General features: G+C 52.0%; 1 protein-coding gene and 1 long non-coding RNA gene across 4 annotated transcripts; one reads left to right on the top strand and one right to left on the bottom strand.

Moving 5' to 3' along the window:
* Positions 1-38,092: 38,092 nt before the first annotated feature.
* MIB1 (MIB E3 ubiquitin protein ligase 1) lies at positions 38,093-136,281 on the bottom strand. Of its 3 annotated transcripts, none has more exons than XM_064170712.1 (22): positions 135,697-136,281; positions 121,652-121,823; positions 117,539-117,668; positions 115,471-115,575; positions 107,888-107,954; positions 103,614-103,818; positions 100,660-100,843; positions 99,699-99,843; positions 98,596-98,729; positions 96,207-96,314; positions 93,592-93,789; positions 89,353-89,504; positions 60,963-61,095; positions 60,519-60,605; positions 57,487-57,648; positions 52,469-52,650; positions 50,357-50,549; positions 48,788-48,866; positions 47,320-47,406; positions 46,291-46,391; positions 38,586-43,501; positions 38,093-38,441 (listed from the first exon to the last, which is right to left on the bottom strand). In XM_064170712.1, exons 1-21 carry the CDS (start codon positions 135,923-135,925, stop codon positions 43,361-43,363), a joined length of 2,994 nt encoding a protein of 997 aa, XP_064026782.1. In that variant the 5' UTR covers positions 135,926-136,281; the 3' UTR covers positions 38,093-38,441; positions 38,586-43,360. The 3 variants fall into 3 exon arrangements, with proteins under 3 accessions (XP_064026782.1, XP_064026783.1, XP_064026781.1); XM_064170713.1 differs by having other exon boundaries at positions 47,293-47,406; positions 57,520-57,648; positions 135,697-136,280; XM_064170711.1 differs by having other exon boundaries at positions 47,293-47,406; positions 135,697-136,279.
* On the top strand, positions 77,821-81,540 carry LOC135189932 (uncharacterized). Its single transcript, XR_010308375.1, has 2 exons — positions 77,821-78,029; positions 81,474-81,540. It is a non-coding gene; the product is annotated as an uncharacterized LOC135189932 (long non-coding RNA).
* Positions 136,282-141,957: the final 5,676 nt, after the last annotated feature.

The following is a 141,957-nucleotide window of genomic DNA, read 5'->3' as shown; positions in this document are numbered from 1 at the left end:
TGGTGCAGGGCCCCTTTGATCCACACTTTGAAGGAAGGTTTTTGGGTGCTCTCACACGGGTGAGGGAGTGGCTCCCAGCCACATTGGAGCTGGAGCCTCTGCCCCAGCTTTGCTAGAGCGCAGCGAGGTCCTCTGAGCAGCTGGCCCTGCTGGCCTGCACACCAGCCACAGAGGGTATAAACCACCCCTCCTAGTGCAGCAAGCAGGATGAGAGAAGCAGACAGGAGATGCAGGGCTGGGAATGTTCAGGCAGATCCACTGTCTGCAACGGGTTTGGCTGGGCTTTGCCAGTCCAACGCTGCACAGCAATGAGGACTGGGAGGGAGAAGCCTGGGATCAAATCATTCTGGAAGGGAGGGAGTGTGGGCACAATGAGCACAGCCAGGGCAGCACCTCAGCCAAGGCCAAAGGCTCCATCCATCTCGCTGTGCTAGTCACCGCTGGCACATCTTGCCCTCTGTGAGTCTCCCTCCCGGCTCTCCCAGCTGGCCCTGGATGATGGCATTTCTATTCAAGCTGTTTAAACTAACAGCAGCACAATTCGCAGCCAGCAGCTTCGGCAGCTTTGTGCTCATTTGCTCAATCAACATCCACCCCCTGGTAAGTGGCTTTCAGAGAAGACAGTCCCTGGCAGACAATAGGCTGGCAGTTAGCAGCAGCTCCGTGTCCCAGGGTGCGCAGAGCAGAGGGAAGCTGTCTCAGCCCACGTTTGAAAGCACAGTCCCCTGTGCTGGAGACAGCAGGAAGATGAGTGTGGCATTTCTCCACCCCTGTCCCGTGCCAAGAAGGTATCTCAGGGTGGTCAGACCCTACTGATGTGCAGTGTCCTGCTGTCCCCACATGCCACCAAGCAGCATCTCTCTGAAGGCCACAGCTCTGCTCTGTTCACCTGTGCTGCCTCTGCCACCGGCAGCTCCCTGGCATCACCCCCAGACCTCAGAACTTCCTGAGAATCGTTTGCCTCCCTCTCTGCATCTGGCTTAAAACATCGACTTGGACAATGAAAGCGAGCACTGATTGCAGCCAGTGATTTATTGTTGCTAAAAGCCCATTGTTGTGCCTCAAATGTGCATGATAAGTTGCCATTTGAGGTACCAGCAAGTGGCTTGTGGACTTGTCTGCCGGCAAAAGCTGTGCCAGTTCATAGCTGGGCTGGCTGATGTGGCTCCTTTGTGGCAGTGTCCTTATTTTGCTTTGACAACAAAGCTTGATATTGTTCAGACAAGTCATTACTCACTTCAGTTGGTCTGATTTTAGCTGAGACCTAACACCTCCTGCTTCTGCGGGTACCACATAGCAGCAGATCATCCAGAAGCTCCCTTGGGATGAAAGGTTCTTTCTCATCCTTCTAACAAGGATAAGGCCCCAAAACATTGCTCTGTGACTATAATGGAGAGTGGATTGAAAATGATGTAGCAATAAATGCTTTCAGTGTAGCTGTTTGACATGTATGTGTGGTCTGTAGAATCACAGAGTCACGGAATTTTTGGGGCTGGAAGGGACCTTAAAGGTCATCCAGTTCCAGACCCCTGCCATGGGCAGGGACACCTCTCACTAGCCCAGCTTGATCAAGGCCTCATCCAAGCTGACCTTGAACACCTCCAGGGAGAGACCAGCCACAACTTCCCTGGGCAGCCTGTTCCCTCACTGGAAAGAATTTCTTCCAGTCTTAAAGCTCCCTTCTTCCAGCTTCAATCCATTCCCTCTCTTCCTCTCCCTACAAGCCACTTCAGGCACTGGAAGGCTGCTCTGAGGTCCCCCCAGAGCCTTCTCTTCTCCAGTCTGAACAACCCCAGCTCTCCCAGCCTGTCCCCACAGGGGAGATGCTTGAGCCTCAACACTTTCCCTCCATGCTGTGACTCTACCCAGGCTGCAACAGTCATGCCCTGTGCAGCTTTTTGTGTCCCTCAGCTGCCATATTAAAGCTTCAAGGATGACTTTTTCTCTCTGGATGGATTTGTGAAGCTTTTCTTTTTCCATCTCACCTTGTCAACCTTCCTTTGAATCTGTCCAGAGAGCCTCCTGAGGCAGAGGAGGCCCTTTCCTGACAAGTGGGTGAGCCCAGAGCACAGCACAACCACCTGGGCACTCCTGGGAGTTTGTCACAAGTGCCACAGGACACCCACCACGAGCATATCCTGCTGTGCTGCCCGCTACAACCACCAGAAGTATTAGCTGCTTTGTAGCCAGCAAACAAGTGGTTGGACTGGATGATCTCAGAGGTCTCTTCCAACCTCAGCAGCTCTGTGGTTCTGGCATGCCCCAAGCAGAGTTCCACCAAGGGCCTGGCATGCAGCTGTGCTTCTGCAGTGCCAACCCTTAGTGGACCTGGGATGCCTTACTGCAGCCTTTTCACCAAGTGTCTCTGCTGTCAGATCTCAGTGAAAAGAAAAGAGCATTTCCAGCCTTCCTGGCTGCACAGCAGAGCCTGGCCCAGCTCTCAGCCACGCTCAGCCCAGTCAGGAGTGTTTGGGCTTCCCTCTGTTTGCTCATTCTCAGCAGTCTCCTTTTCGGACAGACCTGGCTGCTGCGTGCATGAGGCTCTGGCAGTGCCATCTGCAGCCCGGGCTCCTGCCAGGTGGTGCAGCTGCAGGCTTTGCAGTCTGAGCAAGCCGTGGCTGCTTGTTGCCAGCATCATTCCCACACAGCAGCGTGGAAAGGCAGCCTAAGAGATCACAGCCGCCGAAGCCACCCCCCGCACCTCCTGCCTGCTCAGGGATGCAGACACCTTCCCTACGCCAGGAGCTGTTGCCCTCCAGCTCTGCTGCCCTCTCCTCAGCCGAACTGCCAAACCCCAGCTCTGCAGGGGGTCTTGCCCCAGGGCTGTGCCCCCCGGGGATGGGCTGGCAGATTGATCCCTGCTCCGCGACCCGGCGAGAGGAGCCTTGCAGCGCACCCTGCGCCTGGGGAAGGTAAATACACAACCGAACCATGGCAGCTGCGGGGCTTGACCTGCCGGAGACCCTTAGCCTGCCCTAACGCTGGTCACTCTCACCAGCCGATTTGTTTGTCCTGGGACCTGCAGCCTGCCAGCCCCCCAGCCCTGGGCTGCCTCCCAGCGCCGAGCCTGCCGGTGCCGGCTGCCAGCCCCCGTGGGACCGCCCGACAAGACGCAGGCTTGGTTTGCAGCCCATCCCCAGGAGCTCACGCCGAGCCGCTGGCCAGCAGCCTGCCAGCCCCAGTGAGCTCGGTGGGAGCCTGAGCTGCTTCCCCAGCCTGGGGGCAGCTGTGGGATGCGCTGGGAAAGGGCTCCGAGAAGGGCTCAGGCCTGTTCCTGCCTGTGGCCGAGAGCTGCAGCGCAGGCAGGGGAGCAGCAGCTCTGCAGCAGATGCTCAGAGCCCTGGCAGCCCTGGCAGCCCTGGCAGCCCTGGCAGCCCTGACATGTGAGCTCAGGCTGAGAGCTGGGCTTGTTCAGCCAGGAGACGAGAAGGCTCAGGGGACACCCTATTGCCCTGCACCAGTGCCAGGAGGATGGAGACTCCCTTTGCACAAGGAGTGCCATGGCACAGCCAAGGGGTGATGGGGACAAGTTACTGCTGGGGACATCCCCATGGGAGTGCAGGAGGAAAGGTTTGCCCCTGGGAACAGTCAGAGTCTGGAATCATCTCCCAGGGGAAGCAGTGGAGTGCCCTGCATGGGGCAGTCTGAAGGCTCAGCCTGGCAGGGAGCTGGACCAGCTCAGCTCAGCTCTGCTGTGAGCTGGAAAGGTTGGACAGAGGCTCCTGGGGATCCTTCCCACCTGGCACTGGTTCCTGTCACTTGGTGCAGGTGAGCTGTGCAACTCAGGCACGGCTTGGCCCCTGCATGGACAAAGACTCTTTGGTGTCTGAGATGCATCTCTCTGCCTCTGCAAGGTTACTCTGCTCTGAGACCCCTGGGGCTCTGTGATTCAGAAGTGGGAGGAGACCTTTTCTTACTGTAAGAGAGCAGAAGGGGTGAGGGGTGGCAGAGGGATGCATCCCTTGGGGAATGTCTGCTATCCCAGAAGTGAGGGGAAACAACCCATCCCAAATATGCAGAGCCATTATCAGGCCTGGGCTTAAATAAACTTTACTGTCCCTTCAGTGATCAGCCTCCCTGGGAGCCTTTGGCTCCATTCATCACTGTCACCTTTTCAAAGTGGCTGTGATGACAGTTCATGATCATTAACCAGTAATGGTGTGCTTTGCATTAACAGGGGGGCACATCAAGCCAGCAGCCTGCCAGCCCACGGTTATATAATAAACATTCCCCAGCTAACCATGTACAGATGGTGACAAAAGGTGGGACAAAGTGGCAGGCAGGAGAAAGCAGGAAAAGGGGAAGGGGTGTTGAGAAGCAGCATTCTGGTACCATCACACAGCACCACAGTGTCACAGTATGGTAGGGGTTGGAAGGGAGTTGGAGATCATCCAAGGCAAGGTCACCTAGAGGAGGTCAGGCAGGAGCACATCCAGGTGGGTTTGGAATGTCTCCAGAGATGGAGACTCCACCAACTCCCTAGGCAGCCTGCTCCAGTTCTCTGTCACCCTTAAACTAAAGTTCCTGCTCGTGATTAGAAGGCATTTCTTCTGTTCCAGTTTGTGCCCATTACCCTTTGTCCTGTCCCTGGGCACCACTGAACAAAGCCTGCTCCCATCCTCCTGCCCTCCACCCGGTAAGTATTGACCAGCACTGATGAGATGCCCCTCGGGCTGCTCTTTTCCAGAGTACAGAGCCCCAGGCTCTCAGTAAGGGAGCTGTGCCAGTCCCTTCCTCACCTCTGCAGCCCTTTTCTGTACCCTCTCCAGTGAGCCCCTGTGGGAAGCGAGGAGCCCACAGCTACTGTGGCGCTGGCTCACCCCTCCACTTGCTCTGCAGTTAGACAAACCAAAGCATGGCTCTGCAGCTGGGAGCACCAGAGCTGCTCACTCAAGCTGCAGAACTTCTGTTGCCAGCAAAGCTGCTTGATGACTGCACAGATCTGCCGTGGCCAAGGGCTTTCTGCTGACTTCTGTCTGGCTTCCCCTCCCTGCCTTCAAATGGCATTCACTGCAGCACAACCGAGGTGCTCCAGGCACAGTTTGGGTGGCAAAGATTGAAATTAAAAAGAAGAGGATGTGAGGAGGGAGACTTCAAACATGTCCTTCATCTTGGAGGGCCAGGACAGCCTGGCACCACTCCTTACTGGCACAGAGCACCAGTCACAGGCCCCTGCCATTCTCAGTGCCTGCTTGGAGCCCATACTCAGCTCAACTGGCTCAGGGCAAACAGGCTTGTGTGGAGAGCAGCTTGGGAGGCAAAAACTCCTAGCACAATTCCCAGTGTAATCCCTACTGACTGAGAAACAGTACAAAAAATAAAATCTGATTTTTTCCATCTATTCACTAAGAAAAAAAGGCAGAAAAGCTGTAAATCTTCTCAGCAGAATTTATTATATTAGCCTTGTAACCAGATCCTCCACACAGACAAAAGGGGTGCCTGGAGTGGGGTTCTTAAGTCCATAATTCAGCACTTTTTAAGGAAACAGAAGGCTATTTTAACTGGGACTTCAGCAGGAGCTGCCAGATGCTCAGCAGCACAGCAGCAGAAGGGTCTCCTGCCACAGACCTCGGCAGTCTCTCTGCTTAAACTGTTCAAAGCTGTAGGTTCAAAGGGGTTAGCTGTAGGCACCCACTTCTGAACTGCTCATCTTAGCGTTTTAAACTTGTGCAGAGTCAGGATCAGGCAAACGTTTGTGCTCTCTGTGACTCAGAAAAGAGCAAAGCCTCATCAGCCATTGGCAGTTTGTCTTGCTTCACTGCCCCACACCCCTCAGCAGTCTCTCCAGTCACCAGCTCCTCCATCCTTTCCCTGGCTTTCCTGTCAAGGTCTTCACTGAAAACAGCACCAGAAAAAGTCACCTGGACTCAGGCCTTTGACCTGAATTGGTCACCTGAGGGAAGAAAGGACAAGCAGCCAGCCTGATCTGTACAGTTCTCCTCCCAGCAGCACTCCAACCTGCACCCAAACAGCTGACATCTCAGATTGCTGCAGGGTTCATTTTGGAATGTGTGCTCCCAAAGGACTGAGAGTGCTTCTGCAGCCTGTCCAGAGCAGGGCAGTGAGGCTGGAGAAGGGCCTGGAGCAGCTGGGGGTGAGGAGGGGCTGAGGGAGCTGGGGGGGTGCAGGTGCAGAAGAGGAGGCTGAGGGCAGAGCTCATTGCTCTCTGCAGCTCCCTGCAGGGAGGTTGCAGTGAGGAGGGGGCAGCCTCTGCTGCTTGGGGGCAAGGGACAGGAGCAGAGGAAATGGTTCCAAGCTGCCCCAGGGGAGTCTCAGGCTGGAGCTCAGGAGATATTTCTGCCCTGGAAGGTTCTCAGCCATTGGCACAGGCTGCCCAGGGCAGTGCTGCAGTCCTCATCCCTGGGGGTGCTCCAGCAGCCTGTGGAGCTGTGCTCAGGGACATGATTTGGTGTGAGCCTGCAGTGCTGGGTGGAGGCTTGGACTGGAGCAGCTTGGAGGTCTCTTCCAACCAGATGTGTTCTGTGATTCTGTGCTAAAATGATCCAGGGTGGGAGCAGTGAGTTCTCTGCAGAGGTGCCTGGCAGCCTCTGAGCAGCCTCTGAGCAGCCTGCAGCAGGGGGCCTGCCCCACTGGAGCACTCAGAAAAGTTGTCAGAGTTCAGATTTTCAGAAGGGTCTTCTACATTTGGGCCATTTGCTGTTTGGGTGCAGAACTTTGAAAGCTTGTGGCCAGAGATGCCACTTGTGTCAGGCAAGGGCAAGGCGGACCAGGTCAATGGGAACACCATGGGCATCAGGCCCCTTGTGCTCACAGGGAGCTGAGAAACCCAAGGGCAGAAGGTCTGACAGTGTTAGTGCAGGCAGACAGCAATTCAAAGCCTGATCGGTTGCTGCTGCCACCTGCCCTGTCCTGAGAAGGTGCTGGGCAGCAGCAGGAGGACAGAAGCTCACCCATCTCAGCTACATCCCTGTCAGCCCTGGCTGTCGTGAAAGAGGAACTGTCCAAAGCCACCAGCTGTGACCTGCCTCGACTCATCCACCTCTGCCACGGCGTGAGGAGGCAGCTGGGGGAAGGAAATGGGCAGAGTAGATGCCATCAGCCACTCCAGGCCACCTGAGCTCTTTCCCTCTCGGGACAAAAGCTGGAGCCCTTTGTGCTGCCTTGTGGTTGTGATCACTTTGTCCACAGCCTTCCTAGGTCCGTGCAGTGATAAAATCCTGGATGAAAGACTGTGCCTAGTCTGGGCCTCTTACAGCACTGCCTGAGCACCCCCACGCTCCACTGAAGGGAGTCAGAAGAGCAAAGCAGAGCTGTCAGACGCTAAGCACCTCGTCAAGACAACAGTTCAAATAAGGAGGCACAGGCATGGCAACATCTCCCTTCAGGGCAATGAGAGATTTGACTTCCCCCACAGCTGTCCTCATCTCCTCGAAGCTGCAGGAGGAGCAGTGACAGTGTCCCAACAGCAGCAAGCCAGCTCTGATGCCCGCTGTCCTTCACCCCCTGCCTTGTGCCCCGACAGGCTCCCAGCTGGGCACTGCAGCCTGCCCAGCACAGCATTCCTGCTCGTGGGCATGCTGGGGCACCAAGGGTCTGCTATCCTGGAAGGGACCAGCGCCCTTGGGGAATCAGACAGGGTAAAGAAGCCTCATTATTTGCTCGGGAGATTTATACTGCTCAGGGGATGTTGCTTAATAGATCTTTCTGTCCCTCTTCCTTGGTCCTAAGACAATACTTGTGACAGAGCAGAGAGGCAGACAGCTGCCACTGCTTCATGATTTGTTCTTTTATGCAGATGTTTCACTAACATTTAAAATAACAAACCACCCTGGGAACGTGGTGGGTGATGGAAGCAAGAGAGCTGAGGACTTTTGGGTCCTGTTCTGGCCCCATCAGTCATGTCTGTGTCATCTCACCCGAGTCACCGCAGGATTACTTCGTGCCTCTGCCTCCTGCTCCTTCTCTGCTGCATTTCCGTCGCGGGTGAGCACATCGCAGCAGGAACTGCTCCCTTTGAAGTGCCTGTGCAGCACTCTCTGTGTGACTGTCCTGCCAGCGAGGGCTCTGCACTGCGCTGTCCACATCGCTTTCAGGCAGCCCTCAAGCTGCTGCTGAAGGGGAGCTGGAGGGCTCAGATGGGCTTAAAGCAAACCCAACCAACCGAGAGCTATGCCACTGGCTAACAGCAACCACATGCCCCATCCAGGACTGAGGGGTTTTGCACTTACCCCTGCAGCTCTGTGCTGCACTAAAGGTTACCATATGCTGCAGGAATGCTCTGCAAACACCAACAAGTGGCCATGAAAGCTGAAAATCTGAAGTTACTCTACAGTCCAAGGTGGTTAATTGCAGCTTCTACAACCTGTTTGCCCAGGTATAGAAATCATTCAACTGCTTGGTCACGAGGGATGTTAGCTTTGCCTCTCACACATGGCTGACTCGTTTTCTGCATGCCATTTAGAGGAAAGCACAAATAGAAGTGGCTTTCAAGCAGGACAAGGTTTCTTCTCCAGTGTGGCCTCTGCAAGCCTTCATGAGCTCTCCAGTAACAGGTCAGGAAGAGGAAAAGCTTAGGAAGGAAAGGAAATGAGATTTAAGCAGGAAAAGAAAACTGCTGCTGCCAGGGACTGATGACATGCTGTAAGGTCTCCATCTGTTTTGCAAGCAGTTAACTCCTTCCACGCATCTCACTCACCAGGCACCTTCCCTTGGCCTCTGAGGTGGGCAAATGCATGTGGTAAAGACTATATCTGCCCAAAGAGCTCAACTCACTGAAGAGCTGTGGACATTGCATCCTAAATATGAGCAAGACTGCAGATTGACACGGAGGGACAGAGACCCAGAGAGGCTGCATCTGTACTGCCAAATGGTGACTGTCATCTTTCAGTGCTGGGAAAGCAGGGTCAAGAGCAGTGAAGGCAGGCAAGGGCATCAGAAGCAGGGATGAGATCAGGTTTCTATCACCATGTTGTGGGACCCATCACCAGAAATGGTAAGAACCCAGGAGCATTGGTCTGCCAACATCAGCCTCATGGAGCTGTGTCCAGAGAGAGTGGCAGGTGCCCTTCTCCCAGGTGTGGCTCAAGCTGCAGAGATGCTCCCCAGTGGGAAAGTGTCTCCTCATTCATGGAAACAAAGGAATGCACTGAGATGAGGAATTCCAAGCAAAAATGCAATAGAAAAGTGCCCCTAAGGAACAGACGAGACTTCCTCTGCCACTGTGAAGTGTGAGCTCAAGAACACAAATTATACAGTCTATGAAAGTGCAAAGTCCCCTGGAGTCAGTCTGACATCGAGGGGGGAGGCAGAGTGGGAATTAGGACCTGTAGCAGTGCAGCCCAGCCACTCTCCCATACTCCTGTCTCAAAAGCAGGTGGTGACTGCATCAGAGTCCATTGAGGCACCTCCATCCCCACCACCTGAGCAGCTGAACAGCCTGTCACCAAACGCCTGTCCTGGTATCCTAGCACAGACCTACTCCAAACCACTGTTTCCTTTGGAAACATTTGTCCACACCCACACTTTCTCCCATCTTCACAAACAGAAAATCCCAAAGCCCAGAGAACCAAAACGTGACAAAGCTGCTCCCACCTGGCAGGTGAAGTGAGAGACATCCCCAGCAGAGTGACCTGTGGAGCAGAGCAGGTCAGAAGAGACTCTATTAGCCCAGACAGACAGGAGACAGGGTGCAGGGTTCTGGTCCTCAGTGTTCCCTTAGAGCTATGGGAAGTGTAGGCTGCAGCTGAGCAGAAGGGAAAGCAGCAGAAGCCCCAAACACCGAGGGCTGGCTGGCAGGCAGCGCCCGCTGCGCTTAGCTGCAGCCCAGCCCCCTGCAGCTGCATCCCCACTTCCCACGTGCAGCAAGAGCCCTCCGAAAAGAGAGAACGGCGGAGGAAGCAGGGCTGCTTAACATTATGAAAGGAGCTACCTTTCCCTTCCCCCGGGCTCCTGAAGGGCCAGAGGTGTGTGTGCTGAGTAGCTGCAGTTGCCCCCGCAGCCCACGGTGCTGCTCTCTTCCTCTGCGGGCAGCGATGCTGGACCCTGTCACATCTCGCAGGGGTACTCTGCGGTTTAATAAAGCCCCATGGTCACCGGCCAGGGCCCTTGCTTGCAGGGACTGCTGCTGACATCGCACCTGGCCAAGAGGATCCTGGTTTTTTATTGAGAGAGGGAGGGAATTAAAGAATCTGGTTTATAGCCTGAGGGGAGGTGAGATGTCAGCCCTCAGCCTGCTGGACAAAGGCAGCTGCTGGTGGCACAGAGCACCTGTGTGACGTGTCCAGCTGCTTTTAGATCATAGAGTCATGGAATAATAAACTGTCAGGGGCTGGAAGGGACCTCAAAAGATCATCTGGTCCACCCCCCCCTGCCAGAGCAGATCCTAAACACTGCACACCTTGGCCATGTCCCCATGTGCTCAAAGCAGTGCTGTGGCCAGCTGCAGCTTAAGAAAGACCTAGGGGTTTTCTGCAGTGAGATGCCTCAAAGAGCTCCTTACTGCCCTGTCCCAGGCAGGCAACCCAGGCAGTGGGTCCCCACACTGACACCACCTGCTGCAGTCAGATGTTACAGCCCTGCACTGCCGCTCACTGCCAGCCCGGAGCCTTTGCTCCCACCCTGGAACAATTCTTGGGCTGCTTTGGGATGCTGCTGCAGGGACAGGGACAGGGTGAACACAGGCACCTCTCTGCCTCCTCAGTGAGAACGTTTCAAGACAGCAGCTATCAGGCCTGGGAAAACGAACCAAGGGAATCAGACAAGAGAAAGTTCCAAGCTGCTGCAGTTCAGGAGTACTTCCAGCTATTCAAACAGGTAATGGATCTGTTTAAATAAGTGGAAATAGTTACAAAGCGTCACCTTTGCTGCATTGTCTGGCTTCTGCCTGCCGCCCAGCTCCAGCCTGGGAGGTTTCTTCAAGTCTGAGCACCTCCTGCAGAACACAGCAAACCCTTACAGCACTCAGGGGCACTCCTGGCTGGCTCATGCCTAACGCTGCCATGGTTTCCTGTGGCACAGGCAGCTTTGGGGACATGCTCCTGCCCTAACAGCATCCAGGAGCCATCCAGAGAACTGAACCAGCAAACCAGAGACATGCAACACTTTTTAGACTCATACAACTGTTGCAGTTGGAAAAGCCCTCTAAGATAAAGCCCAACCATGAACCCAACCCCACCATGGACACCAAACCCTGGCCCCAGCTGCCATGGCCACAGGTTTCCTGAACACCTCCAGCCATGGGCACTCCACCACCTCCCTGGGCAGCCTCTGCCAGTCCCTGACCACTCCTGCACCAAAGACATTTTTCCTCCTCTCCAACCTAACCCTCCCCAGGCACAAGCTCAGGACATTTCCTCTCCTTCCATCACCTGATGCTAGGGAGCAGAGCCCAACCCCCACCTGCCTGCAGCCTCCTCTCAGGGAGCTGCAGAGAGCAATGAGCTCTGTCCTCAGTCTCCTCCACAATGATCCCCCCCCAGCCCTGTTCTCCAGAAATCAACAGGAGTGTCAGACACAGAAAGGTGCCCTGGCATCTCCTCTAGGGCTGTATTCCCTTCTCCCAGGAGCCACAGCATGGAGAACCTCTGTGGATAACCTCTTAAACTCCAGTTTCTTTTCAGATCTTTTACCCTTCTTGGATATCCTGCACTAATTTGGGATAAAGACTGCTACTCAAGGCTTTCAAATCCTGTTCCTTTCCTCTGCAGCCCTGCCTAGGACATGCACTCCTGAGTACAGCTGCCTACCTGTAATTGTGTTATAAATAGGAATGGGCTACAACTTCGGCACCTCTGAGCTGGAGGCACTGCCCTTGATCCAGAGGTATGGCAAGACCAGGCAGAGGGTGATTATTGGTTACTCATGAGTGCTGTTGTGGGTAGGAGACAGATCATGGAATGGGTTGGGTGGGTTGGAAGGGACTTCAGACGTCATCTAGTTCCGACCCCCTGCCATGGGCAGGACACCTCCTGCTAGCCCAGCTTGCTCAAGGTCCTGTCCAACCTGGCTTTCAAAACTACCAGGCTTGGAGCCTCCACAGCCTGTTCCAGTGCCTGTTCCAGATTTGCATCCCAGTGTCTAATCTAAATCCAGCTTCTTCTAATTTGAAGGCAGATCTCCCAGCTCTCACCACTGTTCACAGGCTTCAAGACCCTGCCCCTTAGTGGTCCCAAACCAGCTGCAAGACTCATACCGTGTTGCATTGCACTCCTGTCTCGTGGCACTGAAAGCTGGGCAGGCCCAATCTGACCAACTGAACTCAAAGCTACCCAGCTCAAGGAAGCTGCATAAACGGGAAGGACACAGAGGGAGAGGAGGGGAGAAAGGGCCCAGAAGCCATGGGTGTGGTTCATTCATGGACCAGCCAAAGCTTGGAGGATCCAGTCAGCCAAAGCTGATTAAAATCCATCTGGGTTCACTCCACTGCCAGAGCAACTTGTTCCTCCACGTGCTCCACAACAAAAGCACTCCTGATGTCCATAACATGTGGAGAGGGAAATATTTCTCAACTGGAAATGATTCATTGACTCAATAAATATCTGGCCTAAACATCTGATATATATATTTAAAATTCCATCTATTCCCTACAATTCGTTGGGCTTTTTTAAGTGATCAAAACCAAGCCCCAAGAGTAAAAAAGTCACAGGGCAGCCTGGTTTGATGCCATTTGTGCTCAGCAGTAAAAGCTGTTTACTGCTGGTGGGGAGCAGACTGGGAGCAGTTCTTGCTCAAGCCCCTCAGCTGCCCCTTGCTGGAGCAGCAGCAGCGGCAGCTGAACCTGCGCACGTAGCTGCGGGCAGCCAGCAGCCAGCCTTGCTGCTGGGGTCTGGGGGGAACAATTCAGCAGGGGAGGTGCTGATAACATTCCTGCGCAGAGGGCTATTCCCAAAGGCAATCGAGTGACTCACCCAGCCCAGGAGGACGTGGCTCCAGCTCCAAGGCACACCCTTCACCGCTGGTCCCTATCAGATGACTTTTGCCATGCATGGCAGCCGGCAGAAGTTAGAGATCAGAGCTGGATCAAACACCAATCTGCAGGTCGCTGTGGCTCCAGCGAGATGCGAGTCAGCACTGAACAGGGCATTAAAACTCTCCTGCCGCTGCTTTTAACTTCTGCTTGGGACTGCAGAGTGGGGGTTGGCACCTGCAGCCCACAGAGCTGTGTGTTTGGAGTGCCCTCCTGGGAGATCCAGAACGAGACACTTCAGCTGCCTGCTCCCATTTCCCCTCACTCCTCTATCTAGAAACAAAGCAGCCTGGTCGCAGGGATGGCTGCACAGAGCATCCCTCTGCTGCCTGCAGCAGTCAGGCTGTGAAGGAGCAGGATACAAGGGCAAATGTCATCACTCTTCCAGCGGTTTGGCTTCTTTTGTCTTCCCCTCCTTGCTGGGTAAAGCGTTTCTAGCATAATGGGGCAGGCTCTGGGTGTCTGGAGCAGACTGAAAGTTCAATGGGGGTCTTTATTTTCCAGGAAACACTTTTTCCTTCCTCTCCCCTGGTTGTTCCCACAGGTTTTAGAGTTTCTTCTTGGGTTTTGGTTTGTGGGGTTTGGAGATGTTTTATTGGGTTGGGTTTTTTTGGTTGGTTTGAGGTTTTTTTTTCCTTCTCTTCCTAGTTTTGATCTTTGTTCAGTTGCTCTTTTAGCAGAGGTCTTGTGGGTCTCACAGAAGGTTTCAACACAGTTATGCTCTCAGTCCAAGAGGGGATTTAGCTGGGCAGATGGCAAGTCTCAGAGCTGCCAGCAGAGTCTCAACCAGTGCCTAGTTCTCACCTTACTCCACACAGAGATTTATGTCTCCCCATGGACTGCCCAAGGGCTGTTGCTCTCATCAGCTCAGGAGCTCATTCCTGCCCCTGCCTACTGCAGGCATCATGGATTCAGCACAGCCAAGGTGGTTGGCCTTTGGTTTGAAAAGCTTAAAGCAGCACTTCACAGAATCACATAATTAAGCAGGGTGGCAAAGACCTCTGAGATCATCAAGTCCAACCTATCACCTAACCCTTCTAATTAACCAACCCATGACACTAAGTGCTTCATGCAGTCTCCTCTTAAACACTTCCAGGGATGAAGACTCCACCACCTCCCTGGGCAGCCCACTCCAATGCCAATCACTCTCTCTGACAACAACTTTTTCCTAATATGCAGCCTGAACCTGCCCTGGCACAGCTTCAGGCTGTGTCCTCTTGTTCTTTCCCTGGCTGCCTGGCAGCAGAGCCCAACCCCAGCTGGCTACAGCCTCCCTTCAGGCAATGAGCTCTGCCCTGAGCCTCCTCTGCTGCAGGCTGCACCCCCCCAGCTCCCTCAGCCTCTCCTCAAAGGGCTGTGCTCCAGCCCCATCCCCAACCTTGGTGCCCTTCTCTGGACACATCCAAGCATCTTGTCTTGGGTTCAAATGCAGGTTCCCAGAGACTCTTATAAATTTGGTAGACCCAATGACAATTTATAGAATTTATAGAGTTTATAGAGTGCCCTCCCCTCCTCCCCCTCCTTTCCCCAAAAGACAGGGAGAGAGATAAGAGGTAGGGACACCCCCAATAAATCAATCTCACTCGATTTGGAAGTTAAAAAGGAAAAGTTTAACAATAACTTAGAAAAAAGGGATTGGAGGTAGGGGAGTTTACAAAGGATAAGGAAGGGAAAACAGCAAAATACAAAACAGGGATGGATACAACCCGAGTGTGTGATGGTGTCTCTGCCTCGTGGCTGGTATGCAGTATCAGTGTGTGTGTGATCATGAACGCAGGTAGAGGAGAAAACAGAGCAAGAGAACGAGGAGCAGGAAGTGCTCCTCTTTTATACCGCAAGAAGTGGGGGGAGTGGGCTAACCATCACCTGGAGTGTGGCCCACCCCTGAGGAGGGGCCAAGACCCCTAGGGTCAGGTTCAGGGTCACTCCCCCAGGAGTGTTAACCCTATACACATCTCAACATCATTCTTAAATTGAAGGGCCCAGAACTGGACACAGCACTCAAGGTGTGGCCTGAGCAGTGCTGGGTACAAGGGCAGAAGGACTTCCCTGGCAACTGAAGTTCCCTGCTGAAGAAAGAATATCTTGGAAGGAATATCAAGGCTACTCTTGCAACCTCTGTGTGTGTAGAAGATAACACAGAAATAATTTAGAAATAAACCCAGCCATCAGCTTCCTCCACTGCCCACAGAGTGTCCCAGGGCAAGCAGTGGAGTCCCCTCCATGGGACAGTTTGGCAGGGTGCTGGGCCAGCTCAGTTCAGCTCTGCTGTTAGCTAGAAAGGTTGGCCCACATGGTCCTTGGGGTCCCTCCAAACCTGGCATTGTGTGATTGTGATAGAAATCAAGTGGGCCTGTTTGATAATCTGTTAGAGCATCTCTTGGATTCTCTATTGCTGGCTGCTAGAGCATCTATGAGATGATCTATTGGCTCTCTGTAGAGGGCCTCTTCTCCACCACAGGTAAATGCTTACCATCCAGCAAGCCTGGCTGGCTGCCCACTCTCTGGGCAGAGAAAACAAGTCCCCAGACAAGTGTTATCTGACCTGAAGCCTCCACATCTTTTCCATCCTTCCAGCATAGTTCATTTGGCTCATGACTGCTGTGCTCTTCTTTCTTAAGGCCCCCTCCAACACTGGCCAGCATTCCCTGCTGCCAGCTTGGCTGTCTGTGCCAGTCTGGTCAGGCATCACTAAGCACTTTAAACCTTCATCAGGCTAAGCTGCTTGTCTGGGAAGGCTCATCCAGAACCTCACTGCTCCAGGGGTACAAATTTCCTCTTAAATCTAGCGCCTCACTTCTAAATCTACAGCTCATGGCTCTGTTCAGTCATATTCCTTATACTTACTGGTGCTGTTCTTTTCTGATGCCCACTGTCCTTCAGCTCCAGTTACTCTTCCTTGCACCTTTCCCCTCCTGTAGTTACTGAGTGTGAGTGAAGCTGGGTTAGCCTCTGGCTTAGCGTCTCCCAGCGCAGGTTTGCCAGCTCCTGGTTACTCTGCTGAACAGCACAGCCTGATTCTGGATTTCAAATTCTCCCTGTGCAGGCAGCTGCTCAGAGCTGCACACAGCATTTCACACCAGGGCTCTCTCACCAGCATGACTACAAAACTCCACTGTCCCCTGGGAAAGGCTGCACTGATCCTGCATCCAGCTCAGACTTGCTGTGACTCAGCACAGCGCCCCTGCTGCCACCTCCTCTGGACCCTGCAACACGTTTGTTATTTCTCCCTAAATGCCAGGAGACCTTGTCTTCTGCAGCATGGCATCTCACAGCACTTCTGCTACTGGGATTGTTTCATTCTCTTTGTGCAGACCCAGATCCTGCTCTTTATGGATTATGTTTCCCACCTCCAGCCCTTCAGCACACTCCTGTACTGACACTTGGTGGATGCAGCTTGGGCACCAGACTGATTTTCATGCAACTCTGCCAAGAAAACTCTCTCAAGTCTATTTCTTTGTCCCACATAAGGCACTGCAGTTGCCTTATTGGCCTGCTCCTTAAGCTCTTACACAATAATTTTAGCAGAATTCAAACATTATGAGACTGGAAATGAAAATACTCTAAATAGTTCCTACAGCTGTGCCATGCCCAAGCTCTGGGGTCTCTGTCTCTGCCTGCAATTGCATTATAGAAGGATAAAATCCTGCTAGTCTTTGCTCATTTTCTTTCCCCATCCCCTCCCAGCTCCACCTTGAGCCCTGCCTCATGTATTTAATAACTCATAATTCAGCATCTGTGCTGAGTATTTTTTAGTTTGTGAGGTTGGTTTGACAAGAGGCAGGTGTTAAAATCCCCTTACACTGCATTCTTAAACACAGGTGCTTCCATTCACTGTTCATTGACCACACAGCCCCCAAAGTCGAGAGTGGAACCAAGCTGGCCTGGGTGAGTTTTCCTTAGTTGTGTGAGACAGCAATGGAGGTGAACCAGCTTCTTCCTGCAGCTCTCCTGTTGGTGCTGTGTGTCCAGCTCTGCCTTGTTACCCAAGGCAGAAGGCTCAGCACTCTTGGGCTGAGCTAGCTGAGGTATGCTCCTGTGCTGGATGTAACAACCCTCATGGCACAGCAGGCCTGAGCTTCTAAGGACCCATTTCCCACAGTCAGGAACAGAAGCTGCTGACAGACACAAAAGCTACAGCATCCTTTACCTGGCCTGCCTTCACTTGGAGCTGCAGCTGCATTAACAAGTCCTCAGAGAGGCAATGACTAATCAGCACCCTCCAAATCGTTCACAGGGCCTTTCCAGCATGCTTGGCCCATGACTGCTCCTCCCTCCCTCTCCAGAGAATCCCTTAAGTACAAGCTGCAGGAATTGCTTTGCCAGATGCCAGCTGCAGTCCCCTGTGGGAAACTGGCAGGTTGATGTTAATCTCCTGTGATGCTGGGAGATTAAAAATATAATCTCTCTGGGATGAAAACAATGGAAAGCATCCTGATTGTCTTCTGCCCTCATCCAAAGCTGCTTACAAGGAACACAGCAACCCCACAGGTCTGTTGCCCTATGAGACATGTCTGTTCAATCCTCCTGAACCAAAGTGCCTTACATTTGTGACTCCCCAGCTATGGCTCTTCCATGTGTCCTTCCTCTTCAAACAGGCGTTTGGGTTTGGAGACATCTCATTGACTAAAGACAACAAGAAAAATCTGACTTCCATCTCTTTGCATCAGATCTAATAGTAGAGACTAAATCAAAAGAGGGGAAAGGACCTGAGGGTATTGGTCAACAGCCATATGAATATGAGCCAGCAGTGTGCCCAGGTGGCCAAGAAGGGCACCAGCAGCCTGGCCTGGATCAGCAGTGGTGTGGCCAGCAGGAGCAGGGCAGTGACTGTGCCCCTGTGCCTAGCACTGGTGAGGCCACAGATTGAGTGCTGCCTTCAGCTTTGGGCCCTCACTCCAAGCAGGACTTTGAGGGGCTGGAGCAGGTCCGGAGAAGGGCAACAAAGATGAGGAAGGGTCTGGAGAACAGGGCTGGGGAGGAGCAGCTGAGAGAGGTGGTGGAGTACCCATGGCTGGAGGTGTTGCAGAAGGCTGTGGCCATGGCACCTGGGGCCAGGACACTTGGGTTGCTGATTGGACTGGACGCTCCTAGAAGGCTTTTCTAACCAAAACAGTTGTATGATTCTGTGCAAGAGAAGGTGCAGCAGCTGCAGACAGAGCTCCATGCCAGGACTCTCCAGCGACACCACAGGCAGTTCTGCTAAACCAATAACATCTGCATGAGTGTTGGGCAAGACAAAGAGCCACACAACCTGGCAATCAACTCCCTGGTACCTCACCACAGCCTTTTTCAAGCTCTAGATGCCCTGTCAGGCCCTTCTCCATCCCTGCTGGCTTTCCATGGTGGCCTCGTCAGGCAGGAGCAGGCCACTGAAGATGGGCTCAGACGTGCCCAGCTGATAATGCTCCTTAGCAAGGACACTGGAATGGGCTGCCCGGGGAGGTGGTGGAGTCGCCGTCCCTGGGGCACTTCAAGGCAAGGTTGGACGTGGCACTTGGTGCCATGGTCTAGCCTTGAGCTCTGTGGTAAAGGGTTGGACTTGATGATCTGTGAGGTCTCTTCCAACCCTGATGATTCTGTGATTCTGTGATACAACACACTTGTGAAGCAAAGAGTAAGGTGGAAGTCAGGGAGCTCAGCAGCCTTCCTTGGGGGTGCCTCTGAAGATCTGGCCCTCAGATAGTGGCTGGGTGAAGACATGAGGAGACCTTTCCGTGCCCTCAGCAGACACTGGCGGCATTGTCGGAGCACAGGCACAGCCCAGCCTAACGTGGATGACAATTTGGCAGCCCCGTGCTGGCCTTTTTCTGCCTCGGCCTGCCGAAATGGCAGCGCTGCTCAGAGGGCAGGGAGTGCGCCGGGCATGAAAGGCTCTGCCGCCCTCCCCCAGCGGGCAGGTGAGCCGAAAGCCTTCCCGGCTCAGCCATGCCCCTTTGCAAGTAAAACAGGAGGTATAAATGCAGCTATTGTTAAGGTGAGGCAGCCAGCCTGGCTGGGCAGCCAGATTAGCAGTTTGCCCTTTGTAGAAGGATTAGCAGAGCTCCATTGTCTCAGTGTTTGGTTATCGATTTGCATTTTTAGAGGGGGCGTACATCTGACAAGGGCCCACGTTCGCCCTGTGCCCTGGCCGCAGCCGCTGCCTCCAGCCCTCCCCTGCCAGCGCCTAACAGAGCGTTTTGCACACCAGAAGCCAAAGCTTTGGCCCTGCTGCCGCTCACGCAAGGCTCTGCTGGGCTGGGCAGCACTCGGGAGTCTTTGAGCTGCGAGCAGCTGCTGGACGGCTGCTGGACGTGGAGATCAAACACCAGAGCTGGGTCGGTATTCGCAGCCCATTCGCAGGGGCTGCAGCACACAGGTCGCTTCCTCGCTGGGATCAGAGGCACCACAGCAGTGAAGTCTCAGGATGAAGTATCTCTGTAATTAGCACCAATTCCACACCTGCAGTCTTCAGATGCCCTCAGGTCGTTCCTAGAGCTTTCACTGGGCTCACAAAAGCCTCTCTTTTTTCACCGACAAGGGCGGTGGCAAAGAAATTACTTGGTCCATTAGGCAGCGAGGTTAGCGCCGGGGCAGCAGCCCTTGGCAGCGCAGCATCCCCGGTGGCTGTGTTGGGCCCTTAGGCAGCCTTTGGGCACCTCGCAAAGGAGCCTTTCTTGCTGCAAGGACCAGTTGGGTCTCCACAGGCCACAGGGACTCCTCGCTGGAGTTCAAGTTGAGGGAAGAGCTTTCACACAGAGCAGTTCTCAGCATGGGAGAGGGGGAGCAGGGCTTGCCCCAGAGGCCCGGCGAGGCCAGCGGGCTGGCCATTTGGCAGACAGCAGCTGCTGGCTCCGATTAGGTTCAGATGCCTTGGCTAGCGGGAAGAGAGCTGTCTGGAAGGTGAGAAAGCAGCTTTGGTAATTAAAGCGACGCCGGCACACCCCGCGCTGAGAGCAGGGCGAGCCGAGGAGCTGCGCTGGCACAGCAGCACCGCTCACAGTATCACAGTATCACAGTATCACCAAGGTTGGAAGAGACCTCACAGATCATCAAGTCCAACCCTTTACCACAGTGCCCAAGGCTAGACCATGGCACCAAGTGCCACATCCAACCTTGCCTTGAACTGCCCCAGGGACGACGACTCCACCACCTCCCCAGGCAGCCCATTCCAGTGTCCAATGACTCTCTCAGTGAAGAACTTTCTCCTCACCTCGAGCCGAAATCTCCCCTGGCGCAGCCTGAGGCTGTGTCCCCTTGTTCTGGAGCTGACCACCTGAGAGAAGAGAGCAACCTCCTCCTGGCCACAACCACCCTTCAGGTAGTTGTAGACAGCAATAAGGTCACCCCTGAGCCTCCTCTTCTCCAGGCTAAACAACCCCAGCTCCCTCAGCCTCTCCTCGTAGGGCTTGTGCTCGAGCAGGAACAAGCATCCAGCTGGGCTGAATTACTTTCCTGCTCCCACGGGACCCCGCAGCAAACTACAGCATGGATTTCACAGGCGTGTGATTTATTCGTGTGGAGTAACACAGAGGGATTGGGTTTGACCCCTGAAGCCCCTCTGCAGCCGGGGGCTGCACACCCAAAAGCCTTCCAGACTGGGCTCCACCACCAGCGCTGTGCCAGAACAGGACCTCTGTAAGGAGAGGGGGAGACGCAACAGCAGGCTGTTCTCTGGCTCTTTGTAACCTGCTCTGCACACTCATTTCTTTTGCTTTTCCCCAAACAGTTCTGGTTTGCTGCTCATCAGGCACCTCAGACAAGCATTCCATTTTTCCTGGTCGGGGGAAATGAGGAGGCTCTGGTGGGACATGTAAAGATCCTAAAATACATCTTGTGCCGATGGCTTGTTGCAGATATTCTGATTCATGGCCAAAGGGGGAGGCCACAAGTGGTCTCAATTAAGGAAGTGAATTTAGGAATCATCAAGGAGCACGTAAGGCAAGTGATAGGCATTCTGCTCTGAGAGCACTGAATAATAAAGAAATAACCCCCGACAAACTAAAAGGCACTCGAGAGGAAGGGAGAGAGGTGTTGCAAACGCAAGGGACAGACCCTGTCCCACAGAGCTTACAATTTACATTTAGATTAGCAGCAGCAGCATTGCAGGGAAGGTGGACAAGGGTTACAACAACAAAGCTCTGTGGCTGGCCCTGAGCTGTGACTTCACTAATTAGAAGAAATGAAATGTTTCTAGTAAAAAAAAAAACCACAGTGCTCTTGACATTGCTGTAGATCTGAGGGAGGCACACACACAAACTCTAGCCCACTGAAAACCAGGCTGGCTTCAGCCACTCTGCTCTCTAGAGTGGTTTTCAATCAAAGGTCTTTCAGCTCTGCTTTAAAGGTAGGTGAAAGGAGGTAGCTAAGGAAGAAACAAGCCTAAGCCCTTCACGTACGTTCACTGTCAATCCCTGACTACTCTTGGTGGTCAGGAAAGAACAAACAGAATCACAGAAAACTTCTGGCTGGAAGAGACCTCCAAGCTCCTCCAGTCCAAGCCTCCACCCAGCACTGCAGGCTCACACCAAACCATATTCCTGAGCACAGCTCCACAGGCTGCTGGAACACCCCCAGGGATGGGGACTGCAGCACTGCCCTGGGCAGCCTGTGCCAATGGTTGAGAACCTTCCAGGGCAGAAATATCCCCTGAGCTCCAGCCTGAGCCTCCCCTGGGGCAGCTTGGAACCATTTCCTCTGCTCCTGTGCCTTGCCCCCAAGCAGCAGAGGCTGCCCCCTCCTTGCTGCAACCTCCCTGCAGGGAGCTGCAGAGAGCAATGAGCTCTGCCCTCAGCCTCCTCTCCTCCACCCAAATACCCCAGTGTAAGCTGTTGCTCTGCAGTGCCAAATGGGGAGAGAATGTCCTTCTCTCCTTTCTCAGCTGAAAGCATGGATTGCCACATCTCTGTGGACAAGGGCTGGCAGCCTCCCAGTGTGTGGAGCTGCGACCCTGTCTGTGGGAGCAGGGATAAAAAGGTGAGCCTCCAAGTGCCTGGAAACACTACCCCACATGTGGGTGCTGCAAAGCTGAGAGCAAGTCCTCTCCACAGACCTGCAGAGGTCTCAGTCACCTTTTAGCCTGGACTGGCATGCCTGTTACCAACACTATCTAATCATACCTTAATGGAGCAGCAGCCCACACACATTCCCCTATCACCAGCTGCCATGGCTACGCCACAACACACTGCAGCAAGGCACTGGCACCACTGGCACCACCACCGTGGCTTTGCTGGCACTGTACACGCCTCACCTAATGGCATTGGCACACACAGTTACTCACAGCTCTTCCCACAACAGGGCCTCTTTTTCTTCTGGTTTGCCAAGGTTTCCCACGCAGGGGAGGACAGGCAGAAGTGATTGCAACCCTCTGATACCTGGCACTCCTTCAGGGACGGCAACAGCAGCCTAAGACGCCTTGGTGAAGACAAGTGCCAATGCCAGGAGCTGCAGCGAAGGGTAGCTTCTGTCCAGCTCAATGCCCAAGGTTGATACCGTAGGTGGAACAACTGCCAGCCATGGCTGAAGTGAGAGCTGGGTGAACACCACTGAATGTATTGGCTTGTCCAACGAAGAAGGAGAAGGGAAAGGTCACAGAACCACAGAATCAAACATCCAGGTTGGCAAAGCCTCTCGTGATCATCAAGTCCAATCCATATCCTTACTCTACAAGGCTCACCCTAAACCATAGCTCCAAGCACCACATCCAAATGACTTTTAAACACATCCAGGGTTGGGGACTCCACCACTTCCCTGGGCAGCTCATTCCAATGCCTGACCACACTTGCTGGGAAAAAGCGTTTCCTAATATCTAGTCTAAAGCTCTCTTGCTGCAGCTTGAGGCCATTCCCTTTTGCTCTATCACGAATTACCTGTGAGAAAAGATCGACACCAACCTCTCCACAGCCTCCTTTCAGGTAGCTGTAAACAGCCATGAGGTCTCCACTCAGCCCCAGCCAGTTACTCAGCACTGAGAATGCCTTCCCATTCAGCACCAGGCACCTCATGATGTTGGTCAGAGTTTAGCCTTATTTTTCCATGCATGATTACCACCAGGTTTTCAGCCTAACACTCAGAGCTCTCATAAACTTTCTGGATTTAAATGAGGAAATAAAAATCAATATACATCCAAAGCCAGATGAGCTGTTGGATGGCAACCACGTTCTGGCAACCTAGCAGAATTTGTCTAAGCACATGTGTCTGGGGTGGGACTTCAGCTCAGGAACTGGAAACCCCTCCAAGAGTGTCTTTTCTTGCCATACTTCAGATTCTCCTCCACGCCCTGGCAGAATTGCTCACTGAGTGAATGTGGCTTCCTGAACTCAGCAACTGGCTGGAGCCAAGACACTTTCTGTCTTAACTCCAAAAACACCAAAAGGCAAATCAAGGTCTGTTTTAGAATGCCCACAGTCAACCTCCTCAAGCCAAGTATGAGGTGGGGAACCACTTCTTGGCTGTTTAGCTTTACGGCAAGCACAGGGAAGAGACAGGAGAGGCAAAACCCTAAAATTACAGACAAAATGATGCAAACTCCTAAATATGATTAAAGGTTTCTTAGAGACATCCCATGAGAAGAAGGAGTCGGCCAAACTCGGTTTCTGCAGAAAAGCAGGCAGCTAGAGGGCACTGCTGTGTGCAGCCCTCAGCAGCGCCTCTGGATTTGTTTCTTGTCGGCACCAGACACCAGCAAAGTGCATCTCATCTCCTTCTGGAGCCCTCAGACGTTCTGCTGTGACAGCGAAGAGCAGGACACAGGAAGCTGCGCTGTGCTGGTGAAGCACCAAGGTGCAAGGCCACACTGGACTCCACTCATATTCCAGGGCTTCTGTGGATACAAAACAGCAACTCTGCTTCCAGAAACACTGTGCCTCTGGATGAGCAGCACATGCACGGCCAAGGCGCAACGCGTCAGGACAAATAGCTTCATCCCAGGCAAATATTCTAGAGAGTACCATGGCTACAGTTTAAAGGCAAACAGAGTGAGTTGATAAGGCAGGGCTCAACAACTGCTTCTGATATAAAACGTTGCACAAAAAGCAGAGCAGATCAGGCCACAGTAAGTTCCACTGCGGAGGCCAGCAGAGCTATTCTTCGAGTGCTGCACACCCGAGCGCCTGACGCTCAGCCCAGCCGGCACGGAGCTGACATGGAAGCATGTAACAAATTAGTGCTAATAAGCAAACAATCATTAGAAGTGTTAACAAGTGGTGGTGGAGAGGCTCTGCTTCTCATTTTATGAGTGATCCTTGCAGAACAACATTTCATTATGAAACGCACATGCACAACATTAAAGCCTTTGATAGCTGAGGGCTCGGCAGCAGCAGCAGGGCTGTAAACAAAGTGAGAGGATGGTTTCTGCCTCGCCAGCAGCCATTAGCGCCCACAGAGTTTATAGGATGCAGAGAGGGCCAATATGCTGCAGCATAAATAACAGCAGCTTGCTGCAGATCTAAGCAGCCCATTGAACATTCAGCTTTCCCCCTTTTCAGAAGAGCCCAGGCTTGCATGCTTAATCTCAGCCGATTTGTGCCCCAAGTAGAGATTTTCAATTCCTTATTTCCCTCTTTTATAACACAACAAACAGCTGCAACTAATATTTTGTAAATTATTATTATGGATTTGTGTCTCTGTTTTGCTTTACAACACATTTTACTTAAAAATGGAACTGGGCAACCTCTCCCTGCAGAAAGGAGAATATTCTGAAGGCTGGCAGAACCAGAGGTGGCATCAGGCACAGCTGGGACAATGTACTCATTTTAAACTACAGTTCAAGAAAGGACATGGGTGGAGGGAAAAAAAAAACCACTTTGGAATGAAGGAGCCTAGAGGATAAAAAGAGAGACTTAATCTTTACCTGCTTTCTGTTAGTGTTCATCACAACCAGACAATCTGAACACAGCTGACCTATATTTTATCTACTGCAGTAATTGCTTCAGCTCTGATGCACAACCAGAACCTGGTCTAGTTGAGAGGTGTCCTGTGGCAGGGAGGTTGGGTTAGATGACCTCTAAGGTCTCTTCCAGCCTAAGCTGTTCTATGACTCTATGATTCCATGAATTATTGGTCCATGGAGCTATATTTCCATGTTGCAAGCTCAGTTTCTATCCATCGGAACAGCACTGGGAGCTCAAAGCACAACATCCTGTATCACACCCAAGCAGCCCCCAGCCCCTCCTGAGCTCCCTCCAGCACCCACACAGCACAGAGCAAGGCCCACACCAGCCACTTCACAGCTGCACAACCACAGGATTGTTGCAGTTGGAAAAGCTCTCCAGGCTCACCCATTCCAGCCATGAACCCAGCACCACCATGGCCACCAAACCCTGGCCCCAGGTGCCATGGCCACAGCTCTCTGCAACACCTCCAGCCATGGGCACTCCACCACCTCCCTGGGCAGCCTCTGCCAATCCCTGACCACTCTGGCACCAAAGACATTTTTCCTCCTCTCCAACCTAACCCTCCCCTGGCACAAGTTCAGGACATTTCTTCTCCTTCCATTACCTGAGCCTAGGGAGCAGAGCCCAACCCCCACCTGCCTGCAGCCTCCTCTCAGGCAGCTGCAGAGAGCAATGAGCTCTGCCCTCAGCCTCCTCTGCTCCACACTAACCCCCCCAGCTCCCTCAGCTGCTCCTCCTCAGCCCTGTTCTCCAGACCGTTCCCCAGCATCCAGAGATGGGGATTCCTAACACATCATTAAAGACCTCTCTCCTCTTTTTTCCTGCCTGTCCAGACTCACAGCTATCTGCAGAGGTCGTCGGAGCTGCAGCACAGCTCACAGCAAAAGCAGCTACGCTTGTAGTGTCCCTTCTTCCCTCAGACGCTTGTAGAGCCACAGACCTGTTTGGGTTGGAAAACCCACCGAGATCACCCAGTCCAAACACCAACCCAGCACCACCATGGCCACTAAACCCTGTCCGCAGGCGCCGTGGCCACTGCAACACCTCCCGCCCTGGGGACTCCACCACCTGCCCGCGGCAGTGCCGATGGTGATGCATGGGGAGCTGTGCCGTACCCCTGGCGCAGTGCACAGGGCGGAGGCAGTGCCGCGGCAGTGCCGATGGTGATGCATGGGGAGCTGTGCCGTACCCCTGGCGCAGTGCACAGGGCGGAGGCAGTGCCGCGGCAGTGCCGATGGTGATGCGTGGGGAGCTGTGCTGTACCCCTGGCGCAGTGCACAGGGCGGGAGGCAGTGCCGCGGCAGTGCACACGGTGGTGCATGAGGCACTGTGCCGTACCCCTGGCGCAGTGCACAGGGCGGGAGGCAGTGCCGCGGCAGTGCACACGGTGGTGCATGAGGCACTGTGCCGTACCCCTGGCGCAGTGCACAGGGCAGCAGGCGGTGCCACGGCAGTGCACAAGGTGGTGCATGGGGAGCTGTGCCGTACCCCTGGTGCAGTGCACAGGGCGGGAGGCAGTGCCGCGGCAGTGCCGATGGTGATGCATGGGGAGCTGTGCCGTACCCCTGGCGCAGTGCACAGGGCAGGAGGCAGTGCCACGGCAGTGCACACGGTGATGCATGGGGAGCTGTGCCGTACCCCTGGTGCAGTGCACAGGCCGGGAGGCAGTGCCGAGGCAGTGCCGCGGCAGTGCCGATGGTGATGCATGGGAGCTGTGCTGTACCCCTGGCGCAGTGCACAGGGCGGGAGGCAGTGCCGCGGCAGTGCCGATGGTGATGCGTGGGGAGCTGTGCTGTACCCCTGGCGCAGTGCACAGGGCGGGAGGCAGTGCCGCGGCAGTGCCGATGGTGATGCGTGGGGAGCTGTGCTGTACCCCTGGCGCAGTGCACAGGGCGGGAGGCAGTGCCGCGGCAGTGCAGATGGTGGTGGTGCATGGGGAGCTGTGCCGTACCCCTGGCGCAGTGCACAGGCCGGGAGGCAGTGCCGCGGCAGTGCACACGGTGGTGCATGGGGAGCTGTGCTGTACCCCTGGTGGAGCTCGCCGGGCGGCAGGCGGTGCCGCGGCAGCTATCACCCGGCGGGGCCGGGGCCGGGCTGCTGCCTTATCGCGGGGCTGGCAGCTCAAACAGGCCTTATCGCCCCGCGCTCAATCTCGCTTTATGAGGCTGATAAAGATGTCACCTACTGGCTTTGTGTGGTCATTAAAACCCTATTCAGCGCCAGGACTTTGCCGGGTGATCTTCTCTTTTTGTGATCCCTCGGTGATTTTTGGGTGTCTCGGTGAGAGGGGACTGCTGCTGGGAGGGAAGGATCCGTCCTTACTGCAGTGCTCCTGAGGGGAAGAGCTTGGCTGGCACAGCTCTGTCTGCATTCAGCATCTCCTGTTATCAGAATCGCCTGTTTGATAATTCAGCAAAGCCTCCTAAGCTCAGCTTGGGCACGGTTAGGACAGGGCTGGGGAGGAGCTGCGCTGGGGTGCGCAGGGAGCAGAGGAGGCTGAGGGAGAGCTTATTGCTCTCTGCAGCTCCCCGAGAGGAGGCTGCGGTGCCTGGGGCTGGGCTCTGCTCCCCCGGCTCAGGTGATGGACTCACAGAACTGCCAGGGCTGGAAGGGACCTCCAGGATCAGCCAGCTCCAGCCCCCTGCCATGGGCAGGGACACCTCACGCTAGAGCAGGCTGCCCAGAGCCACATCCAGCCTGGCCTGAAACACCTCCAGGGGTGAGGCTTCCACCACCTCCCTGGGCAGCCTGTGCCAGGCTCTCAGCACTCTCTTGGTGAACTTTTTGTGCAATCCAATCTGAATCTCTCCACTTCTAGTTTTGCTCCATCCCCCACAGTCCTATCACAACCTGACACCCTAAGAAGCCTCTCCCCAGCTTTCTTGTAGCCCCTTTCAGATATAAGAAAGCCACAGTAAGGTCTCCCTGGAGCCTTCTCCTCTCCAGACTGCACGGCCCCGACTCTCTCAGCCTGTGCCCACAGCAGAGCAGCTCCAGCCCTCTGAGCACCCTCAAAGGAGAAACGTCCTGAGATTGTGCCGGGGGAGAGGCAGGAGGGACATCAGGGGGGAGAAATCCTTTCTGAAAGCAACGCCAGGCTGATGGCTGGACTGGATGATCCTGGAGCCCTTTCCCAGCTGCACCAGAGTCACAGAATCGCAGAACTGCTTTTGTTGAAGGAGACCTTTGAGACCATCCAGTCCAACCATCGGCCTCACAGCACCACGGCCACAGCCGTGCCCGCGGCGCCACGGTCACACGTGTCTTCAACACCTCGAGGGGCAGGACTCCACCGCTGCCTCCCTGGGCAGCCTGCTCAGTGCCCAGCCTCCTCCATAAATAACTTTTCCCTGCTATCCAAACCAAGCCTCCCCTGGCACAGCGTGAAGCCCTTTCCTCTCGCTCTATCAGCTGAAACAGCTGTGTGGTTCCATGCAGGGGCTCCTGCCTCGCAGCCGCCGGGGCAGGGTGGGTGTGCGGCTCGGAGCGGCTGCAGCGCACCCGGGCTTTCATCTCGGTGGGGTCAAGGCAGGCCTGCTCTGGGGGGTTCCTTCTTTTTTTATCTTTTGTTACTTCTTTTCTTCTTTTCGTTTCCTTTTTTAAGCACCCCCCAAGCCCCTGAGCCACTCAGCATTCAGCAGCAGGGCAATGCTGTGCGGGCATTTGGGGCCACCATGACCGCGGGAGCAGGCAGGGATGCGGCCTCAGAGATCTCACTTCAGCCACTTGGGACACTTGTTTAAAACATAATTAATTACAACGTAAACATCTCAAAGCCTTTTTAAGCACCTCCAAAACACATCCTGGCAACTCCACATTCAGTAAGCAAGAATTTAATGCATCCATTTCCCCCCCCCCCCCGTGTTTATTTCTAGCTTAAATATATATATATATATATAAATTTACATTTACACTTGATCTTTTTAATTCTCTCTCCCCAAAGCTGCTCTCCCCTCACTGCAATGCTTGCAGTGACACCCGCTGGCTGCAGCAGTCACTCCTGAAGGGAATCTGTGCCCTGGAAGATCACAGAGACAGAAACAGGCATTTTGTCAGCTCACTTCACACTGCAGCTCAGTACAAGCTGAGCTGGGGAGGGACTTTTTCGGCTGTCAGGTAGTGATAGGACTGGGGGAGATGGAACGAAGCAAGAAATGGGGAGATTCAGACTGGATGTTAGGAACATGTTCTTTAGCATGAGGGTAGTGAGAGCCTGGAAGGGGTTGCCAAGGGAGGGGGGGGAAACCTCATCCTGGAGGTGTTTAAGGCCAGGCTGCATGAGGCTCTGGCCAGCCTGATCTAGTGTGAGGTGTCCCTGCCCATGGCAGGGGGGTTGGAGCTGGATGATCTTTGTGGTCCCTTCCAACCCTGACTCTATGATCCAGTACAGCTGCCTTCCATTGATGCTTTACTAAGCAAATAGTGATCAAGAGTTGCTTTTACAGCATAATAAACTGTACACTTGTATATAATTAGTAGCTAATGACTCATTCCCACTGCTGGAGCACTGGAAGTGTTAGTTCTTTGCATGCCCCTTTGGTCTTTGGCAAGCCTGCACAGCAGCACTGGAACAAGGTTTTAGCTTTCCATCAGGAAATGGCTGTGCTGAGCTGAGACACCTACCTGTGTGTGCCTGGCTGGCAGGGGAGGCACTGAGCTACTCAGGAATTCATAGCTTCACAGAATCAGAAAGTGGTTTAGGCTGGAAAGGACATTCAAGATCATGGTCAGTGGGATGGAGTCCAGTTGGAGGCCTGTGGGGTCCCACAGAAGCCAGTACTGCTCAATGTATTCATCCATGACCCAGCTGAGGGCACAGAGGGCACTGCCAGCAAGCTTGCTGATGGCACCAAACTGGGTGCAGTGGCTGCCACAGTAGGAGGCTGTGCTGGCATTCAGCCCCTGACACTCTGTGACTCTATGATCATCCAGTTCCAACCCCCTGCCATGTGCAGGGACACCTCCCACCAGCACAGCTTGCTCAAGGCCTCATCCAGCCTGGCCTTGACCACCTCCAGGGAGGAGGCATCCACAGCCTCCCTGGGCAGCCTGTGCCAGTGTCTCACCACCCTTACTGCAAGAAATTCCTTCCTCATCTCCACTCTCACTCTCCCCTTTCCCAGCTCAAAGCCATTGTCCCTCCTCCTGTCATGCTTAGCCCTTGTCATAAGTCCCTCCCCAGCTATCCTGGAGCCCCTTCAGGTACTGGAGCTTCCCTGCAGCTTTCTCTTCTCCATGCTGAACAGCCCCAGCTCCCCCAGCCTGTCCCCACAGGGGAGCTTCTCCATCCCCTGAACATCTTTGTGGCCTCTGCACCCTCTCACCAGGTCCTCCTTATGCTGGGAGCCCCAGAACTGGAGGCAGTGCTGCAGGTCAGGTCTGAGCAGAGCAGAGCAGAGGGCACAATCACTTTTGAAGGCTCCTTTGCCTACACCAGGAGGTTCCCTTTAGCACCCTCCCAAGCAGTACTTTTCTTATTTCACATGTAGAAAGAGGAGAGAGACAGAACCGAGAGGCTGGGAGGAAAGCTGAGGAAGCCAAGGCAACCACATCCCAGGCTCACTGCCCTCATTAGAAGGTTTTGGTTTCTTCATCACTGTTAGACACCTGCTCTGTTGCAGATGTAGGTCTTCATGCTTACACAGAATTCACCACCTCCAGGCTGCAACACAGAGACACAGCTCCTGTTACACAAAGTGCTCAGCAAAAGTGAGGGCTGGGGGGGGTCCTTCAGCTGCAGTCTGATGGCTTGGAAAGGAGCAAGAGAAACTTCAGAACAAGAAAGATCACCTGGAAAAGAGAACGAATTTTGCCTGTGGTGTGAGAGGAGGCAGGAGCAAAGGGCTGCCTGGCTGTGAGCACCCCAGGGCTGACTTAGGTTAAAACATTTCAGTCCACTTTCTGTTGTTTCCCACATCTGCAGCCACCTCCATTTTCTCCAGAGGAGACTCCGAAGCAGATCTGTTGTGTTCATGCAAAACACACTTACCCAGCACTTCCCACTGAGCTGGAAGGGAAAACAATCCAGTGCCTCCCCAGAAAACTTCCTCCTGAAGTGAAAAGTCCTTCCCTCTGATAAGAAAGCTGTGTTAGACTCCATTTCTGTGCCAGACTACCTCTCTCCCTTGGCTTGCTCCAGCGTTGGCAGCTGTGCTCAGTGGAGCCATGCTGCTCCCCACAGCCAGTCCCCAGCTTCACAGCTTGGCTCTGACCTGAAGAGCTCTGCACCAGCAGGCAGTTAGAGTGGGTAACACTGCCCACCCCAGCTGCAAGGCAGGCACTTCTCTGGCTTCAGTTCCATCAGCAGCCTAACACATCATTAAAGAGCTCTGCCTCTCCCTCTCCTCTTTTTTCCTGACCAGACTCACAGCTACCTACAGAGGTCTTCAGAGCTGCAGATGCACAGCTCACAGCAAAAGAAGCTATGCTGGTTAGAGTCCCTTCTTCCCTCAGATGCTCAGAGTCCTACAACTGGTTTTGACTGGAAAAGCCCTCTGAGATCATCCAGCCCAACCACCAACCCCACACCACCACAGCCAGCAAACCACATCCCCAGGTGCCATGCCCATGCCTTTCTGAAACACCTCCAGGGATGGGGACTCCACCACCTCCTGGGCAGTCTATTCCAGCGTCTAATTCCCCTTTCCATGAGGAAGAGCTCCTAACCTCCACCCTAACCCTGGGGAAGTGCTTCCTAACATCCACCCTAACCCTGGGGAAGTGCTTCCTAACCTCCAACCTAACCCTGGGGAAGTGCTTCCTAACCTCCAACCTAACCCTGGGGAAGTGCTTCCTAACCTCCACCCTAACCCTGGGGAAGTGCTTCCTATCCTCCAGCCTAACCCTAGGGAAGTACTTCCTAACATCCACCCTAACCCTGGGGAAGTACTTCCTAACATCCACCCTAACCCTGGGGAAGTACTTCCTAACATCCACCCTAACCCTGGGGAAGTGCTTCCTAACCTCCACCCTAATGCTGGGGAAGTGCTTCCTAACCTCCAGCCTGACCCTGGGGAAGTGCTTCCTAACCTCCACCCTAACCCTGGGGAAGTGCTTCCTAACATCCACCCTGACCCTGGGGAAGTGCTTCCTAACTTCCAGCCTAACCCTGGGGAAGTGCTTCCTAACATCCACCCTGACCCTGGGGAAGTGCTTCCTAACTTCCAACCTAACCCTGGGGAAGTGCTTCCTAACATCCACCCTGACCCTGGGGAAGTGCTTCCTAACTTCCAACCTAACCCTAGGGAAGTGCTTCCTAACCTCCAGCCTAACCTTGGGGAAGTGCTTCCTGACCTCCAGCCTAACCCTGGGGAAGTGCTTCCTAACCTCCACCCTAACCCTGGGGAAGTGCTTCCTAACCTCCACCCTAATGCTGGGGAAGTGCTTCCTAACCTCCAGCCTGACCCTGGGGAAGTGCTTCCTAACCTCCACCCTAACCCTGGGGAAGTGCTTCCTAACATCCACCCTGACCCTGGGGAAGTGCTTCCTAACTTCCAGCCTAACCCTGGGGAAGTGCTTCCTAACATCCACCCTGACCCTGGGGAAGTGCTTCCTAACTTCCAACCTAACCCTGGGGAAGTGCTTCCTAACATCCACCCTGACCCTGGGGAAGTGCTTCCTAACTTCCAACCTAACCCTAGGGAAGTGCTTCCTAACCTCCAGCCTAACCTTGGGGAAGTGCTTCCTGACCTCCAGCCTAACCCTGGGGAAGTGCTTCCTAACCTCCACCCTAACCCTGGGGAAGTGCTTCCTAACCTCCACCCTAACCCTGGGGAAGTGCTTCCTAACCTCCAGCCTAACCTTGGGGAAGTACTTCCTAACCTCCAGCCTAACCCTGGGGAAGTGCTTCCTAACCTCCACCCTAACCCTGGGGAAGTGCTTCCTAACCTCCAGCCTAACCCTGGGGAAGTGCTTCCTAACCTCCAGCCTGACCCTCCCCTGGCACAGCTCCAGGCCATGCTTTCTGCTCCTGTCACAAGCTACCTCGGAGCAGAGCCCAACGCCTACCTTACTACAGCTTCTCTTCAGGGAGCTGCAGACTGTGACAAGGTCCCCACTGAGTCTTCTCCAGGCTGCACACCCCCAGCTCCCTCAGCCTCTCCTCCAGCCCCCTCCCCAGTCTCATTGCTCTCCTCTGGCCCCACTCCACTGCTCTCACTGGAGGCTGCTGCTGAAGAGCGCTGTGAAGATGCCTCCAGCTGCTTCACTGCAGCTCACCTGGCACTGCCCAAGCTAGCCTTGGGCCATGGCAGGGGTGAGCTTAAACTAGGCTGTGCTAAGCCCTTACCCATCTTCCCCAGTAAAATGAGCCAGCCCCAGGCCCCCTCTGTGACTTGTCCTAGGATCAGCCTGGCTGGCTCTCCTCAGGGTTAAACACCTGGTACCAGAGCCAGGCATGGGGCTGTAGGAGAGGGCAGGCCACATGCAGGAGCTGCAGGCAGAGCAGCAGCACAGTCACTGCCTTCCTCTCAGACCCTCACACCAGCTGAATAAAACAGTCCTGCATTTGAGAGACCAGACCACATCTTCTCCTTGTCAGTGCATGTCACAGAAGGTTAAGTCCAGCTCTCCTGTAGCCACAGGCACATCCTCACACCCCGGGGAAGGATGTTCTGAGAGGCAGGTAGTGGCCTGGAGCAGCTGGGAGGCTCATGGGATCTGTTTGGTTTCAGTTGATGCGGCAAGCAGCAATCATGGCAGCGGTGCTGGCTACATGAAAGCTGCCAGGGGCCATGCAAACCAGGCACAGCTCCCACCCAGCAGAGGGGAGAGGAGGGAGGACACCAGAAAAAATACTTCCCTCGTTAAATTCTCCTGTCTAGATGCTGGAATTGTTTCCTCTCTCTTTTCTGAAGACTACTTGACTGCCTCCTCAGGCTTGGGCAACTCCTGGGAAAGCAAAGCCATGGAATCAGCCAGTGTCTGACTTCTGCAGTGCTCAGCAGCAGCTTGCCAGAGCTTGGTGTCCCCAGTTGCTTCAGCAGGGCAGACAAAGCCCAAGACTCAGTGCCTGCTCTCCCAGCCTTAGCAGTGCATCCCCAGCAACACCTCGCCCAGTCCCATGCTGTCTGTGGGTAAAGCAAAGCAGCTCAGGACAGGCAGATGCTCAGGAGGCTTGGCCCTCTCAACCCTGCCTGGCTGCAACACCGACGCAACCAAGCAGCCGACTGCTGCCTGCTGCAGGGCAAGCAGCTCACCCAGCTAAGCCCTCAGCAGCTGATCTGCAGCAGCTTCTGTCCACTGCTGCCTGCCTGCCTGCAGACAGCCACAGCAACCCCAAGATCTCTCACCACTCACACCCCCTGTGTGCCGCGGGGACAGAGCCGCATGAGGTAGCAGCAGATGCACCGCTTCTGCAGCAGGGTTGGCATACAGCTCCCACACCTTCCTCCTCCACACACAGGATACCTCCAGTTAGCTGCAGGGAAAGTGCCTGTGGAGGGACCTAGGCAGGGCAGTGGGACATGAAAGATGAAGGAGCTGGCAGGGTTACAGGAGGACTCAGACTACCCAGGACATAAGCTCTCGGGAGAGGGAGCAGCCTCAAGTGCCCACTTTGCTCTCGGTCAGATTTGCTGTCCGAGTTTCTCACCTCACAGAATTCCTAAGAGCCAGGCCTGTGACTGCAGTTTAGTTTTTAGCTTCCCACGTGAAGTGGGAGAATACAGAGGACAACAGCTCCCCAAGAAACCTCAGCCTTGCCTAGAACAGGAATCACCTGGCCACAACCCAAGGGCTCTAAGTGCCATGTGCGGTTGAGCTGAACACCTTGGGAGCGATGCTTTGCAAGGCTACACCAGAGGCAGCTCAGCCAAGGCCTTGGTGCCAGGAAAAGCAACCTTGTCTAGGCAGAACTGAAGGAGTCTTTATTTGCCAGGGCTCATCACAAAAAGGCAGAGGGCAAGACCAGCAGCACTGCATTTCAAACGTGCCCATCAGACAATAAATGCTGTGTAACTGCTGCAGCTTTTGTACAGCTTCCCTACAGACCAGCACAAGAGACCTCCTGAAAACAGCAGGGACTGCAAAATCTTAGTAGCAGATTATTACTTGGGATACGGCTCCAGATTTACCTCGTTCAGAGAGGCAGAACTGTTTCAGAGCCCTCTCTGGAGACAGCCAGCCCAGTACCAAAGCCTTCTCTCTGCAAACAAGTCCTGGTCGCGGGAGCCACCCTGCTGGGCTCAGCAGAATGCCTCCAGGCAATCCAAGTGGGCAAGGCACACCCAGCTGTGACACAGCAACCTCCATCCAGAGTGACTTCTGTCACCAAACCCAGAACCTGAGAGATGGCAACAATGAGCATATCAGGCAGCCTATGGCAGAAAAACAAAACCCAAACCAAACAACCTGGAGGATTTACTTGTTCCTGATTTTCTTCACACAGGTGAGCACAGTCTCAACCAGACCCAAAGCAGTGCCCCTACCCTCTGCTAGCAGGCAGCCAAAACCTTTGAGTTACCAACAGAGAGCAGCAAGGGCTACTGGTAGCTGAATGTGAGTTCAGGAGTGCCTCCTCTCAGCGGTTGCAAGTACCAGCGGAGTCAGGCACAGGGACTGCTTCCAGAGCACTGTGCCAGCCCCAGCGTGAGGCAGGGCAGAAGCACACTGAGCAGGGCTGTACGGAGAAGGAAGGGACACGGTGCTGCTGTCAACAAAACAGCCATGGAGAGACTGGAGCAGTGGGGGACAGAACACTGAGACACACGAAACACAAACAGGCAAAGCCAGAGAATGGCAGAAGCTGCAGACATGAAGGCAAGGAGGGTCCCTGGTTAGTTCAGCAAGCAAAGCAAGAACTGAGCGACACCGACTGCCTCGGCTTGGGGAACAGCTGCTCAGCCTTCAGCCTCTGGCAGAAAGATGAGCTCATCAAACTTGTGTCTCCAAGGAACCTGCATACTGAGGGAAGCCTTGAGAAGCTGCACATTCCTTCCCTCGAGCAGCCTGATAGGCTCCAAAGCATACTTAATTACAAGCTGTGTTACTCCAGGGTGGAAAACATTAATCAGCTCCAGCCGTCTAGGGAGCCTGTGGTTATCATTATGTGGGCCACTCACACAGAATTCTTTTCCCCTGCCCACTGGACAAGCTCTCTCTTGGAGTTTATCTGCTCCAACTGTGTGCTTTTGAAACAAGCTCGAGTCAAGGAATACTTTCCACTGGAGCTAAAGGTAAACACTCCACTGGAACTTTGCCCTAATCAATAGTGGCAATGTTCATGTCACATGAGAGTCAGAGGATAGAATATGGTGCTTACTGAAGTCAGCAAACAAGCTAATTATACTTAGCCTGCTTGGAGAAGGGGACAAGTGAGGTCTGGTCCACCCACACATTAATGCAATCATCAGCATCCTTGTCCCGTGTTTGCTTTGTGCTCACTACAGGAACCTGCTCCCAGAGGGAGGCTGCTGCTGACCCCTCCTGGCAGGAGCACTCAGGGCAGTCAGGGGGCCAGGGGAATTCGCCAGGGCTGTTCTGTCTGCTTACCTCCCTCAGCGACACTCAGTCAAATGGTGCTCCTCTCGCAGGGGGCACCACTCTCAAAAGTCTGTTTGCCTGATTTTAGGCACGGCTGTAGAAATTCCAGGGGTTATTAACTTCTCTAGGTGAGTCAGGCAAGAGTCAGCAAATTCTAGCTGTAAGAAATAGATTTGGCATTGCATTTCCTCTGACTTTAAGTCTTACACTGCTGCAGAACAAGACCTGCACACGAGCACTGGCACAGCTGTTCATTTCTGAAGTAATTTCAACTACTTCACCCCATCACTGCACCAGGCTCTAAAGGCTGCTTTTTAAGCCCTCCTCATGATCTCCTGGAGAGCCTGGACATAACTACACTGCAGAAGGAACAAAGTCTTTAAAGCCCTGACAGCTTTTCCAGCCAAAACTTTTCCTTAAGTATCAAGAACAGTTCATAGGCTTCATTTTTTCAAGTCTCCCAGTGCAGGCCACTTGGCTTGAGGAGGACTTGCACAAAGCACAAGAACATGATCTTCAACAAGGCTGCTTCTGACTGACTGAAACTACCCTTCCATATAGTGGAAGAACAAGCCTGGAAAGGAAGGTTGTTGCTTTTCATTCCAACACTGCTGCTAATTCTTCCCCTCTCTCCCATGAAGAACCACCCCCTCTGTTTAATTACACCTGAAATCCAAAGGGGATCTCCAGAGTTTCCCCATGCCTGCTGCAGAGGAGGGCTGCCTGCTGGGTACAGCCCAGTGCATGGCACAGATGGCTGCTGTTACAAACCACTCCACCATTACATTGCACAGTCTGAAGCAGAAACTCAGGAACAGCAGCAGCAAACACCACCAAGCCCAGCAGCTTCCATGGGAACCAGCAGGAGTGGCAGAGCCCCCACTGCCCACAGACCTGTGCCAAGATTGTCCTCATCCCTTTCAACGAGCAGCCACGGAGGAGTTCTGTGCACGGCTCCTAAGCCCCGCCGCAAAGAAATGGCCATTTGCAGTGCCCTCTGCCAACCTGCACCGAGAGGCTTTGACCAAAGACACCTGCACGTTGGATCTCTTCACAGACCTGCCCAGAGACTGGCGTGGAAGAAGTCTTGAAGGATGAAAAGAAACTGAGAAAGAGAAGCAACAAACTTTTACTTCTGCCAATTCCTTTCTCGCACCTACACTCTGAGCAGCTGTAGCACCGAGCTGTTGGTTTTGTTGCCTTCCATTGCATTTTGGTTTAATGTGCCCATGAAATGACAGCCTCAATGTGTAACCCAGGGTGCAGCCACTGTTTCCTCAGCGCCTGGGAGTCCTGTGGCTGGCAGGAGATCTTAACTGCTCACATTCACAGAGCCAGGTACACTCAACGATGAGCAAACCTGGGGTCTAACAGCCCCTTAGCAGCTGCCATCGGCATCCTGAGCAGCAGTTACAGAGAAATCAGAGAACATTTTTAGATCACCCTTTCTGTGGTTACGTCATCAACCCTTCCTCCTCCCACTGTGCTGCTAATATGTGGCTCTCTGGGAGACTCCAAGGCACGCAGCACTGCTGCTGTTGCTCCAGACTCACTCCTCAGGGAGACCTTATACAAGGAACCAGATTGTTTTGAAGTTTGGCTTGCAAACTTTGTCAATAAACAAATTCTGGAGCACCTTTCAACGCTGAATGTTAACCTAACGTTTGGTCAGGTGTTTCACTCTCTAACTCCACGGTGCCATCAAATACCATCACAACAGAGGAGGGGCAATAAGCCACATTCCCCTGCACGAACAGCAGCAGTAACGCAGTCCAAAGGCAGCTCGAAAGCAAGGCTTGGGGAGAAGTCAGCGTCTTGTATAATCAGCTTTATTAACCATACAGAACAGGAGCACTTCCTTTGCAAGGCTTAGCCCTTGCTAAGCAGTTTAATGAAAGCAACGACAGAAAGGGATCTGCAGACAAACCCCCACCACACTCACACAGACAACCTCGAAGTTCTCCACACTGCAGGTCCGAAACCTGCAACCTGCTGGAAACACAAAGCTGGTTTGGACAAAAGCAGAACTGTTCCTGTGGCTCAGTAACCCCTGTCCGCAGCGTGCACAGGCACCGAGCTGGGCACAGCCAGCGTCTGCAGGAAGCTCTACACAGGCTTCATCTCTGTAACTCTGACGTGCATGTGGGTAAGACTGGCACTGCCTCCGTGTGCATGTAGGCACAAACTGCCACTGCCTCCGTGTGCATGCATGTGGGCACAGATTGGCACTACGCCTGTGTGCATGTATACAGGCACAGACTGGCACTGCCTCTGTGCTCATGCATGAGGGCACAGACTGGCACTGCCTCCGTGTGCATGCATGTGGGCACAGATTGGCACTGCGCCTGTGTGCATGTATACGGGCACAGACTGGCACTGCCTCTGTGCTCATGCATGAGGGCACAGACTGGCACTGCGTCTGTGTGCATGCGGGCAGAGAGTGGCTCTGTGTCTGTGTGCGTGCGGGCACAGGCTGGCTGTTTCTGTCTCTGTCCTAAGAGAGCCTTTCCCTGTCTCCCAGGCCATGTTTACGTTCATTTACAGAGACTCCTCCCCTCCCACTGAAAACATCCCCTACAGAACGTCTCATCTGCCGCCCTTGCTCCTGTCAGTCTGGGGACTAAACCCTTCAGACCCCACTGTCTGCTGCAGCAACCAAAGCACTTCCAGTGCGCTCGGCAGCACTGCACTTCGCTGACTGCCCTTCACAAAGCAGGAGGAGCTGATAAATGCAGGCAAGGCGATTACAGCTCTCTGAACACCAACTCACTAACTGCACTCAAGAGAGACCTGCATCCTGTGAGCACCCTGCGGCTGCTGCCCATTTCCTCGTTCTCCCAAGGCACTGTACAGTCGTTAACCTCTGATATTCTCCAAGCTGTGACGAAAAATTTTCTGTTTAAATCGTTAAAAAGCCCTGAGTCAGAACCTTTGTACTTGCCACAGGCTTAGCTATAAAAATGGCACATCCCAAAACGGCTGTGGGTAACAGTTTTGCTTTGTCAACACAAACAAGTTATGAAATGCATAAAAAAGACAATAGTAGGAATTCCAGCAACTTCTGCGAGGAGACACCAAATACATGGTGGCAAATCACACACTGCTCTTGTACAGCGTTTATACAGGCAGCAAAAACCCTTCACAAGGGATTCACACATCGAAAGCCACGAAGCAAAGCCCAACTGAGGAGTCCTCCCCACCCCGTCCCAAACACAGCTAGAGGAGAGTCCGGGACTGGCAGAGGAAGGAGGCAGAGCACTGCTAGAAGTTAGGCTGTAGTGTTGTTGGGTTTCTGTAGGTGACAACTTCACCCATGCAGCACAAAGCAGAGGACAGGCTCCTCGGGTCAGCAGCTGCTACTGGGAGAGCCAAATGAAGTTCCTGGTGTTTCATTTTGTCCTTGCTCCAAGCAGCCTCTCCAAACAACTGTCCAGACAGACTGCAATCAATCCTGCCAGAAAGGAGGCACACAGAAAACTTCACCTCTAGCCAATAGCTACACAAGAAGGACCTCAGTCAGGTTATTTTGTCTCTCCAAGAGGCAGCTAAAATACAGGTTTTAAGACTATGCTAACAAGGCACAAGGACTTGTGCAAGTGGCTCTGCCCTCACCCCCTCTGCCTTAACAACAGCTCCTGCCATGCTCGCGTGGACAAAGCGCCTTAGGCCCTCGCCAGTGTCACTCTGAGCATCCACTGCAGAGCCTCCCTCTGCCAAGTGCAGCCTTCGAGCCAATGCAAAGCAGGCAAAAGCAGGCCAGATTTTGAGAAGTGCCTTATGAGTTGGGTACAGTAAGGGACAGACAGCAGGGCTGGGGGGAAGAGGTCAAACCGAAGTTGCCAAGCACAATCTGCTTGCCCCTTGCTTGTCTTTGCCCTGTGGCTCACTGAGTGCTTACATGTTTGACTAAATGGAGAGAAACTGGACAGCACTTCACCTCCTGAGCACCACCTGTTTTTAAGTGCCTTCTTGATTGTTGCAAGAAAGAAACAGATCTAATTCCATTTCACTTCCAAACTGCTGTTCAGCCCTGGGCACTGTCACAGTAACCAAGCTTGCAGCTCCCACACACCTGAGGTTTCAGTGTATTAGACACTTCCTGATTTCCCCAGGAACAATGCTGACAGGGAGATTTCCACTCTGATCTTTTGCTGAAGACAGAGGCATAATGATGTATCCTCAGCTCCCTTACTTAGGACCCTTTGGCTTCCAACTCAGCTCCTGTTTGGCCTTTTTGAAGTGTCACCCAGTTACACATCTGCTGCCTGCATGGACGGCACCAGGCCGAGTCAGCCTCCTGGCTTCCTCAGCAACACTGGCTCCAAAGATCCAAATGGATCCAAGTGTCTGTTTCCACAGGTGAGGCTGGATTGGTAAACACCTTCTTCGTTAAGCTTTCTGCAAGGCAAGCCCTCTGCAGCCCTCCTCACATGATATACAGCTCCTGCACCTGGTACTCGGGGGCCTCCCCTGCTAGCTCAAGCATGTTAGCTGCCTTACCTACCTCAGCTCCTTCTCGTGGCACCAAGGTGCCACACATCCGCTTCAGCTGGCACACAGCGCTGCTGAATGGGGGTGACCACTGCCTTGTGTCCAGCCAGAGCGGCCTACAGCTGCTCCCACAGCCATACCTGCTGGCACTGCCTCTACTTCCACAGCACTCTGATGGCACCCAAGTATCAGGAGTGTTATCAGGTAACTGACAGCTCCTCACAGCTTAACAGAGCACTGCCCTACCTGTGCTGCAACAGCTGCCTCCTGCAGACAAGGACTGTTTAACATTCGATGCCAGTTTCCTGCCCAGATACTTTAGATCACTTCTTAGTTGAATTAATTGATGCTGTTGGAATACTTTTGAGTAATTCTGGCCTGATCCTGCGAGAGAGAGTTAGGAAAATGCCAACTGCTCTACTGAGCTGCCTTGAAAAGAAATGCAGCCTGCCCTTGTGCTGACAACAGTTTAGAGAGGTCCCCATGACAAATAAACAGGACACAATGCTCAAAATATGTCTGCTAGAGGCAGAGGAAGGCAAGGTACACTGAGTGGTTTGTCAAGTCTGTTACAGAACTGTTCCCAGGGGAAGGCTGTCAGGAGGCTAAAGCCTGCTGCTAGAAGTTCAGCTGTCGAGGACACAAAACCCAATCCAGCCTTGGTGACATGTGTCAGCCAGGGGCATGCAGAGCTTCAGTGCAAACAGTAAATGCAGAGCTGCAAAAAGGCCTCCCTAAGAGCCAATCTCTGCCTAGCTCCTTGGTATTTTGACATTTTAGAACAGGGACCCAAGGGGCAAGACAAGGGAGAGCTGTTTGACCTGCCCAAGGCAGACACACAGGTGAGCTGAGAACAGGAGACCTGTAGAGTGCAAACCACACCACATGAGGAGAGTGGCTGCAGGCTACGTCCAGTCAAGCCCCACTGGAAAGAAGGGTGAACATGTGCAGCTCTGGGTCAGGGCTGGAGGTGGCTGTTTGGAGCTATTACCTCACTCTGCTACATTCACAGCCTGTCTCTAGAAATTTTCCCATGTGTCCCTTTCCTGGAGACCCTGGTTAAGAGTTCACCAATCCTCACAGCTCACTAGGGACATCCTTCTGAGGCTTCTGCCATCCTTGCACACTCGAGGCAGGCACATCTACACAACTCTCAAAAGAGTGAGGTTGAATTAGCTGCAGAGATGACAATTCTACACCCTCACCTCTAGAATCACAGAATGGGTTAGGTTGGAAAGACTTCTAAGAACATACCATCTGGATCTTCCCCTGCACTATCCCTTCTTCCACAGCTTTGACATACTCAGTGAGAATTGAATGAGAAATTAACTGCAGCTGCAAGTAAGGCACCTAAACGACTCCAGCATGGACTTCGTATTCTCCAAGAGCACAGGCAAGCCAAGCCTGCACAGTGGCCAAGGGCTACAGGAGCTATTCACTCACCTAGCCAAATCCCCCATTCCTTCTAGCTACAGGAGCTCCTTCCACCCATGAAGACAGAAGGATGTGCTTGTCAGCAGAACATGGAGAGGTAGGTTCCAGTTGCTGACAGCATCACTTGCAGGGTCAGGAACACCTCTGCCATGGCAAACCCCTTCAGCCACCTGCCACTCACCTGGGTCTGGCTCACAGAGTTCCCTGCCCTGCCAGCAGTGCCTTCAGCTGCAGCAATGCTCACACAGGCCCTGGTGTGAGCACTCAGCTGAGCTGAACAAGCAATACTGCAGCTTCTCTTCTGCTGCTGACACTGCCTGCAGGCAACACCAAGAGGAAACCTCGCAAATATCTCCTGCTTGTCCAGGCTCAGAGAACTAAGGACCTCACATCTGTCTGTGCTCCTCAAACTGAGCAAACCCACTCCTCTGAGCCTTCTCCTTTCCAGCCAAGTCAAAAGCAAGTCCACACAAAATTCTGTGGCTAGCAGAATGCAGGAGCTCACTAGTGAAGCTAGCTGAAGGGCAGCTCTGGCAACACAACCTTTCTGAAGTAGATTTTTCTTCTTCCTCTTCCCTTCTCAAGCCATCCTCAGCAAGAAAGGCCACGGTGAAGTTACCATTACCTTCGCACTGTGTTCTGAGGCCTGGTCTTATGGGAACAGCACATTTATTACTGTGGGTACAGGCTGCATTGATTAGGGTACGTTTGTGACTCCTGTCAGAGGCAATGCTGAAGTCCTCCAGAAAAGCATCAAAGAAAAAGTCCAAAATATTTGTATTTGCTACCAGGTGACAGTATAAAACCCCCACCCTGACCTCACTTGACACCTTGCACATTGAAAACACGAGTGAAACCAAACCAAGATTGTCCCTTTGAACTTTAAGGGGAAGAAGACAAAGAAAATGCAAAAGGACTGCTTTGAACTAGCTTCAGGCCCGGGTGGTTTGCAAGAGCACAGCTCCGAGCTGACTGTTCCATACTGTTCACAGCCACCGCGTGAAGCACCTGGGCTGCAGCATCAGAAAGGTTTTGCTGAGAGCCTCTCATGCCCTTCCAGCGCTCCGAGATGTCAATCACCAAAACGGCCTCCCCACCATCTAAACGTCTCAGCCTCCTTCCCAGGGGCAGTGCCCTCGGCAGGGCGGCGGCAGGCTCAGTAGAGGAGGATCCTGCGCTCGATGGCCTTGCGGCAGATGGGGCACTCGCTCATGCGGTCCCCGCACAGCTGGCAGGTGCCATGGCCGCACAGGAAGATCATGTTCTTGAGGCGGTCCAGGCAGACAGGGCACATGGTCTGCAAGAGAGAGGGACAGGAGACAGGGTCAGCGGCAGCACGGAGAGCCTCTCAAACCGACACGGACATCCCACAGACCGCGGCAGGGCCCAGCGCTCACCCGGGGCTGCAGGCAGGGGTTTACTTCATCCACACTCTGCTTCACTGACTCCAGCTAGTTTGGCTTTTCCTGCTCATCACGACACGAAAGCCACCTGAATTGCTGCCCCATATATGATCCTTCTAAGAGACTCCAGCGGCAGGCTGACCTCAGGTGTTCTTGTGGCCAAGAGAGCCAAGGGCATCCTGAGGTGCATCAGTGAAAGTGTGGCCAGCAGTCTAGGGAGGCCTTCCTCCCCCTCAGCTCTGCCCTGCTGAGACCACACCTGCAGTGCTGTGTCCAGTTCGGGGCTCTCCAATTCAAGCATGAGAAACTTCCTTACTGTGAGGGTGCTGCAGCTCTGGAGCAGGCTGCCCAGAGGTTGGGGAGTCTCCTTCTCTGGAGACTTCCAAAGCCAATTGGCTGCATTCCTGCCCTAAGTGACCCTGCTTGGGCAGGGGTGTTGGACCTGATGATCCCTGGAGGTTCCTTCCAAGCCCTACCATTCTGTGATTCTCTGATCATTAACCAGGTTTGCCACATCAAGACCTTCCAGTAACATTCCCCTTCCTGTGGTGGAACCTTCCAAGGAACAAGCACCACAGGCAGATCTGTGTGTGCAGTGCCTGGCAACAGACCAGCTCCTGCTCGGGCTCCCTGCCAATCCATGCCTTTGGGCACCAAGCACTGAAAGCTTGCAGAAGCAATACTAATGCTGCCCAAGCCATCCTACAGGCAAGGACTCCACCCTGGCAATCACAGCCTTTGGGATGCTCTGCAGCACTAATTTAAGATATCAAATCCCTCTTGCTGCTCACAAGTACGAAATACAACCTGCCCTGGCACCAGCCTAAGCAGAACAGGCATTAAGGAAAACATGAAGGAATCCCAAGCCAAGATGCACATAGGAGCACTCAGATGCTCAAATCCTTCTGCTCAGAGGCACTGAGCCATCTCCAGCTTTACACTGAGATTTCAAGCACAAGAAGAGGACATGCCAGAGGGGAAGAGTGCACTTCAGTTCCCAAAGTATTCTGCATTTCCTACTGCTGCAAATACATAAGCCAGAAAACACAATATCCAGTTCTGGTGTTCCCAGCACAGGGACACAGAACTGGTGGAGGGAGGCCAGAGGAGGCACAAAGATGAGCCAAGGGCTGGAGCAGTTCTGCTGTGAGCACAGGCTGAGAGAGCTGGGGGTGTGCAGCCTGCAGAGAAGAAGGTTCCAGGGGGACCTCAGAGCTGCTGCCAAGAGCTGAAGGGAACCTGCAGGAAGGCTGCAGAGAGACTCTTCATGAGGGTATCTAGAGACAGGCCAAAGGGGAATGGTTTGAAGCTGAGGCAGAGCAGGGTTAGACTGGAGCTGAGGAAGAAGTTCTTCAGTGTGAGGGTGATGAGACTCTGGCACAGGCTGCCCAGGGAGGCTGTGGATGCCCTCTCTCTGGGAGTGTTCAAGGCCAGGCTGGATGAGGCCTTGAGCAGCTAAGTCTAGTTGAGAGGTGTCCCTGCCCATGGCTGGGGAGTTGGAGCAGATGACCTCTGAGGTTCCTCCCAGCCTGAGCTATTCTATCAAAGTGACACTCACAGTATTATATTCTCCCCAGTAAAACCTTCTGATATTAGACAGCTTCTGGCTAGCAAATCCCAAAGGTAAGGTAAAACTGTAAAGAACAGAAGAGCACCTAAGGAAAACTGAACAGAGACCACATCTAACCTAGAAGGAAAACTGCCAAAGCAGTGCTCCTTTCACAGCATCTGCACACCAAAGAGAGCTCCAGGCTTTTATGAACTCCTAAAATAAGCAGGTCCCTGGCCAGGCTGGAGCCATGGGCTGAGGCCAGCTGTGTAAGACTCAACAAGGCCAAGTGCTGGGTCCTGCACTTGGGTGACAACACTTGGGAGCATTCGCTGCAGGCTTGGGGCAGAGTGACTGGAAACTGCCCAGCAGAGAAAGCTGAAGGCAAGCCAGGGTGTGCCCAGGTGGCCAAGAAGGGCACCAGCAGCCTGGCCTGGATCAGCAGTGGTGTGGTCAGCAGGAGCAGGGCAGTGATGGTGCCCCTGGACTGGGCACTGGAGAGGCCACAGCTTGAGTGCTGTTTTGAGCCCCTTGCTCCAGGGACACTGAGGGGCTGGAGCAGGTCCAGAGAAGTGTGATGAAGCTTCTGCTGTACACTCAGGTCAGCTAAATGGGCAGAGAACACCCTGCCTGGGCAAGGCAGCCTGTTTGTGTCACACCAGCAGAAATTACCAATAGATAATCCAAGAGGTGCTCTAACAGCCAGCAATAGATAACCTCATGGATGCTCTAACAGAATATCAAACAGGCACACTTGATTTTTATCACAGTCACACAGTGCCAGGTTGGAAGGACCCCAAGGACCATCTGCTCCAACCTTTCCAGCTCACAGCAGAGCTGAGCTGAGCTGGCTCAGCACCCTGCCAGGCTGAGCCTTCAGACTGCCCCATACAGGGCCCTCCACTGCTTCCCCTGGGAGATGATTCCAGCCTCTGACTGTTCCCACAGGGAAATTCTTTATTTGACTGCATTGTGAAGCAGGCACAAGCCACACCACACACACAAAACATTGGTTGTTTAACTAAGCTGTAAGCACTGAAGCACTAAAATGTCATTTTGCTGTAACTAGAGGCAGATGGATTGGATTTTTAAATGATTTTAGTGGTCCCTCACATTTTTATCCAGCACTTTTACCTGTTCCTTGATGTCTTGTAACTGTTGCTGCAGCTTCTGTACATCTGCATTGACATTGGTGTTGTCTTTGTCCTTCTGCAAAACTGGAATGTTTCCACTTGCTGCAATTCAGGGAAAACAGAGACTATTATTATGCAGGCAGATAACGAATCAGGAATCAGCACTGCCTGTTACTAGCTACAGTTCTGCAGTTACTTGAAATCATGTTAATCAAACATAGCTGATAATCAAATTAAGTTCCCTCTGCCATCACTGCAACTCATAAAGAACTTCCTTGAGTTTAGTGGCACAGCTTCTCTGGCAAATATTCCCTCAGTGCCTTTTCATGTTCTCAGAGTTCTTATTTGCCTGAAGCAGAGCTTGTTGCCCATGCAAAGAATGCCAAACGCTTCCAGACTGTGAAGACCTTTTGCTGTCCTCACAGCCAGCTCTGGTGTGCAGAACTGCACAGGTTTCTTGAAGCAGGTGTTCAGCATCTGAACGAGCTCAGGTGAGCAGCCCTGGAACTGCCTGACCTGGGAGGCTGTTACTGGAAGAAGCAGAACAACTGAGAAGCATTTCAAATGAACACACTGGAGGTGTTCAAGGCCAGGCTGGACAAGGCTCTGAGCAAGCTCCCTGCCCATGGCAGAAGGCTGGACCTGGATGAGCTTTAAGGTCCCTTCCAACCCAACCCACTCCCCAGTTCTGTGACACATTCTGCATTTCCAGTGAGAGTATTAAACATCTGATTTCAAGGATTGTTTAGAACCAGCATGGACAAGGATGACTTTGTACATGTTTCAGCCTCTCCTCCGGATGCTGGAAGCAGCCCTTTAGTGTCATGACTGCTGTGACCAAGCATCTGCTGCTACCAGTGCAGACAGTGGTGCACACAGCAAACAGACACCTGGCTTGGCACTGCTCTTATTAAACTTCTCTCTAGAAGAGGAAATAGGTCACTTAAGAGAGAAAGAAGTTGGTGAGGGAACAGGAAAGAGAATGGTGTCTGGAGTCACTCACAAATATCATCAGTGGTATCCTCTGTACCTTTCCCTCCGCAGCACATTATGAAAGGCACTCTGCGCTCCACCACCGCCCGGCACTGCACACACTTCTTCATCAGGCTGGCACAGTCTGAGAGGGCAGAGAACTGCATCAGCTCTGGATCCTGGTGGTTCACCTTCCTGCTTTCCTATCCACACAGCTCTTTATTCAGTGACCACACAGCAGATGTTATAACACTACTGGAGTCCATCTCCACTGCGTTTCCTGCCAGCCACACATACAAGCCAAGTCCCATCTGGGGCTCCAAGTACCTGCTGAAGTTTATCTCCCTTTCATGTCTTCCAAGCCAGCAGGGCTCTCTTTCTCCAGGTGGAAATCTATTCCACAAGAACCCCCAAGTTAAAGAAGTAAACCCACACACATCTGAGCTCAGACCCCCCCACATGCCTTGCTTTTCCCCCCTGCTTACTGTGCCCATGCTGCAGGGGCAATGAGGTGCAGCTTCCTACCCTGCCAAGAGCAAACCTGTGTCTTTTGGCATGCTCCTAGCCAGGAGGCTGCCATCCTTGCAGGGCAAATGATGGAATTCTTCACCAAGCAAGTCTTTTGCTGGCCTTTTCCTGGAAAACTAATCAAAGAAAGCTTCTCTCATCACCTTTCAGCTGCAGACAGTGCATGAGACCAGGCCAGGAGAACTGTAGAGTCAGTGCAAGAACTCAGCCTTCTGGAGTGAGCCCCAGCAGCTACTCACGGGGATCACTACCTGCCCTCTATGGAGACCCTCAGCAGCAAGGCCTGCCCTAAGGCCTCTCAACACAGCCCTGAACTGCCTTCTCACCCACTTATCCTCACCACCACAGACATCCTGGAGATTTCCTATGGCTTTGTTTGCAACAGGAGACAGACCAGAGAGAACCCTGGTTAGGGTTAGGGCAGTGACCCCTGGTGCTCTCTCTGGTCAGGGTGGTGACCCCTGCTGTTCCCTCTGGTCAGGGTCAGGGTGGTGACCCCTGCTGTTCTCTCTGGTCAGGCTCAGGGTGGTGACCCCTGCTGTTCCCTCTGGTCAAGGTCAGGTTTAGGGTACTGCAGCCTGGTGTTCTCCTCAAACACATGCTGAGTCTTTCAGGAAGATGCTAGCCCTTGTGCAAAGCTGCAGGTCAGTATTAAGTCCTTACTAACAATCTCTCTGAAAACACCACTGTGCAGATCTGAATGCCCCCCCAAGCTGCAACAAGGCAATAAACTGAGTTCTAATGACTTCAAACGTTTTAATGAGGCTCAGCAGGCTTCTCTAAGCTGAGCAAGCCTAGTGACAGCTAAATCACTCAGCTGGAAGAGCACGTGGTGCCTGCAGCTTGGAACACCTTCAGGATGCCCTCCACTGACTTCACTACCAGCACCAAATCACGTCAGAGTTCTGACTCTGGGTCAGGTTTAAGCAGCTTTCAGTGCTCTGACCGCAATACTGTCTCTGCAGGTGGGTGCCAGCAGAAGCTGGAGGTGTACTCACTCTCACAGGCACACATGTGACCACAAGGCTGGAACAGCACTGCTGCCTTCTTGTCTGAACACACCACACACTCTTCGATCTGTGAAGAACAATAAGCACACATGGGGAAAGTTTTACCTCCTGCTCTCTACACTGGTTTGCTTTTGCACCCTTTGGTAAGGCCCATGGACTGGAAAAACCTCCATCTAGTGCCAATTTGACTCATTTAGCACATCAAAATGCAGCTTAGTGACCACACTGACTTCCAAGAGCAGCTGCTGGCAATATTAATGTGTTCAGTTCCCTGGCAGGCAGGGAGAAGCAGCTAAGATAGCAGAGATTTATTTTTCTTTACTCTTTGCTCCTTTTTTCCACCATTCAGCCTGGAGAAGAGAAGGCTCCAGGAAAACCTTCTGGTGGCCTTCCATTGCTTAAAGGGACTGATAGGAAAGATGGGGATGGACTTTTGAGCAGGGCCTGTTGTGACAGAACGAGGAGGGTTGGGATTATACTAAAGGAAGGAGATTCAGACTGGAGAAGGAAATAAGTAGTAACACTGAGAGTCTCCTGACCCTGGCCCAGGTTGCCCAGAGAAGAGGGAGGTGCCTCATCCCTGGAATCATTCCAGGTCAGGTTGCTTGGTGCTCTGAGCAACCTCCTCTAGTTGCAGATGTCCCTGCTGACTCTGCACTGAAAAACATTGCAAGGTCTCTTCCAGCCAAAAGTATTCTATGACTGTATGTGACTCACTCACAGGAGACTTAGAGCACTCTGCTCTGATAGTCTTGGGTAGGGCTTCAGGAGCCCTTAGAAGTGTGATAAACTCCACAGAATCAAGTGTGACCACATCCTGCTCTGGACAACCTCTTCCAGCTTAGAGCAGTGCTGTCCAGGCTCACTGATATCTCAGCCTTGCAGACATTACTCTAAGTGTTTACACAGAGCAGTCTAAGGGAAGTACTGAACAGATCCATCCCCTCAGTCTCACTCAGCAGAAGACAGCAAAGAGGTTACCCCCAAGGTCAGCTTTCATCTGGGAAATCTGATTTCCACAGATTACCTTCTTTGGATGGCCAAGTGGAAGCAGAAGCTTTATTTGCTGCTCCTGAATCATCCATCAGCAGAACCTTTTCACTGCCCCAGGGGCACTGGTGGATGAGAAGCTGGGCATGAGCCAGCACTGGGCATCTGCAGCCCAGAAGGCCAACGGCAGCAGCTTGGCCAGCAGATGGAAAAGCAACAACTCATCTTAACATGGAAAAAAATCTACCAGAGAGGAAAAATGCCCCAAGCCATGCAAAGAGAGCATCCTCAGGTGACTGCAGGAGAACTCCTGGGGCCTGAGCAACAAAAGACATTGCAAGGTGGGAGCAGAATAAGGGGCAGGTATCACAGGAGTTCAGGCAAGCAGAATAGTCAGGTACAATGCTGGGACAGGACATCATTGCAATGTCAAATTCATGCCCCCCTGTGAGAGACCTGCAGGACAGACTGCTGTTTAAAACAGGCTGCACTTCTCCTTGGCCTCTTTTTGTTTCCACTTTTCCATTAAAAGCAGAGAAAGGACCAATAAAGGTTGGAGCTCTTTACCTTTGTCCTAGACTGAACTTGTTCTTTACAGATGAGGCATTTCTTCACCCGTGGTGAGCAGAGAGAGCAGGTGGCAATGTGTCCACAGGGGCCAAACAGGGTGTCCCTCTTCATGTCTGAGCACACCATGCACTCTTCCAGGGTTTCAGAGTCGTTGTTGATCATGGATGGGCTTCGGGAACCAACCTGCCCACTACAAAGGGACCCTGGAGTCAGATTCACTTGTGAGGGTTTTCAGTTCACTTAAAACACACAGCAGGTGGCTGTGCCTGCATCACACAGCAAGCCCAGCTGCCTGCCCCAGAGCAGGCTGCCAGCACACAGGCTCACACCAGACAGACACAGGCCACACAGGGTCAAGCAGCATCGCATGAATGTAAAATCCTTTCCCTCTCCTGCCCAGAGTTTTCTTTATGGACAGAGGCATATGCTGGAGATGCAGCACAGCTCACCCCTTTATCCGTGACCACGGCTCCAGCACTCAGCAGATGACAGCTCCTGAGAGCTGCCAGTGAGGCCAGCCGGGCTCTGATCTGACCCAGCAGAGGGAGCGTTGAGCACATCCACAGCAGCTCCTGCTCACAGCCCTCACAGGCCCATAAAAGGTGGGGAGCAAAGCACAGCTGCAGGGATGAGGCCCAGACAGATACAGACAGAAAGGCTGTGGAGAAGTGAGCACCCTCCACAGCACCACCAAAACCAGCCTCTGCTCATGACAGCTGGAGAGGGCACTTCTGATTTCCATCTGGGAATGAAGGCTGAGACTCAGGCAAGCTCCCAGACACAGCTAGAAGGAAGCTGAAACTTCACCTACTGCAGGCACATCACTGACATCCCTAGACAAGTGCTTCTGAGCCAGCAGACCTTCTCCTGCTCCTCTTCCTCACACATCACCCAATCGTTCAGGCTGGCAGGTCCTTAGATCACCCAACTCAGGGCATCACCAGCACCAAACCAGGGCACTTTGCCCATTCCAGTCTCCAACACAGCATGGACAGAGGTTCTACAACCTCCCTTGGCAACCTGCTACACAGCTCAGTTGTTAGCTACTGATCCCCACTCCCTCTTCTGGGGTGGTCTGAACTTCCACTATGCAGGAAGAAAACCAGAATGGCCAAAGCCCAACTGGAAATCACTTTGGCTTCAGCTGTTAGAGCACAGGAAATGCTTCCACAGATACGTTGGCAACAGAAGGCCTGAGAAGAGTCTTTGTCCTTTGTTGGATGCAGAGGGGAAAACTGAAGTCAAGGATGAGGAAAAGGCTGAGGGACTCAGTATCTTCTTGGCCTCAGTCTTCAGTAGCAAGACCAGAGGTTCACTGGGTACCCAGTCCCTGAGCTGGAAGATGGGGAGCAGAATGAAGCCCCCATAAGCCAAGAGGAGATGAGCAGTGAGCTGCTGCACCATTAGACACACATGCTGGAGTAGGGGCAGAGAAGGGCAACCAAGCTGGGGAAGGGTCTGGAGAACAGGACTGGGGAGGAGCAGCTGAGGGAACTGGGGGTGTGCACTGTGGAGAAGAGGTTGAGGAGAGACCTCATTGCTCTCTGCAGCTCTCCGACAAGAGGCTGCAGTCAGATGGGGGTTGGGCTCTGCTCCCTGGGATCAGGGGATAGATGAGGGGAAATGTCCTGAACTTGTGCCAGGGGAGGGTTAGGTTGGAGAAGAGGAAAAATGTCTTGTGCAAGAGTGGTCAGGGGCTGGCAGAGGCTGCCCAGGGAGGTGGTGGAGTGCCCATGGCTGGAGGTGCTCAAAAAAGGTGTGGCCATGGCACCTGGGGCCAGGGTTTGATGCCCATGGTGGGGTTGGGTTGATGGTTGACTGGATGACCTTGGAGAGCTTTTCCAACAGAAGCACCCTCCACATGCACACTGACACCTTCCCATTCTCCTCCCCCCCTTAGCAGACAGGAATGTATTCTGAGCCTGGTCTCAGTTTCATCCCAGACCTTCTAAACAGCACTCAGAGCAGCACAGAAAATAGAAAGTAGGAGCTGGAAGGGAAGCAGCAGCTTGCCCCTCGCCACCACTGCCAGCCGAGGCACGAGGCTCCAGGCACAGCACTTCACCTGCATGCAGCAGAGAGGCCTGGGCATTTTAGTAGTGTACCAACCTGACTTTTTCTTTGTGGCATTTGGCCAGTGCTTTGCAGAGGCTAGGGTCAGGGCAGAGGTCAAGAGGAGACTGCCCCTTCTTGTTCCGAATGCCGAGGTCAGCTCCATTGGCCGCCAGGAAGCAGGCGATGGAGGCTGCGCTCTTCTTCTCCGCTCCCTGCGTGCCCAGGCCCATTATTAACTGCAAGGAAGCAAATATGTCAGCAGCCTGAGGGGCTCTGGACAGGCAGGAGCAGGCTGGCTACAGGAAAGCTACTTGACATGCACCCCTGAACATGCACACACACCCCCCTGTGAGGCCAAGGAAGCATCTCGGGAGTCAAACGTTAAAGCGATGATGGCTGCTTAGTTTTCATAGATTGGCTTGGCTTGGAAGAGGCCTCAAAGCTCACCCAGCTCCCACCCCCTGCCGTGGGCAGGGACACCTCCCACCAGCCCAGGTTGCTCAAGGCCTCATCCTTGAGCCTTAAACATCTCCAGGGAGGAGACATCCACAACCTCCCTGGGCAGCCTGTTCCAGTGTTCCACCACCCTCTAAAGAATTTCTTCCCAATTTCCAGTCTAAGTTTTCCTTCCTCCAGCTTCAACCCATCTCCTCTCATCCCATCACTGCAAGCTGACTACAAATCAGCTATATTCAACTTCCCTCTAACGACCTAAAACTGAGCCAGCAGTGTTTCAGCTATTGAAGCACACAGACCTGCTCCCAAGTGGCTGTCTTTCAGCACAAGCACTGTAGAGGGCAAAGTCCCACTGAGTACATTCAGAACACACTGGAAGTGCACTGCACATGCCAGGTGCAGACAAAATGCTACCAGTGCCACCCTGGGACTGCAAATGTGGCTGGGCAGGCAGATGAATGCATGCTTACAGTTTAGTTTAGTGAGCAAAGGACCTGCTGAGGAGGGCCCTGATTTCAGCTGCCTCTGCAGCATGGAGGGATTTCAACTCAGATGCCTGCCCTAAGCCTGCATTGTTCCTTTGCCCTGTACATTCCCTGCCTTTCCATACCAGGGCACCTCCTCTGCACCACTCCCAGGGCCAGCCAGAAGAACGGGGAGGAGGCACAGGCCAGCAAGGAGAGAAGTAGCCTGCTCTGGGCCTGCTCGCAGCATCATCTGGCATTAAAACTCCATCAGATAAAATGTGTAAGGAGACTACATAGAAGATGAAGCTGCTTGCACCACTGAGAGATCCTCAACAAACCACACCAGACTATAATCACAGAATGGTAGGGGCTGGAAGGGACCTCTGGAGGCCATCGAGTCCAACCCCCCTGCTAAAGCAGCATCACTCAGGGCAGGGCACACAGGAACGCATCCAGACAGGTCTTGAAAGACACCAGGAGACTCCAGAGCCTCTCTGGGCAGCCTGCTCCAGGGCTCCAGCACCCTCACAGCAAAGAAGTTCCTCCTCATGTTTGGGTGGCACTTCCTGGGTTCCAGTTTGTGTCCTTTGCCCCATGTCCTACCCCAGGACAGCACTGAACAGAGCCTGGCCCCTTCTTGACACCCACCCCACAGATGTTTATAGGCATTGATTAGATCCCCTCTCAGCCTTCTCTTCTCCTGACTAACCAGCCCCAGGGCTCTCAGCCCTACTTCATAAAAGAGATGTTCCAGTCCCTTCATCATCCTCAGAGCCTCCCTTGGACACCCTCTAATATATTCCTATCCTTCTTGAACTGGGGAACCCAGGACTGGACACAACAATCAAAGGAACACCTTTGGCACAGCTGGAACAGCTCCAATCTCAGTTCTCAGTGCTCTCTAAGCTGCTCATGAACCAAAGCAGCTTTTCCAAGAGGAAAATCAAACACAGAGCTCTTGGCATGGATCTGCACTACACCAAGCCTGGCTGGGTCCTGGAAGGGCTCTGCAGGCTGCACGCTCTGCAGACGCCCACACCAGGTGGTGCCCCTCTGCCAGTCTGCAACATTTTGGGCACACAGGGTGAAAAAGCCACCAGGCCAACAGCCATGCAGAGAACCCTCCATCATCTCAGGGCCTGGCATGGCTGCAGGATGCCTCCTCAGGAGGCTATCAGCACTGGGAGGCACCAGCACAGCAGCCAAGCAGCTGTGAGAGCTGAGCTATCTTTGAAGCTGCAAACACCTGACTGCTGCCACTCGAGTTTCTCTTCTCTGTTAAGGCTCAGGCAGTGGCACCTTTCTGAATCTTAGGTGCATTTTAAGGGTCTGAAAGGTATCCACAGTGAAATACATCACACTGGGCAATAACACATTTGTCAGGGACAAGAACACTGCATCTGCCAGAAAGCAACCACATCAGCAGTGGTGTGGCCAGCAGGAGCAGGGCAGGGATTCTGCCCCTGTACGCAGCACTGCTGAGGCCACACTTCAAATACTGGGGTCAATTTTGGATCCCTCACTCCCAAGGGCATTGAGGGGCTGGAGCAGGTCCACAGAAGGGCAATAAGGCTGAGGAAGGGCCTGGAGAAAAGGGCTGAGGAGGAGCAGCTGAGAGAGATGGGGGTGTGCAGTGTGGAGGAGGTTGAGGGCAGAGCTCATTGCTCTCTACAGCTCCCTGGAAGGAAGCTGCAGGCAGGTGGGGGTTGGGCTCTGCTCCCTAGGCTCAGGTCACAGAAGGAGAGGAAATGTCCTGAACTTGTGCCAGGGGAGGGTTAGGTTGGAGAGGAGGAAAAATGTCTTTGGTGCCAGAGTGGTCAGGGACTGGCAGAGGCTGCCCCGGGAGGTGGTGCAGTGCCCATGGCTGGAGGTGCTGCAGAGAGCTGTGGCCATGGCACCTGGGGCCAGGGTTTGGTGGCCACAGTCAGGCTCAACAGGGCTCTGAGCAACTGGATCCTGTGGAGATGTTCTTCCTGCCTTCAGGGGGCTTGGACTGGATGACCTTTGGAGGTTTCTTCCAACCCAAACCATTTTGTGGTTTCTTTGATACATAAAATCTCCTAAAGTTAGAATTTAAAAAGGCAAAACATTTCTTGTGTTAAAACCCTCCTAATAAGTCCAGTTTCATTGTGGACACCACTAATAAGGTGGGCAGCAGAGCCACTTGCTGATGCAATGCAGGATCAGAGCAGTGCCCACCTCCCATTTGCTGTTTCAAATTAAACACATGCACAGAAAAGGGGTTTTGGCCATCCCTGCCAGAGTCCATTTCAGATGATGGAAACAACTGAGCTGTAATTGCTTTCCTGCTCTCACCTGAAAGGCCAAAAGCATTGCCTCACATCTCCACATCTCACAGCTTATCTCAGGCTATGTCAGTGAGATGAAGTCCTTCTGTTCCACACTGGGATTCCCCTTTTGAGCAAAGGCTTTTTACTGAACTTGGTGGGGGTTTTACTGAGTGAAATGCAAGAACCTTTCCATTCACAGTTAAAAGCAGTGAAAGTCCTATGAGGTTAGGAACCAATGGTACAGCAAGTCTGATCCAGCACCAGCCTGTGCAGCTTGAACGGCTGAGCAACAGCAAACGACCCAGACCACTCCACAGTCTGTCCTCCTTTGCCCACCGGCAGAGCTCCCAACCCCAGCCTGCACACAGTTTGCACAGCTGGGGGGTGCAGCTGTCTCTTTTCTCATTCAAACAGTTTGACTTGCATCACTTGAAGGTTCTTGGACTGTTTCTTTCCTACAGCACCATCTCTGAAATGGACTCTGTCAGGCAGACACAGGACACTGGCCACAGGCAGAAGCAGCATGCCTTGCTCTCAGGGAAGGTCAGAGAAGCAGCGAGACGACTCGAGCTAGGAAGACATGCAGGAAGCCAAGGAGCTGGAGTCTTATTCTGTACTGCAGCACTGCTTTAGCTCTCTTTCCTAGAAGCTACTCTTGATTTTCTGGCAGCCACAGATGTTCACTGCACAAGAATGATCTGTAAAAGTATTTTGAACTCATGGAATGGCTCAGGTTGGAAGGGACCTTAGAGATCATCTACTCCAACCCCTCTGCCATGGGCAGGGACATCTCTAACCTAGACTTGGTTGCTCAAGGACTCATCCATCCTGACCTTGGACACCTCCAGGAAGGAAGCATCCACAACCTCTCTGAGCAGCCTGTTCCAGTGTCTCACCACCCTTCTACTGAAGAACTTCCCCAGCTCCAGTCTAACCCTGCTCTCCCTCAGCTCCAAACCATTCTCCCCTGTCCTTTCTCTAAACACCTTCAGGACAAGTCTCTCTGCAGCCTTCCCGTAGGGACCCTGCAGCTACTGGAAGGTCACCCTGGAGCTTCTCTTCTCCAGGCTGCACACCCCCAGCTCCCTCAGCCTGTGCTCACAGCAGAGCTGCTCCAGCCCTTGGATCATCTTTGTGGTCTCCTCTGCCCTCACTCCAGCAGCTCTGTGTCCTTCTTCTGCTGGGGACAGCAGAGCTGGAGGCAGGATTGGAGGTGAGGTCTGAGCAGAACAGTGCCAAGGGGCATAATCTCCTCTCCTGCCTTGCTGCCCACACTGCTCTGGCTGCAGCCAGCACACAGCTGCCTGCTGGGCTGCAGGAGGCACTGCTGGCTCCTGGGGAGCTGCTCAGCACCCAGCACCCCCAGGGCTCTTTCCTCAGGGCTGCTCTCAACCCGTTCTGTACCCAGACTGGATCTGTGCCTGGGACTGGCCCAGCCCAGCTGCAGGCTCTTGCACTGTGACTTGTTGAACCTCATGCAGCTGTCACTGGCCTGTCAAGATCCTTCTGGATGCCATCCCTGCCCTCAAGTGAGTCAAGCACCACACATCTTGGTGCCAGCAGCTGCTTGCTGAGGGTGCCTCAGTCCCACTGGCCATGGCTGTGACAAAGATGGTAAAGAGCCCTAGACTGAGGACAGACCCCCCAAGGAACTCCACTTCATGCCCCTGGTTGAGAGGCCACAGCAGACTCTGCAGTCTCTGCCTACATTGCAGTTTCACCCAGAACCATCTGTACCCAACCCCAGCAAACTCAGGCTGCCAAGCCTCAGTTGAACAGTACAGAATCAGACAAACCAGACAAATAAAGAGACAGATGGACAGGAAAAAAAAGGAATAAATAAATGCATTTTATTTACTGTGTTCTTTGATGGCTCCCAAGTAGTATCTACCTTGCCCACATCTTGCATGTCTTGGAGCTGGCGGAGCTGTGACAGGGTGTGGTGCCTCAGGGCTTCATGCAGGGGAGTGTCTCCATCTTTGTCCTGGATGTCTAGTTTAGCACCTGCACGGACCAAGAGCTGAGAAGAGAGAGAACCCAGTTCAATCCTCACAGAAAGCTCTGCACTCCTGTTCAAAGTCCCTGCAGGAAACGACGGTTATGATGCTCCGGGAAGTCCCAGAGTTCTTCTCTTACCTTGCCACAGTTCACAGCTGAGTTTCTCTGGTTTCCACCCCTGGAGCTCATCCCTCAAGTGAAAGATGGCTTCCTTTCAGCAGCCAAGCTTACTCCAGCAGAAGCCAAATGCTTTTTGTGCTCTGAGTGAGCACTGCAGAGATGCTGGTTTAGAGGACTCTTTCTACTGCCCAAACCCTTGAATTCCTCTGAGATGGCCTCTGAACAGTGCCACACATTGCAGCAGCACAGCAGGAACAGAACAGATATTGGTATGTTCTTTGCTATTAGGTTTCCACAGCCTCAAAACTCACCACTTCCACACCATGCTAAACTTTACAACTCCATTTTCAGCACCCTCCCACCAGCAAAGTGGTTAAGAATCTACTTGGGTTTAGCCTTCTTCAGCAGAAGACAGAACCCAAAGACACTGGTAAATAGCCTCTTGGATAGTAACAAACTCTGAGTGGGCTTTAGGACTAATTTTAGCCACAGATTCCAGGTTCCATGACATGACAGCAAGCACAAGGCTGCAAAGCCTCCTGTCCCCTCCTAGCCAGGCTGCCTTTGCACAAAGGCCTTCCAGAGCTTTCCCCAGTACACTCTTAAACAAAACAAATCCACACAGGCCGACCAGCTACAGCTACCCTGGAAAGGGCTATTCAGAAACCTGAAGGTGGGTAGACAGCAGCTGAAAGTGACCTCAGCTGGGAGCCTGTGATACTCTGCAACAATGGCTTAGCAGCAGAGGCAAAAAGCACAGCCTAGGAACATGCAGAAGGCTCTCTCTCGAGAACCTGCTAGCTTGCAAGGATCTCAGACTCCTGAAACCAAAGAACCTCACACTCTAGACAGGCTAAAAGGAAAACAGCTTAAAAGCAATTCAGAACTGAATCCTCAAGGAAATAGCAGCCTGAAATTGACTGCAGCTTACCACTTCCCCCAGACCTTTCTTCTACAAGTGAAGCCCAGAAAACCAGCTGATAGTTGCAACAGTCTGCCCCTAACTTCTTACATTTGAAGGGACCTGCTCTGGCCCAATTTTGCTTTCTCATATTCCTACCTTGTGCCTGCTGCTAGCTTTTTGCTGCTCAGGAGTTTCTCCTGGGTGAAAACCTATAAAGCAACTCCCTTCAAAGCAGCCTGGAAGCCTTGGCTGCCATGGACATTTCAGGCAAAGGCAAAAAGAGCAAAGCAAAGCAGCAAACCCTCAGGCTCTGTCAGGGCACAGTGTCAGGGCTCTGATAAGGACCCTGCTACCTTTGACCACTATTCCACACATGCCTGAGGGTACAGGCCAGCTCTGGAAGGTGCCCAGCAGGAATGGATTTTCAAACAGGGAGCCAACATCTTCTTTGCATGGCTGCAGGAGTTATTTTAGGACTTCTCGAGCTGAATCCAGCTCTGAGGTATGGATACTCTGCAGGATCATCCACTTCGCCACCCAGAGACAAAGCACATCCCAGTTCTGAGTTGCACTCCCAGGAACCAAGGCAGCTCCACAAGGGTACAGAAGCTCACCAAACAGAGCTGCCCAAGGGCCTGCAAATGACACTAACTCTAGGAACCCATTCCTTTGGCAGCAAGCAGCTGCAGACAGAGAGGCCTATCACATGTTGTGCTGTAATGGGATCATTTCCATCAGCCCCTGCAGATGTGGAAGCTTTGCAGCAAAACACTGGACAGAAGCACAGAGAGAGGTCTGTGTAGGTGGCACAGGTCTCTGCAGGTCTGAAGCAGAGACAGTTTTTAATGTAAGATGTATGGAGAAAGGTCTGGAGAACAGAGCTGGGGAGGAGCTGGGGGGGTTTAGTGTGGGGCAGAAGAGGCTGAGGGCAGAGCTCATTGCTCTCTACAGCTCCCTGGAAGGAGGCTGCAGGCAGGTGGGGGTTGGGCTCTGCTCCCTAGGCTCAGGTGATGGAAGGAGAGGAAATGTCCTGAACTTTTGCCAGGGGAGGGTTAGGTTGGAGAGAAGGAAAAATGTCTTTGGTGCAGGAGTGGTCAGGGACTGGCAGAGGCTGCCCAGGGAGGTGGTGGAGTGCCCATGGCTGGAGGTGCTGCAGAGAGCTGCGGCCATGGCACCTGGGGCCAGGGTTTGGTGGCCATGGTGGGGCTGGGTTGCTGGTTGGACTGGGTGAGCCTGGAGGTCTCTTCCAATCTGGTTAATTCTATGGATTTACTGCTAGTGACCATCTCCTGCAGCAGTGATGCCCTCTCAGCCTCAGCAGCTCAGTGGCAATCCAAAGACTAAGTGACACAGGCCCTGCATGGACATGGGCCAGAAGGAGCAAGCTGTGCCAAGCTGCCCACTCCTGTGCTTTCTCCAGTAAGGTGCTTCTCTCACTGCTGACAGCTCTCCCAGACTGAGTGCAGGGAGAGCACACACTTGGAAGGTGGAAAACGGTTAAAGGGGTGAAAAGATGCTTCACCTAGCTACAGCCTGCAAAAGTGATGAGCAAGAAGAATGACTCATGCACCAAAAAAGGCTATCTGAAGGTCCCATTACAGGCCAGAGGACTCAGACAAGCAGCAGAGGAGCACATCCTCCCTTACACAGCAAGGAGGGAGGCTGGAATTGGCAGCTGTGCAGAGGAAGCCATAATGAACACATGCAAACCTGCTGTTGAGAGACCTGCTGGGCACACTGGCAGGTTTAAACTGCTCACAGCTACCCAGACAAGTATTTAACAGCAGCACCTTGTTAAGTAACTTCTGAAATGCTGATGTAGCCTCGAGGCAGCTGGAGCCACGCACCATCAGCCCCAGGAGCCTTACCCTGACGATCTGGGTGTGCTGGCGCTCGACAGCGAGGTGCAGGGCAGTCTGCTGGTTAACGTTCTGGATGTCCAGGTTGGCATTGCCCTGCAAGACATTCAAGCATGACAGCATCACCATCCCAGCCACTGACACACGGGCAAGGCACTGATTACACCCCTGAGTTTGATTCCAGGTTTGGAGATGTGAGAGCAGAAGGGATTAAATACTTTAATATCCACTGCAGAGATGCTGATCTGCTGACTCAAGCTAGGTTCAGTTCAGCTGCTCTGCACCACGAGGCCACTGTAACAATCCCAGAGGCACATTTGACCTTTAGAGCTCTCCACATGTCCTTCCCTGCTCCACTGCTTCTGCACTGCAATTTCAGGCAAGGAGGAGCAAACTACTTTCACATCTGGCAGTTAACTCAAGTGTGACACTTAAACCCTCCTGGAGTCCTACCTGATGGACCAGCAGCTCAGCCACTTCCACATGGTTATTGAGAGCTGCCAGATGCAAGGCAGTGTAGCCATCATCTTTCTTCTCATCAACAATCCAGGGTCGTGGTAGCTTGGACAGCAGCACACGCATGGCACTGAAACAAAGGTGAGGAGATGGCATCAGTGCACCCACCAGAACCTGGGAGGTGGCCACAGGACAGCAGCAGAGCAATGCTGGTTAGCAGCAGTAGCTCAATTCACACTGGTGAGTCTCTCTTCAAGGAGAGGAAGAGGATGAAAAGCTGAGGTTGGACGAGGCCAAGTGCAGGTCCTACATTTGAGCCACAACAACCCCATGCAGTGCTACAGCCTGGGGATGAGAGCAGTCTGGCAGAGCGAGGACCTGGGGGTACTGGGTGACAAGGGCTGGACGTGAGCCAGCAGTGTGCCCAGGGGGCATGAAAGGCCAATGGCATCCTGGCTTGTATCAAGAGCAGTGTGCCCAGCAGCACCAGGGATGCCATTCTGCCCTGTGCTGGCACGGGGGGAGCTCACCTGCAGCACTGTGTGCAGCTCTGGGCCCTCACTGCTAGAGGGTATTGAGGGGCTGGAGTGGGGCCAGAGGAGAGCAACGAGACTGGGGGAGGGGCCTGGAGGGGAAGGCTGAGGAGGAGAGGCTGAGGGAGCTGAGAGTGTGCAGCCTGGAGGAGAGGAGACTCAGGGGGCACCTGGGCACACTCTGCAGCTCCATGAAGGGAAGCAGCAGTAAGGTGAGGGTCAGGCTCTGCTGCCAGGCAGCTTGTGCCGAGAGCCTGGAGCTGTGCCAGGGGAGGCTTCAGTTGCAGGTTAGGAAGCACTGCCTCAGGATTAGGCTGGAGGTCAGGAAGCACTTCCCTAGGGTTAGGTTGGAGGTTAGGAAGCACTTCTCTAGGGTTAGGGTGGAGGCTAGGAAGCAATTCCCTAGGGTTAGGCTGGATGTTAGGAAGCACTTCCTCTGGAAAGGGGAATTAGACACTGGAATGGACTGCCCAGAGAGAGTGGAGTTGCTGTCCCTGGAGGTGTTTAAGGCAAGGCTGGATGTGGTACTCAGTGCCACGGTCTAGTGGATGTGGTGGTGCTGGGTCACAGGCTGGACTGGGTGACCTCAGAGGTCAAATCCAGCCTCAGTAATTGTGTGACTCTGTGAAGAGCAGCTCCAAAGCACACCATGGGCAGTTCCCTCTAGTCAAACATCCAACCAAATCATACACCTCCCAAAGCAGAGTGTGGGGATTCCTTTTTTTCAAGCTATCTAGCAGTAAAAATTATCTCCAAAAAGCCAAGCCCCAGAAATTCTGGTGCACAGCCACCAGAGCTGTTCTCCCTTCCAATCCCTACAGCATCCTTTGCTTCACTGGTTAATGAGTGACCTCTACTACCTTAGATTTCTGTGAGACCACCACTTCATAAATGATACCATGGGCTCTAACAGCTCTGGCTTGCTATGTCTGAGACACAACAGACAAGACACATGCTGAAACTGCACAGTGCACATCAGTGGCCTATTTGCACCACAGCAATAGGCTGAGTAGAGCTCAGCATGGCAGTGTCTAGTACCCCACCCCACCTCTGCATCTCTTGCTTACCAAGATGCCCATCAAAGGAAGGGGATTTATTCTGACACCTCAAATTAAAGGGTGAGAAGCAACTCAATCACCAGAGTGTTAAAGCAGACTGCAAACCACAAAGTCCAAAGGCTGCAGCATTAAGGGTATTGACAGCACAAAGCCTGGGAAGCTGCTCAGTCTTGCATCCCCTGAGAAACACTTCTGTGAAGTTCAGGTTGTCTCCACTTAGCTTTTGGAACAGGGAAGGGCCCAAACTTCATTCCCTTATTGTCTCACCCTTACAGCACAGGCAGCTCCTTTACCCAAGGTTCCTCAGACAGACAGAAAACCAGAAAGTGCTTTAAACTGGTGCCAGAAACCCTCTTCTGTCAGCTGAGCTTCCCCTGCTGTGGAAGCAGCAGGCCACTTGCAGGAGAAACTGCACTGATGGTGACACCAGCCAAGGGGAGTGGAACCACTCAGCCACAGCAGGGGCCCTAACTGAACCACCCAGCTCTTGAGGAGCCACCTGGTGCTGAAGGGATGGCATCTCCCAAGCCTCACACACAGCCTCGGCCAGGCAGCCTCAGCTAGACAGCGTCACCTACACCCTCACCCAGGCAGCCTCACCCACACCCTCACCCAGGCAGCCTCACCCACACCCTCACCCAGGCAGCCTCAGCTAGACAGCCTCACCCACACCCTCACCCAGGCAGCCTCAGCTAGACAGCCTCACCCACACCCTCACCCAGGCAGCCTCAGCCAGGCAGCTTCTCACTGTTCCTTAAAAATGCCCCCACCAGCAGCAGGGAGATGCTGGCACTGTCCAGTGACTGAGCTCCTAACCCATCCAACAGGGACCCCAGAGCAGTTCTGGTCACCCCTAACCCCTCTTTTTGAGTAAGCCTAAAGGTTTCCTACCAAACAAGCAATGAGTTCAGTCCCTCTGAAAAGCTCAAGAGCTGCCCATGAGGTAGACTACTCAGCAAGTGTCCTCCCTGTGCACTGCTTGGATCTGTCCTGATAGACCCTGACTTCTTCAGCACCTCCACCTTCTCCTGGTACTGCACTGAGTACACCACACCAGTTTCACACCCAGTAACCATTCCAGCAGCTGCAGTACAACTGTCACTTTATGCCCCAGATTCAGAGTCTGAAGGAATCACAACTAAGCAACTGCATCTTCAGGCTGCAAGATCACACAGGCAACCAATGAGCAACTGCTAAGTGGAGCATCCACAGCCAGGCTGCTCCTGAGGTTTGTCCTCTGCAGACTGGACACAGGCACCTGGCCAGGAGCCAGGTGCATTCTGCAGCCATAGGACCTCCAAAGGTCATCTAGACCAGCCCCTCCCATGCTCAGCAGGGACATCCTCCACCAGATCAGGCTGCCCAGAGCCCCACCGAGTCCCACCTTGAGTATCGCCAGAGATGGGGCCCCAACTACCACCCTGGGCAACCTGTTGCAGTGTTCCAGCAGCCTCCTGGTGCAGAGCTTGTTCCTCACCTCCAATCTCAATCTGCTCTGCTCTCATTTCAAGCCATTGTCCCTTGTCCTGTCACTGCAGGCCTTTAGGAACAGTCCCTCTGCAGCCTTCCTGCAGGCTCCCTTCAGGTACTGAAGGTGTTACTAGGCCATGGGTTTTATCAGTCTTGGTAGAGTCCACCACAGTCACAGCTCTCTTGAGGTACACAACTAAGCAAGATGCCACCCTCAAGCTCTCTGGAATTTTTGTGTCCTGGCAGGACTAAGCTTCTCATCTCCTCGGAGTCCCAGTCACTTGCAACACAAAGCCAGCACTGTCCTCTGCTCCCTGTGAACCATGGCCATGCTGCTAGCCTCACTACCTGCAACAGCTCCATCAGCTGCTAGGAAAACAGACTGGAACAGCTGGGAAAACCCAAACCAGCACTGCTGCCAGCTCCAGAGCATCACTTACAGCAACATGCTCCAAACCAAAGACATGATTCAGTGAAACACCAGGGCCAAAGGCGTCAGGGAACGTGGCAGAAGAAGCATTAGCTGCACTGGGGGACACTGCTTGTTCTGTACTCAAGTGCTGCATTTTCAGGTCTAGGATATCAATGTTTCCAGCATCAGACCTGTTTTTAGCTGCCTCAGATGCAGAGCAAGTGCGGAGCACAGTGGTGCCCATCACATCTGAACTGGACCTGGGCACACCAGCATCAGCCCCTCAGGGAGCTGGGCTGGATATAGGCAAAGCAGCATCAGCCCTTGAGAAAGCTGGACTGGACCTGGGCACACCAACATCAGCCCTTGAGGAAGCTGGGCTGACAGAGGACACCTCAGAGGCAGAGGCTACCAGCAGCACAAGAAGCCAGGCTACTTTCTGCTGCAGCTTCCCCCAGGGCACCACGTCCTGTAAGCTCTTAATCTTCACACGCCAGGCTCAGTGCCTCGAAAGACCCCAGAAGGCTCTGGACTATCTCCTGTGGATCATACAAAAGCATAACAAAAATGACCTGAAAAGTCCTTGTGACTGACAGAAGTAGTAAGACCATCGTGAGCAGCCAGGAAAAGCTGTGGCAACAATAACCTCAGCAAGGAAACGAGGGCAGGAAGGCGTTCAACAGCTGCAAGTGGAGGAGCACAGCAGGCCAAGGGGAGGCACCACCACTCAGCTCTCTCATTACAGCCCCTCACCAAGAACCATTCTAACCAACTCTGATGGTACTTCATAGCCTTCTCCTCACTTAGGAAATAAGGAAATTGCCAACTCCACAAATCAAATGCAACTTAGATACATCCCCAGGCTTTACCAGATGCACTGTGAGTGTACTCCAGCAGCACCAGAGCTGCTCCTCTAACAGCTCTCCCCTTTGAAATGGATGCAGATTGATACCACACCTGGAGTACTGCCTCCAGTTCTGGGCTCCCCAGTTCAGAAGGGACAGGGAACTACTGGAGAGAGTTCAACAGAGGACTAAAGGATGATGAAGGGACTGGAATATCTCTCTTATGAAGACAGGCTGAGAGCCCTGGGGCTGTTAGTCTGGAGAAGAGAGGCTGAGAGGGGACCTGATCAATATCTATAAATACCTGAGAGGCCAAGAGGAAGGAGCCAGGCTCTCTGCAGTCATGCCCAGGGACAGGACAAGAGGCAATGGATGCCAACACAATCACAGGAGAGTTCACCTCAACATGAGGAGACATTTCTGTACTGCAAGGCTGTTGGAGTCTGGAGCAGGCTGCCCAGAGAGGCTGTGGTGTCTCCTTCTCTGGAGATCTTCAGAACCCACCTGGATGTGCTCCTGTGTGACCTGCCCTGGCAGCAGGGACGGGCATGACAATCTCTGGAGGTCCCCTCCAGCCCCTACCATGCTGTGACTGTGCTTTTATAAGCTATGACCAAACTCCTTCAGCCCAAGACTCACTTGAGCACTTGCTTTACCTGATCCTCTCTGCACATCTTCTCCTACTTAAGTTTGCTGTCAAATACCAGGAAAAAATTCCTTTCAAGTTCATCCATCAAATATTGGGAGCCATCTGGCTGTCACATAAATGAGAAGCCTGCTACAGTTTGGGATGCTTTTAAAATGCATTGATCCTACTGCAGAGACAGCAGGACCAGACAAAAAATCATCAAAAGCTTCTCCATGTAATCGATTTTTAGCATACTTCTTAGAGTGAAGCATCAGAGGGGCAGCAGCTGCTCCACAGCTGCTTCTGTGCTGTTTCATACACAGGTCTGAGAGCACCTCTCTGCCTCTGAGCCTGCACTGAAGTGCAGGGGATCAGGGTGGAAAATGTGCTTACCAACACAATACACTCTGCCAGAGAGGAACATGCTACAGACAGCAAATTGTTTTATGAAGCTCAGTGGCTGCATCCTCCTTCTCCTCAGCTGAGAGGTAGCTTCTTTCAGTGCACAAGATGCTGTTCCTTCACACTGCAGCTCTCCTTCCTACAGCTGTTCTGTTTTGTAGTATCTTCTGGAGCTGACACAAACTGCTGACAGCTGCCACCGAGACCAGGCCACACTGGAAGAAGCATGCCCTGTGTCCTAAAATTCATGTTGGTGAATTAATGCTGCATGACAATTACAGAGCAATCCTTGAGCCATTTGTCATCCCAGGTATCAAAGAAGAGGCTGAGCTGTACTGCTCCATTTTCAGACCACAACACAGTACCTGAAGGAGGATACAGGAGAGGTGGGGAAGGACTTTTAACAAAGACCTGTAGTGATAGGATGAGGGACAATGGATAGAAGCTGGAATAGGGCAGATTTAGACTGCAAATGAGGAAGAAATTCTTGGCAGTGAGGGTGGTGAGACACTGGCACAGGTTGCCCAGGGAGGCTGTGACTGTCTCCTCCCTGGAGGTGTTCAAGGCCAGGCTGGATGAGGCCTTGAGCACCCTGGGCTGGTGGTAGGCGTCCCTGTCCATGGCAGGGGTTTGGAACCAGATGAGCTTTAAGGTCCCTTCCAGCCCAACCCACTCAGATTCTGTGATGGCTCTGAACACTTGCTTTTGCCTTGTACACACTGAAGCAGCCCACAGACTCTTTTCTCTAGAACTGCATTGCAAAGGTCGAGAAACCAGCAAACCTAATGGTAACTCTGACATCTCTCACTGTGCTCACAGATTACAGAGCTGACTGAATAGCTTCAAAGGTTATTGATGAGATGCCTCAAAGCCTTCTGCAGACCCTGAAATGATGTCGGCACTGAACTACTCAAGTACCAGTACTAACGAAAGGAGCTGTAGCAGGTAAGCTCTGGCATTTGTTCTCTGCAGTGTTTTCAGGTCAGCAGGAAGCTGACCAAGATTTTGGCTCTTTTTCAGATGGATGATCTTTTGCAAATTCTGAAATGTTCCAGATGGGACAGCAAAAGAAAAAGCTCACTGAATGTTTAGGAGGAAGCTGTCTGCAGCATTGTGAAGTGGGTGAGGAAACTGTCTTCTTTCATGAGAGCTGAACACCTGCTCAGTGACAAAAGGCAGTGAGAAGAGGTGGGTAGAGGGGCTGAGATCAAGGCATCTGCTGCTTTCCCAGGCCCAGCTGTTGGATCACAGGCTCACAGGATGTTGGGGGTTGGAAGAGACCTCTGGAGATCTCCCAGTCCAAACCCCCTGCCAGAACAGGACCAGAGAATCTAGCACAGGTCACACAGGAACACATCCAGACAGGGCTGGAAAGGCCCCAGAGAAAGAGACTCCACAACCTCCCTGAGCAGCCTGTGCCAGGGCTCTGGGACCCTTGCAGTCAAGAAGTTCTTCCTCATGCAGAGCTGGAACCTGCTGTGCTGCAGCTTCCATCCCTTGCCTCTTGCCCTACGCCAGGGCACAAGTGAGCAGAGCCTGTCCCTGTCCCTTCCTTTCTGACCCTCGGCCCTCAGGTATTTATAGACATTGCTCAGATCCTCTCTCAGTCTTCTCTTCTCCAGACTAAGCAGCCTCAGGGCTCTCAGCCTCTCCTCATGAGGCAGTGCTCCAGTCCCTGCAGCACCCTTGTAGCCCTCTGTTGGAATCTGTCCAGTAGATCCCTGTCCCTCCTGAACTGGGGAGCCCAGGGCTGGATGCAATATTCCAGGTGAGGTCTCACCAAGGCAGAGTGGAGGGGAAGGAGAACCTCCCTGGATCTCCTGGACACACTCTTCTGAAGGCACTCCAGGATCTCACAGGCCTTCTTGGCTACCAGGGCACATTGATGTCCCATACAGAACTTCTTGTACACCAGGTCATTCACCATGGGGCTGCTTTCTAGCAGATCTCCTAACCTGTACTGAGGGTACAGTGACTTATTAAATCCCCCATAATTCACATAATTCATCCCCTTAAAATCAGAGCCCAGTGGTTTGGTAAAGTGTTAGATTCCATTTGAGACCAGAAGAGTAGCAGCAAATGCTGCTGCTGACTGAACACTGAATGTGACCTTGCCACACCTGTTTTGAGGTTTTTTCCCCCTTTATTTCAGGTTTTTAGACAGTCTTGAGCTACAGTTTAATAGTTATTGCAATGATAAAGAACAGCAGAATGCTAATTCAGAGATTCACAGACTGGGTTGGAAGGGTGGGGAAGGGTTTTAGATCTGTATAAATATAAATAACCTAGTATTTGAGTAAATAAATAAACCACACCACAGATCTGAGCAATGCACTGATTCGTTTCCAGCCACACACATTAGTTTTCAACACCTGCTACCAACATAAAAGGCTTAGCAAAAAATAATTGTTATGATCAGAAGTTTTCCCATGTAGTTCATAGTATTCATAGAATAGAATCAAGCAGGTTGGGAGAAAGCTCCAAGCTCACCCAATCCAGTCTATCCCCCAGCCCTGGCCACTCAACCAGACCATGGCACTAAGTGCCTCATCCAGGCTTTTCTTGAACATCTTCACTGATGATCTGGATGAGGGCATGGAGTCAGTCATCAGCAAGTTTGCAGATGACACTAAGCTGGGGGCAGATGTGGCTGGGTTGGAGGGCAGAAGGGCTCTGCAGCAGGACCTTGACCGCCTGGACAGATGGGCAGAGTCCAAGGGGATGGCTTCAATAGCTCCAAGTGCAGGGTGCTGCACTTTGGCCACAACAACCCCATGCAGAGATACAGGCTGGGGTCGGAGTGGCTGGAGAGCAGCCAGACAGAAAGGGATCTGGGGGTGCTGATTGATACCCACCTGAACATGAGCCAGCAGTGTGCCCAGGTGGCCAAGAGAGCCAGTGGCATCCTGGCCTGCATCAGGAATGGTGTGGTCAGCAGGAGCAGGGAGGTCATTCTGCCCCTGTACTCTGCACTGGTTAGACCACACCTTGAGTACTGTGTTCAGTTCTGGGCCCCCCAGTTTAGGAGGGACATTGAGATGCTTGAGCGTGTCCAGAGAAGGGCAACGAGGCTGGGGAGAGGCCTTGAGCACAGCCCTACGAGGAGAGGCTGAGGGAGCTGGGATTGGTTAGCCTGGAGAAGAGGAGGCTCAGGGGTGACTTTATTGCTGTCTACAACTACCTGAGGGGTGGTTGTGGCCAGGAGGAGGTTGCTCTCTTCTCTCAGGTGGCCAGCACCAGAACAAGAGGACACAGCCTCAAGCTGCACCAGGGGAGATTTAGGCTGGAGGTGAGGAGAAAGTTCTTCCCTGAGAGAGTCATTGGACACTGGAATGGGCTGCCCGGGGAGGTGGTGGAGTCGCCGTCCCTGGAGCTGTTCAAGGCAGGACTGGACGTGGCACTTGGTGCCATGGTCTGGCCTTGAGCTTTGTGGTAAAGGGTTGGACTTGATGACCTGTGAGGTCTCTTCCAACCCTGATGATACTGTGATACTGTCATACCTCCAGGGACGGTGCCTCCACCACCTCCCTGGGCAGCCCGTTCCAATGCCAATCACTCTCTCTGCCAACAACTTCCTCCTAACATCCAGCCTGAACCTGCCCTGGCACAGATTGAGGCTGTGTCCCGTTGTTCTGCTGCTGGGTGCCTGGGAGAAGTGCCCAGCCCCACCTGGCCACAACCTCCCTTCACCCTACACAGAAAAGCTCTTTCCTTATGCAGTATCTCACTCAGAGTTTTGACAGATGCTCATCAGCAGTACCTGAAAATGCAAGCGAGAGTGATTTGGAACATCTACAAGGTAAAAGTCCTTGTAGTAAGCTGAAACTCACTGTAACAATTCCTGGCTTAGCTTTCCTGACTGCAGAGGCAGCAAAGGAACGCAAAACGAGTGCCGTTCTGCAATTCGAGTGCAGAATGGTGTGAGTGGAGCAGGTGGAGCGCTGTGGGGTGGTGCTGGAGGCAGCGTTGCTGGTTTGCCCCTCTGGGGCTTGTTTGTTTCTTCTTTTGAAGAATGCAGCCTAAGAGAGGCTACTTCCCAGCCTGCATGGGCACACTGACCTGGAACAGCTGCTGAGAGACACAGCCCGACCTCTGCCCGCACTTCAGTCCCTGCCTGATGTTTGCTCTACAGATACTACCTGCCCCTGGCGGGGTGCAAGAACCTGTGGCCCATGAGGCTTTGGGACATGGTTTGGTGGCCATGGTGGAACTGGGTTGGTGGTCAGACTGGATGATCGTAGAGGGCTTTTGCAAGCAGAGCAACTCTAAGACTCTGTATATCACTGCCTAGTGAGTGAAGCAAGCCATCAGCCTCCTGCTGTGGCAGCTTTGCTTTCATGCAGGTCAATGAGGTGATCCAACCCACCCTGTGACTGCACTGCCACTGGAAGGGAGAGGAACAAGGCAGTGAGGAAGCTGCAGGGAGGGCAGACTCTGCCCTTTCCAGAAGCAAAGTCTTAGATCAGCATCAGCTTTGAGGAATCAGATTTCCAGAGACTGTAATCCTAGCAAGGTTTGGGTTGGAAGTAACTTCAGAGATCATCTACTCCAACCTCCTGCCATGGGCAGGGACACTTCTCAACTGGACCAGGTTGCTCAAGGCCTTACCCAACACCCTGAACACCTCCAGGAAGGAGACATCCACGACCCTTCTGGGCAGCCTGTTCCAATGTCTCCCCACGCTCGTACTGAACTTGTTCCTAAGACCAGTGTGCTAAGTTTCTCTGCTCTCCTGCCATTCTCCTCCCTCAGGGCAGCTCTCCACTGTCTCACTGTAACATGGCTTCACAACAGGAGACATTTTACAGCCATCCAAGCTTGAACTATTCACCACCAGCACACACGTTCTCTTGTCCACTTGTTCCCACCTCGGCTCAGATGAACCTCTTCACCTATCTCCTGCTGCACGCCCTCACAGTAAAGGAACAGATCAGATCCAAAGGAGCATCCTCTGCTAAGTTTCCTTCATATGCAGCCCAAGATGCACTTTACAACACAACAAAACCCAGACCACTTTTTACTAATCCCATTCTTGCCCTCTGCCTCAACATTCCCCCTCAAGTGGTCCCCACGCAGCACCTAAAGAGTCCCTCCTCTTTGCTGGGTTATTTCTCATGCAGAAGAGCACTCTGAGCCTGCCTGCTGGGAAGCCAAACAATCTTTGTGCTAACAGAGTGCAAGAAGTAACACAGGAGCAGGACAGTGCTATTTTTGGCAGCGATGTGATCCGTGGAGCACGTCAGCACACAACCTCCAGCCAAGTCTGTGTCCTGAGCCGCTTCACGCCGCGCAGAGCAGGCAGTTAGGCTGCGAGAGGGAAGCATCTCTCAGGAGCAAGTCACAAACAAGAGTGAATGCCCTGGGCTGGTAGCACTGAGCAGGCTGGATCTGGAAATGGAGTTTAAGGGCTGACAGCTGAGCGGTGCCTCAGCTGGCAGCAGCCTAAGCAGGCTGGCTGTTCCCTTGCTGCTGGCTCGCAGATCCTCCTGGCATTTGAAAAGAAATCATAGGACAGGGGAGGTTGGAAGAGACCTCTGGAGATCATCCAGTCCCACCCTCCTGCCAGAGCAGGGTCACCCAGGGCAGGCCACACAGGAACACAGCCAGGCAGGTTTTGAATGTCTCCAGAGAAGGAGACTCCACAGCCTCTCTGGGCAGCCTGCTCCAGACTCCGGCACCCTCACAGTGACAAAGTTTCCCCTCTTGTTCCGGTGCCACCTCCGTGGCACCTCCTTTGCTCCAGCTTGCCCCCAGTGCCCCTTGTGCTGCCCTTGGCCATCCCCGAGCAGAGCCTGGCTGCATCCTCCCAACACTGCCCTGCACATCTTTATCAATGAGAAAGCCAATAAACATGAGAGTAGAGAAACAGCAAGGGGCATGCATTTAGATGGGATGGATTCTGTAGCAACCTAATCTTGACTGCAGTGGATAATCATAAAACTGAAGAAAGAGAGATTAAAGAAAGTGCTGTAGCAGAGGCTGTGCTGCAATAGGAGCTGCCAGGTGAGCAGCTACCAGACACAGGATAAAGCCAATGTGAAAGGCAGCAGCAAGGAAAGTCTAAATCTGAGGCAGCCCTCAGTGCATTCAGGACTTTGCAGTCCACATTTTACCCTACAGGACTCAACTTTTGGCAAGGGCTTGCAGCGATAGGACAAAGGGCAATGGTTTGAGCTGGAAGAGGGAAGATTTAGAATGAAGATTAGGAAGAAACTCTTTAGAGTGAGCACGGGGAGACACTGTAACAGGTTGCCCAGGGAGGTTGTGGATGTCCCCTCCCTGGAGATGTTTAAGGCCAGGTTGGATGAGGACTCAAGCACTCTGGGCTGGTGGGAGGCGTCCCTGACCATGGCAGGGGGTTGGAGCTGGATGATGCCAAAGGTCTCTTCCAAGCCAAACCATTCTAGGACTCCATGAACTTTGCCATATTAGTAACTATTGCCTACAACACTATTCACTGAGATCACGTTCATTTAAGTGTTTTAATCCTAAACTGTAAGATCTTTCAACTTCAACTCTTCTTGCTGCTAAGCAACACAAAGAATTTGTTTGAAACACAGCAAGTCTGGGAGTATTTGGGTGCCTGAGTGTGGTATTTAGATAGCTCAACTTGAGTCACTTGGTTCTTTCCTGAAGGAAATACTGCATGGACGCCCTGGGAGCATCCTGAGGGTCATCATGCTGCACATAACAGCACAAGCAAGAGCTCAGGCTCAGCCAACATGGCTTCATGAAGGACAGCTGCAGCTTGATCCACCTGAGCTCCTTCTAAGACAAGGTGACCTGCCATAGGGATGCATGAATGGCTGTGGATGTGTCCATCTGGACATCAGTAGAGCCTGCTAGTAGACACTGCTTCCCACAGCATCCTCCTGGAGCAACTGGCTGCTCCTGGCCTGGATGGGTGGACACTTTACTGGGCTAAAAACTGCCCAGATGGGCCCAAAGAGCAGTGGGGAATGGAGTTAAAAACAGCTGGCAGCTGGTCACAAGTGGTGTTCGCCAGGGCCCAGTGCTGGATACCTTTATCAGTGGTCTGGAAGCAGACACTGACGTCCCCTCAGCAAGTCTGCAGATGACACTGAATTGGGTGGCAGTGTGGATCTGCTGGAGCGTAGGAAGGCTCTGCAGAGGGGCCTGGATCCACGGGCTGAGGCCAGCTGTACAATGGCCACAAGGCCAAGTGCTGGGTCCTGCCCCTGGGTTGCACCAACCCCACGCAATGCTAAGGGCTTGGGGCAGAAAGCCTGCAGAGAAAGCCCTGGGGGTGCTGGTTGACAGACAGCTGAAGGTAAGCCACTGTGTGCCCAGGTGGCCAAGAAAGCCACCAGCATCCTGGCCTGGATCAGCAATGGCATGGTCAGCAGGAGCAGGGAAGAGATTGTTCCCTGCACTCAGCACTCTTGAGTGCTAGGTTCAGCTTTCAACCCCTTGCTCCAAGAAGGACATTGAGGAGCTGAAGCAGGTCCAGAAAAGAGCAACAAAGCTGGGGAAGAGTCTGGGGAGCAGCAGCTGAGGGAGCTGGGGGGGTTGGTGTGGGGGAGGCTGAGGCCAGAGCTCATTGCTCTCTGCAGCTCTCTGAAAGGAGGCTGCAGTCAGGTGGGGGTTGGGCTCTGCTGCCTAGGGACAAGTGATAGGATAAAAGGAAATGGTCTCAAGCTGTGCCAGAAGAGGTTTAGTTTGGACTTTAGGCTAAGAAATTCTTCCCTGAAAAGGTTTTCAAGCCCTGGACCAGGCTGCCCAGGGCAGTGGCAGAGCCCCCATGCTTGAAGGGATTTAAAAGCAGTGTAGAAGTGCTGCTCAGGGCCACAGTTTAGCAGTGGCCTGGCAGAGTTAACGATTGGACTCAACGACTTCTCAGAGGTTTCTCCCAAACAAAACAAGCCTATGATTCTATGAATAAGAAAACAACCTCCTTTTCAAAAGATCTCCCCAGCTATTTCAGATGTTCTAGGCCCATTCTGTGCACACCAGAGACTGATGGGGCTGAGCTGTCCACTTGACCTCTTTTCTACTCTTTTCTTGCCAAACATCTGAATATTGTCAGAGCACAGCAACACCTGACTGACACCTGCAGTTCCATAGCTAAGCACTAGAAGCAAAGTACTATGAAATTATTCAAACACTAAAGTATGGAACAGCATCAATTACAGAATCACACAATTGCTGGGGCTGGAAAAGACCTCCAAGATCATCAAACTACACAGGGATGTGGTATTAAGGGATGTGGTACAGCACCAGACTTGGTAGAGCGAGGTAAGGTTTTGGGGCAGATGATCTATGGAAATGCTGGAATGGGTCCAGGAGGCTATGAAGATGCTCAGAGGGCTGGAGAAGCTCCCTGTGGGGACAGGCTGCTGTGGATACAGCAGATGGGGCTGCTCAGCCTGGAGAAGAGAAGGCTGCAGGGAGGCCTTAGAGCTGTGTTTCAATACCTGAAGGCTTTTAGCAGCCTTCAGCACTTGAGTGGGGACTTTTACAGCGACAGGATGAGGGGCAACAGCTTTTAGAGGGAAAAGGGGAGACATACTGGAGATCACTTAGAAACCCTCTGCAGTGAGGGTGGTGAGACACTGGCGCAGGCTGCGGAGGGAGGCTGTGGCTGTCCCCTCCCTGGAGGTGCTCCAGGCCGGGCAGGATGAGGCCCGGAGCAAGCCGCGCTGGTGGGAGGTGTCCCCGGGCGTGGCAGGGGCTTGGAACTGGGTTAGGAAGCACCTCAATCTATGCACTGGGTTAGGAAGCACCTCAATCTATGCACTGGGTTAGGAAGCACCTCAATCTATGCACTGGGTTAGGAAGCACCTCAATCTATGCACTTTAAGTGTCTTTTCCAACCAAAACCACTCTGTCACTCTATGAACTCGAGCACAGAGGTTTCCCGCAGACTGTGACTTGCTGCCCCAGGCCAGCCTCACACAAGAACAGCATGGCTGAGAGCCGAGAGCCCAGCAGCAGCTGCAGAGGGCTGCCGGGGGGAGGCGAAGCAGCAGAGCTGCTCAGGGCACGGCGCGGTGAGCAGGCGCCGTTAGCACCGGCGGCGGCAGCGGCCAGCTCTCGCCTCGCTCCTCGCAGCGCTGCCGCCTTTTATTCCGCCCCCTCTCTCCTTCCCTCCCCTCCCCTCCCCTCCCGGTTTCTAAGTATAGTGCCAGGCTCAGCAGGGCTTGCCCGGCGCGGCGCAGGCTCAGTGCGGGGCCGGGCAGCCTGGCCGGGCACCCGAGCAGCGCTTTATTTGGCAGTGCTAAAAACGCCCGGGCCGAAGGGCAGGGCTGGAGCGCGGCCGCTGCAGGCTGCACAATCAATAGGCAGAGCGCGGGATGCGCTGCGCCGCGGCCCCATCGACCATCGACAGCTGAGGGACTATTTTTTGCAATGGTTGACTAAATATGGTCAGGGAAGAGCGAGGCACCAGAGCGCCTGTTCGCCTGCGAGTGCATGTTTCAAATGCTTAGCTGCCTATAAAGCCGTCCCAGTGGTGCTGGTGCCCTCCAAGGGGGCAGCGCGGTTGGTGCCGGCTGTAGTGCGCGGGAGCCCTGACCTCGCCCGCAGCCTTGACCTCTGAGGATGGAAAGTAGCTTCAGCACAGACCTGCCTACAGTTAAGCCTGGAAACATAACCTCAAGGAAGAAAAGATGCAGTGCACTATCTCAGGAGCTAGAAGAAACCACTCTTGCCGGGGAGGGGGGAGAGAGTTGTACTTTTTTCTTGGTGCTGCTTTTTTTTTTCCTGCCTTTTACATTTTTTTTTTTTGCAAGCGACTCCACCTGTGGGGGGCTTGGTTGTGGCTCTCCGCTGGGGGTGGATTTTTGCCTGTGATTATTTTCATCTGACAGTGGGCTAAGCTCACCTTCCCTTGGCTTCCTTGGACTCTTAACTCTCAGTCCAGCAGACTTAAGGTATCATTTCTATACAACATTCTCCGTATCTTAGCATTCCAAGAAAGGCAGCAGGTGCCCATCGGGCACCCCTCTTTATGCTGTTTTGTTTTTCCTTTGAAGTTTTATCTGTTTAAGGTGGTGAGGTACTGTATGCACCGACATTGCCCCCCTGCCTCCCCCTCCCCTCTCATGAAGAGCTGATTCAGCGAATAGAGTGAGAGCACTCAGGATGAGATGGCTGCTGCTGATGTGTCTCTAGGTCATCACCTCTCTTCCAACTGCAAATGCTGCATGATACTAAGCTTACAGGTAACAGAACCTCAGGAGACCTGCATTATTCTGCACGCTTAGAGGATGCCTATGACTTTCTGCATGTGTATCTTATTTACTAGAATGTGTTTTCTTTATTGTTCTATTAATCCCTCTGGTAACAGATTGATTTTCAGTGTGTTAAAAGTATCAAGCATTTATAGTATAAAGAGCAGGCTGAAAGAGAACATTAGTCCAAATTTCATAGCAAAACAAAATCAACTACCAAACCCCAACAACCCAACCCCAAAACCCAAATTTGCTTCTTAGGCAGGATTCTTTCCAGAGAAGGTAAAGTCAAAAACTGCAATGCCATTAACTGGTTGTTGGTTTCAGTGCAGGATGTTCCTACCTTCTTATGCACAACTATAAACAATTAACCACCTTGGCAAAGCAAATCTAACGAGCAGTGTGGCAGTGCAATGCCAAGCTGGCGAGCAGGGCACAGCAAAACCTTCAAGGTGCTTTCTCTCAGATGTACATGAAAACAACCTACTTAAAAACTAGAATGTGACTGCTGTGATTCTGATGCTGCATTGCTGTTTCTCCGTGTGGTCCTGTGCTAGCTGCTGCTACACTCTGATTTGCTCCCTGCCAGCTGCACTAGGTTTTTGTCACGGGCTGCAGAAATTCCTACCCTGCTCTTGGCTCTCCTCGCGACCACTGCAGTTACTAACTGCTGAGCTGGCTTCATATTTACCTTCTAATGGTGTGAAGGCAAAGCTGACTCTTTACTACAACCCCTAACAACTCCTAAAATACAAATTAAGCAACCATAAGCTCTGACAGCCCCTTGGAGGTCAAGCCCCTGCTGAACAGCAGAGACATCACTTCCATCTCAAAGCAAGGCATATGGAAGCTGACATAAGAGGGTTAAACCTGGGGGCTGTTTCTTTGAGGGGGCTAAGTTGGTTTCTGGGGTTTTTTAAGTTGTCAAAAATATTTCAAGTGTGGACAAGAATTTGACTGAAGCAGGTGAGTGCCAGTTTTAAGAAATGAGAAGAACTGCTTGGCAGAGGTGCTGGACTGATATTAGCTTTCACTTGTGGCTTTTGGCCTAACAGTTCCCATCCTGCCACAGCAGTCAGAGGCTGTTTCCTTAATTCCAGGTCAGAATCTTTACAATGAGCAGGGTCACCAGGAGCAGCTGCTATTAGTTATTTCCAGCTCTCTCTCAGCTAAATAGGCATAAACCTGCAAAGTATCTGCAGAATACTGGGTGGGATGGAAGAAGTGTGGAAGTGGGACTGGGGAGGGTAGGAAACTAAGTTTATAAGCAGCATGTCAGACAAGTCTGTGCTTTCCTGCAGGAGGTGAGATGCATGGAAACCTGCTACAAGAGCTGGGAGGAAGCTGAAGTTTCTGCAGTGGAATACAACTGCGAATGGCAGGAAAACAAGCTGCAAAGCTCCCAGCAACTCAACTCTCAAACGTGGTCACTCAGAATGAAGGCTGCAGGTCTGGAAAAGCACTTCCAGTGTCCATGCCATCCCAGAGCAATGAGCTCTAACCGGCTATAAGCCATCCTCCAGGTAAACTGCATTGAAAAGTTCAGTTAGAACAGTAAGTTTCTGTTTTCACCCTCAGTTAATCCTAGCATTTATTCCAAAGAACTGTCAGCCTGAATTTCACCTACGAACAGCAATGGAAAGTAGCAAAAGTACTTTTCAGTTTCATCTGACAGGTAGTGGAGCAGCTCTGTGTGTACCTGCTCAGAGTACATACTTCTTTATGTACCCATATGAACATACAATGCTATGGAATGTAAAGAAGTATGTATTTTTGGCAGGCATGGAACGACCAGTAAGAGGAAACTAAACAGCTGTTGGAAGAAACAGGTTTCCCTCTTGTCTGAATGACATTCATGTGACAAATTAGCTTGCTAAGGGTCAGGTGCTATTGCCAAAATAACTCATACTTGCTAGTAACAAATCACAAAACATTCAGTTGGATTACTATGAAAGTGGGTAGACAGAACTGTTAACAGCTGATAAGCAGAACATTGGTTGTTAAAAGGAAGAACTCAAAACAAGGAGGGAAACAGTCTTGAAATGCACCAATTGGGACTGCAGGGGAGCTGCAAAGTTCATCCTTACCAGCACTCCTCACTTCACAGATCCTAAACTAACCTCAAAAACCTGCTTATCAAAACAGATCTCAGCAAAAAGCAGGCACTGTGCTGTTAGCTGCAGCCAGTGCTGTGTACTTCAGCTGGCAGGATTTAAACAGACATCTACCACTGAATGTTTGATCTTCAGGTTGCTGGAGACAAGCAGAAATGGCTAGGAAATGAAGGCTGTGCTTTAGAGAAAAGGATAGCCCAAAGAACTGAGTATAATCACTTCTGCAACCTAATGTATGAGACTTGTAGCCAAATCTCCTCCAGATCAGCACTCACTATGCTCACCGAGCTCTCCTCTGCAAAGTGCAGTGTCAGGTTTCTGCACAGAAAGTGACAACACAGAGATTTCTAGGCCAGAGTCGCTAATCAGTGGATTAAAGCTATTGACAGATTGCTAAATGAAAATACAAATGACAACTGCAACCTAAAAGGCTGTCAAAGAAGAGAACTGGCCACAAAAATAGGATTTGGTAGCATCCAGTACATCAGAAATAACCCCCCAACCATTTCAAGTTCTGAAAGCTGTGTTAATTAACAAATGCCAAGGCCACCCCCAAGGAAAGGCACTCAACAGCAAATTCAGGTGCACGGGAGAACAGGAGGGAAGCCTCTCTGGCTCAGCTAGCCGTTCCTTCTCATGACAGCAGCCTTCTGAAAGCACTCAGTAAATAGGATCCATCCATGCTAAGTGCACCCACCTGGCCCAGATTAGAGTCTAACTGCACCACTGTGCTAAAGCATCCAGGAGAAAACAAACCAGGAAAGATAAAGGTAATGCCTGATTTTGTATACAGAGAATCTTATTTCCAAGCACTCACACGAAGCTCAAGCAGTGTACACCATACCTAGCCTGCTGCTTTTGTTACCTGAAGCTACAGGCTAAGCTATGTGAGAAGAAGCACTCTCTTCCCAGAACCACTTTCTGGAGTGAAGCGTTAAGCTCTGTTTCAGAGCTGTTTCCCTTACGAGCAGATATTTTAGCATGACGTTTGCAATCTCTTAACATCTAAATTAAACCTTGGTTTACAGTGGGAAGCAAATCAAATTGTAGCAGCATTTTTAACTGGAGCAGTGCTGCCGAGCTCAGTCATGCTTACAGAAGCAATTTGGTATCACCAACAGTTTACAGAGGGGTTAATTGCTAAGCATTTACTGCTTTTCCTGAAGAGCTCCTGGCCTCGCCACGAGGGATGCGGCTCCCGCTGTAGGATGAGCCCCAACTTTTTTAAACAGCTCAAGTTTAGTTGCAATGCTTTTTGGTAACAATTCACTACCTTGTGCTCTTTCTTGTCTCCCTTGTATAACACTGCAATGCTGCTCCAAACCAAAACGACAGTTCAGAGTGACAGAGAAGTTAAAATTATCTGTTGACATTGCTCTCTGCTAGTTCATGTTAGCAGATCTCTAAGAATACATCTCCAGTCACTCTAAAATGTCACATTCACCACTTAGATCAGCTGTTCAACTTTAACTGAGCACACGTTGAACTTTGGGCATCTGCTGACACAGTTGTAACTCCAACATTTCATCTGTGTGAGTGACAGGGAGAGCAGATGCTGACATTATCAAATGCTCGGCGGCTTTTTTTCCAGGGCCGCTTTTTGCCCCGATATGGCCACTGCATGGAACAGTCTTGCCCTCCACCAGCACACTTGAGCAGCTGTATCTGTGAAACAGTTCCTGCCTAACTGGCAAAAATAGAAACTCATTTTATAGCCATCTTCACGCTGAAGTCCAAGCGACACACCTGCCACGTCTCTATCAGGATACAGGCTGCTGGGAATACATCAATCTTACAGCAGCATCAGGCCGTGCAGCAAGCACAGGCACTGCCAGTCAGTGGCTTCAGCTCGGGCTGGTCCCTGCCTCCCCCTGCAGCCAAAGCCCAGGGGGAAGCCAGCACACAACAGCAAAGCTCCATGAGCATGCACAGGTACATTAAGGACCTCTGTTCAGACAAGACCGGCTGCAGGCCCCAGCTCCCTCTTTAAAAGCCACAGTTTTCTGGCTTTTTTTACATGCACTACCAGTACCAAAACAAAATGAACATCAATCTGTCTTGCTGCAGCATGTAGTCATTCCCAAAGAGTTAATGCTGAGCAGAGAGAGCAATGGGATTGAAGGCACCTGACATCGACACTTGTGCTAACACTACAGCGTTACAGCAGATGCAAAAGGGAACCTGCCAGAAGGAATGGGAGGGAGGCTGGGGTGGAACCGAGTTCACTTAAGCAAAGGAGCTGTACAGGAGCAGAGATTTTAACACTAGAGCTTCTGGTTGCTACTGCAGAGTTTCATTATTGCAGCCAAAAAAAAAGGCCAAGGTGTAGCTATAATCTGAATTGAGCCTTGCCCAAAATGCCTCAAGGAAATAGAGGAGGAATGAGCAAGCCTGGACACTGCAGAGGCCTTTCTGGTGCACAGTTCAACATTTGGCTGCCTCCAAATTAGCAAAGGAATTCCATTTGCGCTGACAAACGAAACGTGGAGCAGAGGGGAGAGCCACATGTCCTGTGGGAACTGCTCGCGTGCTTAAATCTGTGCTCCTGGATTCCAACCTCCCTGCACTCCAATGCTTTGCTAAAGCTGGTAAAATGGAACCAAATCACTTCTTCAATGGATTTGGTCCCCTTCAACCAGCTGTAGCTATGCATTGATCACTACAGGATTCCTCACGGTTTTCAAGCAGGACATTAAGCCTGCTCAGAGCAATGATGCTCCTGTCTGCAGCTGAGTTTAACTACTGTAGGCAGCTTGCATGTGGAAGGTAAGGAGGGTAGCAGATTCTGTACTGAGTGTTTGAAGGTTTTACTTGTAAATAAACAGCTCCTGGTGTTCGATATTCTGTCCACAGTGGGGAATCTCTCGCGCCGTTTCCAAAGAGGACAGGAGGACAGTGAAATAAACACATTTGCCAATGAGCTAATGTCTCTTGTCTCAGTGTCTCAAGTCTGCTGCCCTTTGTAGCGGAGCTGACCAACAAAGCCTGCTCCAGAGCAAGCAATGACAAATGGCAGGGGCTAGAAGGGACCTCGAAAGATCATCTCGTCCAACCCCCATGCCAGAGCAGGATCACCTAGACCAGATCACACATAAAGTCCTCTTTCTGGCCACCTGCATTCCCATGCACCCTCCCCCTGCTTTCTGCTTGAAAACTCTACAAGGCAGGAGCTGCATGTGTCAATCTCACACATGCTGGGCATATTATTTGCTATTTAAAGATAACAAATCTGCCACTGACCTCAACAGCTAATCTGTGCTCTACCTGTAGGTCTGCCCATGGAGATTTGATTTTGTATGTTTTCTCCAACTAAGCAAAAGTTTTCTCTCAAAGCATTTTCTGACAGAATACCTCTGGAAGAGTTTGTGGAGTGTGCTTTTTTTGCACTCAGCTTCAACCTACAGTTACTGTTGGAACTGCAAATATCAAAGTCAAAAAAACATCCCTGTTACAGGCCTAGAAGATAATTGCACCATTCTGGGATTACCTCACAACTTGTCTCTGTGAGGATCTTCATGACACTAACACACAGAAGTCTCTCAGACACATTAGCACTAAGCAGAGGTATGAAACCCCACATCCCAAATGTATCACTAAACCCAGCTGAAGATCCCACTGACAACAGCTTCCAACCATCTGCAAGGCTGAAAAGAAGGCAAGAGCCACTAAATGAGGCACCACGGGGGCAAAGTGTCCTTCCTTTCGAAAGCAGCCTCTGCTGCTTGCTGGCCAATGAAGATTGTAGCCAGGTGGGGTTGGGTTCTACTGCCAGGCAACCACCAACAGAACAAGGGGACACAGTCTCAAGTTGTGCCAAGGGAGGTCTAGGCTGGATGTTAGGAGGAAGTTGTTGCCCAAGAGAGTGATTGGCATTGGAATGGGCTGCCCAGGGAGGTGGTGGAGTCACCATCCCTGGAGGTGTTCAAGAAAAGACTGGATGAGGCATTCAGAGCCATGGTCTAGATGACTGGATAGGGATGGGTAATAGGTTGGACTGGATGATCTTGGAGGTCTCTTCCAACCTGGCTGATTCTATGATCAAGACAACTCCTTCCTTGTTGTTGGACAGCATTGGATAAAACCTGCATTTTACCCCAAGACTTCTGAAGCCTGGCATCAGGAAGGGCTCTGAGGAGCTGGCTGTGTGCTGGGGCAGGGCCAGGCCATCTCTCGAAGCAGCAGCCTCTGTTTCAGGTGCTAGCTGCAGCATGAGGAAAGCTGCTGAGAAGATACAATGCAAATCTGAAGCTAACTAGGGCAGCAGATACCGAACACGCCCCCACTTCACAGCCCAGGGATCTGAAGTTGCAGGTATTCAAACAGATCAAACAGGCTGAAGAAAGAGCCCAGCTACCATCCACACAGCATTTCGCATCTGGCTCCCCTTTTTTTCTGCCTGGAAAACCTCACGAGCACTGGAAAGGCAAAGCCTGCCAAGCTTTGAGTTTCAGAGCACTTTGAAAGAAGTCCAAAATAAATTTTGCTTTTAGTATGGCTGACTCAGAAATCATCGACCAGAAACCTTCCATCAAACAAAAGCTTAACTTCCCCATGCTTCATTTCACATTTTTAGCTCTTTTTAGCTCTTATCTCCCATGCACAAGCTCAAAGCTGCCTACAACACAAAGCGAGGAACAACCAAGACCATCCCAACGTCAGAGGGCAGCACGGGAGGCAAAGCTGTTTCTATGCCAATTCCCAAGGCATGAAGAGAAGCAAACCAGGAAAAGGCAAAACACTGCACTCAGAACAGGCTGCTCTGCAAGCACTGCACTGCCTCCTGCACAACACCGCCGCAGCCACGCCGGGAAACAGCCGAGCCCGCGACAGGAGCTGCTTTGGGTCACAACACCGACCGAGTGCTCACACCTGTTAAACTGAACGCCAGAATTCACTGCTAACGGGGGGCGAGCAGCGCTAACGGGGGGATAGCAGCAGTAACGGGGGGATAGCAGCAGTAACGGGGGGATAGCAGCAGTAACGGGGGGGATAGCAGCAGTAACGGGGGGATAGCAGCGCTAACGGGGGGATAGCAGCAGTAACGGGGGGGATAGCAGCGCTAACGGGGGGGATAGCAGCGCTAACGGGGGGATAGCAGCGCTAACGGGGGGATAGCAGCGCTAACGGGGGGATAGCAGCAGTAACGGGGGGATAGCAGCGCTAACGGGGGGGGATAGCAGCGCTAACGGGGGGGGATAGCAGCGCTAACGGGGGGGGATAGCAGCGCTAACGGGGGGGATAGCAGCGCTAACGGGGGGGATAGCAGCGCTAACGGGGGGGATAGCAGCGCTAACGGGGGGGATAGCAGCGCTAACGGGGGGATAGCAGCGCTAACGGGGGGGGATAGCAGCGCTAACGGGGGGGATAGCAGCGCTAACGGGGGGGACAGCAGCGCTAACGGGGGGGATAGCAGCGCTAACGGGGGGGATAGCAGGGCTAACGGGGGGGATAGCAGGGCTAACGGGGGGATAGCAGGGCTAATAGGGGGGATAGCAGGGCTAACAGGGGGGATAGCAGCGCTAACAGGGGCATAGCAGCGCTAACAGGGGCATAGCAGCGCTAACAGGGGCATAGCAGCGCTAACGGGGGGGATAGCAGCGCTAACATCAATGGGGGGAATAATAATACTAATGGGAGAAATAACAATACTAAGGGGAGGACAACAGAATTAGTAAGAATATCACTGGGGGGTAATAATAGGGTGGGGATAATAATCCTAAAGAGGGAGTAATAATTAGAACAAAAGCATCATTATTAGCATGTAAGAAATAATTATTATAAGAATAAAAGAATTACTAAGTATTAATTTTTAGAGTAAACCCCCCAATGCCCAAACATCCTCCTCAGCAGCCTGGGGGGGGGATTGGGTTTTCTGTTGGAGCTCTGTCTCCCCACCACCGGTAAAAGGTCAGGACGCAAGCAAGAAGCAGAGCAGGTTTTGCACAAGAAAGGGAATTGGTTCCAAATCCCTGTGTGAGTTTCTGTTCAAAACTCTGCAGCAGTCCAGCTCACTCTCAGTGGTTCTCACACACTCCCCCAGGCACTCAGGGACTACTACAGGCACAGTGATTTCTGGTTAGCAGTGCAGATCCATACAGATGTGTGCACGCTGCTCAACACACACCTCTCTGTTTAGGTGGCAGAATCTCTCCTTCCATAGAGGTCTTGGATGTGAGCAACAAGTTCTGCACCAGGAGGCTGCTGGAACTGCAACAGGGAGGTGACTGAGTCCCCAGCCCTGGAGATAATTCAAGGTGAGGCTGGACAGGGCTGTGGGCAACCTGCTCTAGTGGAGGATGTCCCTCCTGAGTGCAGGGGGTTGGGCTGGGTGAGCTTTGGAGCTCGCTTCCAACCCAGACCATTCTGTGATTCAGTGATCCGACCTCAAGGGGACGCAGTGCACTGTTCTATCAGGCACCACAGCCCAAAGATGCCAAACTCCAGTTTAGGTGGAGCAGGGTGGCTGAATGATAGTGCCTGCTGTGCTGTGAGGGAGGACTAGAAGCATCAGGGAGGCGAGCAGGAGCACTGCTTCAGCAGCTTCATGCTCCTACCCCTGCTCATCTGCCAGCAGCACTGATCAGAGCTGATGTTTGCTCAGGATCACAACTATCAGAACACTAACAGGGAATGGTTTTTCCTCAGGGTTTCATTTAAATGCTGAAGCCTTCTTCATGGAACTCTGAGTTGTGGAAGTGAAGATTGCATTCCTGCTGAGTTGTGTCACTGCATTCACTGACTGTGTCCTTGCCATACCTGAGGGGATCCTACAGGAAGGCTGCAGAGGGACTTTCCATAAGGGTGTTTAGGGAGAGGCCAAGGGGGAATGGTTTGAAGCTGAGGGAGAGCAGGGTTAGGCTGGAGCTGAGGAGGAAGTTCCTCAGTATGGAGGTGGTGAGAGTCTGGAATAGGTTGCCCAGGGAGGCTGTGGATGTACCCTCCCTGGACGTGCTGAAGGCCAGGATGGATGAGGCTTAGGGCAACCAAGTCTAGTTGAGAGGTGTCCCTGCCCATGGCAGAAGGGTGAAGTAGAAGATCCCTGAGGTCCCTCCCAACCAGAGTCATCCTCTGGAAGCTTAGAAGAAGGGTCATAAGGAGGAGCCAGAAAACTACAGACCTGTCAGCCTGACCTCAGTGCCAGGCAAGGGCATGGAACAGGTCATCTTGGGTGCCATCACAAAGCACCTACAGGATAGCCAAGGGATCAGGCCCAGCCAGCATGGGTTTAGGAAAGGCAGGTCCTGCCTCACCAACCTGATCTCCTTTTACGATCAGGTTACCTGCCTGGTGAATGTGGGGCAGGCTGTGGATGGAGTCTACTTGGATTTCAGCAAAGCCTTTGACACTGTCTGCCACAAGAAGCTCCTAGCCAAGCTGGCAGCTCATGGTTTGGACAGATTCACTCTGTGCTGGATCAAGAACTGGCTGGATGGCAGAGCTCAGAGAGTGGTGGTGAATGGTGCCACATCCAGTTGGCAGCCAGTCACTAGTGGTGTTCCCCAAGGATCAGTGCTGGGCCCAGTCCTGTTCAATATCTTTATTGATGATCTGGACGAGGGCATTGAGTCCAGCATCAGTAAGTTTGCAGATGACACCAAGCTAGGAGCAGGTGTTGATCTGTTGGAAGGTAGGAGAGCCCTGCAGAGGGACCTGGACAGGCTGGATGGGTGGGCAGAGGCCAAGGGGATGAGATTGAACAAGGCCAAGTGCAGGGTTCTGCACTTCGGCCACAATAATCCCAAGCAGTGCTATAGGCTGGGGACTGAGCGGCTGGAGAGCAGCCAGGAGGAAAGGGACCTGGGGGTACTGATAGACAGCAAGCTGAAGATGAGCCAGCAGTGTGCCCAGGTGGCCAAGAGAGCCAATGGCATCCTGGTCTGCATCAGGAACAGTGTGGCCAGCAGGACAAGGGAGGTTATTCTTCCCCTGTACTCAGCACTGGTCAGGCCACACCTTGAGTACTGTGTCCAGTTCTGGGCCCCTCAATTCAAGAGAGATGTTGAGGTGCTGGAACATGTCCAGAGAAGGGCAACAAAGCTGGTGAGGGGCCTGGAGCACAAATCCTATGAGGAGAGGTTGAGGGAGCTGGGCCTGTTTAGCCTGGAGAAGAGGAGGCTCAGGGGTGATCTTATTACTGTCTACAACTACCTGCAGGGGCATTGTAGCCAGGTGGGGGGTGGCCTCTTCTCCCAGGCAACCAGCAATAGAACAAGGGGACACAGTCTCAAGTTGTGCCAGGGTAGGTATAGGCTGGATATTAGGAAGAAGTTCTTCACAGAGAGAGTGATTGGCATTGGAATGGGCTGCCCAGGGAGGTGGTGGAGGCACCGTCCCTGGGAGTCTTCAAGAAAAGCCTGGATGAGGCACTTAGTGCCATGGTCTAGTTCACTGGATAGGGCTGGGTGCTAGGTTGGACTGGATGATCTTGGAGGTCTCTTCCAACCTGGTTGATTCTATGATTCTATGATTAGGAAAGACAGATCTTTACGGAATGTGACTGCTTGTGACCCAGAGCAGCGACAAGCTGAAATTCAGGTAGTTATTTTTAACAGGGTTTTAAATAGCTTCTGCTTTGTGCATTCAACAAACCTCCACTGCTCCACAGCAGAGAAGAAAAACAAAAATGGCAAACACAACCCCTTTGGTTTCATTCTGAAAGCAGCCAGTGGCAGGGAATTACCAACTAAATAAATGACCATCGTGAAAATCCAACTCAAGGGGATTATTATGAGGACTTTTTTGGCCAGGACAAGAGAGAAAACAGTTAAAATATTTTTCAAAATTTACTCCTTTGGGTTTCTTTTCATTAATTTCTTTCAAGGTTGATGTGTAAAATATCTCCTGCTGCAAAGAGGAAGTTACTAACGCTGTAATGGAGACAAGGCTCTCTTGTTACATCCTTCAGAAGTTCTCAGTTCTAGAGCTGCTCTAGGCGCAAGAGAAAGCTCACGCAGGGGGGGCCTACATGGGCTCAAACTCATTAACACCAGGAATATGTTCCTGTTCTTCCAGGAAAGCTTTTGCACAGGAGAGAGGACTCTGGGGAGAGCTGCACCACGTCTCACATCCTGACAACCATAAAACTCAACCACCTGCATTACAATTTGGATCCTTCTATTGAAGTAGAAGAATGCAACTCCCCAAACACTTCTCCGTAGCAAACTCTTCAGCATACCTATGGGGAGCTTTTTTCTCCTGACATTCCCCAGCATCTCACCAGAGTCTAAAGAAAGGATCAAAGGGGGAAAAAAAGAACTAATAATAAATATCCTATCTAGGCTACTGCACACAGGAAGCAGGACTCGTGGCCAACACTGTTATGGAAATGTTCAGCCTTGCCAGAGCGTGAAGGGAGCTCCAGGAGAGCTGCGGAGGGACTTCTGGCAAAGGCATGCAGTGACAGGATATGGGGCAATGGCTTCAAAGTGGAAGAAGCTGGATTTAGATGAGCCATCAGGAAGCAATTCTTCCCCATGAGGGTGGTGAGGCACTGGAACGGGTTGCCCAGAGAAACTATGAGGCTCCAAGCCTGGAAGCATTGGAAGCCAGGCTGGCTGGGGCCTTGAGCAAGCTGCTCCAGTAGGAGGTGTCTCTGCCCATGGCAGGGGGGATTGGAACTAGATGATTTTCAAGGTTCTTTCCAACCCAACCCAGGCTATCATTCTATGAAATATGCAGAATTCACATTCATAGAGTAAGTTACTAAGTGAGGCTTGAAAGAATTTGTCTCCTGAATGCCAAACCCAAGCTCCCTTCACTAACTCCCTGATGTGTTTGTTCCCTTACACAGCTCTTATGAGAGCTGCAGAAAACTAACCACATTTACTGTTCCTATCAACACCTACTTTGTGAAGTGATTCCACTCCATACACATTTACAAATGCATGTTACTATTTATTACCTATCAGGCTTGATAGCTACGTCCTAGGAGACTAACAAAGCTTTCATTCCCATGCACTGAAGTGCAGCCTTGCTCCAATTTCACTGAGCAGCAGCAGAATTCAGTAAACAAGTACACACACATTTCCCATTTCAAGTTCTCCACCACACCAGTACCAAGCTGAAGTCTGCCTAGGCTGACACTTAGGAAGAATCCCATTTATCCAATTTAACAAGCAAGAAGCCCTGCAGCAAGCTCCCCACTTTGTACCTATGCAGTACAGCTTTGGAAAGCTCTTACTGCAGGTGGAATGTAGCTGAACCGTAACTAGCACCAACAGAAATAGGCCTTGAAATGAACCTTTGCAGGTAAGCTATGCTATCAAAGATGAAATCAGAAATTCCTCCCACACACTTGAGAAAAGAAAAGTAAATGTTTCTTATACTGGCAACTACAATTTAATGCCACAATCTAAGATCACTTTATAACGTCACAGCACCCTAAATAATTCACAAAGAGGCATGTCTCAAAATCTCAAATCCCTTTCCCAACTCCAACAGCCAAATCCTATCTTACTTCAGAACTTGCTTACTGAAGCACTTGTTGGCAAAATGTTCCAGCCACCACAGGCTATTTCTGCAGGATCTGGAGTCACCTGAACAGAGCAGACAAGCAGCTTCATTCTAGGAATGGCTTCCCAAGCTGTAAAAGGACACAGGTCTGAGCAGCACCAAAAGGTGAGGGAACACTGCCGCAGTTTTAAGGACCTCTGGAAGGAACAGCATCATCTCCCCCCCTCCCCGAGGCATTTCCTTTCCTCTTCCAAACGGTGAAATGCAAGGCAGGCTTTACCTGGGGTTTCCTCTGAGTGCAGCATGGTGAAGAGCATTGAAGCCGTTGTTGTTGGTGATGGTGACGTCTGCCCCTGCCTCCAGCAGCACGGCGAGGATGTCGTCACGCTTCTTGCTGATGGCGTCGTGGAGGGGAGTGTCGCCTTCAGAGTCCTAGGGCAGAGGCAGCTCACATCAGTTCTTACACCCACCCACATCCAAGAAGAAGATGCTTCAGTACCGCTGGGAAACCTGACTACACAAACACAAAGCAGTTCAGACCTCAGCGTGGCTCTACTGCAGAGCACAGAGCAAGCTCCTTTCCGCTCCTGCTCTGGGTTTTCCAGCCCTTGAGGGAGCTCCCCGGGGCTCCAGCCTTCTGTGTGGGCACTGCCACCAGAACTCAGGCATGCCTGGCATCTGACAGGCCTCAAGACACCAGCAGACATCAACTTCTCCCTGCCTCGTACCCAGATGGAGTTGGTGCCCAAATTACAGTTTGAGCAATAGAACAGCAGCAACAAAAATGAATGTGGAGAGGTGATCAGGCAGGCAGGGGGAGACGGGAAACTTGGGGTGATGGAAGAAAGGACTGAGCCAGCCATTAACCACGGAAGAGACAATACCAAAGAGGCAGTGTGAAATATAAACAGAAGCACAGCAAAATAAAATGCAGCCCAGTAACAAACTTAGGCACTTTGGTTGTGTCAAGCAAAGGCCAATGCCATAAGCAGCGTGAAGCTTGAGGCTTGTTAGGGCTAGCCCCAGATGACACAAGGTACATGGAAACCCAACAGACAAAGACTCTGTATTTTTAGCTGGACATTTTCTTTTCCAAATATCCCAAACAAGGGAAAAGTACTTTTTATTCCTAGAAGCATTTTGTACATTTCTTACTGAAGCACTGAAATGGCTGGATGGAAAAGGAATGTCCTAGGCTGACAGTGAGAAAACACATCCATGGAAGCTTACTCGCTGCTGCACAGGCAAACTCTCTAGATTTATGCTTCCAGTAAAATCCTAACAGCACAGAAGTCAGGAAGTCTTTTGTCACTGACGCCGCTGCAAGCTGACTACCACAGGAACCGAGCGCTTCAGCAGGGCACTAATGCAAAACCAGATCTTTACAGACTCAAAAGCTGCCAAACAAACCAGGCCAGAACGTGGAAACACTCAAAGCAGTTTGCCAAAACTAAATGATGTCATTTTCATTTGCTTTAATTGATCCTGTTTCCTGAATGCACTGTTTACAGACTAACAGTTTTCTGTTTACACAGTGAAGAGGCCTGAGCAGCAGAGTGCTGGCCAGATAAATATTCCAGTCGTGTCTGAGTCCTGGGTGCTCTCATCCACCGAGCCAGCTGCCTACTCACAGTTGTACATGGGAGTTCCTCAGCTCACACGCAGGATGTTCATTATTCTCAATTACAATCAGGTTTTCCAGATGGAATTTCATAGCCTCATTCTACTGAGCTCTTCCATCCAAAACACACTTCTGGCTCTTGAAGCTCAGCACTTCCACTTTGGCTCCCCATGGGTAGCCCCAAAGACATACATCATTGCACGACAGACTGCCACCTTTGCCCGGACTCCTTATTCTATCTGCTGGTCAGCAAATGCTCAGTGGGGTCTGGATGGGTGTTAGCAAGACCAGGGCAGTACCTATGAGGCCAGGTGGAAGCAGAGGAGCAGACAATCACCATGGCCACTTGTTTGAAGGAAGTCTGCTCACTTTTGAATGTACAGCAGCAGAAACCTCCTGATGACTGACAAGGCAAACCAAGGAGGTAAACCAAGGAATCATTTGGACTGGCTAAACCATGGCCCTCAGCATCACAGCTCTGCCTCTCTGAAACACCTGCAGGGAGGAGGACTCAACTGCCTCCCTGGGCAGCCTGTGCCAGTGTTTGAGAACTCTTTCAGGGAAGAAGTTACTTCTAACATCCAAATCATGGGGTCCAGATCCAGCTCTTGAGTAAAAGAATGCCTTAGCCTGCTTCCTTCAGAATTACTGTCAAAAGATAACCATGGAAATCCCTTTCAAGAAAATGGAGTTTCTTGTCCTAAAATACAGCATTTGTGTACTCCCAAGTTTGTTAGGTGTGCCTGAGGTACAGCTGCAGCAGGCTCACTCTCACTAGCCCCCGACTAGCTATGGACAGCTCACTTTTTCACTCCCATGTATAAAACTAAAGGAAATAATACTCACAGAATGGTCTGGGTTGGGAGGGACCTTCAACGGTTATCCAGTCCAACCCCCTGCAAGGACACCCTCCAGTACAGCAGGCTGCTCAGAGCCTTGTTGAGCCTGACCTTGAGCACCTTCAGGGATGAGGCCTCAACCACCTCCCTGGACAACCTGCTGGCCATGTTCCAGCACCCTTATGGTGCAGAACTTGTTTGTCACATCCAATCTAAATCCGCTCTGCTCTCATTTCAAACCATTGCTCCTTGTCCTTCCTGTAGGCTTCTTAATGGACCTTGGACCCCAACAAGGGAAAGTGCTGCTGAGGGCAATGAGGAGGCTTCAGGAAGAGCTAACAGCAGCCTGCCAGTATGCAAAGGGGGCTACAAGAAGGCTGCAGAGTTCCCAAAGGCTTGCAGTGACAGGACAAGTGGCAATGGCTTCAAACTAGAGCAGAGCAGATTGAGATTGGATGTGAGGAACAAGTTCTGAACAGTGAGGGTGCTGGAACACTGCAACAGGTTGCCCAGAAAGGCAGTTGAGGCTCATCCCTGGAGAGCATAGAATCAGTCAGGGTTGGAAGGGACCACAAGGATCAGTCAATTCCAATCCCTCTGCCATGGGCAGGGACACCCTACCCTAGATGAGGCTGGCCACAGCCTCATCTAGCCTGGCCTTAAACACCTCCAGGGATGGGGCCTCAACCCATCCAGGCTCTCACCACTCTCAAGCTGAAGAACTTCCTCCTTACATCCAGTCTGAAATTCAAGATATTCGAGGTGAGGCTGGACAGGGCTCTGGGCAACCTGATCTAGTTGAGGATGTTCCTGTTGAGTGTAGAGGGGGCTGGACCGGATAACCTTCGGAGGTCCCTTCCATCCCATTCCATGATTCCATGATTACTGTGCCTTGATCTGCCCAGCACACTGCAGCTTTTTGTGTCAAACCCCTCCAAACTTGCCTGTTCTGAGCTGGTTTGCTAATGCAGTGCATGTGGATGCACTCAGCTCCTGCACAATGGGGGTTACCTGCTTACTCGAGAGCAGTTTCCACTCTACCTTCTCAACAGGAGGTTGCAATCATCTGTCAGCCTCTGCCACATTCACTATAGATCAAACTCCCTGCAAAACTCTGGTACTTGAGGCTCTGTGCAGGAGGGATTTTAGGATAGAAGGGTGAACCTTTTCAAAAGGGAACCTGGCTCAACAGTTCAAGCAGTGAGAGGTCAGTTCTGAAAAAAGGCTTCTTTCATCAAAGCACTGCACAGCAGCAGCCAGAAAGTGCAAAGCTGTGCCTATCAGCTGTGGATTCCATAGAGAAGGAATGAATCTGAATTAACAGATTAACAATTACATATAACTAGTCTGAAGGTACTAGTTAGCATCAGTGCCTAAAATAATTGAGGTGCTTATCTAACTGCCAAGGAAACAAACAGCACTTTAATTAGGGCTCAACTGGGGTAGGGGCTGGGACAGAGACCTTCACAAGGTCACTTCACATCACAGAATGGTAGAAGTTAGGAGGGACCTCCAGAGACCAAGTCCAACCCCCTGCCAAAAGCAGGATCATCCAGGGCAGGTCACACAGGAATGCACCCAGGAAGGTTTGGAAAGTCTCCAGAGAAGGAGACTCCACAACCTCTCTGGGCAGCCTGCTCCAGGGCTCCAGCACCCTCACAGTAAAGAAGCTTCTCCTCATGTTAACATGAAACCTTCTATATTCAAGTTTGCATCCATTGTTCCCTGTCTCATTACTGTGCACCACCAGAAAGAGATTGGCCACATCCACTTGACACCCACCCCTCAGATATTTATAGACATTGATCTCCTCTCTCTTCTCCAGACTAAGCAGCCCCAGGGCTCTCAGCCTCTCTTCATAGAGGAGATGCTCAAGTCCCCCAGTCATCCCTGTGGCTCTCTGCTGGACTCTCTCCAGCAGATCCCTCTGTCTTGAATTGGGGAGCCCAAAACTGGACACAGCATTGCAGGTGCGGTCTATCAGCTACACAAAGCATCTCCATACAGCAAGTCATAATTTAGCAGCTAAAAGCTGAACCCACAGCAACATTTACTTCACCTGGAGGCTGGGATGACAGCCGAAGTCCAGCAGAGTCTTCACCACCTGCAGGTGCCCCTTGTTGACGGCGATGTGCAGCGGCGTCTGCCTGCGCTTGTTGCGGGCATTGAGGTCGGCGCTGCCGCGGTGCAGCACCTCGATTACTGCCCCCTCGTCACCAAAGGCTGCGTGGTGCACGGCCCTGTCTCCATCTTTGTCCTGCAGCAGAAGCAGTCATTTCAGCCTGGATCTTCTACCTTTCCTTAGCACTTAAACAAGACTGAACTGCAGAACTGGGCACACTTGATCTCCTCAAAGGAAAGGCAAATGAGCCAAGCATGCCTGTCTCACCTCTCATGAAACGAGTGCCTCAGACAGGAGTGAGCATGCACAGATTCACTGCCATACTCTGTGCTGTTGCCCTGAAACTCTGTGTGATGGAAGTGTTTTTGTTGGAAAAGACCTGTAAGACAATTGAGCCTAACTGACAGCCTAAGACCAGCAGCAGAAAATCAGATTGATTTGGGTTTCTACCACAGAACACTCACTGCACAAAACCCCAACTCCCAGACAAAACCCAGCCCCCCTGAACCCAAAATGTTGCCCTCAGTAACCCAGGATAAGTCTTTCCTGCAGCCCAGGTGTTAGATTCCAAAGCAAGGATTGCCTTGTCCATACAATTAAGCCAATATATATTAGCTTTTATTTTATGTGCCTTGGTTTGAAGTTAGTAAATCTTATCCAAAGGAAATGGTGGATTGATGCTGGAATTTATTAGAAGTTCACAGATTCACACAATCTGTGGAGGAGACCTTAAAGATCATCTAGTTCCAAACACCTGCCATGGGCAGGGACACCTTCCACTAAACCAGGCAGCTCAAGGCCCCATCCAACCTACACTTGAACAGCTCCAGGGAAGCGACAGCCACAGCCTCCCTGGGCAACCTATTCCAGACTCTCACCACCTCCATACTGAAGAGCATCCTCCTCAGCTTCAGCCTAACCCTGCTCTCCCTCAGCTTCAAACCATTCCCCCATGGCCTCTCCCTAAACACCCTTATGGAAAGTCCCTCTGCAGCCTTCCTGTAGGATCCCCTCAGGTATGGCAAGGACACAGTCAGTGAATGCAGTGACACAACTCAGCAGGAATGCAATCTTCACTTCCACAACTCAGAGTTCCATGAAGAAGGCTTCAGCATTTAAATGAAACCCTGAGGAAAAACCATTCCCTGTTAGTGTTCTGATAGTTGTGATCCTGAGCAAACATCAGCTCTGATCAGTGCTGCTGGCAGATGAGCAGGGGTAGGAGCATGAAGCTGCTGAAGCAGTGCTCCTGCTCGCCTCCCTGATGCTTCTAGTCCTCCCTCACAGCACAGCAGACAGTACCACTCAGCCACTGCAGAGCACAGCGTTGGTTCCATGGCACAGCTGAAGAGCAGTTCAGACCACTCTGGAACAGTGCAGGCTATGGAGCAACCAAAGCAAACCCAAAGCTGCACATCTCACAGGATGCTGTCAGAGGCTTTCCTCACAGAGGCTAATGCTAAAGAATAGAAACAAGAGAAACTCTTCCACGTGGCTGAAGTTACAATAACCCAACTCCAGCTCCTGCTCCAGCATTGCTATTACTTCGTTCCCCAACTTCCATCAGGTAAAAATCTTCTCTTAACTGAGCACTGCATGAGCATGGCAAGGATCGAAACTTGAAGCTGCACCATGCAGCTTTGTCTCTGAGCCTCACAGTGGGCTCTTAGGCTGGGAAAGACCCTCGAGTCCAATCTACTAATACCTAATCTGCTGCTAAACCATGACCCTCAGCACCACATCCACACAGCTTTTAAACACCTTCAGGGATGGCGACTTCACCGCTGTCTCAGAGCAGCCTGTTGCAGCCCCTGACAACCCTTTCTGTGAAGAAAAACATAGGTCCAAACTAAACCTCTCCCCTGGCAGAATGTCAGGATACTTCATCTCACCCCACTCTGTCACTTGTTCCTAGGGACAAGAGACCAAGCCCAGTCTGGCTCCAATCTCCTCTCAGGGAGCTGTGTAGAGCAATGAGCTCTGCTCTCAGCCTTCTCCACACTAAACCCCCCCAGCTCCCTCAGCTGCTCCTCCCCAACTCTTTTCTCCAGGCCCTTCCCCAGCTTTGTTGCCCTTCTCTGGCCCCGCTCCAGCCCCTCTGTGTCCTCTTGGGCTGAGAGACCCAAAACAGTACTCAAGATGTGGCCCAAACAGTGCTGAGAAGGACAATCCCTGCCCTGCTCCTGCTGGCCACACCACTGCTGATCCAGGCCAGGATGCTGGTGCCCCTCTTGTCCACTGGGCACACCCTGGCTCACTTTCAGCCACGCTGAAAAGAACGTTGAATTCTACTGTTGAAATAAGGAACTTCATCCCCTGCAAGCACAGAGAGCTCCCAGAGCTGTGTCACACCAGCACTGTACTGCACCTAATGAGAGGTGCCGAGGAATCAATACTGACCTTCCGCAATACTGGCAGCAAGCCCAGCTTGGCCACCTCAGCCCAGTAAGAACAGCAGTCTGGCACTCAGATGGACATTTAGCAAGGCACCTGCACTAGCTCTATCTGCTTCTGCAGCAAAGTGTAAGTGTTAAGGAGTTGTGCAGGGTTACCTCTGCCTCCACATCCACGTTCTGCTTCAGGAGTAACTTGAGGATGTCGACGTGGCCGTTCTGGCTGGCCGCCTGCATTGCTGTGTGTCCAGCACACTGCCCGTTCACCTGCAAAACAGCCAGGCCTTGAGAGAGCTGGAGATGCACACCCCTGACAGCTCAGCAGCACGCTCCCAGGAGTAAAGGCAAGCTTCACACAACTGCACACAGGAACAACTTTTAGCTGCCTTCCCAGCACACATGGACTCACAGAGTCACAGCTTGTATTGGGTTGGAAGGGACCCTCAAAGGGCATCTTGTCCAACCCCCCTGCAGGCAGCAGGGACATCTCCAACTGCAGCAGGCTGCCCAGGGACACTGAGTCTGATTTTGAATGTCTCCAGGGATAGGGCCTCAATCACAGCCCTGGGCAGCCTGTTCCAGTGTCTCACCATCCTCACTGGGCAGAACTTCCTACTGATGTCCAACTTAACTCTGTCCTGCTCCAGTTACAAACTAGTGCCCCTGACCCTGTCCCCACAGGCCCTTCTAAACAGTCTCTCCCCAGGCTGCCTGTAGGTCCCCTGCAGGTATTAAAATGTAGCTCTAAGTTCTTCCCAAAGCCTTCTCTCTTCCAGGCTGAACAGCCCCAATTCTTTTGGCCTGCCTTCTAAATCCTATTTCATTTCTATAGCATTAGCTGGATTGAAGGAAAGAAGAGAGAGATTTACTTCAAACAGTGAGACTTGAACAATACTTGGATTAAAGCCTTTTGTTACAGTAGCCCAGGAGTGGCAAGACCTGGAGAAGAGGTCTCAGAATCATAAACAGTTTGAGTTGGAATGGACCTTAAAGGTCATCTAGTTCCAACCTTCCACCAGCCCAGCTTGTTCAAGTCCCATCCAGCCTGGGTTCCAACACTTCCAGGCTTAGAGCCTTCACACGTTCTCTGGGCAACCTGTTCCAGCTCCTCAGCACCCTCACAGGGAAGGGCTGCATCCCAGTGGCCAATCCAAATCCAGCTTCTCCCAGTTTGAAGCCATCACCACTTCTCCTGGCATCACTCCATGCCTTTATCAAAAGCCCTTCCCCAGCTCTCCTGTAGCTTACTCCAAACACTGGAAGGCCTCCCTGCAGCCTTCTCTTCTCCAAGCTGAACAACCCAAACTTTCAGTCCCACAGAAGTTCTCCAGCTCTCTGATCATCTTCATGGCCTCCTCTGGACCTGCTCTATAAGTTTCTTGCCCTTCCTCTGTCAGCAGCTCCAGAGCTGGGCATAGTAGTCCAGGTGAGGTCTCATGAGAGTGTAGTGGGAGAATCAGAGCAGAACGACAGCAGCTGGCAGCTCTACACTGCACTGAACAAGGTCTCCTCTTTTTGGTCAGAGTGACTCCTGCTGGTGCTGTAAATGCCAGGGTCTGTATCATCTCAAGCTACAAATTACTCCTAAGAACTGATGGAGTTTAGTCTGCAAGAATTCTGTCGCTGTAGTGAAACATCTGAGAGGGACTTAAACACCTTCCCTGCAACAAACCTTCAGCACTGACTAAGCTGACTCTTAAGCACTGTTTCAGATGGTTCAGTCTGAGCTGATCAGACAAGCTGGGAAAAGGAATGTGACAGAACAGGCTGGATGGGGACCAGCAAAAAAAATCCCCCAAATCTACCCTACCACCTCCTATCCACCCCACTGCTACCCCACCCACACAGCACACAAGCTGAGGACCTTTCACTAACAGTGCTTGGTTCTCTGCCTCCCACAACCCTGGCAGGCTGAGGCTGGAAGCTGTTTTAGCTCATGATACACAACAGAACTCAACATATCTGCCAAGAAAGGCTGTGGTGCAGTATTGTCACACATCCTCAACACATTTCACAGGAGAAATGGGAGAAGAGAATCACAGAACTGTTTTGTTTGGAAAAGCTCTCCAAGCTCACCCAGTCCAACCAGCAACCCAGAACCACCATGGCCCCAGCTGCCATGGCCACAGCTTTCTGCAACACCTCCAGCCATGGGCACTCCACCACCTCCCTGGGCAGCCTCTGCCAGTCCCTGACCACTCTGGCACCAAAGACATTTTTCCTTCTCTCCAACCTAACCCTCCCCTGGCACAAGTTCAGGACATTTCCTTTCCTTCCATCACCTGAGCCTAGGGAGCAGAGCCCAACCCCCACCTGCCTATAGCCTCCTCTCAGGGAGCTGCAGAGAGCAATGAGCTCTGCCCTCAGCCTCCTCTGCTCCACTCTGAACACCCCAAGCTCCCTCAGCTGCTCCTCCCCAGCCCAGACACTGGGCCCAGCTGTACTCCTGTGCAGACACACTGCTGACTGGCAAGCAGCATCCAGGACTGCTTCCCTTTCTCGTGTGTTACTGGTCCCCAGGAAAAATCTCCCCAAACAGAACACTCACATCCACATCTGGTCTCTTTAACAAGTCTTCCACTTTAGCAACATCTCCATTGGCAGCAGCTTTAACCAGTTCTTCATTGAGATCTCCAGATTCCTGGGTTTCAAATAACTTCTTCAATAGCTGGGACAACCTCTCTGTTGTTGTTAAACAAAAGGCAGGATTACAGCTCTTAGCACAGAGGAATAAATAATGGCTGCGACCATGATGGTTATAAAGGCAGGTGCAGGCAACAGAGGAACCCCTGGCAAATGGCAGCTCTAAGCTGTTCTCCAGTGCCAAGTAGGTGCTGCACTCCAACACCGCTCAGACAGCTGAGCTGTGACATCAGGCACTTCAGCACAAGGGTGAGCGACCACAGCCAGCTTGTCTGCCACAACCAGGGGTAGGCACACTCATCTGGGGGTTGGTAACTCATAGATACATAGAACAGTTGGAAGGGACCTTCAAGACCATCCAGTCCCAGCCCCTTGCCATGGACAAGGACACCTCCTACTAGCCCAGGTTGCACAAGGCCACATCCAACCTGGCTAAGTCGATCTGTGAAATAGCCAACAAAAATGAACCACATCAGACATGTTCAGCCTCATCAGAGGGATGAGAGCAGGTCAAACAGAACTGCAATGTGCTTACCCAGACACAGAGAAGATTCCCACTGTCACTAGTGTCTGACTGAATTTCAAGACAAAAACGTTAAGGCAAGACCAAGATCCCCAGTAACAGCCTGCAGCGGATCCATCTGTTCAGCAAGGAGTCTGCCTGCTCCAGCCAGGGACACTCTCTCCGTGCCTTAGCCCCTGGCCCAGTGCCACGTCCCCTCTAATAACCTTGGCTCTAAAGCCCTTAGAGCAGGCTTCCTGAGACACCCCTGGGCAAACTGAACCCCAAACTCCATCTGGAGTTTTTTCACCTTACCAACCTAATTCCCACCTACATCTCCACACTGACTGCAGCTTCTCCTGGGATCTGCCTCACAGGTGCAGCCTCCCTTAGTCTGCCCCCACGCCAGAGCATTGCAACCTTGCACACACAGGCTGGGCTGGGCTCAGCACCCATTAACACAAACACTCCCCAAAGACACTGCTGTGGTCACACTTCAAACTTACCTCCAGATGCATTGCTGATAGCAGATCCTGCTGATGCCACCTTTGAGACAGCTGCAGGGTTGTATGTCCAAGAGGTGCCACAAACCTCTACCTTTAAGTCACTGTCTGAATAGATCTGCTGGACACGACCAACTTTACCTAAAGTCTGCAGTAAAGAAAACAGAAAAAGCAAATAACACTAAAGCAGCTGGAAATCTGAATGTCAGAGGATGTCACACAGGTGATGAGGGCCCTTGCTCAACAGGCCACTATCAATACCTCCAGCTAAGGCTCAGCAGTTACTGCATCCGAGCAAATATCCCATCGCATCTCACAGAACAGGTTGGGTTGGAAGGGACCTCAAAGATCATTCACTTCAAACCCCTCTATCATGGTCAGGGACACCTTCCATGAGCCCAAGATGCTCAAGGTCTCCTCCAACCTGGCCGTGAACACCTCCAGGAAGGAAGCATTCTCAGCCTCCCCGGACAACCTGTGCCCCTGTCTCATCACCCTCACTGCAGAGAATTTCTTCCTCTCTTCCTCATTTCCAGTCTCAGTCTCCCCTCTTCCACCCTCAGTCCACTATCACTCATCCTGTCACTTCCAGTCCTTGTCAAAAGTCCCTCCCCCAGCTCTCCCACAGTCCCCTTCAGGTACTGGAAGGCTGCTCTAAGGTCTCCCTGGAGCCTTATGCAGACTGAACAGCTCCATCTCTCCCAGCCTGTGCCCACAAGGAAGGTGCTGTGCTCTCCATGAGCCACATCTTGTGCTTCACAAAGAATATGGACAGTACCAAAGGCAGCAAATGTAGCGAAGACAGAACAGGCATTGAGGTGCTGGTGACAGCAGCAGCCTCACCACTGCTTTTGAGGAAATGCACTTCAGCTCTGACTCTCACAATCTCCAGCTGTGACTGCCAATCACGACCAGGAATATGTCCCCAGCTTTGCCAGCCTGACTCCAGCACACAGCTACTCACCGGGAGCATGGCTTCAGCCCACTCTCCGTGCCCTCTCTGGAGCAGCTTGATCCGCTCCAAGTCGTAACATACTTGCACTAGGTCACCCACTTGAAACTGAGAGGAGCCTCCCTCTGCACCCTGGGCAGCATCTCCGCTTCGGACAACATTGGCCTTGGTGAGAACAGCAGGATTAAATGTCCACCTAGAGAGGGAGACATTGAAAGGAGATTTCAACGTGCAAGCTCAAATAAAGACAGCTTTAAGAAGACTCTGTTGGACAAGACTCTGCTTGTATGCCTGCAGACACTCTGCAGGTGGATACCACAGCCTGTGGCTAACCAGTTTGTGTCCAGTCACATGGAACTACACAGTTCTGCAACAATATTCTCATCACCAGAAATGCCAACAGGTGCCAAAGCATCCTGTACTGGAGCCCTCAGTGTGGGAAGGACATGGAGCTGATGGAGAGGGTCCAGAAGAAGCCACAAAAATGATCAGGGAGTTGGAGCAGCTCTGCTGTGGGGACAGACTGAGGGAGCTGGAGGTGTGCAGCCTGGAGAGAAGAAGGTTCCAGGGAGACCTAATAGGAGCCTGCCAGTACCTGAAGAAGGCTACAAGAAGGCTGCAGAGAGACTGCTCCCAAAGACCTGTAGCGACAGGACAAGGGAGAATGGCTTCAAACTAGAGCAGAGCAGACTGAGGCTGGATGTCAGGAACAAGTTCTGCACCAGGAGGGTAGTGGAACACTGCAACAGGTTGCTCAGGGACCTGCCTGAGGCCTCATCCCTGGAGGAGATACTTGAAATGAGGCTCAGCAGGACTCTGGTCAGCCTGATCTAGTTCAGGATGTCCCTGCTGACTGCAGAGGGACTAGAGGACTAGATGATCTTTGGAGGTCTACAATTCTGTGATTTCCAGGGATGCCTTCAGAGAGGCACATTTGTACAAGCCAAGAAGAAATATGCTGAGGTGAAGCAGGCTGACAGCAACACAGCCTTGAAAGCAGCTGTGCTGTTGCCTTCTTCCCAGGACATCTTCTCCAGGAAGAAGAGGGCATTCTGTCCCCTCCTGCTAGGTCCAAAGCTCCACCACACAGTTCTGAAGACACTCCTCAGCTGAAGAGATGTCCACACTCCCCTCACTTGTACAAATCTGTCTGGTTTAAAGTTATCATCTGGCTCAGTGATAAGCTTCATTGCAATACACTATGGAGAGCTCTCCCTTACGTGCATTGTTCTGGAGTTTGCTTTCATTCAACTACCTGAACTCTAGAAAGGTCAGGCAGGGAACCACAAGCCAGAGCAGATGCTCTCACTGGCTCTGCAGCCACGAGAGCCAAGAGAAGCCCCTTTAGCTTGTGCCAGATGGTAAAGCAGCTCTGGTTTGCATTACTTTGCAATATTAAGCAACAGTACCTGGAGGGAAAGCCTGAATAAATAATGCACTGTTAATTTTCTAGACAAACTGCACAGGTCAGGCTCCAGATAAAGCTGGAATGATGGAAAGATAAGTTACATGCTTGAGAGCAAGACAACACAAAGCATGTGGATGTACTGGCTCGGATCCAGCTCTAGAGCTGGGTTTGACTCACTCTCAGCATGGATGGAACTCATCAAACTTCAAATCTAAACTACTTGTAGGGAGTGGGTTTGGCAACAGCTTCCCCAACTCTTGCCATTCTTGGTCCATATTTTGATGAATCCCTGGAATACTAAAACGCTGGACACAGCCCGTGCCGAGGTCACTCTACATGAGACAAGACCCCCAGCACACGAACTTCACCACATGCCCTCTGAAAGCTTTGCCTCACTGCACTGCTGTTACCAGTCCCCTTGAACCATGGAACACTTTGTAATGGAAAAGAAATCACTGCTTAAGTACTACACTTTGGAATGTGTCAGTTCAGAACATCACTCCTTATTGTGGACTCAAACTTTTACCAAGTGAGAGAGGCAGCAAGTTCACAGATGGCAGCAAGTGAGGTGGCAGTGTTGATCATCATGAGATTAGAGAGGCTTTGCAGAGGGGCTTGGGTAGACTGGATCCATGGCCAGTGCTAACAGGATGAGCATCAACAAGGCCAAGTGCCAGGTCCTGCACTCGGGCCACAACACCACCAAGCAGTGCTGCAGGCTTGGGGCAGTGTGGCTGGAAAGCTGCTGGGACCCGGGGGCTGAAATCAACAAGCAGCTGAATATGAGCCAGCAGTGCCAAGCTGGCACAGAAAGGCAAAGGCATCCTGGCTGGGGTCAGAAATGCTGTGCCCAGCAGCAGCAGGGAGGGGATTGTGCCCTTGGACTCTGCTCTGCTGAGGCCACAGCTGCAGTGCTGTGTTCAGTCTGGGGCAGCTCAGTGCAAGAGGGATGTGGAGGTGCTGGAACCAGTTTAGAGAAGGGCAAGGAAGTTGTCAAGGGCCTAGAGAATAAATCTGGTGCAAAGCAACTGAAGGAGCTGGGAATTGTTAGTTTGAAGAATAGGAGTCTGAGGGCAGAGCTCATCACTGTCTACAGCTGCCCAAAAGGAGGCTGTGGAGAAGCTGGTGCTGGTTTCTGCTCACAGGTAAACAGTGATAGAACAAGAGGAATGGCCTCAGGCTGCCACTGGGTGGGTTTAGACTGGACATGAGGAAACATTTTTCCCAGTAGGAGTGGTCAGGGATTGGAATGTGCTGCCCAGGGAGGTGGTGAAGTCACCAACCCTAGATGTGTTTGGAGCCCGTTGAGATGTGGTGCTTGGGGCTACAGTTTAGAGTGAACCTATAGAGCAGGGTTAGTGGTTGGCCCTGGCGAGCCTGAGGGCTCCTCCCACCGGAATGTTTCTCTGACTCTGTCAATGTGACCGCAGAAGGGATCCGTTTCCTCGCAGAGACCTTAACAGGTGCAAGGGGAGGACAGAAAGGTTCTGGCACCAAGTGGTCCAGGTGCTGAAGCAAAGGCAGTTTGCAAGGCCCAGCACGGAGGGCTGCACCGAACCTGTTGCCACTCGGGTACTGCACTACGATGTCGTGATCCTCGTCGATGCCGCAGACGGTGCCGGTGGTGGTGAGGGTCTCGAACATGCCATCGGTCCAGCCGCCGTGCCCGTGCTGCAGCGACTGCACGATCTCCAGGTCCAGGTCGATGTTGACCAGGTCGCCGATCTGCAGCCCGCCAGGGTTCCTGTTCCCGTTCTGCTCGCCTGAAACCAACAAGGGCAGCAGTGTTGGCGCCTCCACGCTCCCTCCCCGCGCGGCGGAAGGCAGGCACCTTGTGGAGCTGGACTCCGCTGCAGGCAGGGACAGCCAGCTGGGGAGAGGGAGTGGACAGGGACAGAACCACCTGGACAGGTTGCCTAGGTACGTGGTTGAGACCCCATTCCTGGAGACATTCAAGATGAGGCTGGACAGGGCTCTGGGCAACCTGACCTAGTGGAGGGCATCCCTGCCGAGTGCAGGGGGGTTGGAGTGGGTGACCTCTGGAGGTCCCTTCCAGCCCATCCCATGATTCTGTGAACCTCTGGCCATGGACTTCCGCTTTTCTTGTTGACTGAACTGCAGCTAAACAGCAACACAAGTGGCAAACGCTAGCGACTTGTGCTGGGCTCCACCAGGGGCTCTCACTGCTACTTACAGCTGTCACAGGGGGAGGTGAGGCAGGGCCTTTCAGCTCTGATACACTTAAGGGAGTCATCCACAAAGGGCCTTCTCTGCGAGACTCCACCTTGTGTCCTGTGTCCAGCCCTGGAACCCAGCACAAGGAGGCCAAGGAACTGTCAGGGCAGACTCAGAGGAGGCCACAAAGACAATTCAAGGGTCGGAGCAGCTCTGCTGTGAACACAGGCTGAGAGCTGGAGTGACAGGATGAGGGCTGACGGCTTCGAACTGGAGTCAGACTTAGATGAGACATTAGGAAGAAATTATTCCCCATGAGGGTGGTGAGGCACTGGAACAGGTTGCCCAGAGAAGTTGTGGAGGTTCTAAGCCTGGACGTGTTGAAAGCCAGGTTGGACAGGTCTTAGAGCAAGCTGGGCTCGTAGGAGATCTCCATGCCCCAGTGCAGGGGTATTTGGAATTAGGAGATCTTTACGCTTAGTCTCCGAGTCTCGAGTCCCTTAGGGGCCACTAACAATTTGTCTCTATGCCATTTGGCACTACTGAAATCTTGGTGCCACCATTTCCAGTCACCCTTTATGTGGTTCTGTGTGGCTTGCCAATTACCTCTTAACGAGCTTCTTACTAGACCAAGTAACCCCAGCTGCTCGTCCTTGAAATTCACATTCTCAGTCTCTTAACCACTTCATCAGAATCTCTACATCTTCCCAATACTGGGAGGGGAAGGAGGAGGAGATGGATGGACACAAACTGGACACAGCTTCATCACCACTGACAAGAGTGGGAAAACAACTTTGCCTCTTCTGTTGTCCACCATCCTGCTAATAAAGCCACTCTGAAATTTGCCTCACCTGCAACGATGCCAAACTGCTCCTCTGTGCCAGGCCAAGGTCTTTCTCACCACTACTCCTCACTCAGGTCTTTACAATTCCTAGGCAGGGTACCTGTGGTATGTAGGCTTTGCAGAATGCCAGGTGGGAAGGGACCCCAAGCACCACCTACTCCAACCTTTCCAGCTCACAGCAGAGCTGAGCTGGCCCAGCTCCCTGCCAGGCTGAGCCTTCAGACTGCCCCATGCAGGGCACTCCACTGCTTCCCCCTTGGGAGATGATTCCAGCCTCTGACTGTTCTCAGGTGCAAACACTTCCTCCTGCTGTCCCATGGGAATGTCCCCAGCAATAACTTGTCCCCATCACCCCTCGGCTTTGCCACAGGTCTACTTGTGCAAAGGGAGTCTCTATCCTCCTGGTAGCCTTCCTTTATGTGCTGGCCCATGCTGAGAAGGTCTCTCCTATGCCTGAGTGCAAAACTGCACTTCTGACTGAACTCCATGAGGTTTCCATTCACCAAACCTTTCACTTCCTCAAGGCTCTTCTGAGTAATGCTCTGCTTCAAGCCACAGCCCTTAGCAACTTGCTGTCACCTGCAAACTGTCTGGGGTTTTACTGTGTCTCATCCTTGAGGTCACCAATGTGGTTGTGATCTGGATTAGATCCAGGGGCTTGCTCCAACTGCCTCCTACTCCATGTTAACTGGGCCCCTGCTAGGGTACTATTTGCACTCCACTTCACCTGTCACAGTACCAAAACCACCTCTCTGGCTTTTAATGCAAGTGTAGATTTAAATTCACAGCATGAAGAGACCTGTGAGTTGTGTTCAGAAGGCATGGAGAAGGGAGAGAGGTTCTAACAAACACCAGGTGGGACAACTAACAACTGAGAAGATGGAACACAGTGCAGCAAGAGCCACCAAGTTCAACATCATCCATTAAGTGCAACTTAATACAGCAGGAGAAAACTGAAGAACAGACTCCTACTATCTTTGGTGATTAACCTTTCATTAATTATCTTTGGTGACTCACACAGTCAGATATGGCATCATCCTAAAAGTAAGCTCCATGCAGAAAACACAGACTTGGACTTCTAAAGCAATGACAAAAAATAAAGGGCACTGATAAGAACTAAGCTTTACCTCTGTGATAAAGAAACAGCAAGACCCCATTATTTGCTGCCCTATCTGCAGTCATGTCAGACTAGAGAGACAGCATTTTAAGTAAAGAAGCAAGACACAATCCCAGAATGCCCTGGTTTGTTACAGAGGTGGAGTGAACAGTACTGAACTCAAGCTGATCTAGCTGGAGACAGAGTAAGGAGTCCTGAGCCCAAGCTGATCTAGCTGGAGATGAAATAGCAGTGAACCCAAGCTGATCTAGTTGGAGACATAGTAAGGAGTCCTGAACCCAAGCTGATCTAGCTGGAGATGGAGTAAGCAGTACTACTCCCAAACTGATCTAGTTGGAGATATCTCTGCTCATTGCCTCCAGCTCTGGGGCCCCGAGCACAAGAAGGACCTGGAGCTGCTGGAGTGGGTCTAGAGGAGACCACGAACATGCTCAGAGGGCTGGAGAAGCTCCCTGTGGGGACAGGCTGGGAGAGTTGGGGCTGTTCAGCCTGGAGAAGAGAAGGCTGCAGGGAGAGCTTAGAGCAGCCTGCCAGTGCCTGAAGGGGCTGCAGGAGAGAGCTGGGGAGGGACTTCTGACTAAAGGCTGGGAGTGACAGGATGAGGGCCAATGGCTTTGAGCTGGGGAAGGGAGAGTGAGTGGAGATGAGGAAGAAATTCTGTGCAGTGAGAGTGGTGAGACACTGGCACAGGTTGCCCAGGGAGGCTGTGGATGCATTCAAAGCTAGGCTGGATAAGGGCTTGAGCAATCTGGGCTGGTGGGAGGTGTCCCTGCCTATGGCAAGGGGTTGGAACTGGATGATCTTTAAGGTCCCTTCCAACCTAAACCATTCTGTGAATCTTTGAACACAGCACTTGGCAATTGCTTTGTACACTCTGTAGACGCCTACAGCCCAGCTAGGACCCTGAAGGAGTAAGTCAGTGCAGCAGGTGATGAAGAGAGCCCCTGCTCAGATCTCCCAGCACACAGCAGTACCAGCACCCAACACTGCACTGATACATGCTTGAACAGCCCCAGCTCACAGCCATGTAGATGCAGCTTCACCCAACAGCTTGGAGTTATTTAACAGTGCAGAGCAGTTTTTGGCCCTTCAGAAACACACTGCACAGGGCACACCACTCAGTTTATTACTTACTCAACACTCAGCAGCTCCCTGGCCATGCACTTGGCACATGGATACCAAGGTTTTGGAGCTACAAAGAAGATCATGGGACTGGAACATCTCCTTTATGAGGAGAGACCGACAGACTGAGGCTAGTCTGGAAGAGAGCAGCCCGAGGGGGATCCCACCAATGCTGACCGATACTTAACGGATGGGGTCGGGAGGACAGGATCAGGACAGTGAGAGGACAAGGAATAATGGGCACAGACCTGAACATCAGCCACCTAAACGTGAGGAAATCTGACAGTGCTGGAGGCTCCATCTCCTGAGACGTTCAAAACCCATGGACATGTTCCTGTGTGACCTTCTCTAGGTGACCCTGCCTGGGCAAGGGGCTTGATGACCTTCAGAGGCCCCTTCCAGCCCCCACCACTCTGTGATCAGATGCATTTGGAGCAGTGTTACAACCCATCACTAAGGTGCAGAAGTGCTGCTGCTTATTTTTCACCAGCAAGGACATTTTAAAAGGAAAGAGAAATGCAGACTTAAGTGTAATCAACACGCAGCAAGATAAATTGCTTCATCTTCAACTCACCTAACACTGGACAATGGTCCCTGTAGAATGAGCCTCCCTTTGCATCTTGGACACATTTCAGGTCAGACTATGGAGAGAGATTGAGACAACTTTAGTCCCGACTGAGCCTGCAGGCGAACAGAGGTCAGCAGAACTAGAACTGAAACACACCACAGCAAGAAAGGCTGGAACTGAGGTGAAAGGTGCTCCATGAATCCAGAGCCACTGCACATCACCCCAGGTGCTCCTCAGTGTCAAGACTGCTGACTCCAAGAAAGGTGCTGCAGTAAGGCACAGCTGCTTTGCACTGTTCCATGGAGCTGCACTGCCCTTGGAAAAAGAAATGTCTGCAGACACAAGGGAGGAAACAAAAAGCTCTGCAGACAGTGCTTGAGGCCACAGCCTTTCCTGTATCCATCCTTTCATCCCCCTCTTCCCAGCCCTTTCTAACAGACATATCTTTCACTTAGAGAAGAAAGCCTGACAGCCAAATTCTACAGAAGGAAGAATTTCCAATGCACAAGGACATCACCTAAAAAAACAAAAAAACAACAACACAGCCCCACCACAGCACCCTGCTGAGCTAAACCTGATCCTTTGAAAGAGCATTTCTAAAGCTCATCCTCAGAAGGAGACTGTTTGATACTGTCTGGGAAGCAGCAGTTCCAAGTGTGATAACCAGCTCCCATTCAGCGAGCCAGCAGGGTTCCTGCAGTTCTCCTTTCCTCTGGCTTATTCCCCGCACACCCCCTGAAGCCAAACACCCACCATCTGCCGGTGCTCCTCGTGGAACAATTCTGGCTAAACAAAGGGCATTTTGTCTGCGTCAGGACTTGGGGAGCAGATAGGAAACTGTTTGCAAAATGTGCCTGAATAATCTGTGGGACCCAGGAGGAAAGAGGAGGACAGGTGGTGGCAACCATATAACCAACCAGAACTAAACAAATGTTTGCCCTACACCTAAGGCTGATGGGCAGACTGTGCTCCTTTGAAAGGATTAAAGCATGGGCTGGAAGGGACCTCCGAGTTCCAAACCCCTGCCAAGGGCAGGGACACCTCCCACCAGCACAACTTGCTCAAGGCCTCATCCACGCTGGCCTGGAACACCTCCAGGGAGGAGACATCCACAGCCTCCCTGGCAGCCTGTGCCAGTGTCTCACCACCCTCACTGCAAACAATTTCTTCCTCATCTCCACTCTCACTCTCCCCTCTCTCCCAGCTCAAAGCCATTGTCCCTCATCCTGTCACTCCCAGCCCTTGTCACAAGTTCCTCCCCAGCTCTCTTGTAGCCCCCTTCAGGCACTGGAAGGCTGCTCTAAGGTCTCCCTGCAGCCTTCTCTTCTCCAGGCTGAACAGCCCCAACTCTCCCAGCCTGTCCCCACAGCAGAGCTTCTCCAGCCTTCTGAGCACCTTCATGGCCTCCTCTGGTCCCCCTCTAGCAGCTCCAGGTCCTTCTTGTGCTGTGTTTCCCAGAGCTGGAGGCAGTGCTGCAGGTGAGGTCTGAGCAGAGCAGAGGGGCAGAATCCCCTCCCTGTGCTGCTGCTCTCCCTGCTCTGGCTGCAGCCAGCACACAGCTGGCTCTGGGCTGCCAGTGACCAGTGCTGGCTGCTGGGCACTTTGGCAACAACTGACAGCCCCAAGGCCTTCTGCTCCAGGCTGCTCTCAGCCACTGCTCACCCAGCCTGGATCTGTGCTTGGGACTGCCCTCACACAGCTGCAGGACCTTGCACTTGGACCTGTTGAACTTCATGAGGTTGGCTTGGTCTCACCTCTGCAGCCTGTCCAGGTCCCTGGGGATGGATCCCTGCCCTCCAGCCTGTCAGTCACAGCACACAGCTTGGTGTCACCTGCGAACTTACTGAGGCTCCATCACAAAAGGCCACCGAAGCCATCAGACAGGATCTGCCCTTGCTGAATCTATGCTGGTTACCACCAACCATCTTCATTTCCCATATGCCTTAGGAAAGCCTTCAGGAGGATCTGCTCCATGACCTTGCCAGGCACAAGTCAGGTCTGGAGTTTCTGAGGTCATCTCTGCACCTTTTAAACAGCTCTAGAGATGGGGATTCAGCCAATTCTCTGGGCAGCCTGTTCCAGGCTTTGACAACCCTTTCAGGGAAGAGGTTTCTTCTCATATTCTACCTAAACCTCTCCTGGGGCAAACTGAGGCCATTTCCTCTAATCCTGTCATTTGTTACAAGAGAAAACAGACCAACCCCTACCTCACTGCAACCTTCCTTCTGGGAGCTGTGGAAAGCAGTGAGCTCTGCTCTCAGCCTCCTCTGCTCCACACTAACTCCCCCACGACTCCCTCAGCTGCTCCTCCCCAGCCCTGTTCTCCAAACCTTTAGGCTTTACTGCCTTTCTCTGGACCTGCACCAGCCCCTCTATATCTCTGTTGTAGCGAGGGCCCCAAACAGAGCACAGTACTCAAAATCACTGAAGAATAAAACAGGAGACTCATTTAAGTGTCACAGAGAAGTAAGGCCACATATTTATTTTATCACATAAGCTTTCACCAAAAGCAAACTGAGGACCCAAAACACTCAAAGCTGAGGTGCTGACAGAGGTTAAAGCACCTAAAACTCACTCCTATGTACAGGAAAAAGTTCCTTCAGCATATTTGTACACAGCACAACTAAGAAAAACTTAACATCAATGTGTGAAATGCTTGCAAATGCCCTAAAAACCACCACCAGATCCCAGATTGATTCTGGAGTTCTAGGAGAGGAAGCTGTACTTGGCTGTACTTCAGTTACAGGGGAGCTGGGCAAGCAGCTGCAATTCTACTTCTAGCACTAGGCCACTGCACTGATCCACAAAGGAGAATGAGCTCCCTCCTGCAAGAGGGGCTGAAGTAAAACCAACAGGGGTGGTGACAAGCTCCTGGATGTCATCCCCTTGAGACTGTGTGGGAGAGACCCCACTAGTGAGAACAGCAACCAAACCCAAAGTCCAGCCACGTCAGGCTGCCAGCACATGGCTGCTGCCAGCTCCTGTGCTTGCTCAGCCAGCTCTGCTGTGCCATGCTTGGAGACCCCAGGGGAGCTGCACCTGTAAGTTGGCTGAAAGGGCAGCAGGTTTGGAGAGGGGACCTGCAGGTGCAGAAGGGAAGGTAGCACAACACAGGGCACGTCAGAATGCAAGTTCTGGAGTCATGCCATGCCCAGCAAAAGGCCCAACAGGTGCGAGGCTGGGCGCAGGCATACGGAGATCAGCACACAGAACCACCCTCAGCTTCTACACACGGGCTTGAGGGAGAAATCAACCCATCAGCCCCCAGCAGGATCCTTTCCAGGAGAAGAAAACAAGCTACACATTTTGTCTGGCTTGTGCATGGGCAGAGGAGGGAGGCCTGTGAGGCTCTGGTGGACAGGAGCTCCCGATGGTGAGAAGCAAAGGAGCAGCAGCAGCGCAGGGCAGCGCTGCCCGAGCAGAGCTCACAGCTGGCACACGGGAGCAGGGGGCAATGCTGCTTTCTGCCTGCCATGCACAACTTTGGTCTTTCAGCATTATCTTCTGCCCTGCTGAAACACTCTCTGCATGCCAGCTGTGTGACTGGGTGACACAAAGACCATGAACTGCCTTGTCAAGTGGGAAACACAGAAAGCCTGACAGGTCCCTGACTTACCATCCAGTTACTGCACTGAGAAAACAGCAACTTCACCACCAGAAAAAGGTCAGAGAATGAAAATGGACAGCCCAGCAATGTCTGCAGTGATGGCAGATGGCATCAGGGCACTACCTTGAAGAGGAAAACAATGCTGAAGGAGCTGCTGCCTATTTAAATTAAGTTAATAGAACCATAGAATTATTTGGGTCAGAAAAGCCCTCCAAGCTCACCCAGTCCTACCTGCAACCCAGCACCACCATGGCCACTAAACCCTGGCCCCAAGTGCCCATGGCCACAGCTTTCTGCAACACCTTCAGCCATGGCACTCCACCACCTCCCTGAGCAATCCCTGACCACTCTGGCACCAAAGACAGTTTTCCTCCTCTCCAACCCAACCCTGCCCTGGCACAATTCCAGGACATATTCTCTCCTGCTAGCACCTGAGCCTAGGGAGCAGAGTTCAACCCCCACCTGCCTGCAGCCTCCTCTCAGAGAGCTGCAGAGAGCAATGAGCTCTGCCCTCAGCCTCCTCTGCTCTACATTGACCCCCCCCAGCTCCCTCAGCTGCTCCTCCCCAGCCCTGTTCTCCAGGCCCTTCCCCAGCTTTGTTGCCCTTCTCTGGACCTGCTCCCACCCCTCAATGTCCTTTTTGGAACTGAGCCCAGCACTCGAGCTGTGGCCTCACCAGGGGCATAATCATTTCCCTGCTCCTGCTGGCCACACCACTGAGAAGCAAGCACAGCAGGGTAATCTCAGCATAAAAAGGTCAAGTGGTCCTCAGCAACGAAATTTAGTAAGGCAAAACTGATTCCTAAGTAATGAAATTGAGGCAGGAGCCTCCTGCTGCTGGAACCATTTTTTCCCCAATTTTGATAGCAGATGATTGTGCTGCTGAGTAGCAGAACAGAATCCTTACTGAAACCCAGTGCAAGCTACCTGCTCTACCATCCTCAGCTGTGCTCTGTGAAGACATAAAAACTAGAAACAAGCCCAAAATTGCAAATCACAACCTTCTTGTGACTCATTTCACAGAGTGGATCCAACCACAGATGTGAAATGCGAGCAGTGCCCAATATCCATACCAGCCAGCAGTACTTCATCCCTGCTACAGAGGTAGCAAACACATCACTGTGCCTCACAGCATCACAAAAGCAGATTTCAGCTTGGGAATTCGAGGCCTGTGGCAGCAGTCTCCCAGATTTAAATGCCAGGCTTCACAAAAGGCAAGATCCACTTCCCTCAGCTGCTTCAAAGGGAAACACAGCGGCAGAGAACTAAAAGCAAACTGGAAGGATCTGGCCATAAGGAAATGCAAGCTGCCAGCCAGCACCTGCTGGCCCAGCCAGTCCTGGTCTCTCCCAGAGAAAAGCTGTCAGGCCAGATAGATTAATTTTCAGGGCCAGATGCAGCCCCTCGCCTATCAAATAAGTGACAATGATAAGCTGTGTTCCTTTAATCAGCCCCATTTGCATCTGAGTCAAGAGTTATTCATCTGCAAAGCAGGGCTCTCCTCCCAGCTGTATTTACACTGGCACAGTGAATATTGGGGACTCCACACTCTCTGCACATCAAGACCCAACTGCTTAAGTCCCACGTTTGCCTCAACCTTTTATGAACTTTCTGACAGTCCATTAGTCAGCTTCACAGAGTGGCCCATCACTGCTAATTACCGGTGTGCTTAGCAAGTAATTACCAAGTCAGAAAGCACAGCACTCCGTGCAGTGCCAATTCGTGCCAGAGATCCCGGAATCCGTTCTGCCTGAAACAAAAACTGCACCTGATGAAGCATCTGAAGATGCAGTTGTGGTAGGAGTGGATGACAAGCAGGAAAGCACTGCCGTGAAGCCTGCCATGGTCCTTTGGATACATGTGGACATATATTCACAGCCTGCACTGGGCTGGAGTGACTCCCGAAGGGCATCTTGTCCAACTCCCCTGCACTCAGCAGGGACACCTGCAACCAGAGCAGGCTGTCCAGAGCCACATCAAGTCTGATCTTGAATGTCTCCAGGGATAAGGCCTCAACCTCCCCTGGGCAGCCTGCGACAGTATTTCTCGACCCTCACCATGCAGAACTTCCTCCTGATGTCCAACCTAACTCTGCCCTGCTCCAGTTTCACACCACTGCCCTTTGTCCTATGCCCCCCGAACAGCCTCTCTCCAGCCTTCCTGTTGGTCCCCTGCAGATACTGAAATGCAGCTCTAAAGTCTCCCTGGAGGCTTCTCCAGGCTGAACAGCCCAAACTCTCTCAGCCTGTCTCCACAGGAGAAGTGCTCCACCCCTCTGATCATTTTGGCCTCTTCTGGGCCCACTCCAGCAGGTCTACATCTCTCTTGCGCTGGGGGCACCATAGCTGGACACAGCACTGCAGGTGAGGTCTCAGCAGAGCAGAGGGGCAGGATCACTTCTCTAGACCTGTTGGCCACACTTCTGATGCAGCCCAGCATGTAGGCCTTCTGGGCTGCAGGTGCCCACTGTTAGATAATCTCTGTATCACCCTCACTATCTATATCTAGGTAGCTTCACACATGCTTTGACAGCTCTCTAGTGTTAAATGAGTGACCAAACACTACCAATGGCACAGATCTGGTGGGAAGAGTCACCCCAGCTCCTTCCAGTGAAGAGCTGCAGTGGCTAACCAGGCACTCAAGGGATGTTCAATGCTCACTTACATGGCAATAGTTTCCCAAGAGACTATAAATGATTCACACACAGTAGATATATTTTTATTGATAAGGAATTAACTTTTTCACAACAGAATAAAACTTATTTTAAATGTGGGTTTTTGGAGGCCAGAAGGAATCTTTAATGATTCCACAGCACTCCTACTATGCAGGCATCAAACTTTACCATAGCAACTGAAACCACACCAAAACTCAAGGAAGGAGCAGTTGGTGTGGATCTCATTCCACCCAGACTGTCACTGCTTTCTTTTTCCATGCACCACATCCAAACACAAGGGGGAAAGATACCAACCTTTGGTTTAATATTGTACAACCTTCTTTCCCACTGCCTCTTTCTAACTTTGGTTAGAACTGGCAGGGGACCACAAAGCACAAAATTCAATACTGATTGATGTTCTCATCCTTAGCACCTTCATGCCTCAGAAGAGCTGGCCTGCACTGAAGATATTTAATCTTTTAAAGCCTGACACCAAACCATGGATTTACTGCAAAGTGGTGTTCAGAGCACTATAAAAATCAGCTTCATTTCAAGTAAGGCAAAATATCTAACTTCACAGAAAGGCAGGCTTGCCACACTCCGATGTCACATCTGACAAGGTGACACTTCCAAGCCAACATGCTTTTGCTCTGCAGCATCAAACAAGAAAATCATGCAAAGAAAATGCTAATTAGGATGCTATAAAGCAGTTGATAATCAAAGTAACCTTTCCTCGACCCACATTAGGATAAGAAAACCCCACAACAGAAGGCACTCAGGCTAGAGGCTGACCCATTTTCTCTCTAAGGCTGCAGAAGCAGCTGTAGAAGCTAGGAAGTCAAAAAGAAAAACTTACTGCTAAAGCAAATTAAGGCTGTACCTTTCCAGTGACAAAAATTTTGCTCTGGAGCATTCTAAGTGTTGCCAGCAATTGAACAACTGCAAACCTTGCAATAATCACACTGAAAATTGAAGCAAAGAGAGCTCAGAGAGTTAAAGAAATAGGGGCTTGGAAAAGTTCCTAACTGAGCTGCTTTTTCTCAGCTTCAACTGAAGCAGAACAGCAGCACAAAGATAACCCTGGATGGGATGGAAACATTTACACTGTGAACGTTTCTGGTAGGACCCAGCCCCTAATTCTAAGTAAGTTGCCAGATCAGACTTTGCCACTGATGTATATGCATGAGCCACACAGCTGTACTGCCATGCCCTGGCCAACAGCATGCAAGCTGACAAAGGAGATTACAAAAGCAGGATAATAAAGCACAAGTTACTCTTACCACCCTTCCCCCACCCTGCAATTTACCCTTTGTGTTCTGTCCTACTCACCATGCCCTCAAAGCCGACTCTGTAGAGGTTTTTAGCCCCATTGTCCCAGAGAACATATGCTGCGCTGTGTGGGCTCGAGGCACTCCAGTCCTGGATCTCAGTCACCTATTCAGTTGGGAAAAGAGGAGGATTGTTTCAGTAACAAAGACTCAGAGGCACAACTTGATCTTAAAACCTTATCCATCTCTTCAGAACCCTCCAGAATACAGCAGGTTTACCAAATCAACACAACCGACTCAGAAGTTGGTTTCTGTCTGCTGCAGGAGTTCCCTGGGTGCCTCGAGCAGCCCAAGTTGAAGCTTTGCAGGCCTGGTGCTCTTTTGGATTTGGAGTAATCTAACTACAGAAGTCCACAACAGAATCCAAGTTGCACACGTGTATTTTATGATGCTCTGCCAGGTTCTTACTAGAAGCAGCATTTAGTTTGAAGGAAACTGGATGCAAATGATTTTCATTGCTTCAGTTTGTCTGCCTTAGCCTGCATTAGCTGGTGGCAGTGAGCTACGCTAGGAGGTAACACTTTCTCACCAGAGCCAACCTGTGTAGCAAGGGTACAAAAGAAGGAAAGTGAAAAGGACTTTTCCCTGACACTTGCTGAAATCATGAGGCCATGCACCAAACGAAGACATCATTGGAAAAAATAATCAATGCCCAGGATGTCTTCATTCTTCACTGCATTTAAAAGCTGTTTCTGCTGCACCTACCATTGTCTTGTCCTCAGTAAAAACATTTGTAGGCATCTATGCACACTTTGCAGCTTGCAAACCATCCCATGGATTCAAGCTTCGTGCATGAGGAAAACAATGCAGGCTATGACTTTCACTTTGCAAAGTTCCAGAGATTCCCAAGTACTTTGCAAATTCACAGCCACAGGGAAATGATCAAGATGAAAAAAGCTGCCCCTGAATATCCTTTGCTTAAAGACATTTCAGTGTATTATTTCTTCTCAATAAATTCCCCAAAGGAACTGCCAAAGGTCATAAAGATTCACAGACTGGTTTATGTTGGAAGGGACCTTAAAGATCATTTATTCCAACCCCCTGCCATAGGCAGGGCCATCCCCTACCAGATCTGGCTTCCAAAACTTCCAGGCTTAGGGCCTCTCCAGGCAACCTGTCCCAGTGCCTCACCACACTTGTGGCAAATAATTTCTTCCTAATGTGTGATTTAAATCCATCTTCTTTCAATTCCCAAAACTTCCACAGGTGTCTAGAACATAAAATAGGCTAAAAATCTTATTCAGCCTCTTCTCACTTTAAGCACTGCTTAAGGGCATTAAAAAATAAATGCCACAGGCCCCAACAGTTCACCTGGACACAGCAGCAGCTGACTCTCCTTCTAGGTGGTCTCATTCTTGCTGACACAATCTTAGGACCTTTAACATTCTCTGCTGTACTTACAGCAAACCTCCAAGAGTTCAAGGTAAATCAGCTGCTAGTCATAACCTTTGCAAAATTGCTGTTCACATCTCGCTCCAAGCAATTCCCAACAAATCCAAATACTCTTGTTGTACAACTACAGCAGAACCACTCACCTGATGCCCTAAGCCAGCAACATAACATCCACATCCAGTACTGGCAAAAAGGTTCAACTGGGAACACCCCAGCAATTATGAGGTGGAAAACAAAAGTCCAAGGTGCAAGCACTGCAAACCAGGAGCTACTCAAATGTGCTCAGCCACAGACTAGAGAAGGCAGTGAGGAGCAGAAAGAGCCCTTCCCGAGAGCTGTGCTTTGGCACCATCTCTCCAGTAATGCTGAAGTGTGCCCAAGGTCTCAGAGCTGTGACAAGGCAGTCCTCAGAACAAACTCAAGCAGTGAGCAGGTTTAGAACTTCAGTGATAGTCCTTTGAGTTGCCACATTTCCCAGAAGTGGTCACAGCACAGAGCACACAGCTCCTCCTCCTCCCAAATGCTTCAGCATTACAGAAGAAGATTTTTAAGTGTCCAGAAAGTTAAAACAGTAACTTTTATCATGATATCTTCACTCTCAAGTGAGGACAGTCACTGAGGCCATTACAGCAGCATACAGAAATGTCCTTTCTTTCTTAACTCAGTTCCATTTTTACCTTTCCTCTACGCCCATTGCCACCATCCTGATCTTCCCATTGCCAGTCGACTCCTCTCACCACCCTGGCACCTGCAAAGATTCCTCTTGCTGTAATTTTCTTTGATTTACGGCGAGACTCCAACAACACCCTGAAGTTATTAAAAGAAGAACCCACACATGTCAAGATAGCAAATAAAATCCAAAGTGAAACATCAGGGATGGGAAGGAAGCAAACAACAAAGAAAAGCCCACAAATGCAGGTGTCAGTGTACGAACCACATCCACTCAACCCCCAACAGCAGTCCACAAGACAGAACTCCAGGGTCTTCTGTGTCTGATCTGTTGTAGGTCTGTGATTAGTTTGAATTCACAGACTGCATCAGGTTGGAAGGCACTCCCAAAGCTCATCTTGTCCAAGCCCCCTGCACTCAGCAGAGACACCTCTAACCAGATCAGGCTGTCCAGGGCCACACAAAGTCTGATGCTGAGTGTCTCCCGGGATGTAGCTTCAATCACATCCCTGGGCAGCCTATTCCAGTGTCTCACCACTCTCATTGTGCAGAACTTCCTCCTGATGTCCAACCAGTTTCAAACCATTGTCCCTCAACCTATCCCCACAGGCCCTTCTAAACAGTCCCTCCTTCCCAGCCTTTCTGTAGGCCCCCTTCAGATACTGAAATGCAGCTCTAAGATCTCCCTGGAGCCTCCTCTTCTCCAGGCTGAACAGCCCCAGTTCTTTCAGCCTCTTCCCACAGCAGAGGTGCTGCAGTCTAATGATATAAACCATTCTAGTAACAACTTCTCCAAACTTGCCACCACCAGCAGTGCTCTTGCAACCACCTCTCTGTGGCTCTAATGCCCAGGCCAGTGGCTGAATCAAAAAGCAGCTTCTGTTCTTTTGAGACTCATGCCAGACCTAGGGTAAGACAGGTATCTTGAAACCTGTAATCCTACTAATGAAGCCACTCAAGGAACAGAATCAATCAACAGCATTTCTCTTTCTCTTGGATGCACTCTGGGCAAATACCACTGCCCTGCAATTGCCCTGCTGGTCTTAGTCAGAATTAAGCTGTAAAGTGAGAGCTGCATCTCCTTCCCCTCCACGTCTCAGTTTATCTTCTATCTTTACCTAGGCTCCTTAGAGCATACCTTGGCAAATTTCATTCAATATATCAGCATTGATGTTTGCAGTCATAAAATCACAGTCATAGAATTGTTTGGGCTGGAAAAGCTCTCTAAGCTCATCCAGTCCAGACACCAACCCAGCACCACCATGGCCACTAAACCATGGCCACATCTTTCTTCAACACCTCCGGGATGGGCACTCCACCACCTCCCTGGGCAGCCTCTTCCAATCCCTGACAACTCTCACACCAAAGATATTTTTCCTCCTCTCCAACCTAAGCCTCCCCTGGCACAATTTCAGGACATTTATGTTACTTTCCCAAAGCAAATCTCTCCACTCTGACTTCACCAGCCCTGAAAGAGAGAAACCTCAAGAAAACAGTTCATGAATATTTACTTGCAAAGACAAACATTTTCCTGCCGTTTCTGTCGTCCCCAAAACCACCACTCTGCTTGTGACCAAATCTCTTACTTCATACCAGGAAAGTGCTGCCAGGCAAAAGTAGTTTCCAGCTGAAACTGTGTTTCCTGAGCTCTTCAGAAGTGCGCCACGCTCCTGCTAAACTGTTAGCACCCAGCAGATGGCAGGGAAGGCAAAAGCTCAGCTGGTGGAGCCGATGCACAGACCACAGCCCTGAGATTCCCCAGCTTCAGGCAGGTCACAGAGAAGGGCGACAGAAAGCAAAGATTGGCTGCTTCCAGCTGCATCTTAGAAAGTTCTCAACGCTTACACAACACTGGGCAGCCTGCGCCAGGGTTTGGGAACCCTTTCAGGGAAGAAGTTTCTTTTGGAACCCAACCTAACCCTCCCCCTAGCACAATTCAGGACATTTCCTCTGCCTCTAGCACCTGCGATTAGGGAGCAGAGCCCAACCCCCACCTGTCTGCAGCCTCTCGGAGCAGTACAGAGCACAGAGCTCTGCACTCAGCCACTTCTTCTCCACACTAACCCCCCCCAGCTCCCTCAACTGCTGCTCCCCAACCCCGTTATCCAAACCCTTCTCTAGCTTTGTTGCCCTTCCTGGACCTGCTCCAGCCCCTCAATGGGAGGAGAATTCTGGATCTTTCACTTCTGGGAGTGAGAGATCCAAAACTGAACCCAGTGTTTGAAGTGTGGCCTCAAAAGTGCTGAGTACAAAGGGACAATCCTTGCCCTGCTCCTGCTAGCCACGTCATTGCTATTCCAGGCCAGGCTACTGGTGCCCTTCTTGGCCACCTGGGCTTCAGCTTCAGCACCCCCAGGTCTTCCTTTGCTGGGCCAACTTCCAGCTTCTCTGTCCCAAGCCTGGAGCATCCATGGGGTTGCTGTGATCCATGTGCAGGACCCAGCACTTGGCCTTGCTGAACCTCATACCACTGGCCTCAGCTCATGGATCCAGTCTGGCCAGGTCCTTCTGCGGAACCCTCCTACCTTCAAGCAGATCAACACTCCCACACAGCTTACTGTCAACTGCAAACTGAGGGAGCCTCAAACCCCTTGTCCAGATCACAGGTCAAGACATCAAAGCGAACTGGCCCAGCTCTGAGCCCACGGGATCACCACTCCACTCCCCACCGCTCTTTGGGTCCTGCCACCAGCCAGTTTTTAACCCATGCGAGGTAGGAGCAGCCAGACACAGCCCAGACTCCAGAGGAAAAGAGGCAGACTTTATGATTTCCTTCATCCAAACACCCTTGGATGCCTCTTGCCATTTCTCCCGTGAGACATCCCTGACTCTCACTGCTCTGCCTTATTCTCCTCCTCAAGCAGCTAACCATAACTATTTCTTCTCAGATAACCTTGACCCCATAAAGAGCTCTTTGGCTGATCAAACTGCCTTCCAGGGAAGAGCTGCAGAACAGAGCTCAATGGGAGCAACCAAAGGCATGGAAGAATGACAAGAGTGACTGCATAAAATCTCTTTTGAGAACTAAACCTTGTACTTCAGGCACCATAACAAACCCTGTAAAACTAAGTTCAGCTAAAAAAAAACAGAGAGGGGAAAAAGCCCTGGCACATATTCTAAAAAACAGGGAGATAGCTAAGAAAGGACTAAGTGGAGCCCCAGGTTTGTATGCTGCTCCCTATTCTCCACTCACTACACTGAGCCAGCACTTCCTGCTCTGCAGTTTCCTCCATGGGACAGTCTGAAGGCTCAGCTTGGCAGGGTGCTGGGTCAGCTCATTTCAGCTCTGCTGCTACCTAGAAGGGCTGCCCCAGATGATCCCCCGGGTGCCTTCCAACCTGGCATTCTGGGGTTTTGTGTGGTTCTCAGTCTTGTTCTGCAGACACTGTAACTGAGACACTGAAAATAGAAAAACCTGATAAAAGCACATCAAGGAATGACCACAGCTTACAAACCTTCCTTCTGCAAGAAAAGGAAATGGAAGTTGTCTGACACATCAGACTGCAGCGAGGCTCAGATTGAGCAGAAAAGCTTCCAGAGATTTAACAGAGGAACACCCTGCAGAGTTAGCCCAGAGGTGACAGCACAGCACACAGTGGCTCAGGGAGAGAATTTACCACTGAGGGACAGACAAAGATCACTGCTCTCATTTCACTGCTGGAAGGCAGAGCTCATTGCTCTCTGCAGCTCCCTGCAGGGAGGTTGCAGTGAGGAAGGGGCAGCCTCTGCTCCTTGGTGCCAAGGGACAGCAGCAGAGGCAGTGGTTCCAAGCTGCCCCAGGGGAGGCTCAGGCTGGAGCTCAGGAGATATTTCTGCCCTGGAAGGGTTCTCAACCATTGTCACAGGCTGCCCAGGGCAGTGCTGCAGTCACCAGCCCTGGGGGCGTTCCAGCAGCCTGTGGAGCTGTGCTCAGGGACATGGTTTAGGGTTAACTGTGCAGTGCTGGCTCAGGTCTTGGACTGGATGAGCTTGGAGGTCTCTTCCAATTGGAAGCACACTTCACACCACTACCTTAGCTAATCCCAGTTTCAGTAACCAACTCTGCAGTTCAAAAGCTACCCACACTGAACTGTTCCTACTTAACTGCAGGAGGAATAAAACTCCAACCAGCCAGGTGTTACCTTTCACTCCCTGGTGTGGTAATCCTGTAGAAGCGATGCCTCAAGTGGTGCTTGTCCCCATGGTAGCAAACCGTGCACAGGTCGTAGTTGGTGCACTCAGCACACTTCCATCGGATGCCGATGATGGGCTGCTGCCGGCAGGTATCACACATCGTCCCATCGTGCTTGATGCCTGAAGGGAAAGAGCAAGGCTGACACTGCTGTCACATCAGCACCTCTTGCCGCACACTGCCAGGAGGTGAAGCCACACACCACACAGTGAACGGTGGAGAACGGCTGCTAGAGACACCCTGACAGGCAGCAGGAGAGAGGGGAGGCGATCACAGGATCATGGCACCTCTGAGGGGCAGGGACACCTCCTTCTACAGCAGGAGCCCCACTCAGCCTGGCTTTCAACACTGCCAACCTTGGAACTTCCATGACTTCTCCACTACAGGCACCAGTACAGACTGGGGCTGCCCTGCTGAAAAGCAGCTCCGCTGAGAAAGACCTCAGAGTGCTCGGGGACAGTAAGTTCTGCACAGGCAGCAGTGTGCCCTTGTGGCCAAGAGAGCCAAGGGCATCCTGAGGGGCATCAGGAAAGTGTGGCCCACAGAGCTAGGGAGGATCTTCTCCCCCTCTGCTCTGCCCTGCTGAGACCACACATGCAATACTGGGTCCAGTTCTGGGCTCCTCAGTTCAGAAGAGACAGAGACCTGCTGGAGGGAGTCAGTGAAGAGCCATGAGGATGATTGAGAGATTTGAGCATCTCCCTCTGGAGAGAGACTGAGAGCCCTGGGGCTGCTTAGTCTGGAGAAGAAAAGAGAGAGGAGATCTGATCAATGTCTACAAATACCTGAGGGGTAGGGGCCAAGGGGCTGAGGCCAAGCTCTTTTTGTGGTCCACAGCAGCAAGACAAGGAGCAAAGGCTACAAACTGGAACAGAGAAGGCTCCACCTCCATATGAGGAGAAACTTCTTTACAGTGAGGGTGGCAGAGCCCTGGAGCAGGCTGCCCAGAGAGGTTGTGGAGTCTCCTGCTCTGGAGACTTTCAAGACCCACCTGGATGCAATCCTGTGCAAACTACCCTGGGTGATGCTGCCTGGCAGGAGGGTTGGACTCAGTGATCTCTGGAGCTTCCTTCCAACCTCTAAAGTTCTGTGGTTCTCTGGGCAACCTGTTCCAAAGCCTCACCACGACATGGGGAAGAACTGCTTCCCAATAGCCAATTTAAGTCCAACTTCTTCAAGTTTTAAGCCATCAGCCCTTGTCGTGTCACTACAAGCCCTTGTCAAAAGTCCCTCCCCAGCTCCCTGAAGCCTTCTCTTCTTCAGGTTGAACATCCACAACTCTCTCAGCCTGTCTTCATGGAAGAGATGCTCCAGCCCTCTGATCATCCTCATGGCCTCCTGTGGACTTGCTCTAACAGTTCCATCTCCTTCTTGTGCTGGGGGCTCCAGTGCTCACCACAGTACTACAGCTGGGCTCTCATGAGAAGGTGGACTCTGCCTGCTATCTCCCACTGCTGCTCTGCTCCCCAGGTGTTCTGTCTTTTCTCAGCTCAAAACCCAAGGAAGCTGTACATGACTTTTTCCATCTGTACAAACCAAGGAAAGAAATGAGAACTCCTTTAACCCCAAGTTAAAGGGTCAGAAATGTCAGTACAGCAAAACACACAGGCAGCCTGGAATTCTTTCTCTGGCCACCTTGCACCACAAGGTGCTGCATTCACCTCTGCACAACAGACTGGAAATCACTGGGGTGACTTACACACTGTGTGCAGCAGAAAAGAGACGTGCTTAGCTCTGCTCACTTTGACATGGGATAACAACCAAGCTCTCCCAGATGGATGGATTAGCTTCATGCAAAGCTGTTGCCACTTTGGACCAAGTTTGCTGCTTTGTATCTTGGCTTTTTTGAAAAGAATATCCCAGCTGTGCTCTGGTCAAAAGCAGAGTGCTCGAGACTGCTTTCTGCCACAGCTCTGCGAGCCACAGCAGAGTGAAAGTGGTCAGTCAGAATTTCCACCCCTGCACTCACAAGCTCATTAAAAAAACAATTCTGCTGTTTGCCACAGAATGGGCAAGAGAAGAGAGAAGCACTGGCACTCAGCCTGCAGCAGGAGAGAAAAACCAGCACTAAAAGGTTGCAGCAGCACCAAATATTGCCAGCCAGTCACCCTCAAAGGAACCAAACAAGCCAGCCACAAAACCAGGCCACTCCAAAATGAGGGAGGGAAAGAGTGGCTTTAGTCCCTCCAGGGGCTCCACTACAAACCTATCAGCCACTTGTGTCCCCAGTCTGAGCCACCTGCAGAGACGAAAAATCACCATCTGGGGAGCAAACCTGAAGGAAAAGCCTTCTTGTCTGATTAGTTCTCAGTGCCACACAACAGCTGAGGCTGGAAGCAGCCTCTGGAGATTGTCCCCTCCAACCAGCACTAGAGCCACCTGCCCAGGACCACATCCAGCCAGGCTCTGAGTACATCCAGGAATTCAGGCTCCACAGTGCAGCCTGTTCCAGCGCTCAAGCACCTCCAGAGCAACAATGCTTCTCCTTACTCTCAAGTGGGAACTCATGCATTTCAGCTTATGTCCTTTACCTCAGACTGCCCCTTGACATCACTCAAAAAGCCTGGATGCAACCTCTTTACAACCTCCACCAGGTACCTAAATGCACTCTTAGGGTCCCACTCCAGTTCTGCCCAGGCTAAACATCACCAGATCCCTCACCCTCTTCTCATCCCAGATGTCTTAAGATTCCTTAAACACATCTGCAGTCTTGCTCTCGGCGAGCTCTGTATGTCCCTGTCTCTCTCATGCTGGGGAGCCCAGAACTGGACCAGTACTCCAAGTGTGGCCTCACCAGTACTGAATAGAGAGAATTCATCATTTCCCCCTACTGCAGCCCACGATGCTGGCTCATGGTCACTTCATTGTCCACTGGGACCCCCAAGCTTCTCCTGCAGAGCTGCTCCCCAGCCACTTGTCTGCAGCTTCTACTGGTGCAGGGTCACTCCTCCTCAGGTGTATGGCTTGGCCCTTCCCTTTGTTGAATTAGATGAGCTTCCTCTTGGCCCATTTCCCCCCTGAACACCAGCAAAATCAGCTCGTGTTCATTTCTCCTAACCAAGACAATTTCTCACCCCAGTCTCTGTTATAGATGTAGTCAGGAAGATTTCTGGCCTCAGGATTAAAAATTGTCTTGATGCATGGCCAATGGAGTAAATATTTAGTTAAGGATAGAAGAGGTAACACGTTGGGAGCACAAACTGCACTCAGCACTGCAGAGATCTGAACAGCTCTTCACGGGCACTCGAGAGAAGCTGCTGCGGCACCCAGACGCTCACTGTAGCTCCCAGAGTGGCTCATCAGCAAGGCAGCATCCACCCCTTTCTCACCGGCCTGGGCTGAAGTGGTGAGGATGCAGCACAGACAAGTCCTGTAACCCCTACTCTTAACTGCCAACTCCAACCACCAGACAACACACCTGAGATGCCAAACTTGCTCTCTACATCTAACTTCCTGACATTTACCACGCGTTTGCTGGTGTGTGGCTCTCTGGACACCTCCCCTAGAGTTCCTCCCCCTACCCAACCCAAGTGACCTTGCTGCAACACGAGGGTTAAGGAAGAGGAAGCTGCCTAGCTGGTTATTCAGTCTGAGGCTGTGATGGCTGGTACCTGCTGATGACAGAACCACAGGATTGATGCTCTTAAAGGTCTTTTCCAACCAAAGCAAGTCCAACCACTCTAACTCCGCCAAGGCCAGGGCAAAACCATGTCCCTCAGCACCACATCTCTGCATCAAACACCTCCAGAGATGGGGATTTCAACCATCTCCCTGGGCAGTCTGTTAGAGTGTTTAAGAACATTCTAAGTGAAGAAGCTTCTTCCAAGAGCCAACCTACCCTCCCCAGTGCTACTTGGTGACCTGTAACACTCTAAGAGACAGCATTAGCTAGAACAAAAGCCATGAATCGTAGCAAATATTTGACTGCTGCTTGGTGGTCCTCAAGAGCTGGCACACTAAAAGGGGTCAGATAATCTGCTGATGCTTTGTTGCCTTCCTTATAGAAGTCTAACTAGACATGGGGGAGACCTAACAGCAGCCTGCCAGTACCTGATGGGAGCCTACAAGAAGGCTGCAGAGGGACTGCTTCCAAAGACCTACAGTGAAAGGATGAGGGGCGATGGCTTGAAATTAGAGCAGATTTAGGCTGGATGTTAAGAACAAGTTCTGCACCGTGAGGGCGGTGGAGCACTGCAACAGGTTGCCCAGGGAGGTGGTCGAGGCCTCATCCTTGGAGATGCTCAAGGTGAGGCTGGGCAGGGCTCTGGGCAACCTGATCTGGTGGAGGATGTCCCTGCTGAGTGCAGGGGGTTGGACTGGTGAGCTTTGGGGGTGCCTTCCAGCCCAGACCATTCTGATCCTATGGTGCTTGGGTTTGAGGGGTTGTATTTGGTGGGTGATTTTTAACTGATGGTTTCATTTGTATCTCACAAAAAACAGAGAAGTTACTCATCCGTGGATTCTTCCTTTAAATGGTTGCTGAAGTTCAGGAAAGAGAGTTTGCCAAGGATCACATTTATTCTGGATGTAAAAGAACCAAGGAACTGAGTGCTACAGGATTCTGCAATTTGTCTAAGCAGAAGGAAAAGGGGCAAAAAAAAGCTCTCACAGAATCCAGAACTGGGTCATCTCAGAGTGAACTGAAATATAAACTAAGGATTTCCACGCTGTGAGGCAACAGCTGCTGTGGAAAAAGTCAGGGAAACCACCTAAGGAAAGGACAAGGAAAATAAAACAAAGATATGTGACTGAAAAGTCATTCGAGCCGGCGGCGTCTGGGACTTAGCAGCGTTTGTCTGCAGCTGGAGCCTCACGTCTCCATCTCACAGACCCCTAAACATCACCCTGACAGATGGAGCCTTTCTTCTCCCATCTCCTGACACCAGCAGCAACACCCACTTCAGTGCATGCCTCACCTGACCCTGCTGCCCCATTCTGCCCACTAGGCTAGCAGACCTGAGATGTGAACTGGACTAATGTTGGAGAAATTCTTGTTAGCAGAGCACACAAGAATTTATAAACATGAGCAACCCGTGCTGAGAACGTCCTTGGATCCCAGCTAGCTCAGGAAATCGAGCTGTAAACAGCTGAGCACCCCACACACAGCTGCAGTGGGCAGAGACTAGATAACCAAAGGGGCTGGAGTGGGTGGTGATGGAGGCTGACCCTTAGAATGTTGTGATAAGTTAACCTATGCACACCTTCCATGTAACTCTGGACCCTCTGACTGTAACCAATCTCGGTGCAGCACGCCTCTTGCTAGAAGTGCATATAAGTCATTGTATCATGGAAATAAAGTGGATTTGACCATCTCACCACATTGGTGAGCAAAGAGTCATCTTCCCATAGCGCTCCACCAAACGCTTCCCAACAGACTAAGAAAGGCACCCAGACAGAAAACAGCCAGGAGGAAAAACATTCTGCTGGATTGCTTTGGCAGTGCCACTCTCTGTGGGGTAGCACAGCACTGCTGGCAGAGCAAGCCAAGAGCTGCTGGCCAGGAGGAGGTTATCCTGTTACAGGATGTTTAAGCACTGCAGTGGGAGCTGCAGGGAGAGGTGGGTTTGTGTGCCTCTGGCAACAGCCAACTGAGGGAGACTGAACTTCACTTGCTGGAAAGAGCTGCTGCTACTGGATCACAAAATGTCACAGCTAAGTTCTCCCTCATCTTTATAACACAAGCAATCAACAGCACATCTGCAGAGGATGAAAGATACTTGCTTGGGTTCCCATCTGAACTAGGAAGTAGAAGTGCAGTGGGGTGACCCTGCCTGCCCATCAGCCATAGTCTCACTCTCCCAGCTTGACAAGATGAGGAGTGAAAGGAAAACGAACAAGCTTGGGACGCAAGATAGCAGTGAGCTCACTTCCCAATCAGCAGCACAGGCAAAGCAGGACTGGGGGAAATGAAATTTATAGCCAGTGAAAAAAAGGTGGTGAGAAAGATCACAATGAAAACACCTTCTGCCCACACTCCAACTTCTCTCCAGATGCAACTTCACTCCCTCATTCCCAACCCTTCCATCTCCCTTTTTCTTCCCAGTGGAGACAGAATCACAGAATAGTTTTGGTTGGAAAAGATCTTTAAGGTAATGGAGCCTAACCACTACTACTGCCAAGTGGTAGACACCACTAAAGCCTGTCCCAAAGCACCAGGTCTAGAGTCTAGATGTCTTTAAAATCCCTCCAGGGAGGGTGACTAAGGCACTTCTCTGAGCAGCCCACGCCAGGGCCTGACAAACTCTTCTGGGAAGAAACATCAGTGAAGATAGGGAAGAAGGGTCTAAGGTCACAGTCACAGAATGACTGATTGGGTTGGAAGGGACCACAAGGAGCAGCCAGTCCCAAACCCGCTGCCATGCTCAGGGACACCCTACCCTAGAGCAGGCTGCACACAGCCTCAGCCAGCCTGGCCTCAAACTCCTCCAGCCATGGGGCCTCAATCACCTCCCTGGGCAACCCATTCCAGACTCTCACCACTCTCCTGCTCAACAACTTCCTCCTCACCTCCAGCCTCACTCTCCCCACCTCCACCTTTGCTCCATTCCCCCCAGTCCTATCACTCCCTGACAACTTAAAAAGTCCCTCCCCAGCTTTTTTTGTAGCCCCCTTCAGATCCTGGAAGGCCACAAGAAGGTCACCTGGGAGCCTCCTCTGCTCCAGCCTGCACAGCCCCAACTCTTTCACTCTGTGCTCACAGCAGAGATGCTGCAGCCCTCTGAGCATCCTCCTGGCCCTGCTCTGGACACACTCCATCATCTCCACAGCCCTCTTGGAATGAGGGCTCCAGAGCTGGATGCAGCACTTCAGGTGGGGTCTCAGCAGAGCACAGCAGAGGGGGAGAATCCCCTCCCTGGCCCTGTTGGCCACACTGCTGCTGCTGCAGCCCAGGCTCTGCTTGGCTTTCTGGGCTGCAAGTGCACACTGCTGGCTCCTGCTGAGCTTCTCATCCACCAGCACCCCCAAGTCCCTCTCCTCAGGGTTGCTCTCCAGCCTGGCACTGCCCAGTCTGGATTTGTGCTTGGGATTGCCTCAACCCAGATGATTCAGGCCAACTCATGACAGCTTCTCACATCTTTCCCTACTCTACCATGGGTCCTCTCCATGAGCTGGAGTCCTTCAGGAAAACTCTGCTCATGCATGTGCTCTCCATGGGCTGCAGCTTCTTTCAAGGCATGTCCACCTGCTCCTGATGGCATCTTCCACAGGCTGCAGTGTGGTTGCCTGCTGCACTGTGGCCCTGCATGGGCTGTATCACTGTGGTCTCCATCCACTCACCACCATCTACCTAACAACATTCAGTACTGAGAACCTGATGCTGGCACTGCCCATGTTTCTCAGGAGGGAAGGAGACAATGTTGAAGACAAACTTTGCTCTAGCTCAGGGACTGAGTGCTCACCAGCACTGAGATTTCACCTTCCAACTTACTTTTGTCAAAGAGAAAAACAGTCTGTGGTGTAAATCAAAGTACACTGCACAGGAACAAGTAGGAGACTGGATCAGGTGTAAGCTCTGGAGCCAAACTGAAATCCTGACCCGAATGTAACCTGTATCTGTCACCTAAACCATTTCTGCTCTCTGAAAGGCTGTTTAAGAGGGATTGAAAAAGGCAATTTACAGAGCGAGAGAATACCTTCAGGAAACTACTGCAATACACTAAGTGTGCCTGAGAACTTCAGAACTCAAACTCCAGCCCTGCAGCTGGCCAGATGTGAACCAGAAGAGCATTTTACCTCTCTGTAATGAGAGAATGCAAAAGCTAAAGTTGAATATTCTTCACAACTCCCTAAGAGCAGGCATTTCAAACCAAAACCAGTTTTGTGCCATCCTCCATGCTGCACTGAAAAAAAAACCCAAAGCAGGTAATGAGGAGATTTTAACCAAGCCTAGTTACTTTTAAACAGCTGTCCTCTCCTAGTGTCCCTCCAACCTTAGCACATCTCAGACATCCAGCACTGCTGGCCTCCATTTGTCATTACTGGTTTTACTAGTTGCATTTCCCATCAGCTTCACAGAATCACAGGGCTGGAAGGGACCTCCAAAGCTCAGCCAGTCCAAGCTCCCTGGCAGAGCAGCATCACCCAGAGCAGGTCACGCAGGAACACAGCCAGGTACCCTCACAGGGAAAAAAAATCATCATGCTTCAATGGAACTTCCTCTGCCTCAGCTTCCACCACTGCCCCTTGTGCTGGTACTGTGCAGGCATCACCCAGCAGAGCCTGGCTGCACGCTCTGGGCATTCACCCTACACATCTTTACAGACATGAATGAGGGCAGCCCTCAGGCTCCTGCTCTCCAAGCCAAACAGCCTCAGCTCCCTCGCTTTCCTGCCTTTATGTGCCAGCCACAGTAATGTGCACTTTTGTCACCTATTCCCAAAGCCTCCCTGCATTACCCAGCCCACCACTCCTCTCTCACCACTCACCTGTCAATCTTAGAGCCTTTGCCTACCAGTTCTCAAAATCCTTGTTTGCTCTTAAAGCTGAAACTGAAGCAGAGCTGCTCGCAGTGCTGAATGATTTGTTAGGGATATCTCTTTTAGGATAAAGGTGGCAATTTACAGCTGCCCAGTGAAGGAACTTTTTAACAGTAAAATACACAGAGGTGATGGTGAGGGCTGACAGGGACCTCTGCAGATCATCCACTCCAACCTTCCTGCTAAAACAGGCCCACCAAGATTAGGCTGCCCAGGATCAGAGAGTCCAGGTGAGTTTGGAATCTCTCCAGAGGAGACTCCATCACTCTCTGGGCAGCCTGCTCCAGGGCTCCAGCACTCTCACAGGAGAAAAGTGTTTCCTTAAGTTTCAGTGAAACCTCCTGTGCTCTGGCTTGTGCCCACTGCCTCTTGTCTTCTTACAGGAGCTTGGCCCCATCTTATTGCCCCCTATGCTTTAGCTCTTGTTCAGCATTGTGCAGATCCCCTCTCAGGCTGCTCTTCTCCAGACTGAACAGCCTCAGGACTCTCAGCCCTTCCTCCTCACAGATGTTTCAGTCCCCCCAGCATCTTCATGGCCCTTGTTGGACTCTCTCCAACAGCTCCTGGTCTCTCTTGAACTGGGGAGCCCAGAACTGGACACAACATTTCAGATGCAGCCTCATCAGGGCAGAAGAGAGCGGGAGGAGAAGCTCCCTTGACCTGCTGGCCATATGCTCCTGAATGCACCCCAAGAGGCTGCTGCACCAGGGGTATCAGCACAGCTGAAGTCAAGCATCTCAGTTACTTCTTAGAGCCAACAAAACCTGTTTTCCCACAGACTTGCTACTCTCCTTTGAACTCTAAGCCAAAATCCTTTCACATCACAGCAGCAGTACCAGACAAGAGCTACCACCAACTACTCAGCAAACTGATCCCTTTACACACCAATAGCAAAGGTTTTGATATGCCCATTCTTCTACTCCAGGTAATTTTTATGCCACAGACAGAGTACAACAAACTGTGTGAGAACATCAACCAGTGGCCCTACAAACATAGCCCTCTGTTACATTAACTCCATTAAATACCCTGTCTGGCAGCAGCCAACTAGGGAATTGTTGTATACAAGACATACCAGACTTGACAAAGCACAGGCCCTATCTAGCAAGGGTAGCATAAGATACATGAGGAGGGAGAAGATTACTGTGTAGGAGCCATGGAGGAAGGGCAGGAAGAGCAAAGGACATGTTTTAAAACACCAAAGCAGCAGGCCTCCCAGGCATCACTGCTCATAAAGCTATTAGGCTATTTCTACTTGTGAGCAAACAGGAAAAAAAATCTTGACCAAGACAATCTGCCCTAAACTGCATTTGATGTGCTACATGCAAGAAGAAACAAATACAGAGGATGAACCAACTGAGGTGGTCTACCTTTTAAAATGTCCATCAACCAGAGAAGGCTCCAAGGAGATCTAAACAGCAGCCTACTAGTACCTGAAGGGGCTACAAGAAGGCTGCAGAGGGACTGTTTGCAAAGGCCTGCAGGGAGAGGACAAAAGCAATAGCTTCAAACTAGAGCACAGCAGACTGAGATTGGATGTTAAGAACAAGTTCTGCACCGTGAGGGTGGTGGAACACTGCAACAGGTTGCCCAGGGAGGTAGTTGAGGCCACATTTCTGTAGATGTTCATGGTGAGGCTGGACAGGGCTATGGGCAACCTGCTCTAGTGGAGGATGTACCTGCTGAGTGCAGGGGTTGGGCTGGATGAGCTTTGGAGGTCACTTCCAACCCAGGCCATTCTATGATTCTGTGGTGACTGATGCAGCTCTTCGGGTCACAGAAGCTATCAGCACAGTGCAGAAAGCCATTCAGACCTCCCACAGCCAGCATCGGCACTTTCTGCATTAGCAGAAGGCAGCACACGGAGCTCTCCCGGCTGCAGCTGCAGGATAACTCCACGGCCAGGTTCCACTTCCTGAGCCCAGGCCCTCCAGCACCTCTCCTGCTTCAAAGGCAAATGGGTAAATATTTTAAGCCGGAAAATAACACAGTTACTTTGAACCAGCAGCAGACGAGAGGAAAGGGATCACAAAGGAGTTTCTGTCCAAGTTGCACGGAAAGCAAATCTGCAGAAAGAAGTGAAGTGCCTGCAAGGAGCCTGAGTTTTGTGAGCAGACCTCGAGCTTCTCTGCAGCAGCTTCCAGAGCTCCTCCTTCCTGCTCCTTTTCCGCAGCGCTGCCAGAAAGAAGGGACTCTCAAGACACCTAGATCCTGACAAAAGGCCAAATTACACAAAGACCAGCACTCACCCTGCTAATCCCTCTGCGCTCCATCTGGAGCCCACCACACAGGGCCTAACTCAAGCTCCACCCTGAAAATTCGCTTCTTGTCCAAGCCCCAGTTTACTGACCCCTCCCACAGCTGCTCTGTCTCGCTCGCAGACAAGCTGCCCAGAGCAAACATGCTCACCAACAGCGGGCAAACGCAACTGGCACAGCAGACATCACTGAGAAATGAAACAGCTTCTATCACAAACTGCTTCTCACCCAAGTGACTACCTCTGGAGCAAACAGCTTACAAGAGATCACAGAATCACAGAACATTAGGGGCAGGAAAGGACCTCCAGAGATTGAGTCCAACCCCCTAGCCAGGGCAGGTCACACAGGAGCACATCCAAATGGGTCTTGAAAGTCCCCAGAGGAGACTCACAACCTCTCTGGGAAGCCTGTCCCAGGACTCCAGCACCCTCACTGTAAAGTTTCTCATGTTGAGGTGGAAGCTCCTGGGTTCCAGTTTGTACCCCTCGTTCCTTGTCCTATCACTGGGTACCACCAAAAACAGCCTGGTACCTTCATCCATCCACCCCTCACACATCTCCTCTCAGCCTTCTCAAGACCAAACAGCCCCAGGTCTCTCATGTAAATCATCCTTCATGCAAATCATCCACGAGGCTTGACTTTAAAGCAGACTGTCTTAAAATGTTAATACTAAGGCTGTTTAACTGTCACTAAAAGTTAAGGCAGTCTGGCAGTGCTGCTAACAGCCTGCCATTAAAAGAGAAGTACATCATGAAGTCTGGGAAGCATGGTCCTGGCCCCGGAGCAGAGGTGTCAGCACAGCTAAGCACCTACAGTATCCAGCTGAGGGCAGGGTCTGGGCTTTGTTTACCAGAATGAGCTCCAAACACTACTTCTGCCAGGCAGTGAGTCCCTGCTCCACCACTACTGTCTGTGACTGTGCAAGCTCACCGAAGCAGCAGCTCTGGCTGCAAGCACCATTGTTAAGAACTTACAGGCAAGTCTGGCTCTGAATAGCTAATAAAAGAACTCCCAGCAATAAGTGATTTCGTTTTGATTTCTGCTGCTGTATTTTTATGTATATCATCACTATAAACATGTAGTCATCTTGTGCCTGCTCATTTATGAACCAGAGAGGTGTCCATTTTAACCTGCAAGAGCCATGATTTAATACCATGCTAAAAGCATCACCAAACCAAAACATTCCCTTGCTCAACAACATCATTTAATAGCACCAGTAGAAATTTCCACCACCTAATTCCACTCTTTAACTCTTGACGCCAAAATGATCTGAATACCCTCTAGAGATGGTATCAAACTATCACCCCAAGTCAGAGTCCCTCGTTCTAAGCCACTGCCACGAGGAAAAATAACAACAGAAAGGTGGAAAGCTTTCGAAGGGAAGTGACTTGCCCGGGAACACAAAACCAGATCAGTAGTAAAGCCAGTCTGAATGGACACTGTCCCGAGGCCTAACTTTGCCCTTTTGGTTCTACTACTTCACAGGGAGCCATAACCACAGAAATAACTCCCCCCAGCAAAAAGCAACCCTGGGTAACTCCACGCAGCAGTTCCCTGAGGATGGGCTAAAAACCTCAGGAAGTAGCCTTTAGAAAAGGATGCAAACAGCAATGTTTGAGGTTTTTTCCCCTAGCATCATACACAGCCCTACCTGAAGCAGAAATTAAAATTCTAAAATAAGAGTACAAATATAACTGAAAATTAGAAGGAATAAAGCAGCTAAAAAATCCCAATCAAAACCAAAACTGGGGACTTAAACCCAAGCACAGATTAAGAGCAGGCTTCCAGATGCAGCTAAGAGGATGCCCTCAGCTTACAAAGTGCTCAAGCAGAGCTAATGAGTATTCGAGGCTCACAACTCAGTATCTATGCACACACCTCACTTTTAAGCAGTAGTCGTCCCACTGGTTTCTAGACGACATCAAATGCAGGTAAAGTTTCAAACCATAAGCATCTGCAAGACAAGGATCCACAACCTGAAAGACTACTCTTAACTTCCTGCTCCGAGGTCCTTCTCAACAAGATTTTCAGCTCATTTTCATAGAGCACCTACAAAACAACCAAAACCAAGCCATGAAGCCAGGGGAGAGGAAGATAAATTAAAAACATCCCAAAGATGCCCTACACAATGTGTGCTGTGTTGAGCTTTTTTTTCTTAGCAACGTGTTTCTAATCAGAATGACTTCCACGACGCTGCCCCTTCACAAGTCTGTCTGCTTCACCCCGCTGCTGTAATTTTCCTTTCTGTAACAGTGCACAGAGCTGGCTCAAAGATGGTCTCTGCTCTCCATCATCCTCCAGATGAAGACACACTACCTCCAAGTACCCCCAACAAATCAGTCCAATCACGTTAGCATGGAGGCAACCCTCACAGTATCACAGTATCATCAGGGTTGGAAGAGACCTCACAGATCATCAAGTCCAACCCTTCCCCAAAGGGCCGCACTGTACTTCCGACGAAACGAAACATCTCTGTGAGTTTTCATTGTGAAAACAGGTGCTAGAAGGAGCCTTTCCCTGCAGTGCTCGCAACGCTACGGCTGCCGCATAATGTCAGCGCAGATCTAAAGCCATTGTCCAAAACCGACTGGATTTAAAGCACAAAACACCAAGCAGCCAAGTGTTTAAAAGACCGAAGGAACTCTTTTTTTGTACCAAGCACCTTCTCTACCTCAGAGCTGGCCCGGCAGCTGAGACAAAAGGCAGCGAGCAGACTACCAGACAAAACACTACTCCAACCACTTGCTGCAATCTTCAGCAGAGCGCTGCTGCACCCCTTCCCCGCAACCGCCGGCTCAGGGACGGTCACCATCTTACAAAACGTCTCTGAAACACAAATTCAGGGGTGGGGATGGGACAAAACCAAAACGAACCCTTGAGCTACCACCCTCTCCGCTCCCTCCCTGCCGCCCTGCGCACCCGGCGCCGGCTCTCCATGGCAGATCACTTTCTTTGTCTAACCCACAGTAAAAGTCAGCTCCTCTCCCCACGGCCACACAGGACAGATGCAGTCTGCCTTAGCCCGCACGGACAGATGAACACGCAGACACCCACGGGCAGCCATGCGAAGGGCGGGGGGAGGGTAGCTGCCTTACCCACACAGAGCCCATCGGGCAAGGCGCATCCCGACAAGGGGAAGGGCGGACAGCGACTCGCCCGCAGGGCTGGGCTCGGACCTGCACTCCGCTGCCGGGCCCTCGGGTGCTGCCCCTCCACACACCCCGCCGAAGGGTTCCTCCCACCCGGCCCCGGCTGCCGCTCACCGGTGGGAGCACTGTCGAGGATGCGGAGGTCGTAGGCCCCGGAGCAGCGGTAGTTGGCGGCGGTGCCATTGTCCCACACCACGACCACCTCCTCGGGGCTCTCGAAGCTGCGGACGGTGCCCACATGGCCCTCGCCGCCATCCTGCTTCCCCCACTTCCAGTCCGGGCCTCGGACCACCCGGGCCCCGACTCCCTCCACCATCACCCGGTTGTTCCGCGAGCTGCTCATTCCGGCGAGGCCCCGCGGGCCCGGGCCCCGGGGCGGCTGGAGAGGGCGCGCAGCCCGACGGCGGCGAGGAGGGGCCTCGATGGGGACGGTGGGGCGGCAAGACGCGGGTGCTGGTGCGGCGAGGAGAGGGCGGGGCAATCCTGACGCGACGACGAGCAGGGGAGGCAGGGGACCTCCAACGGGCCGGGGGAGGCGAGCGGGGCGGCGGGAGCCGGCAGGCAAGAGCCTCGGGACGACTCTTACCCTCGCTTTCTTCTTTCCTCCCTACTCACCCATACCCAGCAGCCCCCTCCCGCCCGCGGCGCCGCCCGCACCCCACAGCGGCCAGCCCCCGCCGCCCCCCGCGCCCGCCGCTACATCCGGGACCTGCGGCCGCGGCGGCACCAGGGAGACGGCGGCGGCCGCCAGCCTGCCCCGCGCATGCGCCCCGAGCCGCCGCGCAGCTGCGGGCGGGGCCGGGGCCGGGGCGCCCCCTGTGGGGCCGGGGGCGCACTGCCCGAGCAGCGCCGTGGCTGGCGGCGGCGGCGGCTCGGGTGTGGGTGCTGCTTTGCGCTGCCTCCCGCCTCTGCGGCTGCTGACAGGGTCTGTGAGAGCCTCGCCTGACCGCTGCTGTAGTTTGAGCCGGCAGGACTAGAGAGGCGATTGTCGCCCTGCCCTCGGCACTGGTGAGGCTGCAGCCTCGGTTCTGGGTTCAGTTTTGGGGGGCCCTCACTCCAAGAAGGATACTGAGGGGCAGGAGCGGGTCCAGAGGAGGACAGCAGAGCTGGTGTGGGGCTGGAGCACGAGTCCTCTGCCGAGCAGCTGAGGGAACTGGGGTTCAGCCTTCTGCCTGTGTGCAACTACCTGAAAGGAGGTTGGAACCAGCTGGGGCTTGGATTCTTCTCCCGCGGGCCAGGACAAGAGGAAATGGCCTCAGGTGGCACCGGGGGAGGTTTAGGTCGGACATGAGAAAAAGTGTCTTCCCTGAAGTGGTTCTCAAACCTGGAGCAGGCTGCCCAGGGCAGTGGTTGAATCATTATCCCTGCAGGTGTCCAAAAGCTGTCCAGAGGTGGTGCTGAGGGACATGGTCTAGCAGCAGCCTTGGCAGTGTTGGACTCCATGGTCTCAGAGGTCCTCTCCAGCATAAACGGCTCCATGTAACCGGCAGAGTACCACCACATTCCTCACGTAACTCACTCCTTCCTGGGCACTGCTGAGTCTAAAGAACTTTCAGTGCGAGCTCAAGCCATAGAATCATAGAATCAAGCAGGCTGGAAGAGAGCTCCAAGCTCCCCCAGCCCAGCCTAGCACCCAGCCCTGCCCAACCAACCAGACCATGGCACTAAGTGCCCCAGCCAGGCTTGGCTGCAACACCTCCAGCCACAGCCACTCCACCACCTCCCTGGGCAGCCCATTCCAGTGCCAATCACTCTCTCTGACAACTTCCTCCTAATATCCAGCCTCGACCTGCCCTGACACAGCTTGAGACTGTGTCCCCCTGTTCTGTCCCTGGCTGCCTGGCAGCAGAACCCAACCCCACCTGGCTACAGCCTCCCTGCAGGCAGCTGCAGGCAGCAATGAGCTCTGCCCTGAGCCTCCTCTGCTGCAGGCTGCACACCCCCAGCTCCCTCAGCCTCTCCTCACAGGGCTGTGCTCCAGGCCCCTCCCCAGCCTTGCTGCCCTTCTCCAAACACCTTCCAGCACCTCAACCTGTCTTGAACTGAGGAGCCCAGAACTGGACACAGAGTCCTGGCTGTGCACACCCAAGCAATGTCTCATTGCTGCTTCTGCAGCAGAGTCCTCAGAACCTGCCCTGGGAGAGCAATGCAACTGCAGGCACTTTGGATTTGTTTGCAGATGCTTCTCCCCAGACAGAAAGCTCCCCACAGCTTGTACTAGCTTCTTACATCTGACTGAAATGAAACAAACACGTGGCAGAACTCCCCTTTGATAGCTAGGCTCTGCCTATAGTCCTGGTGTTCCCATCTGCCCTGTTCTTCTCCTCACTTTCACAGTCGTGGGTAAGTGTGAGGCTGGTGCATACCTAAGGACAACCCAGAGCACATTTTCCTTGATAGAGCTGGGTTTTAAAAGCCTTTTTGCAACCAGGAAACATATGACAGGAAAGCCAACCAAGTCTTGAGATCAGAATGAGTTAAAATAATTTTTCCAAGAAATCCTGAATTACAGACACAGAGAGAGTTCAGCAGCACTGTGTGGGCAGATACTACCCTGGAGCCTCTCTCTGTTAATCCTTTGCCTGATCACTCCTGCTCCAGCTGTCCCACAAGCCCTGACTCTCCTCTCTCCTGCTTTCTCCATCAGATGATGCACTTGCAGAAAGCAGGCATGTGTCAGCAGTTTGCTTGCAGTGGGAGAATGGACACAGCAATAGCTTAAGAAAGAACTCGTGTCCACTTCCAGCTGAAGAAACGTGCTGGGCTAGGGCCTCTTGCAGGCAGGGAAGGTCAATGTGTGGGGTGGGTTTGCACAGGTTAAATGCGTGTGGCATTTTCAGTTGCCTCCAACAAGGCTTCAGTTGCCTCTGCAAGCCTGTTCTCTTCTCTTGGTGAATGCTGAGGGTTGATCACGTCTCCTAAACTTGAATTTCCCCTCTGACTTTATCAAACAGAATGGCTACTTTACCACTCTCAAGCCAACATATGCTCCAACTCCAGGGATTTTAATCTGTCAGCCCTCACAGTGTGGAGAAAAGTTCCACCAGGGCCTTGCTACTGGACTTAGTATAAGGTTTCTTGCTTTGCATTTTAGGTCTGCAATCTAGAAATCACACTCATAAACCTCTTCAAACCTAACACCAGCAGAGGCATCGGACTAAGGGGGAGTTTGTTCTGTCCCTGATACAGGAGGAGACCACCAGGGCAGACCAGAGAGAGGTAATGCCTTAAACTGCTCCAGCAGCAGCAGCTGACACTCCTCTGCCAGAAGCTTTATTTCCCTGAGCACTGCTGCTGTAATTAAGCACTGCTGCCTGCCATGTGAGGCACTGCTAGCTTTGAACACCTCAGGTAGTCATGACAGAGCAGCTGAATCACAGGCTGGAGGAAGGCAGTGCACAGTGCTTCAGGCCTTCTTGCTTGTAATTGCACAGCCTCACTCGTATGCGTTCAGTGCAGGAATCTGGATGCACAGAAACAGCTACAGAACAAGTTCCCTTCTGGCTACCCAAAATGACATATACTGCTGACTCACACCGTCCTCCAGCTAGCAATTGCAGTCTTCCTCACTTCTCAGGGGCCAGAATGGTGCAGAATTCAGAACCAAATGGAGTCCCCTTGAACTCCTTCTTATTGTTTAGACTGTGTTGGCTTTTCGTAGCTCCAAGAGGGTAGGGCAGCCCTCAAAACACTCCTGATAAAGCCACAGGAAAGAGGAGTTTGGAAGTCATCCAGCCTGTGTCTCTGTGCATCTAAGCCAGTCCACAGAGCTCCTGACCTAAACTCTGCCTGATTGTCTTCCAGTTCTGCACAATGTTGCGCTCCAGCAGGGAACCTGAATCTAAGTATTTGCATGGACTGAAAGAGACTTGCAGAGATGTTTTTCTGGACTGTCTCATTTGAATGGGCCAGCAATGTGCCCTTGTGGCCAAGAGAGCCAAGGGCATCCTGGGGGCAGCAAGATAAGTGTGGCAACAAGGGCTAGGGATGTTCTTCTCCCCCTCTGCTCTGCTCTGCTCTGCTCTGCTCTGCTCTGCTCTGCTCTGCTCTGCTCTGCTGAGACCACAGCTGCAATATTGTGTCCAGTTCTGGGCTCCCCAGTTCAGGAGAGGCAGAGACCTGCTGGAGAGAGTCCAGCAAAGAGCCACGAGGATGAGTGGGGGACTTGAGCATCTCTCTCTGGAGAGAGACTGAGAGCCCTGGGGCTGTTCAGTCTGGAGAAGAGAAGAGATCTGATCAATGTCTATCAATATCTGAGGGGTGGGGGTCAGTGGCTGGGGCCAAGCTCTTTTGGGTGGTCCACAGCAACAAGACAAGGAGCAAAGGCTACAAACTGGACCAGAGAAGTTTCCACCTCAACATGAGGAGAAACTTCTTTGGTGTGAGGGTGGCAGAGCCCTGGAACGGGCTGCCCAGAGAGGTTGTGAAGTCTCCCTCCCTGGAGACTTTCCAAACCCACCTGGATGCATTCCTATGTGCACTACTCTGGGTGATCCTGCTTGGCCGGAGGTTGGACTCAGTGATCTCTGGAGCTCCCTTCCAACCTCTAATGTTCTGTGATTCTGTGCTGACAGCTGAAATTGCAGTGTAGGGTCTGCAACACTTAGTGCAGAATGAGGACTGTGCCTGTAGCTGGAGCCAATCTCGTGAAATGCTGCAAAAAGCAAAACTGATTGGAAAGAGAAATGTAAACTGGCTGAGTTCTGTAAGTTTGGTTACTACCTTGCACAAATCTCAAGCTCTCAGGACTTGTCACATAAAGGATAAAGTGATCAGCTCTCTAGGAGCTAAGAATAAGTATATAAGGAGCAGAGTGTAGATTTCTTTTTAAAACACAAAGGGAGGCCTTATTCATTTACATCCACCTCAGCTCAAACATTCTGCCCTCTCAGTTCAAGGCACTATATTAGAGCAGGCAGTTTTCTCAGGCATCTCTCTTTCTCTTAAAAACTGAGGGCAGTCTAGATGTTCATTTTCTGACTCTCCCCAAAAGGAGGTTCTATAATGCAGGTTTGGGTTGTTTTTTTTCTCCTGTGGCCAAAAGTATCAGGAAAATGATTAGGAAAAAAATAAGCAACTGCCTCAACTTTATAGAACCAGAGGATCATAGAACTGTCCCCGCTGGAAAAGTCCTCTAAGATCACGGAGCCCAACCATGAACCCAACCCCACCATGGCCACTGAACCCTGACCCCGAGTGCCATGGCCACAGCTGTCTGCAACACTTCCAGCCATGGGCACTCCACCACCTCCCTGGGCAGCCTCTGCCAGTCCCTGACCACTCCTGCACCAAAGACATTTTTCCTTCTCTCCAACCTAACTCTCCCCTGGCACAATATCAGGATATTTTCATCATACAATAGAATCCTAGAATCAGCCAGGTTGGAAGAGAGCTCCAAGCTCAGCCAGCCCAACCTAGCACCCAGCCCTGGCCAACCAACCAGACCATGGCACTAAGTGCCTCAGCCAGGCTTGGCTTCAACACCTCCAGGCACAGCCACTCCAGCACCTCCCTGGGCAGCCCATTCCAGTGCCAATCACTCTCTCTGCCAACAACTTTTTCCTAATATGCAGCCTGAACCTGCCCTGGCACAACTTGAGGCTGTGTCCCCTTGTTCTGTTGCTGCTTGCCTGGCAGAAGAGCCCAACCCCACCTGTCTACAGCCTCCTTTCTCTCCTTCTATCACCTGAGACTAGGGAGAAGAGCCCAAGCCCCACTTGGCTACAACCTCCTCTCAAGGGCAGTTGTAGAGAAAAATAGGCCTGGCCTCGTGGGTGGAACAACTCAACTAAGTGAGGACGAAAGCTGGCAACACTGGCAGATGAGATGGAAACCAGTGGTTTACTGGGGGGGGATAAAATAAAGCCCCAAATGTGTCACAGAACTATAAAACAAGACATGAGGGGTTGGAAGTGACCTGAAAAGATCATCCAGTCCAACCTCCCTGCCAGGTCAGGATCACCTGGAGTAGGTCACACAGGAACACATCCAGGTGGGTTTGGAGTATGTCCAGAGAAGGAGACTCCACAGCCCCCCTGGGCAGCCTGCTCCAGGGCTCTGCTCCCCTGCCCGTTATCTGTTTTAAAAGGAGAAGGCTGTAATGACCCTGCACAGAAACTCATGGTCCGGTGAGCACACCGCAGAGCCACCGGGGAAATACATTAGGTCTATTTTCTAGAGCGCGGAGAACCAGTTGGCACCTTGGGGCCGTCCCCTGCCTCTGCTCCAGCCCTAATCGCTCAGGCTCTGCTGCCATCCGGTGGTCATCCACCACAGAACTGGCAGCGCCGCAAGGAGCCCCAAGGATCAGCCAGCTCCAACCCCCCTGCCATGGGCAGGGGCACCTCATACTACATCAGGCTGCCCACAGCCACA

The sequence above is a fragment of the Pogoniulus pusillus genome, chromosome 34, assembly GCF_015220805.1.
Source record: "Pogoniulus pusillus isolate bPogPus1 chromosome 34, bPogPus1.pri, whole genome shotgun sequence".
Classification (NCBI taxonomy): Eukaryota; Metazoa; Chordata; class Aves; order Piciformes; family Lybiidae; genus Pogoniulus; species Pogoniulus pusillus.
Note: the sequence above shows the minus strand (reverse complement) of the source record. Positions and strands in the feature narration are given on the sequence as shown.

Coding starts and splice junctions, on each gene's coding strand:
- MIB1 (XM_064170711.1), bottom strand. CDS start 135,925: ATGAGCAGCTCGCGGAACAACCGGGTGATGGTGGAGGGAGTCGGGGCC. Junction 121,824..135,696: donor CCTCGACAGTGCTCCCACCG/GTGAGCGGCAGC, acceptor CTTTCCCTTCAG/GCATCAAGCACGATGGGACG. Junction 103,819..107,887: donor GGACCATTGTCCAGTGTTAG/GTGAGTTGAAGA, acceptor TGTTGGTTTCAG/GCGAGCAGAACGGGAACAGG.